This window comes from Hemitrygon akajei, chromosome 11 (genome assembly GCF_048418815.1).
Source record: "Hemitrygon akajei chromosome 11, sHemAka1.3, whole genome shotgun sequence".
Taxonomy (NCBI): Eukaryota; Metazoa; Chordata; class Chondrichthyes; order Myliobatiformes; family Dasyatidae; genus Hemitrygon; species Hemitrygon akajei.
In genome coordinates this window covers 120,102,212-120,246,390 of record NC_133134.1, presented here as the reverse complement: position 1 = coordinate 120,246,390, position 144,179 = coordinate 120,102,212, and the positions used below count along the sequence as shown (strand labels likewise).

The window sequence follows — 144,179 nt, the reverse complement described above, 5'->3', positions numbered from 1 at the left end:
GAGTTTTGTAAGAGTTTACAGAAGTATTTTTATATATCAAAATAAACTTTATTCTTAAAAATATTTACAAGGATAAACAGTGCTATATCTTTCATTCTAATGTTCAAAGTCAATGCATTACATAGTGTTCTACTACATTCCTTAAAACCAATAGGACTGTTGCCCTCTACAATAATTGAGGGACTTACCCCACACCCCCTACCCACCAACCCAGTCCCTTTCAGCCCAGTAGCAGAGGAACCCTGCACTGTGAGCCCTTGTTTCAGTGTGTTCCTCGGCACATATTGCTGCAGCCTGGAATTTGCCAGTCAGCAGCATTCCTCCATGGACATCTCAGAATTGCAATGCCAGTAGGCATTAATGGATAGTTAGAAAGAGTAAAGCCATACTAATTTTTCCCTTCCCATCCCAGGTAGTCTTACAACCAATTTTACGTCCCCTCAATGCGGTGTGATTGGAATTAACAAATGAGACTAGAAATCTCAGCTGGGGCTGGCTTGTATAATCAGGGGAGCCCCCCACATCTGAACTTTGTTGTGCATTAAAATAATAAAAGCATTTGTGCAATAACATAATAGCATAAGATTAATTGGAAGACCTTAACCATGACATATACAATTAATCCTAATTTAACGTCACCTAAAATAAAACCAAATCAATGATAAAGTTAAAATACAAACATATCTGAAAAAATTCTACTATGGTAACCAAACAGCCTGGTACAAATAACCATTGATTGAATTTGTTTGATCAAAAGTAACATCTGAAAAAATGACATATTAATAGCTGCAATTTATCACTGTCTAGACATGACATCACTGAAAGAAGTATTTGGAACTAGTGTCTGTCAGTCACCCTCAGAAAAATTGGTGAGAGGTTTTACACTTGTGTTTTGAAAGTACTGAAATTTGGTAAGAAATATTTAAATAACTTTATCATTCAAGTTAAATTATTTTGATATACACTGGTTACTTTAACTCTCTAATTACCAGATTTACAACAATGCCATATAAATATAAGTGTACATAATCTCAGCTTTTGCCACAATTTCTTCCATATCCCATCAAGGGAACCACTTTTTTAATGTGTCCTTCCAATCACACATAAACAATTACCAAAACCAATTTCTTTCACCTTTGCCTGCTTAGCCTCTGATGAAATGCATTGAAGACTCAACCCATGTAGAATCATGAATTCATGATTGAGAGATAAACTTTAAATCGTAGTGTTGGCAGTATGAAATCTCCACAATTGACATAGATTGGATTAGATTAGATTATGAGGACACTCAGTCTTCATTTATTATCATTTAGAACTGCATGCATGTATTAAGAAATGATACAATGTTCCTCCAGAGTGATATCACAAAATTAAAAAAAAGGTCAAACCACGACTCACACTGACAAAAAGATCTAAATATAAATGGAATTGAGGCCTGATTATTTCATGGAAGCATATTTTTATATGAACATTTTATTGGCCATCATTGTTATCCAGAGAAAATGGGGTGAATCTTCTCGTCAATGGCTACTGGTGACTGCACTGTATCAACCTCATAATTATGGACTGAAGACAGAATTCTCTTGACTAGTTTTCTGGCAATAACCAACCAAAATGAACTTTGTGCTGATTCACAAAGAGAGCTGCAAGACTTGTGAATTTAAATCTCTTGCTGATTTAGGTACTGCCATTTTGAGACTTTTGTGCTGGGTAGCACTGCACCTTGCTGGTTGTCTTGAAGTATTCCATGATAAGATTTGAAAGAGTTAATCTTTATTTGGAAATCTGCCCCAAAATTGTTGGCTTCCTTGCTTAAACTTTCTTTGGAATGTTCTGATGCTAAACGGTGCATCTCCAATTTTGTTGTTTGAAGGTCAGCATTTAACATGAGCCTGAAAAAGGAAATCCCCCAGTGCAGGCAGAACACCAACTGAGTTTTTAAGAAGTGTTAAACAACGGATCTTGCTTTTTTAATTTCTGTAAATCCTTTCTATTTTACGGCCTGGCTGCAATGAAAGTGATGCCGCAGTTCTCAAAACTGCAGGCTTTGTGATTCCAGATCCTCATGCAATACAGGAAATGCAAATCCCCATGTGCCTAAGCTTCCTGTATGTTATCAAGAAATGAACTAGCCTCCTTTTATCACATCCTGGATCTGGTTTTAAAAAGAGTAACCTAGAAGAGATTGTATTGTTCTTGACTGCTATGAGAATGCTAGAACACACTCAAACTGTCACTGAGATGTTTAACTCTTGTAAAAATGCCCTTCTGCCCACTGGGTCCATGCTAACCATCAAGCACTCAATGATTCGAATCCTAATCAGTCAGGTCTGTATTTCATTGCTGTTCCAAACTAATGTGGTTGACTACAAATTCTGCCTTTGAACAGTTTGGAACATCTCCACCTTCTTAGGAGGTAAACATGACATGTCAGAAATGACCAAATCATAGGAAAATATTTATTAAAATATATTATGGAGTTGATATTTGATCTGGTTTATCAGTGCCTTCTTCGCTCTACAGCTACAATATATTCAGTTTGTTAGTTATGGCACATAACTGTATATAAACATCATCAGTAACACACACAAAATGCTGGAGGAACTCAGCAAGTCAAGCAGAAGAGGAATAAAGAGGTGAGATATCAAGCTGAGGACATTACCAGTAATGGCAAGGAGGTCAGGTTTTCCCATTGTAAAGTCACCTGATGAGCAACATCACTGCAGTTGAACATGACTATTTCTAAATGTTTCAGCACAGCAATTCCCCATAGAACCATAGAACATTACAGCACAGTACAGGCCCTTCAGCCCTCCATGTTGTGCTGACCCATATAATCCTTAACAAAAGTACTAAACCCACACTACCCCATAACCCTCTATATATCCCCATTCCTAATCCTGCAGCAATACTGATGCACAGAAGGAAGTTCACATTTCTGTCGGCAGTAGCGTAACAATTATTAAATGATAATCAATAAAAAGAAAACCAGAATGCCAAACAAAACACTGGAGCAACTCAGCAGGACAGGCAAGATCAATGGGCAGGCAGAGGAATGAAGAGTCTACATTTCGGGCCGAGACTCTTCATCAGGACTGGAAAGGAAGAGGGAAGAAACCAAAACAAGAAGGTGGGAGGAGGGGAAGGAGTACAAGCTAGAAGGTGATAAAAGAAGACAACACGAGTGAATCCCTGCAGATGCTGGAAATAAATAAAAACACAGAATGCTGGCAGAACTTAGCAGGCCAGACAGCATCTATGGGAGGAGGTAGTGACTGTGAGTTGAATGTTCATGCCGGCAGGTAGGAGGCTACCTAGGCGGGAGATAAGGTATTGCTCCATCGACCTGCGTGTGGCCTCATCTTGACGGTAGAGGAGGCCATGGACAGACATGTCGGAGTGGGGAGTGGTCTGTGGAATTGAAGTGTGTGGCCACAGGGAGATCCCGCCACTGCTGGAGGACTGAGCGCCGGTGTTCGGCGAAACGGTCTCCCAGTCTGCGGCGGGTCTCCCCAATGTATAAATGGCCACATCGGGAGCACCGGATGCAGTATATCACCCCAGTTGACTCTCAGGTGAAGTGGTGCCTCACCTGAAAGGACTGTCTGGGGCCTGGGGATGGTGGTGAGGGAAGAAGTGTGGGGGCAGGTGTAGCACTTCTTCCGTTTGCAGGGATAAGTGCCTGGAGGGAGGTCGGTGGGGAGGGATGGGGGGGATGAATGGACAAGGGAGTCGTGTAGGGAGCGATCCCTGCGGAAAGCCAAGAATGGGGGGGGGGAGGGGAAGATGTGTCTGGTGGTGGGATCCCATAGGAGGTGGCGGAAGTTACGGACGATTATACGTTGTGTCTATTCATCCCCACCGACCTCCCTCCAGGCACTCATCCCTGCAAACGGAAGAAGTGCTACACCTGCCCCCACACTTCCTCCCTCACCACCATCCTAGGCCCCAGACAGTCCTTTCAGGTGAGGCACCACTTCACCTGCAAGTCAACTGGGGTGATATACTGTATCCGGGGCTCCTGATGTGGCCATTTATACAGTGGGGAGACCCACCGCAGACTGGGAGACCGTTTCGCCGAACACCGGCGCTCAGTCCTCCAGCAGTGGCGGGATCTCCCTGTGGCCACACACTTCAATTCCACAGACCACTCCCACTCCAACATGTCTGTCCATGGCCTCCTCTACCGTCAAGATGAAGCCACACGCAGGTCGATGAAGCAATACCTTATCTCCCACCTAGGTAGCCTCTTTCCTGCCGGCATGAACATCCAACTCACAGACCTCCGTAGATACCCCTGCCCCCCCCCCCCCCTTACTCTATCCTTATCTATAATTTTAGTTTGGTTCTCTTTCTCTCTCTTTTCCCCCCTCACTATAATCTCCCCCCAGCCCTACCTTTCTTTCTCTTTTATTTCCCATAATTCTCCACCTTCCCCCTAGCCCATTTCCCTTCAGCCTATCACTTCCCAGCTCTCTACTTCATCCCTTCCCCCACTTCTTATCCCCCCCTCAACCATCCCATGTTACTTCACTCCTGATGAAGGGTTTCGGCCCAAAACGTCGTCACTACCTCCTCCCATAGATGGTGTCTGGCCTGTTGAGTTCTGCCAGCATTTTGTGTTTTTAGGTGATAGAAGAAGGCAGGTGAGGAGGAAGGAAGGTTGCTGGGGGAAGGCGGTGAAGTGAGAAGCTAGGAGTTGATAGGTGGAAAAGGTAAAGGGCTGAGAAAAAAAGGAATCGCACAGGAAAGCAGAGTGAATCATGGGAGAAAGGGGAGGAAAAGGGTCACCAGGGGGAGGAGATAGGCAGGTGAGTAGAAAACAAAGGGTAAGAGGGGAGCCATAATGGGGAAAGGAAAGGGAGAGAAGGGGGACGCAGGGGAGAAATTACTGAAAATTGGAGAAATCAATGTTCACACTGTCAGGTTGAAGGCCACCCAAACGAAATATGAAATGTTGTTCCTCCAACCTGAGTGTGGTCTCATCGTGGCAGTAGAGAAGGCCACGAACCAACATGTTGGAATGAGAACAGGAAGTGGAATGAAAATGGGTGGCCACTGCGAAATCCTCCCTGATGCAGATGGAACCAGTATTTAGCCAAGATTTTTTTTGCTAAAACAGATACTCACCCCTCATCTTCTGTGTTTTATTAATTAGTTAACATTTCAGCATATTTTCACAAACTGATTGATTGATTTGGCTTAAAACAAAGCGAAGTAGACTTTCACCTTCGCAATTTGAGCAATGATTTAGCAAAGCAGGTTCAGGCTATCAAATTGAGATTGAATAATCAAGAATGCATTTCTACCAGCCCTTCTCCCCATTCCAAGCACATTAAGAACCAAATGTGGTGTCGCCGCAGTTGAATACCTTGCTGAGAATCTCGTTGCAGTTTGCAGAAAGTGGTAGTAACAAGGTTATCTGCTATTGTCTGGGTAGTTGGAATTGTACCGTAGCAATAATCAGTGCTCTGTAAGGAGAAAGAAAGCAACATTTCCTTGAACTGCTGTGGCTTGTTCTTGTGGAAACCTGGCTCACAGACAACATCCTTGCACCAAACATCTACAAACCATGCACTCAGGGACTTGGACTATATAATTATTTTTTACATGTATTTTTACTGCATGCTGTTTTGCTATCATGATTATATGTGCTGTGTGTGACTGTAGGTCCTGTTTTTCACCTTGATCCCAGAGTAACACTGTTTTGTTCAGCTTTATTCCTGTTAAATGACAATTAAACTTGACCTTGAACTTTAGAATTCATCCGTATTTAACATTTGACAGATGGTGTACACCCCAGGGTTCTGAATTAGGTGGCTGAAGAGATCGTGGAGACATTAGTAATGATCACTGGTAAAGAACCGTTGGATTCTGCAATGGTTCTGGAAGACTGGAAAATTGCAAATGTCACTCCACTCTTCAAAAAGGGAGAGAGACAGAGGAAAGGAAATTATAGGCCAGTTAGTCTGACCTCAGTGGTTGGGAAGATGTTGGAGTCGATGGTTAAGAATATGGTTTTGGAGTATTTGGAGGCACATGATAAAATAGGCCATAGTCAACATAGCTTTCTCAAGGGAAACTCTTGTCTAACAAATCTGTTGGAATTCTTTGAAGAAATAACAAGCAGGATAGACAAAAGAAAAGTGGATATTGTATACTTGGATTTTCAAAAGGCCTTTGACAAGGTGCCACACGAGGCTGCTTAACAAGCTATGAGCGCATTATACTACAGGGAAGATTCTAGCATTGATAAAGCAGTGGCTGACTGGAGGAAGGGAAAGAGTCGGAATAAAGGAAGTCTTTTCTGGTTAGCTGCTGGTGACTAGTAGTGTTCCACAGGGGTCTGTGTTGGGACCAATTCTTTTTACTTTATATGTCAGTGATTTGGATAATGGAATTGATGGCTTTGTTGCAAAGTTTGCAGATGATACGAAGATAGGTAGAGGGGCAGAGAGTTTTGAGGAAGTAGAGAGACTATAGAAGGACAGGCAGATTAGGAGAATGGGCAAAGAAGTGGCAGATGGAATAAAGTGTCGGGAAGTGTATGGTCATGCACTTTGGTAGAAGAAATGTAAGGGCGGATTGTTTTCTAAATGGAGAGAAAATACAAAAATCTGAGGCACAAAGGGAATTGGGAGTTCTTGTGCAGGATTCTCCAAAGGTTAAGTTGCAGATTAAGTCTGTGGTGAGGAAGGCAAATGTAATGTTAGCATTCATTTCAAGAAGAGTCGAATATAAAAGCAAGGATGTAATGCTGAGGCTTTATAAAGCACTGGTGAGGCCTCACTCAGAGTATTGTGAGCAGTTTTGGGCCCCTTATCTTAGAAAGGATGTGCTGAAGCTGCAGAGGGTTCAAAGAAAGTTCATGAAAATGATTCCAGATCTGAATGGCTTGTCATATAATGGCTCTGGGCCCATATTCACTAAAATTCAGAAGAATAAGGGGTGACCTCATTGAATCTTATCGAATGTTGAAAGGCCTTGATAGAGTGGATGTGGAGAGAGTGTCTTAGACCAGAGGACACAGCCTCAGAATAAAGGGGTGTCCTTTTAGAACAGAGATGAGGAGGAATTTCTTTAGCCAGAGATAGGTGAGTCCGTGGAATTCACTGCCACAGGCAATTGTGGAGGCTGTGGTGAACTACATATACCTGTCTGGACACGCTCCCTGCTGACTGCTCCTGTGGCTCCTCCCACAGACCCCGGTATAAAGGCGATTGAGGCCTGAGCCCGGCCTCTCTGTCTCCAGGATGTAGTATGGTGGTCAACCACTGCTTGTTCTTTCTTCCAGTTGTTATGACCCCAGCCCCCTCCTTTGTGAGAATCGCAAGAGCCTAGTGAAGGGGAGGTCAATGAACCAAGAGAGAGAGCGACGTGCTGAATTGGACTCAGGAGAGTGAGGGAGAGGCCTCCAGGTTTTGGAATGTGGTCTGGCCTCTCAGCCAGACAAAAGCCACAGAAATGGCCATTGTCTCTTGGAGACACCTTTGTGGAATGGGGACTGGGTTACGTGCAAACCCTCAGGGCAACGTGGGCTGGGAGATGAGGAGAGATTGCCTCACCCCACCCTGATTGACAGCTACAACCCTGCAAGTCCCGATAAAAGGTGGGCTGCCGAGGCGGCCCCTCAGACGCTCCAAGGAGACACACTAAGAAGACATGATAGCGCTTCCCGTCGGAGCGGGAAGCCATTTTGAAGGAAGCCACGTGCGTTAGATTCCAGATCGGGAGTCTGTGGCTGAAACCAAAGGAAAAACCGTTTTTAACTAACAACAGGGATTTGCTTCGCAAAGACAATGGGCAAGTGTTCCTTTCTCTCACAAATCCTCTCTCTCCAACATGTGAAATGCCAGCGGTTCCCAAACGGAAAAGCCTGCAGATTTATGAGTGACTTTTATATTTCCATTGGACTCAGTATTATCCCCTAGACAATGATAGAGCTTATTTCTGAGTGATTATTACTATACCTGTGCTTTAAATTGAGTATTGACGACGTATATGATCTGAATGTTTTGTATTAACCATACGTTTGTGCCCCTTTATAAATAAAAACGTTTGAAAATAGTAGCATCAGACTTCAGCGGACCTCTCTATCTTTGCTGGTAAGTCACCCAGTTACGAGGAACGTAATGCAAGGAACGTAACACAGTCAATAAAAGCCGATATCTCGCCTTCACGTCTCAGAGAGAGTTATTGATGGTGCATCAGAGGCCATGACTGTATGTATATTTAAGGCAGAGGGTGATAAATACTTAATTGGTCAGGGCATGAACAGATACTGGGAGAAGGCAGGAGATGGGGCTGAGAAGAAAATTGGATTAGTCATGATGAAATGGCCTAATTCTACTCCAATGTCTTACGGTGTTATGGTCCAAGATCACTCTCCAGAAAGCCAGCACAGACCCAATAGTTTGAATTGTTTCCTTCTGCTTTGCAGAGTGTAAGATAAGGAGATGTGGAATAATTAATTTGGATATATACAAATAGCTGAAAATGAGAATATAGGTTAAAAGAAAAGACTAACGAATTTGTGTATTCCTCTGAAGGGGATTAGATTCAAAAGTGAAGAGATTGCTTCACTTGTAGAAGATTTGACTGCAGTCATCTAAATGCTGTCTATTCTGTTTTGTACACAGAATGTCAAGAAATCTAGAATGATCTTGGGAAAAGTAACCTGCAGGTTCACCAGTGTAAAGTTTGAGACTAAAGGCTTTGTCACAGGGACATATTGTAAATATGACTACCATTGAGGGCTGCTCTAAGGGACTAAAAATTATTAAAGGTGATTTTGTGAAATTATTAACAAAAGGTGAAGAGAGTAAAGAATATTCTTTAAAAGTTTAAAACTAGGGCACATCAGACTGAAATTAGACAGCATCTTGTTACACAATGTGATGGAAATGAGACCATTAAACCATAAGATGTAGGAGCAGAATTAGGCCATATGGACCGTTGAGTCTGCTCTGCCATTTCGTCATGGCTGATCCAGTTTTCCACTCAGCTCCGATCTCCTGCCTTCTCCCCGTATCCCTCCATACTCTGACCAATCAAGAATCTATCAACCTCTGCCTTAATATGCATACAGTCTTGTCCTCTACAGTTGCCTGTGGTAATGAATTCACCACTCCCTGGCTAAAGAAATTACTCCTCATCTCCGTTCCACCACTCGATAGGTTTCAAAGAGGTCACCTCTCATCCTTCTGAATTCTAGTGACTACAGGCCCAGGGCCATCAAATGTTCTTCATTTTTTTTTGTTTTTTCTTGTTATCCAAGACATATCTATGTCCTGATTTTATTGATTTATGTTTATATTTTTGCTTCCAAACTGTTATTGCAATGTTTGATCTTATATATGCCTACTGCCTTTTACGTCTTAACAATTGATAATGGTTAGTCCATTGAAATTTGTGAGCTGGAATGTAAAGGGATTGAATCATCCTGTTAAAAGAAGAAAGGTCTTCTCCCATATTAAGCAACTTAAAGCTGACATTGCTTTCCTCCAAGAAACTCATATTCATAGTTTCGATAATTCTCAGCTTATGTCAAAGTGGGTGGGTCAACATTTTCATTCATCCTTCCCGGCCAAAGCTAGGGGGGTTTCCATTCTTATCAGCTCAAATGTTCCTTTTGAACTCCATAGTAAGATATCTGACACAAATGGCCATTTTATTATTGTTTCTGGCGAATTATATAATACTAAGGTAGTACTAGCTAACCTGTATGCTCCCAATTCTGACGATGTTAATTTTTTTGAACGCTTTTTTTCCTCATTACCAGATCTGAACCTATATTCTCTTATATTGGGTGGCGACTTTAACTGCTGGTTAGACCCAACTTTGGATCGATCGTCCCCTGTTACTAGATTACCTACTAAATCTGCTTTAGCTATTCTCTCTTTTCTTTCTAACTATGGTATCTCTGATATATGGCATTTCCTTCATCCTACTGAGAGAGATTATTCCTTTTTTTCACATGTTCATCATACCTTTACTAGAATTGACTATTTCTTAATTGATAATCAACTTATTTCATTTGTTCATTCTTGTGACTATCAGAGTATACTGATTTCTGATCATGCCCCAGTCACTTTGTCTCTAAATTTTCCTGGTCTCCCTCAAAGGAATAAACATTGGCGCTTTAATCCGACTTTATTATCGGATGATGATTTTGTAAAACTTATTAAGGACCAGATAACTTTTTTCCTAAACACTAATACATCATCTGAAATTTCATCCCAGATTGTCTGGGATGCTATGAAAGCATATTTGAGGGGCCAAATAATTTCATATACAGTGAATCTTAATAGAAAGTCCCGTTCAGAGCGATTAGACCTGATTAATCAGATTAAAGAATTAGATCAATTATATGCTCAGACTAAAAACCCCGAATTATATAAGAAGCGTGTAGAACTCCAAACTAAATTTGACCTTCTCTCTACTCAACCAGTTGAACGTCAACTTCTTGAAAGTAAGAGTCGCTTTTATATTCATGGTGATAAATCTGGCAAGTTTCTAGTTAATCAGTTGAGATGTTCTAAAGCTAAACAACATATTACAAAGATCCGGAAGGAGAAAGGGGATATTACATCACATCACTCAGAAATTAATGACTTATTTAAGAATTTTTATTCTTGGCTTTATTCCTCCGAATCCCTGAATGAGAATATTTCTGTTGATCTTTTTTTAAATAGCTTGAATATTCCTTCGATTTCATCTGATTCTAAAGCAAAACTTAATGAGCCTATATCATTAGAAGAAGTATCTTTTGCAATCTCTGCACTGTCATCAGGCAAATCTCCTGGTCCTGATGGGTACCCCATAGAATTTTATAAATCATTCTCTTCACTTTTTTCACCTCAGTTACTCTCAGTACTATCTGATTTGTTTAATTATGGTAAATTGCCACCCTCATTTAATGAGGCATGTATTATTCTTTTATTTAAAAAGCGTGAAGATGCAACAGAGTACTCCTCTTATAGGCCGATTTCTTTGCTTAATGTTGATGTTTAAAATTTTGGCCAAAGTTTCGGCTCATAGATTAGAAACTGTTATACCCTCTATTATTTCTGATGATCAAACTGGTTTTATTAAAAATCATCTTCCCTTTTTTAACATATGGCATTTATTTAATATTTTATAATCACCTTCAACTGGGAGTCCTGAATGCATTATCCCTCTTGAAGCGGAGAAAGTGTTTGATCGTATAGAGTGGAACTACCTCTTTGCGGTTTTAGAAAAATTTGACCTCGGTCAAAGTTTTATCTCTTGGATCAAATATCTATGTCCTACCGCCTCTGTTTTGACTAATTCTCAGCAATCCCAGTTGTTTAACCTTAAACGTGGCACCCGTCAAGGATGCCCCTTAAGTCCCTTTCTTTTTGATTTGGCTGTAAATCCTCTGGCGATTGCATTTCAAAGTTGTCCTGAATTGACGGGGATCTGGAGGGGGGGTGTTGAGCATAAAGTTTCTCTTTATGCTGATGATCTATTACTTTTTCTTTCAAATCCGTCCACATCCTTACCTCCAATGTTTTCACTTCTTGATCAATTTAGCCAGTTCTCTGGCTATAAACTTAATTTACATAAGAGTGAACTTTTTCCAATTAATAAAGAAGCACAAGTATTAGTATTTTGTGACCTCCCCTTTAAAGTAGTTGATAATCAATTTACCTATCTTGGTATTACAGTTACAAGGAATTTTAAGGATTTTTTTTCGTGAAAATTTTGCCAATCTTTTGTACTCTACAAAACAGAGTTTGTCACAATGGTCACCTTTATCTATGTCCTTGGTAGGTCGTGTTAATGTTATTAAAATGTATGTTCTCCCTAAATTTTTATACTTATTTCAATCTATTCCAATTTTTATTTCTGAAACCTTTTTTGATTCCTTAGACTCTATTATTTTGTCCTATCTGTGGAAGGGTAAGCGTTCCAGAATTAACAAAACTTACCTTCAAAAATCTAAAAAAAGAGGGCGGCATGGCCTTACCTAATTTCCGTCTATACTACTGAGCAGCTAACATTCATTGTCTTATCTTCTGGTCTTTTTTCCATAGCCAGTCTGACCACCCTAAATGGGTAGCAATGGAGCTGAATTCCACTAAGGATCGATCTATCTCTGCATTTCTTGGATCTGCACTCACTAGTAGTTTGCCTAGACTAATTGTTAATCCTCTTGTTAGACATACTCTGCAAATATGGGCCTAGTTTAGGAAATTTTATGGTTTCTATGGTTTTTCCCTTTCTAGTCGTATTTTACATAATCATCTTTTTCTACCTTCTATGCATGATTCAACCTTTTATGATTAGTATAGAAAGGGCATTAGGTATTTTGAAGATCTTTTCATTGATAATCGCTTCGCATCATTTCAACAGTTCTCTGCTAAGTTTAATCTACCTAATGCCCATTTCTTTAGATATCTCCAAATTAGACACTTCATTAATCCTTTATTACCCAACTTCCCTGAGATGCCCGAGAAAAATGCTATGGACTTGTTTCTTTCTATTAATCCATTGTGTAAAGGTTTAATATCTTTTATTCGTGATAAATTAGTATCCTTATGGTGCACCCCTTTGGATAAAATCAGAATGGCTTGGGAGCATGACTTAAATATCCCTTTATCTGATGAGGTTTGGGACTCGATTCTCAAGTCGGTTAACTCAACTTCTCTTTGTGCTCGCCATTGTCTTTTACAGTTTAAGATTGTTCATAGGGCCCATATGTCTAAATCTAAATTATCTTGATTTTATCCTAATATTAGTCCTCTTTGTAATAAATGCAAAAGTGGCGAGGCTTCTCTCATTCATATGTACTGGACCTGTCTGAGTCTAGAGAAATTTTGGAGGGATGTTTTCTTAACTTTATCCTGTATTCTGAATCTCCACTTAGAACCTAACCCTTTAATTGCTCTTTTTGGTTTCTTGGCTGAGACAGATATACGTTTGAGTTTGACTAAACGTCGAATATTATCTTTTGCTTCTTTCCTGGCTAAATGTCTAATTCTTCTTAGATGGAGAGATGTTGCCCCACCCACACACGCTCAATGGCTTAACGATATTATGTCCTGTTTAGATCTTGAAAAAATTCATTACTCAATTCTTAATTCAGACATAGAGTTTCATAAGGTCTGGGGACCTTTTATTGAGTGTTTTCATAACTTTCCTTTTGACCAAGTTTCTTTTTCAGTCCCTTGCTTTCAGCTTTTTTTTGGTAGAAGGCATTATTATCTTCTGTTTTTAATTGTATTTACAGTTTTGGGGGGTTTGAATGTTCTGATTTATATTTCCTACATTTTGCTCTGGTTGGTCTGGAGTTTTTTTTTCTTGTGGGGGTGGGGGTGGATACTAACTTTACACGACTTCAATTTGGGTGCTTTTTCAATTATTATATTCTGTATTATATTACCATTGTATGTTTATCTTGCACTGTATTAATTTCCTATTTCGTTCTTGGGTTTTTTTTTGTAGTGTTGTAGAAAATGCATAAACAAAATCAATAAATAAACAAATGTTCTTCATATGACAAACCATTCAATCCTGCAATCTGGAATTTGTTTGCAAAGGATTCTGTTTGCAAGATCATTTGACATTTTTACAACCATAATTGATGAGTTTGCTTTAGCTAAATGTAACGAGGGATATGGAACTAGGAAGATAAATGGATTTGAGGGAGAAATGAGCCATGATCTAATTAAATGGTCTTAGATCCCACACCACCAGGTTCAGAAAGTTATTACTGTTTAACCATCAGACTCTTCACTCATCACAAGTTTGAACTGATTCTACAGACTTACCCCCACATAGCCCTTACAACTCATGTTCTCAGAATTATTTTTATTTGCACAATTTGCTTTCTTTTGCACATTGGTTCATTGCCAGTCTTTGCTTATGTATAGCTTTTCATAAATTTTATTGTATTTATTTTCTTGCAAGAAAATAAATCTCAAGGTAGTATATAGTGACATATACATATTTCGATAAATTTACTTTGACATTGTAATTGAGATTGTTTTTATAGGCAGTGGAATACTGGAGACCTAATGTTTTATCAGATGCATTTATTGACTGCATTATCAAAGACATGTTTTCAGATGCAGGTGCATTTGAAACAGGATGATGTTGCAAAGATGGATGCAGGTGGTTGATGTGAGACACTCTGCTTGTGGACAGAAATACATCACTTTAGGTATATCATGCCAAGTTTGCAAAAAGCGTGCTCCAGCCTCAGATAGTACCAGAGAAGGATGGAGTTTCAGAGACATAAAACAATGGCTTTGTTTTTGCCAGTGTTTGGACAAAAGATTTTTTGCTCAAACAGTACAATACACAAGATCTTAAAGCTTATGTATTGAACATCCCATTTAATCACTTACTCTGCATTTTAAACCAAATGAGAAGAAATATTTTACGAACAGATTATATTAAGCATCGCTGCCATTGTAGTTCTACTACACTAACGATTAAAATCATTTTCTTATCTTTGAATAAAATCTTTGAGTGATTGATGCTGCAACTCTTAAAGTCTCCACTTCTTTGTCAAGAGTTAGGGCCAATATCGAAAAACTGGAGCCTGAAGCCCGGAAGCTGTAGCTCGATGGCCGAAGCCTAAAGACAGGTGGCTTTTCCTGGAGTTGGAGGACTGTCCGTGACTGTCGGTGGGAGGAAAGGGGCTTGTTTTGCTGTTGTTGTTTTGTGGCTTGTGTGTTCTGTCTTGTTCTGTTCTGTGCAGTTCTGCTGAGCCCAAACATGTGGTAACATTTATGGGCTGCCCCAGCACATTCTTGGGTATGCTGGTTGTTAACACAAATTACACATTTCTCTGTATGTTTAGATGTACATGTGATAAGTAAATGTGAATCTAAATCAAAGGAAGGCTTTCATAACAAGAAATGGTTCTGCAGGTTCAGGAATCAAAGTCAGTTAGTTAAATTCATTACATGAAGATTTATACATCAGATTGCTACTTCAACAGGGAAGGCATCCCCCAATCAGTTACATGTATGGTTGTATCATCCTGCTTTATGGGAAGAAGGCAGGAGAATGGGGTTGAGGGGGTTTAATAAATCAGCCATGGTGGAATGGTAGAGTGGATTCGACGGGCTGAATGGCCTAATTCTGCTCCTATGTCCTATGGTCTTAAAAATGCCTAACTCCACACATCCTTGCTGCAGTCATTCAATAGGAACCCAGACTGACTTTCCAATGTTTATGCAACCTCTCAGGCTAAGATTGGTCAATTCAGAAATGAGTCTTGGACTAGGAAACAAGCCATACGAGGTATAAAGGAAGCATCTTGAAAATAAACATCATGGTATTTTGAAATTTTATATTATGCTTGAGAAGATTCATGAATGAAGGTTTTAAAAATGAATAAGAAAAATAAAGGGATGAAATGATAACTAGTCTGAATTATTAATAGAGAATGAACGATATAAAACTTAATGGTTTAATATATACAGAGAAGCAATTACTGTACTCAAAATAAAGTCAAAGAAAATAAAGTAACACCTTTGAATTTATGAAAAACTGTACATAAACAAAGAGAAGCAAACAAGTGTGCAAAATAAGATGAACTGTGCAAATAAAAAAAAAACCAAGGATTTAATTGTAGAGTCTTTGAAAGTGATAGGTTGTGGAGTTAATTCAGTGCTGAGGTCAGTAACAACATGCAACTAGTCAGGAGCCCGCTGGTTGAAGGGAATAACTGATTGTGAACCTGGTTGTGTGAGACTCCTGTACCTCCTGCTTGGTAGTAGTACTGAGAAGAGCTGCAATTCTGCTGCCCACATCTGACTTGCTCATTTCCCTTTGATTAACCTCCACTGGTATCTGGTACAGCTGCACTTCAATTTAACATTACTTTTCTTTATGTCCCTCCAGCCCTCTCCCCACCACAGGTTCTCAAATACTTAGTCAAATTCCAGTTTCCACTGCTTACATTTTCCCAGTTTTAACCACACAATCTTGGCAGCTATTAGTTCAGCTGCCTGGACCTAAATCCGACAGATTTCTCATCAAGCCTCTCAGCCTCCCAACTTCCTGTAAATTCCTTAAAATATACTGTTATGGCTATGTTTAGTTACCTGTCCTACAGAATCACGATTAGAATTAGGTTTATTTTCATGACATATGTCAGTGATTCTTGTTTTGTGGCATCAGTACAGTGCAAGACAAAAATTTACAATAAAAGTTACAATTTAAAAAATAAATAAATAGCAAGAGAGGAGTAGTGAAGTAATGTTCATTGGTTTCAAGGACCATTTAGAAATCTGGTTGCAGAGGAGAACAAAAAGATGTTTCTAAAATGTTGAGTGTGGGTCTTCTGACTTCTGTATCTCCCCATGATAGTAGTAATAAGCAGAGGGCATGCCATGGATGGCGAGGATCCTTAAAGATGGATGCTACCTTCTTGAGGCACCACCTTCTGAAAATGCCCTCAATGGTGGGGAGAGTTGTTCCCCAGATGGAGTTGGCTGAGTCGTAAATTCTCCGCAGCCTTTTTTGATTCTATAGAATCTCCATACCAGTCAGAATGCTCTGTGGTGAATCTTTAGAAATTTTCAAGTCAGTTTGTTGAGATTTTCCTCAAATTCCTAACAAAGTACAGCCACTGGCATCACACACAAAATGTTGGTGGAACGCAGCAGGTCAGGTAGCATCTATAGAGAGAAGCACTGTCGACGTTTCGGGCCGAGACCCTTCGTCAGGACTACTGATCTAGGTTTTTCATGCATAACAATCTCTAGAGTTTACAGAGAATGGTACAAAAAGCAAGAAAAATCCAGTGAACGGCCTGGCCTGACGAAGGGTCTGGGCCCGAAACGTCAACAGCTCTTCTCCCTATAGATGCTACCTGACCTGCTGCGTTCCACCAGCATTTTGTGTGTTGCTTGAATTTCCAGCATCTGCAGATTTCCTTGTGTTTGCCTTTTAGAGCCACTGGCATGCCTTCTTCATGATTGCATCAACATGATGGTATCATGTTACTCCTCCGCTGTTGACTCCCATGAACTTGAGAGTTATCACACGGCTTGATATCAAATTTTATTTCATAATGCTCTTGTGAAGTGACTGGGTATTTGTTTTGCTATGCTAAAGGTAAAGCTGTTATATGTTTAGTTTACTAGTTAGAAGTTCATCAAATCATGATAAGCTTGACTAGCTCCTGCAAACGTCACTAGAGTGGATTTACATTCAGTGGGACTTTATTAGGTGTCTCATGTACCTAAGAAAGTGGTCACTGAGTGTATGTTCATAGCCTTCTGCTGCTGTAGCCCATCCACTTCAAGGTTTGACACGTTGTGCATTCAGAGATGCTCTTCTGCACACCACTGTTGTAACATGGTTATTTGGGTACTGTCACCTTCCTGTCAGTTTGAACCAGTCTGGCGAATCTCCACTGACTTCCCTTATTAACAAAGCATTTTTCTCTCCAAAAGAACTGCCGCTCACTGGATTATTTTTTTTTGCTTTGTGTACCATTCTCTGTAAACTCTAGAGACCGTTAGGCACGAAAAACCTAGATCAGTAGTTTGAGAGATATTCAAACCACCTCATCTGTCACCAACAATCATTCCATGGTCAAAGTCACTTAGATCACATTTCTTCCCCAGTCTGATGTTAGGTCTAAACAACCACTGAGTCTCTTAACCAAGAGCAACACAAGTGAATCTGCAGATGCTGGAAATAAATAAAAACACAAAATGCTGGCAGAACTCAGCAGGCCAGACAGCATCTATGGGAGGAGGTAGTGACGATGTTTTGGGCCGAAACCTGATGAAGGGTTTCGGCCTGAAACGTCGTCACTACCTCCTCCCATAGATGCTGTCTGTCCTGCTGAGTTCTGCCAGCATTTTGTGTTTTTATTCTCTTAACCAAGAGATTCAACTCCAATCAGAACCGTTGGGCTCTCTTCTTCACCCAGTTTAATTTCATCCTCACCTACCATCCTGGCAGCAAGAATACCAAGACTGGTGCTCTCTCCTGGCAGTTTGATGTGTCTGAGGACAACGCCAATCCAGAGCCCATCCATCCTTGCTCGTGCATTGCCGCTCTGATAATTTGGGGAATGGAGGGGCTGGTGAGGGGCACCTAACGGTCAGATCCAGCCCCAGATAGATGCCCTCCCATCCAGCTTTTGTCGCTGCTACACTGCACATCAGAGTGTTGGACTAGGGTCAGTCCTATCAACTGATTGTACATCCAGGAATTCAACAGACCCTGGAATTTATCAAGAGATGATTTTAGTGGTCATCTATGCCCCAGAATGTCCACAATTTTGTTTCTGCTTGTCTAACTTGTGCCCAGAACAATAATCATGCCAGCATCCTATGCCATTTCTGCTGCCTTAGAAAGCTCTTCAGATTCCATGCAATCTAGCTCACTGGCTACTTTATCATGGATCGTAGAAGGAACCAGACAGGCTTTGTAAAACTTGGGTGTGGCATTTTCATTTAACGCTAATTTTACCCTTGATATGTTGAATTTTCCAGTGCCATCCTTGAACAATGCTGTGGCATCACCCAGTGCCTTTCTTAACTCGCTTTCACTTGACTCCATTGCCAGGATGTAGCATACAAATGGTGGAAGGATTTCCTGTTACGTACCCTGTAACTGGGTGTCTAACCAGCAGAGAAAAAAATATCCGTTGGAGTCTGGTGGTACTATTTTCGAACAGTGTTTATTAGTAAAATACACAAATCAAAATGAACAATGCAAATATATAGATAATACACGTTAGCAATACTAAACCTAAAAATGTGGGTATAATAATAATCAATAATAAACAATGTTTATTAGGGGATGTCTAGGGGATAATGAATTGTCGTTTATAAGCATAAAGTTCAGTTCAGTTCATACGGGCTGAGGTAGCTGTTGGTTGTGGTGTTGTAATCGTTGGAGAGAGAGAGAGAGAGAGAGAGAGAGAGAGAGAGCGAGCAAACAGTAACAGCTACAGTCAGGCAAACCTTCCTTTACGTTCTTGATCCGTCGATGTGTTGTTGTGGCCATTCAGGTATGACCCCTCTATCCTTTAGCTGGACCGTTCTTCTGTGGTGGACTCGTCACTCTGGCATGAGTGGGCACACACACAAGCACCCACCGGCCCTGCTATAACACTGTGACGAGTTAAACTGACCGATCCTTTGTTCGGTCCCCGATGCCCCACACCTTCACGTGGGTTCCAACACTCAAGCAGTGCTCAATAGTGTGTCTCCTGGTGTGTCTGAGGAGTGTCTCTCCAGACCTCACTTTTATCCCTACTCACGGGGTCTCAGGTGTCAATCAATTTTGAATGGCTTTGTCCATCAAACCAGCCCACTCCGGCTGTCCACTGAGGAATTTTAATGAACAGAATAGTTTAAGATAAACAACCCTCTCAGAAGCCATAAGTCTTTCAGGAGTCATAATATGGTGAATCAACAAGTCTCTCTCCCAGGATTTATCTCTCTCTTATCTGTAGCAGATATTCCAATTCCAGCATGTTTTCCCTTACATCTCTCTCTCATTAGCAGCATAGCAACAGTAACGGTTTGCGATTCTCCCGGGAGGGGGGGATCATGGGCAACTCTGCACCCTTCTGCCCATCAGATCTGTTCATCCTTCGTAACATTCCAATCAAGTTGTAGATGTAGATGACTCAACCAATTATGGCCCCACAATGTTGCCCCTCCTGTTTTTACCACATACAAACCCAATGTGGCTTGTCGGTTGTGGTATTTCACTGTTATTAATGTCACTCCCATAGCAGATACCTTTTCCCCAGTACAAGTTCTTAGTTAGTTCAGTATCTTTGAAATGCTGTTCCAAGCTTATTTTGTGGAATGTCAGAAACAGCCCAGCCAGTGTCCAATTCCACTTTAATTAATTTGCCATTCACCTCTACTTTAAGCCATTTTGCTTCTCTGCTGTTAGCTTTCTCATTATAAATCTCATGGCTATGCAGTCCTGTGTCACTCTCATCATTACCAGATTTTTTTTATTATGAACAGCATGTAGATTAGTCCCCTTCCTGTGCAATCTATTTATTTTTGTCTGTCTGACATCCTCTTTGTCCTACTTTGTTGTATTTTCTGCAAGTTTCACCTTTAAACCTGCTTTGGTAGGGTGTAGGTGAGCCCATTGTCACAACAGTAATACATATTGTTCAGCCAGGCAGGTTTCTGTTTAGACATTGCAGTTTTGTTTATGCTCACTTTCATTCCTAAATGCAACTCAATTATGTCTCTGGCTGTGGTTTCCGTTGATATAGCCATTTCAATTGCTCTTTCAAATGTGAGCTGTGCTTCAGTTAGGAGCAGTTTTTGAACACTTTCTTGTAAGATTCCACAAACTAAACAATCTTTCACTGCATCATTAAGCCCATCCCTGAACTGACAATGCTCAGACAATTTTCTGGTAACTTCTACTTTACAAAAAGACCACTCGACAACTTGATGGCCAAAAGAGCATCTTTATCTGGGACGGCAAATGATATTTACAATACAGAGGCTTCCAGGTACCTCGTGCGGTCTGGGTGAAGGAACTATATACAATGCATACTGGGAGTAAAAAGAGCGGAAGTAAAGACCCCACCAACCCCAGATCCCGCCTCTTGCTACCAACAGCTTCCCGATTAGTATTAACTTACTTTTAATAATACTCACATTACAACACTTCTCCCCCTTTAAAATCCAACATTCCCCAAATATAGAAGAACTGGGAAATAAAAACAGTGGTATCATTGGCACCAGGTTACCAATACAAAACCACCTAAAAACAAAATGACAAATTCAACATTCAATCTAACAACAAAAGAAACTATCCAATCAAAGATTCAGTCTGTCAGGAGATTTGCGAGGGCGCTGCGATCTACGCACTACCCCCGGTGACCCAGCAGGCACCGCTGGTGAGGATGTTTTGGGTGGATCTACTGTTGGGGACACAAGAGGGGTCTGTGTGTCTGCGTGAGAATGTCCATCCTCTTCAGGGAACTCTGCCCCCTCTGCCAGTGTCTCTCCCTCTAGCAAAGTCACGGGTGGATATGCTTTCCTGGTATGCATTAAGTGGTCATTGCTCCTTAACTGTTTTGGACTACTGAGCTTCTTTGAAATCGGTGGCAAGCTATTCTCAGCATTATTGGCATCTGCAGGTTTGCCACCTGGCTTGGAACGCACTGAAGAAGGAACTTTGGTTTTTGAACCATCATCACGACCGTCGCTCAGAATAGACCCAATTGCAAATTTTTCATAGAGTTCCTTGTTATAACTTGGAACTATCTGGAGTTCAACAGCAGGAAATTGCAATGCATTTCGGAAAACCTTTTGTGCTTGAACAAAGGTCTTGTCTGTTAAATCACAGTCATTGATTTTGATGATACATTCATTCTCCTGGAGCAGGTTCTCTTTTCTTGAACGGCTGTTCTCTTCAATACCACGAATACTCAGGCCAAGGAATCTTCCACTCAGCATAGAGTTATAAGGCACCACATGGATTCCCAGGGGGCCACTGTCTCCAGAAAATTCTACTCTCTTTGTCAAATCACTTAGAGTGCTTTCTGAATGCTTGTCTGGTGGTCCTGGAGGCTCTGTTCTTATATCATCTGTGGGTGCCCCGTTTGCTACTGTTACTATTGGCTTCACATGCAGGTTCCTGTTAGTGGGATCATCAGGCTGAGATGCACCTTGCTGTAACTGGACAGGTGGTACAAGAGCTGGGTCACTGCTTCACTGTACTAGAAGTGGCGTGCTGGCTTTCAGTGCCGAGGGGGTAACTTCAATTGCTCCTGTAGTAGGCTGAAGAGCCGCAAGCTGCGCTGCGAGCTCACTCTCAAATGTGTCTGGACTATGTCTGTCACTCACATTGCCATCGGCGACTTCATCTGCACGCTGCACCTCATGCTCTTCCGTCATGTGTGCATATTTAATTTCATGCCAGTTGAGCCAGATTTTGCAAAACCAATCGAGGCCCAGAAGACTGGGCCCACTGCCCTTAGCTATAACCAGCCTGGCTTCAGCCTTCTGGCCCCCAGCCAAAATATCCACATATAACACCCCTAAATGAGGTATGGGCTGCCCTGTATCGGTCCTGAGTTGGAGATTAGATGGTCTGATGGGAGGCAGGTTGGATCCTCATGTCCTCCTGTAAGTCTCTTCACTAAAGACTGATGCAGTAGCCCCTGAATCAATCTCAAACTTAATGTCCTTTCCCCTGACAATGACTGTGGCATAATATGGTTCAGGTGGTCCCTCATCCGTTACCACCCCAAACATGTTGTAGGCACATGCTGCCTCTCTGTCTGCTTCTCCCAGGTGGTGTGTGGCTGCCTGAGTCTGTTGAGCTTTCCCCTGCCCAGGCTTAACCTTACCCTTTATGCTCCTGCACTTTTTATCTAAATGTCACTTCTTGCTACAAGCATGGCAGACAGTATCTTTGAATTTACAAACATTTGCATAGTGCGTTCCTCCACACCGAAAACATTCCACCCGCTTTGCCTGTCTTCCAGTCTCCCTCCTGACTTGGAGCACTGCCGTCGACTGCGACCACCCCCCCCCCCCCCCATATCCTTGGCATTATCAGCAGCCATCTCCATGCTTTGGGCAATCCCTAGGGCTTCTTGAAAGTCAATGGCAGGGTTTCCCCCAACAAGCGGCATTCTTAATGCCGCATACTAATCTGTCACAGAGCATGTCATCCAACACGGCTCCGAAATCGCAATGCTCCGACAGCTGCTGAAGCTCGGCCACAAAATCGCCCACAGACTGTCCTGGCTTCCGGACATGGCTGGGAAACTTGAACCATTGAACTATCACCGAAGGCTTCGGATTGTGGTGGTTCCCCATGAGCTTGACCAGTTCGTTGTATGGAATTTTTCCCGGTTTCCGCGGTGCAGCTAAGTTCCATATCAGCTTGTACGTCCTTGTGCCACACACACTCAGGAAAATAGAGCGCTTCTTACCCTCCTCAGTAATTCCATTAGCACAGAAAAAGTGGCCCAACCTTTCCTCGTACTCCAGCCACTCCTCGATTTGCTCGTCGAACACATCGACTGTTCCGAACGTAGCCATCCGAACACAAGGCTCCTCGCCCGTTCACAGCTCCTGATCGAAAACGGAGCCAACCCGTCCACAAAACCAGTTTACGTCGTCGCCAAAAATATGTGGTAACTTCTACTTTACAAAGAGACCACTCGACAACTTGATGGCCAAAAGAGCATCTTTATCTGGGACGGCAAATGATATTTACAATACAGAGGCTTCCAGGTACCTCGTGCGGCCTGTGTGGAGGAACTATATACAATGCATACTGGGAGTAAAAAGAGCGTAAGTAAAGACCCCACCAACCCCGGATCCCGCCTTTTGCTACCAACAGCTTCCCGATTAGTATTAACTTATTTTTAATAATACATTACAACAAATTTCTTCAATTCAGCCTCATAAGCTAAAATGGAGTTCCCTTCCTTTTGTTTCTGCTTATGAAAGCAAAAACTTTCTGCAATCAATGGTTTTGGTTCAAAATGCACCTGCATTTTGTTCAAGATATCAGCAAGGCTTATTTCAATTAATTTGGTTAGAGTAGTTAAACTTCTAAGCAAACTGTATGCCTTTCCACCTGTTGCACTCAGCAAAACTGGTACTCATTTCTCATCGGTTATCCCATTTGATCCAAATTACTGCTCAATTCCGTCAGTATACACCCAGTTAATCTGTTGTGCAATTTGAATACAGCTTTCTGCTTTTTAAAAAAATAATCACCTGGCCTTCATGTTTATGAATCCATGAATTTTGTCCATTTTCTGCCTTTCTTTTTAACTTAACTATTTCTCTCCCCTTGCGAAGCAGCACTATTTAAAAACCCAAATGTCTCTCTCACAAGAAAAATAAACCAAAATGTGCTTGCTGGCTTTAACAGATAGAAAGACATTGTGTTTAATTTAAAGCCTCCTCATCACCATTGTTGTGCTTTGTAAATCAAAAAACTATTCAAAAGAAAAACATGGGATCCAGGGATAAATATATCTATTTTGTTTTACTTTAGTGTGGAACGTACACATGATGTGGTGGCATAATGATGTCTGACATTTAACCTGTAATGAATTATGTAAACAAAGAATGCTTAATCAAACAATTTACAATATTACTCAAATATTAATACATACCGTAGTATATATTATGTGATCTGAAAGAAAGCAATCTTAATTTTCTGTTATCTATAAATTGTGTCTTTAAAGTTTGTTTCAAAACTATGAGAAATTATGTAATGGATAACAAACACAAAATACTGAAGAAACGCAACAGGTCAGGCAGCATTGATGGAGGAGAATATACAGTCAACATTTTGGGCTGAGACCCTTCATCAGTAATGGGTATTGGGTTTAAGCAATTTATAAAGTTTGAAGGCTTTGAAAACACAAGACACCCGGAATTCAGCTGATTCCTCCTTTAGCTGGCATCCACAAGAGTCCAATGTAAGTCATAGGTTAGTTATCAGCACCTACAATCCTTCCAAGATGTGAGAACACTAAAGGCCGATGGCAGTGCTCCCCTGCACTAGAGATGCCCATCTTTTTTTGTTGGAACACTGTTGAAACAGTGAATAAAATGGAAACAGTGATGCACATTTGCTGTTCTGGAGCCAACACTGTCAAAGCCCTGTGAATCTGTGACAGGATTTTAAAATAAGTTCATCCCCTTATTAAATTTGTTTTCAAGGCAAGGATACCAGTTTGGAATAAGACTACTCAGACAAGGACTGTGGCAAATCCTGATCAGCCAAGGGGACACTCTTGAGGCAAGAACCAGATATTCAACTGTGCAAGAGGCCATGATATCATGCATCTTCTATCTAGAATCTCCCACTATTGCAGAAGGTGAAGAATTATGAGGCAGAATGAAATTGATGGGGAGCCTCTCAAGCATGTGTAAATGCTTTTATTATTGTGTCAAAACTTGACTGACATTGTAAGCTTGATTACGAGTGCCTTACATTCAAGACCAACAGCATGATGCACATTAACATACTGTTCTCTGACAATAAAGGCTCATTGTAAGATACTAGAAAATGTGGGCCTAGATCATTGGAGCCAACAATTAGTGAAAAGACGTTGATGGTGAAATGCACTACTGGCTTCAAAGTACTGACGTGGCCTTTAGTTGATTAAGGGAAATGGTATGTGAAAATCCTGACCAAGTGCAAAACTCATGGTTTAATGGATAGTGGTGGCCGTTGCACTGCATTTACCTACAGCAGGCTTCCAAAGGCATCGTAGGTAAAGTCTTTCAAATTCTTTGGAAGTACAATTGAACCAGTGAGGGTCCACATGCTCAGCACAGGGCTACACAACAAGGCTAATTAATCTGCTGTACCAGGCTTCCAAAATGGACCATACGATATAGGAGCAGAAGTATGCCATTCAGCTATCGAGTCTGCTCTGTCATTCAATCATGGCTGATCCAATTCTTCCAGTCATTCCCACTCCCCTCACCCCTTGATGCCCTGGCTAATCATAAACCAATCTCTGCCTTAAATGCACCCAATGACTTGGCCTCCTCAGCCGCTCGTGGCAACAAATTCCACAGATTTACCATGCTTGGACTAAAGTAATTTCAACTGCAAACTCTGTTGTGGGAGGAGAAAACCAGGTGGATAAATAGAAAAGAGCTTCAAACTTCCTTGAAGGACAAAATCCATACCGACTCTTTAGAATATCTGATAAATGATTGCTCAAAAAGTAGGAGCATTTGGGATTGTATTGAGAACCTCAAGCCAAGCACTGCAAACACACAGAAAGTGAATAAGAAACAGGAGATACAAACTACTTCACAGACAATGTTCCCTCTAATTTGTAATGACCAGTGTGCACACTGATCTTGTGGTCAGTGACCCAAACTGGACTTGTTTGCCCAGTGACAAGAATATCACACAGAATCTTTAAGTGGAAGTAAACCTGAAGTTATTCTAAGTATAATAAGCCATTATGCTTTAAATGAGCCAGTAGTTCTTTTGCGCTGCATGTCCTTTGACTTCTTTAGAATTCAACAATGAATCGATAATTTCTTCAATAAAAACAGTATAAACAAGTTCTAAAATCTGCAGACAACTCATTGCAAACTCCACATTGTGAACTGTCCACATCAGAAAACAGAAAAGGAATGTGGTTGTGTATGATCGTGAAACATACTTAACATGCCAACGAGGTAGAGAGTGACAACCTTTTGTGCACAGTTTAAATACCTTTGTGCACTAATAGCAAAAGACATGCAGACACCTTGGAGGAAACGTTCACAAATCACCCATCCGCTTTTTGCATCGTCATCACCTAATCCATCTGTGGAAGGGTCTGCGGTTCCCACACTGGGCTCTTTAGTCACTTTAGAAAAAATAAAGAACACAAAGTGGAAGCAAGTTAACCTCAGTTTTGAGTGGTGTCACAACATCAACCTTGCTCTCAACACCAGTACAACCAAAGAACTAATGGTGGACTTCAGGAAGAGAGGGAGAAGTTGAAAGAACACACATCAGTCTTCATCAAGGGGTCAGCAGTGGAAAGGGTGAGCAGTCTCAAATGACTGTCAACAGCTCTGAATTTCTATCCTGGTCCCAACATATTGATGCAAAGAAGGCACGACAGCAGCTATATTTCATTAGCAGTTTAAGGAGACTTGGTATGTCACCAAAGATCAGGAAATTTCTACAGGTGTACATTGGTGAGCATTCTAACAGGTTACATCACCAACTGATATGGGGTGGCCAAGGGAGAGGATTGGAAAAAGCTGCAGAGCTACTCTCTATGTACACATGACTGTGGCTAGGCATAGCTCAAATACCATCTATAAATTTGCTGATGATACAACCATTGTGGTGAAAACCTAGTGGAGTGGTGACACAGCAACAACGTGGCACTCAACATCAGTAAGACAAAAGAGCTGATTGTCGACTTCAGGAAGGCTAAGATGAAGGAACACATACCAATCCTCAGAGGGATCGTAAGTGGAGAGAGTGAGCAGTTTAAGTTACTGGGTGTCAAGATCTGAGGATCTAACCTGGTCCCAACATTTTGATGTAGTTATAAAGAAGGCAAGACAGCAGTTATACTTTATTAGGAGTTTGAAGAGATTTGGCATGTCAATAACTACACTTAAAAACTTCTATAGTTGTACCATGGAGAGCATTCTGACAGGCTGCATCACTGTCTGGTATGGAGGGGCTACTGCACAGGACCAAAAGATGCTGCAGAAGGTTGTAAATCTAGTCAGCTCCATCTTGGGTACTAACCTACAAAGTACCCAGGACATCTTCAGGGAGATGTGTCTCAGAAAGGCAGTGTCCATTATTAAAGACCTCCATCATCCAGGGCATGCCCTTTTCTCACTATACCATCAGGTAGGAGGTACAGAAATCTGAAGGCACATACTCAGCAATTCAGGAACAGCTTCTTCCTCTCAGCCATCCAATCCCTAAATGGACGTTGAATCTTAGGACGCCACCTCACTTTTACTTTTAAATATACAGTATTTCTGTTTTTTGCATGTTTTAATCTATTTAATATGTAATTGATTTACTTGTTTGTTATTATTTTTATTTTTTCTCTGCTAGATTATGTATTGCATTGAACTGTTGCTGCTAAGTTAACAAATTTCACGTCACATGCCAGTGATAATAAACCTGATTCTGATTTGTAACACAAATTACTATATATGTATATACAGATATACATATATACATAGTATATTTTTTAATAATGTCTTCACTGTAATGCTGCCACAAAACAAATTTCACAGCACACAGTATGTAAGTGAAATCAAATCTGATTCAGTCCCATCGGACCAGAAAAGATGTATCCAGACAGTGATCAGGCAGGCAAGTTGGCTTGGAAAGATGATATGGCAGGAGATGTCAAGGACATCAGCCAGCAATCTTCAGAATGAAACTGGGAAGGTACCAACCTGGAAGACCCTCCAATAGTGATCCGAGAAGGATCAGACTCTTTCAGCCAACAAGTCCTTATTTCAGAGGTTAACCCTTGTAGCTATATGTTCATGAGATTCATGTGCATTTTTCATACAAGCAATGAAGTTCAAAGTGCTTTACAGTGGGATAAAGTGCAAACATGAAACTAAAAGACAAAAAGATGTTAGTTAAAAGCAAAGTTAAATAATTAGGTTTTGAGTTGGCATTTAAGTGTTATCTGAGTCTGCAGCCCTTCTAGTTTAAAGTATTGAGTTCCACCATTTAGGAGCATTGTTCAAAAAAACTGACCAGCCAATTATCTTTTGAGAGAGATAGTTTAAATTTAAGAGACTGACAGAAGAAGACCTGAGAGCTTGAGCAGGGTTATTAAACAAAAGCAATTCTGTTATTTACTCCAGTCCCAGATCATTGAGCACTTTAAAAACAAGAGGACTTTAAAATCAAATCTAAAAGATACAGGAAGCTAATGAAGAACGATTAGGCTGAGAGTAATATACACTCATCCAGGCTTTAGTTAGCAGTCTAGCTGCATATGTCTGCCCTTTAATGGGAGTTTTCATGCGCAGCAGCCTCTACACTAGGGGATCTGCACACAGAAGTGCTGGTAACAATTTCAATCCACGGCCTTCTATTCATTTGGAAAATAGCTCTGCAGGGCATCCTTGGACTCAATTGAAGACAAGTATTTATAAAGGAAATATGTAACAGCCAGCAGATTTAAAGAGTATTAATGTAGGAAATTATTGCAGCTGGGTGCTGCAAGTAGAATAGGAAACTGAGCAGATAATCTATTTTAATTCTGTGCAACACAGTCTGTTGGAGGAATTCAGCAAGTCAAGCAGCATCAGTAGGGGAAATAAACAGATGTTTCATGCCAAGACACTTCATTAGAACTTGATCCAGCATTTATCATTTACTCTTAATTCTGTTGCTTGAGGGATATTTATCGGCCAGGTCAGAGGGAACTACATTCTTCTTTAAAGTGTGTGATAGAATTTTAATTTAACATTTCATCCAAACTGCAGAATTCCTGACAAGTTTTAGGCTTTTGGTCTAGATTCTGTGGTTTTTTTTTATGGCTCTGTAGTAGGGATTGAACTCATGACCTTCCAACTCGAGAAAGACTACCTCCATTTAGCCACAACTGACAATTAATTGAAGTTAGCTTTAATTCTGACCACATCAACCTAGAACGGATGTCAGATTCAACGATTTGAAGTGACAGATGTGTGGAGATGGCTAGGTGCTATTAAAATAGCACATAATAAAAGACCGATTACACAAACAAAACATAGGATCATATCTATCACATTTGGAGGACTAGGGATGCAGAAGATTATAGAGAGTGTGGTTATTTAAGCAATGATGTGATGTACTGAATTGAAAATAATCAGAACAGCTGTTATGCTTGTAAACATGTGTTATGTAGCTGGGGCTTTTAAAAGAGGAGTCTGCTGTCAGAATTCAAGGGATAAAGGAGCACCACAAGTATTCACTTTCAAACTATGCTCCATTTTTGTTTTGTTATCAGATTTTGTGTATCACTGACATATCCACTGAACCTCACAAATCAGGAAAATCCCATGAGTGATTCCTGATTTGGGCTGTTAGTTGATTAATTGTGGCAGTTGGCCTTGAGACAAATAAATCAAAATTCTTACAGGGCTGACAGGGTACATAAAGGTGTGACATTTCCCCTGGTTAAGGCACCTCAGAACCAGGGGTTACTTATCCACATAAAGGACAAGGCCATTTGGTGCTCTGATGAGAAGAAATTTCTGCGCCCACAAGGTAGTGAATCTATTGGACACATTGTCAAAATCAGGTTTAATATCACTGATACGTGGATAAAATTTGTTGCTTTGCGGCAGCAGTACACTGCAAAATAAATTAAGTATTGCAAAAGAGAGCTGCTTCAATTTTTTTAGTACAGTAATCATTCCTAACACCATGGGCTGCTGAAAGGAGAAAATGTCTAGGATTTTGACCTTTATCAAAATAAAATTGTCAAGAGCAGCTTATCAAGACAATTATCAAGAGCAGCTTATAAGCAGAAAAGTCAGGTCAAAGCCAAATCAGGCTCATTTATAATGTCTTCACAATCTTGCACTTAAATAGTTGTAAATTGGACAGAGTACATGCACATCAAACTCCAAAGCCCCTATTTGAGCACTCAGAGCAGTACTTGGTGCCACTGGAGATCCGCAGTCCTCCAGCGCAATCACGTCTGATGATTCATCACATGAAGATTGTTCTTTTAACTTCAAGGGTCAGTTTTGGTTTTTGAGCAGATGGCTAAGAGTGAAGCAAGTGTTCTTGACCCTGCCTTGACTTCTGATCTATCCTGTGTTGGTATTTCATCTTCTCCTGCAGGAAAGAGAAAAGCATACTAGTAAGTTCATAAGTTCACCAGTGGCATGTTTACAATGTTTGGTTACCTGGGAATTTGTGGAAAATTGTAAGACCATAAGGTGTAGGAGCAGAATTAGGCCACTTGGCCCAACACATTTGCTCCATCATGGCTGATTTATTCTCTCTTAACCCCATTCTCCCGTCTTCTTTCCATTACCTTTGACACCCATCAACCTCCATTTTAAATATACACAATGACTGTGCCTCTACAGCCAACTGGGGTAATGAATATCATAAATTTGGCAATGAATGCCACAATAATTGATGTGGTTAATAATGTTGGAGTACTGGTAAGAAAATAAAACTGGGTTATTTCACAAATCTACCTTTCTCAACAAATGCCTCCAGCAGATCCTCTGCCTCAAGTGGTACGACAGAGTGTCAAACCTAGACCTATGGAAGAGAGCAAACCAAGGGCCCATGGTATTTCAGAAAAGGAGGAGAAAGTGGAGATGGGTCGGCCACACCTTGAAGAAGAGCCAGTCGAATGCACTTGACAATCACTCGAATGGAATCCACAAGGGAAGAGAAGAAGAGGTTGCCCAAAGCAAACCTGGAGGCGTAGGCTTTTGGATGAACTGAAAGCCACCGGCCAAACTTGGGAGACTGCAAAAACATCTGCTAGAGATCGCAGGAAGTGGAGGACTTTTGTTGAGGCCCTATGCTCCATAAGGAGCGAAAAGAATTAAAGATTTCACAAATCTGCTTGGTAGATTGGTGTTAGGCACATTTAGGGTGAATCAGATGGAGCAGTGTGTGATGGTAATAGTTCATTTAATGAGAAGCATAAAGAGGAATATTGAGTTTTCATAAATTTTATTGTATTTATTTTCTTATAAATACTCAGAAGGAAATGAATCTCAAAGTAAAAAACAGTGACATATACAGTACATACTATAATAAATATACTTCTAACTTTGAGGATGTGTTCACTAACCATGACCAATGCAAGGTTATTTACCTTCTCTCAATGATGGAAACACATCCTTAGCATTAGATTCCTGATGTTGAACTCCTGTGTGCCCTTCTCCCATTAAGACTTAGCAGTTTCCCTTCATGACTTCTCCCATCCCATATAGGGTCCCTCCTCCGATGCACCTCCCGTAGCAATATCTCGTGTAGAGCCTGAGCAATATGGAAAAGGCAGTTTTATTCCACAAATGGGCTGTACAGATTTTTCTAAACATGCCATTTACAGCCATAATGCACATTTCCTTTGAGCAGTGTAGTTCTAGATTTCATTATATCTGTCCAGGTACAGTTGTTGCTAGCCATTTAAGCATCAAGCAGGACATAGGCAATTCCAAGGTTACAATGGAGTTAGATTCCAGAGAACTGGTCGTAAGCCAGAAATAAGCAAAGCAATGTGAGTGGGCGAAGCTGCTTAGCCCTCCAGCTCTACTTGGCTCAACCCAATCCAGTTGTTACGGCTCAGGGATCTGTGAAGGGTAGTGGTTGATGAGAGACTGTAAGACAGAGGAGCAGAAATAGGCCATTCGGCCCATTAAGTCTGCTCTGCAATTTCAGCATGGCTGATTTATTATCCCTCTCAACCCCATTCACCTGACTTTTCCCCTTAACCTTTGATGCCCTTACTAATCAAGAACCTATCAACCTCTGCTTTAAACATACTCAATGACTTGGCCTCCACAGCCAGCTGAGGCAGTAAGTTCCATGGTCTCATCACCATCTGGCAAAAAAAAAAAATTCCTAAAGGGACACATTTTGAGGCTGTAATATCAAGGAAACCTCCTTGCCATGTCCACGCTATCTAAGCTTCTCAATATTCAATAGGTTTCAATGAGATTCCTCCTCCCTCATTCTTCTAAAGATGTCAGGCCCTGTTGGTGTACCTAGTAGGGTACTGAAAATCTGTGCCAACCAACTGGCAGGCGTGTTCAGGGACATCTTCAAGCTCTCACTGCTGTACTCAGAGGTTCCAACTTGTTTCAAACGGGTGACCATCATACCAATGCAAAAGCTGCCACAATGACTGTTGCCCGGTTGCACTCACATCTGCTGTGATAAAGTGTTTTGAGAGGCTGATCATGGCCAGAATGAACTCCTGCTTAAGCAAGGACCTGCACCTGCTGCAAACTGCTTATCACCACAATAGGTCTACAGTGGATGCACTCTCACTAGCTCTCCACTTGGTCTTGGATTGATTACAGCCCAACATTCAACACCAGTATAAATCAACAAGTTCCAAAACCTGGGCCTCTGTACCTCCCACTGCAGATGGATCCTTGATTTCCTCATTGGGAGGCTATAGTCTTCCAGATTGGAAATAACATCTCCTCCTCACCAACAATCAACATTCCCCACTGCTCTGCTCTCTCTACAACTACGATTGTGGGCCAGGCACAGCTCAAACATCTTCTGTAAGTCACTGACACAACTATTGTTGCCAGAATTTCCAAATGGTGACAAGGTGTACAGGAGTGCGACAGATCAGCTGGCTGAGCGGTGTTGCAATAACAACCCTACACTCATTATTACGACCAAGGAATTGATTGTGGAAGATGAAGTCAAGGAAACACATACCAGTCAATGTGAAAGCTGAGCAATTTATTGTTCCTGGAAGTCAACATTTCTGAAGATTTGTCCTGGGCCCAACTCACTGATGCAATTACAAAAAAGACAGGACAGTGGCTATATTTAATTAGGAATTTGAGGAGATTGGTATATCACCAAGGACTCTAGCAAATGTCTACAGATATACTGTGGACAGCATTCTCACTGGTTGTATCACCGTCTGGTATACAGAGGGGCCACTACACAGGATTGAAAAAAAAAACAACTTTAAAGTTACCAACTCAGTCAACTCCATAGCCATGAACCTCCCCAGTATTGAGGACAGCTTCAAAAGACAGCATTCATCATTAAGGGCCCCAGTACCTAGGATCTATCACACCCCTTCTTCCTCTCTGCCATTAGATTCCTGAATGGGCAATGAACTCATGTACACTACCTCACTATCTTTTAGTTCTCTTTTTGTACTACAAATTTAATGTTTCATATTTCTTATTGTCATTTAGTTTTTGTGTTTTGCAAAGTACTGCTGCCATAGAACAACAAATTTCATGACATATGCCAATGATATTAAGCCAGATTATGATTCAGATTCTAAACTCCAACAAATACAGGCTCACAGCCATCAAATACTCATTAACCTTTTCAATCCTGGGATCATTCTCATGAACCTGCTCTGGTCTCTCTCTAATGACAGCACATCTCTTCTTCAATAATGGACTCAAAACTTCTTGTAATACTACTATAAGTTCAAAGTAAATTATCATCCAGGTACACCATATATAACCCTGACATTCTTTTTCTTGCAGGTATACGCAGTAAATTCAAGCAACAACAGAATCATTGAAAGACCGCACCCAACAGGATGGGCAAACAACCCATGTCTTAAAGACAGCAAACCAAGCAAAAAAAGAAAAAACATAACAAACAGCAAGTAGAGAATGAGAAGAAGATTCCTTGAAAGTTAGCCCATAGCTTGTGGGAACAAGTCATTGATGGGACAAGTGAAGTTGAGTGATGCTTTGGTTCAAGAGCCTGGTGGTTGAGGGGCAATAACTGTTCCTGAACCCAAGACCACAAGATCATAAGACATAGAAGAATTAGGCCATTCAGCCAATCAAGTCTGCTCTGCCATTCCATCAAAGCTGATCCCGGATACCACTCAACCTAGTGGTTTAAAAGCATTTAACACAAGCTGTTTTCTCCCCTCCCCCCCACCCCCAGTCCTGCCTAAGGTTTTCAGCCTGAAATGTTGACTGTACTTTTATCCATAGATGCTGCCTGGCCTGCCAAATTCCTGCAACATTTTGTGTGTTGCTTGGATTTCCAGCATCTGCAGATTTTCCCTTGTTTGGAAATACCCTGTTCCTACCCAACAGAACCAGAAAATCCATCCCACCAGTCTCCCAGATGCACACTCATATGTACAGTCGGTCTAGAAATCAGGCATTCTTAACTGGGGACTTTAATTAGTGCCAGCTGACCATTGTAATCAATAGTAACAAGGGTGTAAGTATATATTCCCCATACATACTCTAGTGGCTTCAACAGGCTAATTCACATTGCTAGTGCCAATGCCATTCCTATGGGCTTTTAACTCTCCTGCATTGATCACAGCAGTTCTCAAGAGATTACTATTTAATTCTTGGAAATTACAGCACAATCCCTGAGGATTTGTGAACCTAGCTGCCAGGATTCTGTTCTCTAATGCATTTTGAATCACAGATTCGCTTAAATAGGTTGCCAAAGCTAAAAATGAGTATTACAAGCCAAAAGCTCTTAATGACAGTGCCCCTTTAAAATGCTTAATTGTACAGGTATCACAAAGCATTTGAGCCTAAGCCAAGTTCCCAGCTTCAATCCTGAAAGCAAGACTTTTGGCATTGTGTAGAGTCTTTGGACCATGGTCTGCTAGAAAACTTTTATAAACATTGGCAAACAACTGTGCTAATGTTTCCATGCAGCCCTCCATTACAAAATCATCTAATGTTTTACTGACATTCTGCTTCCTGCATTGTTTGGCACTAGATTAACAACATGAAAAAGTGTTTCCTAGAGCCTTCACAATGACACCAGTGAAAGGAGCCAACATCCAATGTGCAATTTCTTTTGCCTGCCTAGTACAAGTTTATGAGCACATCTTTGTAAAAAGAGGTGATGTTAAGTTGGGGATTCAAAATTTTCACTTTTAATACAGCATCAGATCTTTTTACCTTCAAATTATCTTTAATCAAACAGAAGGAATCGATGTTTTCAAAATTTTATATCCTAATGACTTGGTAACTTCCCGCACCCCTTCAATTCTGTTATATTCCCTGCAATTTCTCCGAAGATCGTCACCTTGTCATGGAGGAGAGGCTTATCAGTTCCTGAGATTCCAAGACTGATGTAGTCTGGAACTTAGCTCCTGGTAGGGCCATCCATGGTCAAAGGAAGGTTCCAGAGCAAAAGCAATCCAACCAAGATGAGGCATCACAACAGCAGGAAAGACAGAGGAAAGCTACTGCAATCTAGGCCATGGAACTCAACCGTCATCTGTCAAGGACCATGTGGTGGCTACCTGTTCAGCCTTCCCACAGTAAACATTGTCATGCACAGGCATTCTCCATTAAGGGAATAACCCCTTAAAGAGAACACCATACTCTACTCCAGTGACTGTACTATTATTTCCCTGGGACTTCTACGCATACTTTACAGCACTTCTAATCATATGACACAGTAGGTCCATGGCCTTGTTAATGATTCCCATAAGTCTCCTTCCACCAAAGCTTTATGCTTATGAAGACAAGCTGAGGAGGTGAACAAACTAGACAGTTTTCAGAGCTGAGAAAGTTGGAGAACTGGTAAAATCCAATGTTAAAGAAGTTCTCTGCATGTAATAAGTCTAATTTTCTATTAAGCACTTTGGGATGATCAGATTACTATAAATGCAAGCCTTTCTTCTCTTTATATTCTGGAAATAATTTATATCCAGGGTCTTAAGACAAGGTAATATAACCTGTTTAATGACTCATGGAAAGAAAATTTTCTAACACAACTCAAAAATAATTCTTGCAGGAAGTTAAGATTTGATTATTCTATCTATTTCTCAACTTTCTTGAAAGCGGCGTTTTGAATTTTTGGAAGGTAAGCTATTTTACAGAAAATAGTAGCTTCACCTGGAGGAAAGTGCACAGGAAAGAGATGTATAATAATTCACTGCATGGTTTCTGAATTCTGCAGATGACACAGGCATGGGGGCACAGTAAACAGTGCAGAGGATATTGATACATTTCAAGATAGATAGATGGGCTGGTGGAATGGGTGAATAGATAATGGATAGATTTAATGCTAAAAATGTGAAATGTTATATTTTGGCAGGAAGCACGAGATGAAAGAATAGAAACAGTGTACACAATTCTAAAAGGAATGCAAAAACATAGGTAACAGAAGGCATATCAGTGTTTTCCACACCCCCACCCCACACACAAAGTGGTAGGGCATTTTGAGAATGCTGTTGAAAAGAATACTAGGATGCTGAGCTTTGTACAGCATACAGTACAGAACAATGGATTTATGATGTGAAAATGAAAGAATCCTGCAGATTTTTTCCACTGAGGCCAGGGGAGAAAAAAAACAGAGGTCATGGGTGAAGGGGGAAAAGTTTAAAGGGAATATTGGGGCGGGCTTCTTCACACAGAGAGTGGTGGGAGTGTGGAATGAGCTGCCAGATGAAGTGGTGAATGCGAGCTCACTCTTGACATTTAAGAAAAACTTGGACAGGTACATGGATGAGAGGTGTATGGAGGGATATGGCCCTGGTGCAGGTCAGTGGGACTAGGCAGAAAAATGGTTCGGCACAGCCAAGAAGGGCCAAAAGGCCTGTTTCTGTGCTGTAATGTTCTATGGCTCTATGGTTCTATGCTAGAAATCTGCAATAGAAACAGAAACTGCTGGAAACTACTCAGCAGACCGGGCAGCAATGCAGATAGACAGAGTTATCTCAGATCAAGGAGGCTTTCAACCTGAAATAGTCTGTTTTGCTTTCTGCTGAGTTATTGCGTGATTTTACAATTCTCTGTATTTAAAACCAAAATATAGGCAGCAGTCAGAATAGACAGGGAACAGTGGCTCTAATGTCCTTTGACAGAGGAATCATGAACTAGAAGACATGGAATGTCCATAATTTACACAAGAACTAGAAGTGCCATCAGGGTCTTATTTTTGCGTAATGAGTCTTGGGTTCTGGAATGCAGTGCTGAGTTTTTTTAGTGAAGGTTCAATCTCTGTTTCAGTCGGAGGTTCCCACCGGTTTCAAAAGCCCGACAATCATACCAAGCACAACCAAGAGCAAGGTGAGCTATCTCAATGACCATCATCCAGGTGCACTCACATCTATTGTGATGTGCTTTCAGAGGTTGGTCATGGCCAGAATCAACTCTTACCCAAGGAATGACCTCTTAGACCCACTGCAATTGCCAAATAGGTCTACAGGAAACACAATCTCACTGGCTCTGCACGGCATTGGATCACCCAGACAATAGCAATACCTACATCAGGCTGCTGTTTATTGATTACAACTCAGTGTTCAACACAATCGCACCCTCAGGGCTAATCAACAAGCTCCAAAACCTGAATCTCTGTACCTTCTTTTGCAACTGGATCCTTAACTTCCTCATTTGGAGACAGTCAGTACAGATCAGACATAAGATCCCTTCACTGAATATCAACACTGGCACACCTCAAGGATGCATGCTTAGCCCAGTGCTCTGCTCTCCCTACAACCAGGACACATGGCTAGGCACAGCTCATATGCTATCTATAAATTTGCTGATGACAACTATTGCCAGCAGAACTTCAGATGGCGACAAGGAGGCGTACAGGTGTGAGATAGATTAGCTGGTTGAGCGATGTTGCAACAAACTTGCACTCAATGTCACTAGTTTTGATTATGGATTTCAGGAAGGGAAAGTTGAGGAAACACATACCAGTCCTCATCAAGACGTCAGCAGTGGAAAGGGTGAGCAATTTTAAGTTCATGGGTATCAACATCTCTGAAGATCTATCCTGGGCCCAACATGTTGATGCAATTACAAAGAAAGCACAACATCAGCTAAATTTCAGTAAGAGTTTGAGAAGACTTGGTATCAAAGACTTTCACAAACTTCTACATGTGTACCATGGAGAGCGTTCTAACTGGTTGCATAACAATCTAGTATAAGGGACCACTGCACTGAAGCAGAAAAGAAAAGTTGCAAACTCAGCCAACCCCATCATGGGCACTAACCTCACCAACATCAAGGACATCTTCAAAAGATGATGCCTCAAAAAGTCAGCATCCATCATTAAGGTCCCCATCACCCAGGGCATGCCCATAACATGCACATAAAAATCTAGCACAATTTAGGGGAGATCAATTACAAATTAACCAGGGCATAGATCCATGTATCAGGAGCCAAGAGACTCTCCAAAGTAAAGCCCCGACTGTGCCAGAATCTCAGTTTTAGGAACCCAAGCAGTTTTGATAATTCTGATACTTGCTTGGTTCTTCATGCATCACTGCTCACACACCCACCTGTGGTAGGTCTGTAAGCTGGTGTGAAGAGCTGGGGTACCTCAAGATACATTTCTCTGATCAATCGTGCTGTAGAGTTCCATTTCCTTGAGAATGAGTACATAGTCAGTGCCCTTTCCAGATGCATGAGAATCACTTTTTAAAATGTGCTGATGATCCTACACATTCAGGACTCAACAACACCTCTACATGCAATCTGGACAAGGGTTATTAGGATGCAAAACAGCTTCTTCCACCAGGCTGAGCGACAAACTTCCTGCCACACCCAGGTCTTCACATATGAAGCACCAGTTGCCCTTTATTTTATTTTTATTTTTTTTAAACATGTCATAATGCACCTCATGCTAAATATCAATCTGTCAGCATACATGTTACTATTTGTTAATTCATCTCTGGTAGTAGTACTTTGTATTGTGTTTGAGTTACATGTACCGTATTGTGCAGCTTGGTCAGGGGAAATTGTTTTCTTTGGTGACGTACATACGGTATATACAGTTGAATGACAAATGTGAACTTGAAGCTAAAGGAATTTGAAAATTGACATTTCCTCGTTGACTCTTACCAAATTTATTGATGCACTGTAGAAAACATCCCATCTGGATATACAACAACTCAATACGGCAACTGAACAACCGTGCTGAGCAGTTGACATACCAAGCATTAATCACCTGTGCTATACTTCCTCTGTATCTGTTACAGTTCATTCTACATTGTTATTGTTTTACATTGTTCTACCTCAATTCATTGTTTAATGATTTGCATTCTGTTTGGACAGAATGCAAGGCCAGTTGTTCACCGTATCTCAGTAAATGTGACAGCAGAATACCAAATCCAGAAAACCCCTTTGTGATTAAGATAATCATCTAGTTTTGGGATGTGAGCAACAGTGAAAAACCCCTTTCTTCCTCAGTGACACACTCAACCACCTGTCCCTCACTGAAATAAGGTAGGCACAAATATGGTGCTGGGGGTGACATCTCCCATTCAAATTATACTCCTCTTGAAGAAGGCTGCACGGCAAAAGACAGGAAATTATAGGTGAGTTAGCCTGAATGCAGTGGTTGCAAGATGTTAGAGTCCATTATTAAAGGAGTTTTTAGGGTACTTGGAGGCCACAGTCAGCGTGGCTTCGTTAAGGGGGAAACCTTGCCTAACAAATGATAACTGGCAGGATAGCAAAGGAGAGCCAATACATGTTGTTTACTTGGATTTTCAGAAGACTTTTGACAAGGTGCAGTGCATGAGATTACTAAACAAGAGCCTATGGTATTAAATGAAAGACACTAGTTTTGACAGAAGATTGGCTGGCTGGCAGAAGGTAAAGAATGGAATAACTGGGGCTTTTCTGGTCAGCTACTGATGACCAGTAATGTTTCACAGGGGTCAGCAGTGGGTCTGCTACTTTTCACATTATGCATTAATGATCTGGATAACAGAATTGATGGTTTTGTGGCTAAGTTTGCAAATGAAACTAGGTTTCCTTCCTTATGTTTGATGTGTCCAACTTCACTGCTTGTGGGCGAAAATGCCTTGTTAATGAGAGGTCAGAGGGGAAAGGCCAGATGGGTTGAAACGGACAGGAAGGCAACCATAACTCAAATAGCTATTTTTTTCAAGAACATTGTGCAGAAGAATATCTCTAAGTGCACAACACATCGAACCCTGATGTGGATGAGCTACAGCAGGAAGACAACAAACAGACACTCAGTGGCCAATTTATTAGGTACAGGAGGTACCTCATAACATGGCCACTGAGTGTAGATTGGACTCAGTTAAAGGCAGATGTTAATTCAACAAGATCAGCCAAAGAGATTCATAACTGCATTGCCACCAAGCTATAATGACATATTAATGTAGTTCACCAAAACCTTAGTCAAAGACACATTTTAAGGAGTACCACCTGAAAAATAGAGCAGAAGTGGTTTCAGGAAGGAATTCCCAAATCTATAGCATTTGAAGGTCTGTTTGCCAATAGAGTAATTGATCACATGAGCGATGGTGATATATTTTTATTTACACACACACACAAAATTAAGATAGAAGCAGCTTTAAACAAATTTGAGTCCAAAATAAGGTGTGCTGAAAAGCCAAGTGGATAATGAGTTTAAGAGTAACTATCTGATGTCATGGTGAATCAAGGTATTGCCATGTAGTAGGAACAATTAGTTATTGTGATTATTTGGATGCGGCTAAAAGATTACCACTAACATTGTTTATATTGTACACATAAGCAAAGAGGATTAAACAGTGACAACAAAACTCAGTTTTGGAACTCCAGACTATCACCCCACATCTTTGACATCAGTCCATTAAATTAATGTAGAGTCATAATCTTCAATTAAAATTTCAGGATCGCATACATTTCTAAACCATTTCAGTTCGCTCTACAAAATTCCAAATAAGGTTACTTTAAGATTCAACATGTTATGAAGCTTTTGTTTTCATCTTTTCATCCTATGGTGCAGAAAAACAAATAGGTATTTTAAATACTGACGTTTAATAATTTCATATGCACAAGCTGAGTATACTATCTAAATTTGCCAATGAACTTACAGCTAACTCATCCAAAGACCTACCCCTTTGAAACATATCTTTCCTCAATTCTGAAAATGTATACAATGAACATCCGGGGCATTAAAAAAAAAAGCAGAACAGGCCATCTCCTTGCTAGTCCAAAACAAAGTCTGACTGAAGTCAACAGGCACAGATTAGGACTGCACAAGATGGCCTACATGGCCTTGTTCAAGACTAGTGCTCAATGAATACAAATAATGGCCAAGTGGTTCACTTGAAGACTGCCATTACTACCGGGGTAGAGTCAATTATTGGTGTAACATTGCAACTATTTCTGTTTACAGAGGCCAGGTGAATTGATTAATCATGACTTTTTATAAAGACCTTGTCATGTTTACTGTAAACTAATGCCATCACTGCTTCTACAGCATATCATGTTTGATAAGCAGCAGACGACCTCACTACATAACAACTCTGATTAAGGTTAGAGGTGGAATCAGATACACATCAACTCTGGCGGGGCCATTACTTCCTACAAAGTGAAACCTAACATCATGAATGGCAGTGGCACTTCACTCCTAGATGAGCTCAACTTTTATGGCATGCTTTGAAAGGGAGAATAAAATTACTAGTTGAGTGGTGTCACAGCAACAACCTTGCACTCAAGGCAAGACCAAAGAATTGATTGTGGAATTCAGAAATGGGGGGGGGGGGGTGAAAAAATACACTCCCCCCCAGTGAGGTATCAAAATAAGCAAATTTCAAGTTCCTGAGTGACATCATCTCCAAGGATCTATCCTGGACCCAACATATCGATGCAACTACAAAGAAGGCATCACAGTGGCTGTATTTTATTAGGAGTTTGAGATTTGGTATGTCACTAGACATTCACAAATTTCTACAGATGTGATGTGGAGAGCATCCTAACTGTTTGCATCACCATCTGGTTTTGGGGGAGGGGGAGGGGCAGGGTAAGCCACAAAAAGTCATAGACTCAGTCAGCATCATTATGGGCACTAGCCTCCCCAGCATCCAGGATATTTTCAAGGAGCAGTGCCAAAAAAAAGTGCATCCACCATTAAGGATCCCCATTACCCAGGACATGCCCTGGTTTCATTGCTATTATCAGGGTGGAGGTACAGAAACCTGAAGGGACAAAGTCAACAATTCAGAAACAACTTCTTCCCCTCTGCCATCAGATTTCTGAATGGGCATTGAATCCATGAACACTTCTTCAGTATTTTCCCTTTTTTTGCCCTACTTAATATTTTAATATACCCTCCTTAATGCAAATTACAGTTTTATGTACTGCAGTGTACTGCTGCCACATAACAAATTTCACAACATGCCAGTGATAATAAACCTGATTCTGATGTTTAGCTTCTCCATATTCTCATTTACAGCATTATTGCCAAGTCACCTTTGCTTCTTTTTGAGAACTGTAGCACTCACTGCACAGACAAAAGAGGCTATTATTGGTTGACACAAGAAGAATGACACTCAGAGAGGAAGTGTTATCAGAGGTTGGTCTGAGAGCTCCACTTGAGTTGCTTTAAGCGAAGTGGCAAGTTTTAGCTGGATAGCAGCAAAGCAAAACTCCCCTTGGTGCTGGTTTTGTCTTAGTGCTATACAACTTCTCCAAATTAAGAAGTGTTTTAAGATTAAAGTGGACAGCGTCACATTTCTTTATCTACCATGTTGTTAACCACACATTTAGTTTGTCTACATCTTGAAGTTTTTTTTTTTGCATCCTTTTAATGCCCCAGTAAATGTGGAAATGCTACAATTGGACAACGACAAATGGTGAGCTCTTTGCACTACTTTCAGGAGCCTTCTGTGTACTCTCAATGCAGGCTAACGGTTCCAAATATCATCCTAAATGCTCTTCCTCCATTTTAGAATTCTGGATAATACCAAAGAACTTCATAACTAGAGTTAATCTGAATCTTTTATTCCCCCCCACACACAGATGTTAGTTAAGTATTTGCTTCTAAAGTTTGTTTCCATCATTGCATTTTTGTTCAAGTTTAATTGGCATTCAACCATACACTAATACAGCCAAATGAAACAGCGTTCTTCCAGGGCCAACACGCAAAACACAGTACCGACAGTTATATACTGTACAGAAGAAAGAACATATTTGACACCAGTAAAATAAAGTCACACTAAAAAAAATAGCCAAGTCCCTGAGTGACATGATCTCTAAATTAATGGTTCATGGGTGTTAACTGCTTCTTCTTGCTGATCCCAGCAGTCTATAGACGAATGTACACATGCACTCCAACTTGTCACTCCACCAATCGAACACTGTAGGGCAGCACTGATGGAAGAGGTCAGCCCCCAATGCAGCATAGACACTGCACTACATCGCCTCCAGCTTCTTCTCTCCTGGACTGCTGCAACAGGCAAGCTCATGGCTTGAGCCCTAGCCCTTGCTATGACTGAGGCAATGAATGCAGCTTCCCCACCGTCTGGAAATAGACTTGCATTGTTTTACATGATCAATGTTCAACAGGGTCTGTGATTGCAAGTGAACTATCCAAGACAAATTATTCGCAGTTAGACGTCACACCACCTTTGTGCACCAAATGCAATGTCATTCTGTGCAAGGCAGCAACAGTTCGCACCCAATCCCGCTCCAGTTCAAGGTTAATATCATTCAAAAATACATGAATACAGCCAAACAAAACAGCATTATTCCAGGGTGCAAAATATAGTACCGACAGTCACACACAGCACAAGACACATAATGCTTACGTGAGAGTAAGCATTTGGCACAGACTAGAAGGGCCAAGATGGCCTGTTTCCATGCTGTAATTGTTATATGGTTATAAAGGACAGCAAGCACAAAAGAGATCAGTAAAATATAGTCCAATGCCCTGAGTCAATAAATGCAGCAGCAGTCTGCAGTCAAATATAAGTTTGTCTTCTGCCAGGCAAACACTGGGGGCAACACCAACTCCAGCTTGGATACTGCACCACACCACCTCCAGTGGAGCACATTGACTCTTGACTTTTTTTCTCCTGGGCAACTGTAAACAGACACTTGCTTGAGACCTAGTCCTTGCTATGACCGAGGCAACACAGTTTTGCCGCTGTCCACCCATGTTGTCTGCCAATAAATCAGTGAATCAGCCTTGAAGCATTAACAGTGTCCAAAGGGTGTTGCAATCACCAGAAAAGTGACTAAGACAATCCCTCACTGTTAGGATTGCCCACCACCCTCACACAGACTCCTCCAACACCTCTGATGTAAGCACAGATCATGCTACTGCCAAGTCCAGCTACTTCAGTTCCTCTGCCAAAGAGCAGCTTGCAGATGGAGTACTCCTGCAATACCCTAAGTTGTTAATGTTCAGCGTTGTCCTGTGATCGTAGAGACAAAATCGCCTTTGGTTAGCTCCCGCGTGGCTGCTGCGTCTGAACGCGCCACCATCTTACTGGAATTTTGCTCTTCCTATGCTAAACTCCTGTGTATCATAATTAACACAAAGCATATTTTTAGTCGTACATTCCTAATCTAATGCAAGCTATTCATTATTATCTTGGTTTGTCTTAAGTTTTTATTTGAGTCCCTAAAGCAGGACAGCAGTAAACCGAGAACTGAGAAGGTAACAGACCAGAGTGCTATTGCGCATGCGCCTTGGGAGGCGTGGCTGCGCCTGCGCGGTAAGTCAGTCGGCTGGAATTTGAAGCACGACGCGGGCGGGCGAGCGGCGCGCGGCGGAGGTTCGCGTCTGGTCCGTTACCTTCGGCTCGTCGCCTCCCAGCTGCTATGGCCGGGTGCGAGCCCGTCGAGGAGCTGCGAGAAGACGCCCTGGTCGATTTCTTGGTGAGGAATGGTGGCCGCATGAAGAACAAGGAGCTAGTGCAGCGGTATAAAGGGTTTATCAATGCCCCTGATCCGCAGCAAAAATGTGAGTACTGTATGCCACCTCACACCTGGGGTATTTATGCCGTGTACGTCAGGGCTATTGGCTGCATGAGTGGTCAAGCGGAGTGTCAATCAATGCCGGAGCGTCTTGGACTACTCCTATCACGTTGGGCGAGGGTGGTCTTTGGAGGCGCCAGAGTTAAGTGCTGGATAGGAATTGGCGTGTAAGACACGGTGCATGGTGTGTGGCACCATGTGCAAAATAAAAAATACTGGCTCGGCTGTCATTATGTACCTCTGAATGCATTGCTATTCATCTGAAAGGGGTTCGCGTGATTTAGCCAAAACCCTTGCGTTCAGCTCACCGGTATACTTGTAATGTTGCCTGTTGGGAGAGAAGGACTTGGCCACTGGGCGGGTAACACTGCCAAGGGTGAATGTATTTTCAGGTCGCGATGACCAATTTGGTTTAGATTTTATTTTAGTATGCTTGGCTTCAATGTAGTGTGGGATATTGAAAAAAAGGTCTAGTGTTTTGTAGTTGCGACGACTGTCCATTGCCTACGATTTGATTGCGGATTTGTAGGGATGGTGGCTTCTGACATTTAACAAGTTGTATTTGTATAGTGATTTTGATTTTAATGCGTTTAATGTCCCAAGATATTTATCGGACAAATTTTATAACGGAGTCATATAGAAATATTGGAGACATATAATCGGAAGTTTTGGTTAAGAGAGATGTTTTATTAAGTTTAGAGCAGATCAGATTTTTTAAAAATTGTTTATTTTTTAAAAAATCTCAATGTTGATTGAGGTTACCGGTGAAATTGCCTTCCGTAGTGGAACTTGGGAGACTGGCTAGGAGGTCTTTCAAATAGACAAGGCTGCAGGTAACCAGTAGAATCAATGATGGAATGAAGTAACATTGTAGAAGTACAAATATATAGAATCAAAAACACCACCCACTTTTTTTCAGTATTTAGCTGGAAAAATCACTTCTCATGTTGGACATGCAGTGTGAAGTGGATTTTTGAGTGGGTGGCAGAATTGCACTTGGATATCTGAGAAAGGAGTGTGATGAAAAATTAGAGAAAGAAAATAGATGTTAATACTTTAAGCCCAAAGTCTAAAACTTATGTACGTTATTGCATGAATTAAAAAGAAATATGCTGGATTTGATCAGGGAAAGAACTGCAAGTACTGAGATCTATACTTAGACCTATTTGGATGAAATAATCTTCTGTCTATGTGATAGTTTTAAAAAGATGATTATTATAATAAAGTGTTTGTCTCAAGATTTATTGCTTCCCAGTGAATTAATGCAGCATTGCTCACTCTCGGAAGAGATATAGCTGGAAGGTGTTTCACAGGAATGCATATCCTGAATTTATTTATAGTGTAAATGTTAGTATATGGTGAAAATGTCAAGGAGTGATGTATCAAAAAAATTGGGCATACTGTATTAAGGTTTGTATTTTCAGATACATTTTTTGTTTGCTATGATTAATGTGGAAAACATAATTAATTTTGGCCCATAATCCAGTTAAAATACATTTTTAGAAAGTAAACAATAAATACACAAAACTTGGCTTCACAAAATGTGCTAATGTAAGAATTTCTTAAATGTCCCTAATGTATCTGTCTCTACCATCATTCCTGGCATTGCATTCCACATTCTTATCACTTTCTGCAAAAAAACTACCTCTGATGTTCCCCCTACAATTTCCTCCAATTATCTTAAAAATATGCATTCAATTAACCATTGCCATCCTGGGATAAAGGCACTGTTTATCCACTCTATTTATCTATACACCTCAATCAAGTCACCTCGTGTCCTCCTTCAGTCCAAAGACAAAATCCCTAGCTTTTTCACCTTTCCTCATAGGACATCTTGGCAAGCCTCTGGACCGCATCTTCCAAAAAAAAAGGCGCCCAGAATTGAACACAATATCTCAAATGTGTAACCAGAGTTTTATAGAGCTCCAACATTACCTTGTGCTTCTTTCACTCAATCCCCTGACTAATAAAGCCAAACACACCATATGCTTACTTAACCAAGCTATCAACTTCCATGGCTACTTTGAAGGATCTATGGGCATGGACCCCAAAATCCTCCTTTTCCTCTACACTGCTGCAAATCCTGTCAATAACCATGCAGTCTGCCTTCAAGTTCAACCTTCTAAAGTGTACTACTTCACACCCTTCCAGATTGAACTCCATCTTCCACTTCTCAGCCCAGCTTTGCATCATATCAATGTTACATTGTAACTTATAATAATCTTCTACACGATCCGCAATATAACTAACTTTTATGTCATTGCAAACTTACTAACCCACTTCACTTCTTACTCACTTCTTCATTTAAGGCATTTATAAAAATCACAAAGAGCAGAGGTCCTAGAACGGTTCCCTATGGAACGCCACTGGTCACCACACGACAGACAATAGACACTCTTATCTACTTCCACCTTCTGCCTTCTGAGGGCAAGCCAACTTTGAGTACACGTATACAAGTTTCCTTGGGTTACATGCTTCCTTAATTTCTGAATGAGTTTACCATCTGGATCCTAATCAAACAACTTACTAAAATCCATGAGGAATATAGGTGTAGGAGAGAAGAAAGACTATAAAATATCTTTGGCAAGTAAAGTTATGAAAAACTCCAAGCTATTCTATAAGGATGTCAGGTGCAAGAGGGTTGCCAGGGGAAAAGTTAGTCCTGATAGGTACCATAGGAGTAAATGAACACTTCCCATCTGCATTCACCAAGGAAAAAGAAATAGAAAATAATGAGTTCAAGTAGGGTAGTGGTGGGAGGTGGGGGCAGTTGTTTAGATGACATGGAATGTATAACGGTTGATAAATCCTCAGAGCCAGATGAATTCTGTCCCAGGATACTTTTGAAAGGAAAGAAGAATCTAGCTGGGTTTCTTACAGGTATTTTACAACTTTGTTAGGTGCAGATGAGGAGCCAGAAGACTGAAGGGTAACTAATGTTCCTTTTTTTAAAAAAAGCATAGCAGGGATAAGCCAGGCTGATTAACCTGGCATCAGTGGTATAGAAATTATTAGAGAAAATTCTAAGGAACACAATAAATGTAAATTTGGAAAAGCAGGGGTTGATCCAGGGAGAGTCAGCATGGCTTTGAAAAAAGGAAATCCTCTCTCAATAATTGAATTTTTAAGGTGGTAACCCAAGAATATTGAAACAGGTTGGTAGCCTTATCTGTATGAACTTTAGTAAAGCATTTAACAGTAATCTAAAATATGATAATCTAAAATGTTAAAGCACGTAGGACAAGGCAGCTAATTAGATCAAAAATTGGCTTGGTGATAGGAGGTATAAAAGAGTTGTGGAAAGTTGTTTTTCTGTTTGGAAGCCTGACCAGCAGTGTACCACAGGGATCAGTGCTAGGATCCTTGTTGTTTGTAATGTATATTGATCACTTGAATGTGACTGTAGGAAGAATGATTAAGCTTGCAGATGATATGGAAGTTGATGGTATTAGATATAGTGAGAAAAATTGTCCAAGGCTACAGCACAATCTGGATTAGTTGGAGAATAGGCAGAGTTTTTGGCAGATGGAATTTAATATGAGCAATTGCAATGTAATGCATTTTGAGATGAAATAAGGTAGGACACGGACACAAATAAGAAAATCTGTAGATGCTGGAAATCCAAGCAACACACACAAAATACTGGAAGAACTCAGCAGGCCAGACAGTATCTATGGAAAAAAAAGTACAGTCAGCGTTTCAGACCGAAACCCTTCGGCAGGATTGGAGAGAAAAACAAGTAGATTTGAAGGTGGGGGTAGGGGAGAGAGAAACACCAGGTGAGAAGTTAAACTTGGAGGGGGAGGGATGAAGCGAAGAGCTAGGAAGTTGATTGATGAAAGAAACAGAAGGCCATAGAAGAAAAGGGTGGGGGAGCACCAGAGGGGGTTGTGCCTCCACCCTCCACCCCCTCCCCCATTCACCATTTCCCATCCCCTTATCCCTATTTCATGTTATCTCTTATCCCGCCCATTGCCTCCCTCTGGTGCTCCTCCTCTCCCCCCCCCCCTTCTTTCTTCCATGGCCTTCTGTCTCCTTCACCAATCAATTTCCTAGCTCTTTGCTTCATCCGTTCCCCTCCAAGTTTCACTTCTCGCCTAGTGTTTCTTTTTCCCCTCCCCCCCCCCCCCCCCCACCCCACCTTTCAAATCTACTCCTCGGCATTTTTTCTCCAGTTCTGCCGAGTTCCTCCAGCATTTTATGTAGGACATATGCACTATTGATGCTAAGAAACATTGATGAACAAGGGAGACCTTAGGATTCAAGTCCCTTGTTCCCTGAAAGTGACAACGTGGGTAGGTGGTGAAAAATACATTATATAGTTGCCTACGTAGGTCCAGGCATACAATATAAAAGTTCAGATATAATGTTACAACTTTTCACTGCTCTTGGAATACTTTGTGCAGTGCTGGTTGTCATGCTAAAAGAAGGTGTGGTGTTGGAGAGGATGCAGAGGAAATACACTTGGATGTTGCCTGGGTTGGAGGACTTTCGTTATAGGGAGAGGTTAGAGAGGTTGGTCTTATTTTACTGAAGCAAAGGAGGCTGATGGGTGATCTGATAAAAGTTTACAAGATTATGAGAGGCACAGATGGAGTACATAGAATATTTTTCCCATGTGGTTGAGGTGTCGAAATCAAGAATTCTTAGGTTTAAGGTGAAAGGAAGGAACTTAAATTGAGGTTGAAGGGAATGTTTCTTGAAGAGTTTGAAATGAGAGTAAAAATTCTGCTGAAAGGGGAAATGGAATCAGATATAATCACTACGTTCAAGAGGCATTTGGATTAAAAATGGGTTTAGTGTATAGCAATGCAGTGGTGGACTGGGTGGGCCAACGAGCCTGTTTCTGTGCCGTACAACTCCAATTAAAACATTTAAGGACTTTGAGAATATAAATTAGATTTTACATTTGCTGCCCACTGATTAGCTAACTTCTTATTATATGTTTCCCAAAGATTTATATTAATACTGGGTAAGTATTTGGTAATTGGTTTATCATTAGCACATGTACCAAGATACAGTGAAAAGCAGTGTTTTGCAGACTGTTCAGACAGATCATTCTAAGCATAAATACATTGGGGTAGTACAAAAGGAAAAGTAATAACAGAATGTAGAATATAATGTTACCTTACAGAAAAAGTGTGGTGTAGGTAGGTAAAATATGGGGATGCACAAATTCAACCAATCAATCGCACTAAGCCCACCAGATAAATATTTCTGCCCTTCACTCTGAGCTTTAAGCATATCCATATGGGTCACGTAGATTGATCCTACCAGACAATGGTTGGAAGGTTTACACTGGGGTAGGCTGTTAGGTTTCATTTGAGTAAACCATATCATCAGTTTTCTGCTTATCTGGGCTGTCATTCTGATGGAAACCAAAATGTAAATGCATAGAACGTAGTTCTGAAAACTTGCACGGAAGTTAACAAGACCAAGGCTTCTCAGGCGATAAAGTGCAGCAGCATGTCAGGCAGAATAGAACCTTGTAAGTTTAATGGTTTTGTTCTGCAGTTCAAAACATTGTGGTTAGTCAGCTAACCAATAAGTATGTGACTTTTAAAAAAAAAATTGCACTAACTTTCAGAAACATTGCTGCGAAATCTCAAGTATAATTTATAAACCTCATTCGTTCTGGGCATACACTACTAGTAAGCACATTCCATTATGTACAGTGTGAACTTGTATAAAATTTGCAGTAAACAGAGGTAAATTTTACATTTGAATCTGAGGTTGCAAGGCTACTACAGGCACTAGAGATTATCAGAATATGTGGAACAATTCCATTAAGCTCAATTGTTTTAGATAAATAGCTGGATGATTTTAGTTGGGAATAAACAATACAATTTGGAGATACACTATCAAGAAAGAACTGCAGGAAATTAAAAGAAATGAAATAAGCAGTGCCAACTTCAAAAATTGTATTTTGCAAAAGTGTATATCCATTGTATTACAAATGAAATATTAAATTCAATGAGGATATATTTTTAGGATTAGAATCCCAGACTACTGTTGAGTGTAATGGACATATTTAAGTTAAATAATTCCATCAATCTCAAAGGCAATGCTTTTAATTCTATATGATATTAATGGTTTGCTTGGTAGCAGTTGGACATTAAGTGGGCTGCTAATTGTAGCAGTGTGCTACACACAGCGCTGGAATAACGATATGCAGATGGTGAGTTGCAGTTGTGTTAAAGCTTTATTCAAACTTCGCGGCCTCGCTTTTAAGCCTTCCCGTTTCCGCCCTCCCCGGGCGGGAATGCTATAAGGGGCACATATTCACAGTCCCTTCCCATGCGTGGGCTTTTCCCCTTGCTGGTAAAGAAGGCTTTGCGCCGGCCTCTCTGCCAGCGCGCACCGTTTTGTGAGCCGGTTCAAGTGCACTTGAAAATGGGTCGCCACATAACCCCCCCCCCCCCAGAACCAGCGATACACCCCCCAATGTCCACAGTCTGAGTTGGTCTCTGGTTGGGAGGTCTGCCTCTGCACCGCGGTGCCTGAGCCCCGACTGGCTGCGCCAAGTCCACATGGGCTGGCTTGAGTCGGTCCACTGTGAAAACCTCCTCTTTCCCACCAATGTCCAGTACGAACATGGACCCGTTGTTCCTGATCACCTTAAATGGCCCCTCATAGGGCCACTGTAGCGGTGCCCGATGTCTGCCCCGGCGTACAAAAACAAACTTACAGTTCTGCAGGTCTTTGGGTACGCAGGTCGGGCTCTGTCCATGCTGTGAAGTGGGTATGGGGGCCAGGTTACCGAGCCTCTCACGTAGTCTGTCCAGGACTGCTGCGGGTTCCTGGTATGGGGGCAGGTATGAACTCTCCTGGGACGATCGGGTGCGCCGTACGCCAACTTGGCCGACAAGGTGTGCAGATCCTCTTTGGGTGCCATGCGGATTCTGAGCAGGACCCATGGAAGTTCGTCCGCCCAGTTAGGCCCTTGCAGGGGGACAGGAGAGCCGACTTCAGGTGACGGTGGAAACGCTCCACTAGCCCGTTCGATTGTGGGTGGTAGGCAGTTGTGTGGTGCAGCTGTGTTCCCAAAAGGCTGGCCACAGCCGACCACAGGCTGGAGGTGAACTGGGCACCTCTGTCGGAGGTAATGTGGGCCGGTACACCAAAGTGAGATACCCAGATTGCAATTAGTGCTCAGGCGCAGGATTCGGAGGTGGTGTCAGCGAGCGGGACTGCCTCTGGTCATCTTGTGAACCGGTCTACGATAGTTAGGAGGTGCTGCGCTCCTCGTGACACTGGCAGGGGGCCCACAATGTCCACATGAATGTGGTCGAAACGCCGGCGGGTGGGGTGGAACTTCTGCGGCAGGGCTTTGGTGTGCCGCTGCACCTTGGCTGTTTGGCACTGCATGCACGTTTTGGCCCATTCACTGACCTGCTTGCGGAGTCCGTGCCAAATGAACCTGTTGGAGACCATCCAGATGGTTGCCCTGATGGAGGTGTGCGCTAAGTTGTGAATGGAGTTGAAAACTCGCCGCCGCCAGGCTGCCGGGACGATGGGGCGAGGTTGGCCGGTAGCTACGTCACACAGTAGGGTCCTCTCACCTGGGCCTACGGGGAAGTCTTGGAGCTGAAAACCGGAGACAGCAGTCCTGTAACTAGGGATCTCATCGTCTGCCTGCTGCGCCTCTACCAGCGCTGCATAGTCCATCCCCTGGATGGTAGGTCTGGATAGTGCGTCCACCACGACGTTGTCCTTTCCCAAGACATGCCGGATGTCTGTTGTGTATTCAGAGATGTAGGACAGATGTCGCTGCTGGTGGGATGATCAGGGATTGGACGCCTTCGTGAACGCAAAGGTGAGCGGTTTGTGGTCTATGAACGCGGTGAGGGGCCTACCTTCTAAGAAGTACCGGAAATGCCAGATTGCCAGGTATAATGCCAACAGCTCCTGGTCGAAAGCACTGTATTTGAGTTCGGGTGGTCATAGGTGTTTGCTGAAGAATGTCAGGGGTTGCCAGTGACCCTCGATGAGTTGTTCCAGCACTCCACCGACTGCTGTGTCGGATGCGTCCACTGAGAGGACGGTAGGGATGTCCGTTCTGGGGTGCACCAGCATCGCGGCGTTTGCCAAGGCTTCTTTTTAACAAAAGCGGCTGCGGCCTCCTCATCCCAGGTAATGTCCCTGCCCTTACCCAACATCAGGGTGAACGGGGGCATGATTCGGGCTGCTGAGGGGAAGAAGCGGTGGTAGAAATTCACCATACCCACAAATTCCTGCAGACCTTTGAATGTGTTGGGTTGGGGGAAGTGTCTACCTTGGCGGGTAGAGGGGTTGCCCCGTCTTTAGTAATCCTGTGGCCCAGGAAGTCGATGGTGTCGAGTCCGAACTGGCATTTGGCCGGGTTGATTGTTAGACCGTATTCACTCAGTGGGGCGTAGAGTTGACGGAGGTGGGACAGATGCTCCTGACGACTACTGCTGTCTATGAGGATGTCGTCCAAATAGATGAATACAAAGTCCAGGTCGCGTCCCACCGTGTCCATGAGCTGCCGGAACGTCTGTGCGGCATTCTTTAGGCCGAACGGCATTCGGAGGAATTCGAAAAGGCCGAACGGAGTTATGAGTGCTATTTTGGGGATGTTGTCCGGATGCATTGGGATTTGATGGTATCCCCGGACGAGGTCTACCTCGGAAAAGATTCTTACGCCATGCAGGTTTGCTGCAAAGTCCTGAATGTGCGGCACAGGGTAGTCGTCCGGTGTTGTAGCCTTGTTCAGTCTGCGGTAGTTGCTGCATGGTCTCCAGTCCCCTGTTGCTTTGGGCACCATGGGCTCTCGGACTGCCGTATGATCCCCAATTCCTCCATCCTCATGAACTCCTCCTTCGCCAGTCAGAGCTTGTCCGGGGGAAGCCTTTGAGCACGGGCGTGGAGGGGTGGTCCTTGGGTCGGGATGTGGTGCTGTACTCCGTGTCTGGGCATGGCTGCCGTGAACTGCGGTGCCAGAACTGATGGGAAGTCCGCCAGGACTCTGGTGAAGTCGTTGTCGGACAGCGTGATGGAGTCCAGGTGTGGGGCTGGCAACTTGGCTTCACCCAGGGAGAACGTTTGAAAAGTCTTGGCGTGGACTAGTCTCTTCCCTTGCAGGTCGACCAGCAGGCTGTGAGCTCGCAAAAAATCTGCCCGCAGGAGTGGTTGGGCCACGGTGGCCAGTGTGAAGTCCCACGTGAACTGGCTGGAGCCGAACTGTAGCCGCACCGTACGGGTGCCGTAGGTCCATATTGTGCTGCCATTTGCGGCCCGCAGGGTGGGTCCCGGTTCTCTGTTGCGGGTGTCGTAACTCGTCGGAGGTAAGACGCTGATCTCAGCCCCGGTGTCAACCAAAAAGCGGCGTCCTGACTGTTTGTCCCAGACATATAGGAGGCTATCCTGATGGCCAGCCGCCGTAGCCATCAGTGGCGGCTGGCCCTGGCGTTTCCTGGGAAGTTGCAGGGCGGGCTATAGCGGCAGGCTTCTGTGCCCCACTGCCGGTGGTAGTGTTACGTACTTGTGGGTATCTTGTACTTGTCATGTGACGGGGTGCTGAAACTATACTGGACTTAAGGTAATGGTCTTGTGATGGTGGAGTGACATCATTTTTTTGCCAGTAGAGGTCATGTGACAGGTTTTTTCAACAGAGTATAAAAGGAGGACCCCTCCCTGTGAGGAGGGGCAGGTCGTGGCTGGATTTGCCATTTTGACTCCATGCTACTGCGTGGTCCAATATTATGACGCAGTTCCGTTGAAAGATGGAGTTTTCTTTAATGCCTAAAGTTTAAAAGGTCATTGCTGGCAGTTTCTTTATAATACTGCCAGTTAAAAATCAGTGGAGAGTAAAGCTCGGAGTTCGAGAGCTAAAAGATCGAGGAAAGACAATTTCGACGGTGAAACAGGTTTGACCTTCTTTGATCCTCATTTGGAAGGAATTCGTTGGCTGTCCCCGTGTTAGCCCCTGCGATAAGAGCAGAAAGGGTTGGGTCCAGTTTTGTCAAGGAAAGGTCAGTGCCTTTAAGCCGTTTCATTTTCATCTTCGTAAATTCTCCGGGAAAAGTATAGTTCGACTGGGAACTGCAGCAACACGATGTGAAAGAGAATTTAAATCGTCTAAAAAAAGTCTCTCCTTTAATAGACTGTAAGCATTTTGAACTTTCGCAGTACTACTTTGAAGAACTGTTTTTGCCACATCGCTTTAAGAACTGTTTTGGCTTTATCCCTTTAAGAACTGTTTAAGCTGCCACACAGCAGCTGATTTCCGGTTGCGTTAGTTGTTTGTTTACTTTTGGAGTTTGTTTTTCAGTGTTTAATAAATGTTTTATTTGTTATTTTAAAAAAACCCTGCCTCACTTATATATTTATTGTTGCTGAATCCGTAACAGTAGGAGCACCATTGTTCCTTGGTCTCCGCACTCCTGCCTCTGGGTTTTGTGGGCTCTGCTGCCGGGCCTGGTCCGGTCTGCTGTTGGGTGCATGGCTCGGTGATCTGTGCGACGGATGCCCCACTCTCCTTAGCTTTCCACAGCACATCTGCCCTGGCCACCACCTTCCGGGGGTCGCTGGAATCTGCGTCGGACAGCAGCAGGCGTATGTCCTCGGGCAGCTGCTCTCAGAATGCCTGCTCAAACATGAGGCAGTGCTTGTGTCCTTCAGCCAGGGCCAGTATCTCGTTCATTAATGCCAATGGCGGCTTGTCTCCCAAACCATCCAGGTGCAACTCGCTCGCGCCGTGAGAGTCCAAAAGTCCTTATGAGCAGGGCTTTGAATGCTGTGTATTTGCCATCCTCCGGGGCGACTGTATGAACTCCTCAACCTGGGCGGCCGTCTCCTGGTCGAGGGAACTCACCACGTAGTAGTAACGTGTGGAATCCGAGGTTATCTGCCGAATGTGGAATTGGGCTTCTGCTTGTTGGAACCGTAGGTGAGGTCGCAGTGTCCAGAAGCTTGGCAGTTTTAACGAAACGGCATGAACAGATGCGGCGTCGTTCATCTTTGGTCCAAATATCGTTTGGGCTGTCGGGGTCACCAATTGTAGCGGTGTGCTACACACAGCGCTAGAATAATGACATGCAGACGGTGTGTTGCAGTTGCGTTAAAGCTTTATTCAAACTTCGCAGCCTCGCTTTTAAGCCTTCCCGTTTCCGCCCTTCTCGGGCAGGAATGCTGTAGGGGGCACATATTCACAGTCCCTTCCCACGCGTGGGCTTTTCCCCTTGCTGGTGAAGAAGGCCTGGCGCCCTTTTTGGGGCCGGCCTCTCTGCCAGCGCGCACCGTTTTGTGAGCCGGTTCAAGTGCACTGGAAAGTGGGTTGCCACATAATAAACCAGCATTTTTCTTTGTGTGTAACTAGTAACATTGTTATCCAGTTGAGTGTGGTTAAAATAAAACATCTGACAGCTGCTTCCATGAAATGATTATTTGAAGCGTGTTTCCTCTGAACGGTGCTAAACTGTTAGTCTTGATTGTGATGACGTCTGTAATCCACAATTGTCTGAATCAAATGTGTGTTCTGCCAACTGAGTAGAGTGATTTTTAAGGGTGCATCCTGTGGTCCATTCTTACACTGTCAGTGTATCCTTTATAATAAGAAAGATCCTGCTACTGTATCATTTTTATTGCTGACCAGAAACCTCCATAATCTTAAATTTATCAACTGAAAATATGAATTTTCATGAAATGTGAGTTCCATAAAATTAATATTGAGAATGTTGATGTTTGCTTGCTTTGTGCCCTGCCTCTTTTTACTACTTAGATATTATCCTGCATTGCCTTTTGTTAAATTTATTTTATTTAATTTAAGAACTCTGTGCTGGTTTCCAGATACTGCTCATCGCTAGTGGAGTTTGTGGCAGTTCGATGCAGACCATTTTATTTGCCACGTGAATTCACCTCTGTCCTTGTATTCGGTGTCTACATTCCCCCCCAGTGCTAATGCTAAGGAGGCGCTGTGTGAACTGTATGGGGCTATTAGTGAACTGAAGAACGCACACCCTGATGGTCTGTTTATTGTCGCCAGTGATTTTAACCATGCGAACCTTAAGTCAGTGCTCCCCAAATTCCATCAGTATGTGGACTTTGCAACGAGGGGGGAGAACGCATTGGACCTGGTTTACACAAACATCCCTAACGCATACCGGGCAGAGCCCCGCCCCACCTCAGATATTCAGACCACATCTCTGTTATGCTAATCCCAGCATTCAGACCGCTCGTCAGGTGCTCCAGCCCAGTTCAGAAGCAGGTGAAAACCTGGCCAGCAGGAGCCATATCTGCTGTTCAAGACTGCTTTGAGCACACTGACTGGCACATGTTCAGGGAGGCTGCAACCGATGGCGACTCTACCAACTTAGAGGAGTACACAGCATCAGTGACCAGCTACATCAGAAAGTGCATTGATGATGTTACTCTGTCCAAGTCCATCACTACACGTGCTAACCAGAAGCCATGGATGACCGCAGAGGTGCGTGCGCTGCTGAGGTCACGCGACCCCGCCTTCAGAGCAGGCGACAAGGCAGCTCTAACAACAGCAAGGGCCAAACTGACCGAACCATCAGAGGAGCAAAGCGTGCACATGCCCAGCTAATCCACAGTCACTTCCAGGACAGCGCGACACGCAGCGCATGTGGAAGGGCATCCAGGACATCACCAATTACAAGACAACATCACCTGACTCTGCAGGTAATGCCTCCCTCCCAAATGCGCTGAATAATTTCTACGCCCGGTTTGAGATGGAAAATGACGTGGCGGCGAGGAAGTCCACCCCTCCTGCAAATGACCAGGTGCTGTGTCTCTCCGTGGCTGACGTGAGAAGAACCCTGTGCAGGGTCAACCCAAGGAAGGCTGCTGGACCAGACAACACCCTGGTAGAGTGCTCAGAGGATGTGCAGACCAGCTAGCAGATGTTCTCACTGACATCTTCAACATCTCCCTGAGCAGCACCACCATTCCAACGTGCTTCAAGGCCACCACCATCGTCCCCGTGCCGAAGAAGTCTTCAGTGTCCTGCCTAAATGACTACCATCCCGTTGCACTTACATCCATCATCATGAAGTGTTTCGAGAGGCTCGTCATCAGGCATATCAAGACCCTGCTGCCCCCCTTACTGGACCCCCTGCTGTTTGCGTACCATCCCAACCGCTCAACAGATGACGCCATTGCCACCACCCTCCACCTGGCCCTAACCCACCTGGACAAAAAAGACACATACGTTCGGATGCTGTTCATAGACTTCAGTTCGGCATTCAACACAATCATCCCTCAGAAACTGATTGGAAAGCTGAGCCTACTGGGCCTGAACACCTTCCTCTGCAACTGGATCCTAGACTTCATGACTGGGAGACCTCAGTCAGTCCGGATCGGGAGCAGCATCTCCAACACCATCACACTGAGCACGGAGGCTCCCCAGGGTTGTGTGCTCAGTCCACTGCTGTTCACTCTGCTGACCCACGACTGTGCTGCAACACACATCTCAAACCATATCATCAAGTTCGCCGATGACATGACCGTGGTAGGTCTCATCAGCAAGAACAACGAGTCAGCTTACAGAGAGGAGGTGTAGCAGCTAACGGACTGGTGCAGAGCCAACAATCTGTCTCTTAATGTGAACAAAACAAAAGAGATGGTTGTTGACTTCAGGAGGGCACGGAGCGACCACTCCCCACTGAACATCGACGACTTCTCAGTAGAGATCGTAAACAGCACCAAATTTCTTGGTGTTCACCTGGCGGAGAATCTCATCTGGTCCCTCAACACCAGCTCCATAGCAAAGAAAGCCCAGCAGTGTCTCTACTTTTTGCGAAGGCTGAGGAAAGTCCATCTCCCACCCCCCATCCTCATCACATTCTGCAGGGGTTGTATTGAGATCATCCTGAGCAACTGCATCACTGCCTGGTTCGGAAATTGCACTATCTCGGATCGCAAGACCCTGCAGCGGATAGTAAGGTCAGCTGAGAAGATCATCGGGGTCTCTCTTCCTGCCATTACGGACATTTACACTACACGCTGCATCCGCAAAGGAAACAGCATTATGAAGGACCCCATGCACCCCTCATACAATCTGTTCTCCCTCCTGCCGTCTGGGAAAAGGCTCCGAAGCATTCGGGCTCTCACGACCAGACTATGTAACAGTTTCTTCCCCCAAGCTATCAGACTCCTCAATACCCAAAGCCTGGACTGACACCTTGCCCTACTGTCCTGTTTATTATTTATTGTAATGCCTGCACTGTTTTTGTGCACTTTATGCAGTCCAGTGTACGTCTGTAGTCTAGTGTAGCTTTCTCTGTTTTTTTTTATTACGTAGTTCAGTCTAGTTTTTTGTACTGTGTCATGTAACACTATGGTCCTGAAAAATGTTGTCTCATTATTACTATGCACTGTACCAGCAGTTACGGTCGAAATGACAATAAAAGTTGACTTGACTTGAAGATGCACTCTTGACTGTAGTAGGCATTACTAAGGAGAAGACGGTATGAGGGAAACTGAAAGGCCTAAAGGTGGATAAATCACATGGACAAGATGGACTGGACAAGAGTTCAGAATGAAGTAGCTGAAGAGAGTGTGGAGGCATTAATAATGATCTTTCAAGATCACTGAGTCAGGGAGGATATTGGTTTGTTATAGTTGCATGTACCAAGTTGCATGAAAACTTGTCTTACATACTGTTCATACAGATCAAAACAATAATAGATTGCAGAATACCAAGTGCAGCAGATACCGAGAAACTGCAATGCAGATAGACAATAAGGTGCAAGATTATAATGAGATAGATTGTGAGGTCGAGTGCACTTTATTGTACTAGGGAACCATTCAGTAATCTTATAATAGCAGAGTGGAAGCTATTCTTGAGGTTGATGTTACATATTTTTTTTTAATCTTCTGCTTGATGCAACAGGGGAGAAGAGAGAATGTCCAAGATGATGGGGTCTTTGATTATGCTGGCTCCTTTACTGAGGCAATGAGAAGTGTAGAGAGAGTACATAAAGGGGAGACCTGTTTCCATGATGTATTGAGCTGTGTTACAGTTCTGCAGGGTTTCAGAGGAGTGGAAATTGCAAATGTATTGCTACTGTTTAAGAAGGGAGGGAGGGATGCAAATGGCAGTAAATTGTAAACTTGTCAATGATTAGAAAGATTTTAGAGTATATTAATGATAAAATTTTGGAGCACTTGGAAGTATATGATAAAGTAGAATCTGTGCCAACCAGTTGGCGGGTGTGTTCAAGGACATCTTCAGTTCTCTCGCTGCTATAGTCAAAGAGGTTCCTACCTGCTTCTAAAGGCAGCATTCATACCAGTGCCCAAGTACGGGGTGAGCTGACTCAACTACTGTCACCTGTTAGCACTCACATCTACTGTGATAAAGTACTTCGAGGGGTTGGTCATGGCCAGAAGCAACTGCTGCCTAAGCAAGGACCTGGACCTGTTGCAGTTTGCCTATCACCACATTAAGTTTGCAGTGGATCTCTACCGCTACCTCTTTCGAAACACTAGGGTGCATTTGACCTGGACCAGGTGACTTGTGTACCCTTAGGTCTTTCAGCTTTTTGAGCACCTTCTCTCTTGTAATAGTAACTGCACTCACTTCTCTTCCTTCACACCCTTCAACACCTGGCACACTGCTAGTGTCTTCCACAGTGAAGTCTGGTGCAAAATACTTATTTAGTTAATCTGCCATCTCCTTGTTCCACTTTATTGTTTCTCGTCCTCATTTTCTAGCAGTCCTATATCCACTCTCATCTCTCTATTTTTTACATACAGTACTTGGAAAAAACTTTTGCTATCCACTTTGATATTGTTTGATAGCTTGCTTTCATATTTCATCTTTTTCCTCTAAATGATACTTTATCTCTGAAGGTTTTTAAAAGCATCCCAATCCTCTGTCTTTCTACTAATTTTTGTTTTGTTGTATTCCCTCTCTTGCTTTACATTAGCTTTGACTTCCCTTGTCAACCATGAATACTATTTTGCCATTTGAGTTTTTCTTTGTTTTTAGAATATATTTATTGTGCTCCTTCCTTATTTTTCCCAGAAACTCATGCTATTGCTGCTTTGCTGTCATCCCTGGCAGCAGCTCCTTCCAATTTACTTTGGCCAATTCTACTCTTATACCACTGTAATTTCCTTTACTCCACTGAAATACTGCTATGTCAGACTTTACTTTCTCCCTATCAAATTTCAAGTTGAACTCAATCATATTGTGATCACTGTCTCCTAAGGGTTCTTTTACCTTAAGCTCTCTAATCACCTCTGGTTCATTACGTAACACCTAATCCAGTATAGCTGATCCCCTTGTAGACCCAATGACAAATTGCTCTAAAAAGTCACCTCGTCGGCATTCATTAAACTCACTCCCTTTAGATCTCATTGCCAACTTGATTTTCCCAATTGACCTGCATGTTGAAATCTCCCATAATTATCATAATCTCCCTTTTGATATGCCTTTTCTATTTCCCATTGTAATCTATAATCTATGGTCCACATCCCAGCTACTTTTGGGAGGCCTGTATATAACTGCCATCAGGGTCCTTTTACCTTTGCAGTTTCTAAACTCAACCCACAAGTATTCAACATCTTCCCAACCTATGTCACATCTTTCTACTGATTCAATGCTATTCTTTACCATTAGAGCCACACCACCCCACTGCCTACCTTCCTATCCCTCCGATCCAATGTGCAAGTTTGGATATTCAGCTCCAACTACAACTATCCTTTAGCCACGATTCAGTGATGGCCACAACATCATACTTGACAACAAGATCAACCACCTTATCTCTTGTACTCCATGCATTGAGATATAACACTTTGAGTACTGTATTTGCTACCCTTTTTGATTCAGCATCCTTCATGCACTGATACTCGCCCTGCTGGCTGCAATTTGCCCCATCATCTGCCTGCCCTTCCTGACAGTCACCCTGTATGCTATCTTTGCTTTTTTACCATCCATCCTATCCTGAGTCCCTTCACTCCGGTTCCCACCCCCCTGCCAAATTAGATTAAACCCTCCCGAACAGCTCTAACAAACCTGCCTTGTTAGAATATTGGTCCACCTCAGTTTCAGGTGCAACCTATCACTTTTGAACAGATCATACCTCTCCCACGAGAGATTCCAGTGATCTAAGAACCTGAAGCACTGCCCCTGCACCAGCTTCTCAAGCACGCATCAATCTGCCAAATCATCCTGTTTCTACCCTCACTGATGCATGGCACAGCAATCCAGAAATTACTACCCTGGATGTCCTGCTTCTCAGCTTTCTACCTAGCTCTTTAAATTCTCTTTTCAGGACCTCTTTGCTTTTCCTTCCTATGTCATTGGTACCAATATATACCAAGGCATCTGGCTGCTCTCTGACGCTCTCCAAAATGCTGTGGACATGATCCGAGACATCTCTGACCCTGGCACCTGGAAGACAACATACCATCCGGGTTTCCCCTTCACATCCACAGAATCTCTTGTCTTTTTCCATGACTAATGAGTCCCCTATCACTACTGATCCCCTCTTCTCCCTCTTTCCCTTCTGCACCACGGACCTATGCTTAGTGCCAGTAACCCGGTCTCTGTGGCATTCACCTGGGAGGTCATACCTCACAACAGTATCCAAAATGGTGTACTTATTATTGAGAGGAATGGCCCCAGGGTTGTTCTGTGCTAACTGCGCTAGCACATTTCCATTTCTCCTGACAGTCACACAGCTACTCGCCTCCTGTAACTTGGGGGTGACTACTTCCCTGGTGATTAAGGACCTCATCACCAAGGACATTCCCTCTTCTGATTGCTATCATCAAGGAGGAGGTAGAGGAGCCCAAAGACACACACTGAACTTTTCAGGAACAGCTTCTTCCCCTCCGCCATCAGATTACTAAATGGAAAATTAACCCAAGTATACTACCTCACTTTGTTTTGTATTACTAATTTAATCATGTATATTTCTTACTGTAATTCATAGTTTTTATTATGTGTTACAATGTACTGCTGCCATAAAACAACAATTACAACATATGCCTGTGATACTAAAACTGATTTTATTATGGCAAAGTGTGCAGAGTTTTGTAAAGGGAAATCTTGCCTGTAAATCTGTTGGAATTCTTTGGGAGGCAATGTGCCATTTAGATAGTCAGTGGATGTTGTTTACTTGAATTTTCAGAAGTACGTTCACAAGGTGCCACACCTGAGATGTTAAACAGATAAGAACCCATGTGTTAGAGGCATGGAAAAAAGTTGGCTGACTGCCAGAAGTCGGAGTGGGAATAAAGGGGTCATTTCTGGGATAGTTGCCAGTGATCAGTAGAGTTTGCAGAGGTGAGTGTTGGGACTGCAACTTTTCATTAATAATCTGGATGAAGTAACTGATGGAGTTTGCAGATGTCAGCAGGACAGGTGAAGGAACAGGTAGAATCCTTTAAGTAGGGACTCTGCAGAAGGATTTGGGCATCTAGGGACAGAGGGGAAAGAAGTGGCAGGTTAAATACTGCATAAGGATGTGTGGGGTTATGCACTGTAGCAGGAAGAGTAAGTGCATAGACTATTTTTTATTTGGGAAGAAAATTCAGAAATTAGAGTTGCAAAGGGTCTTGGAAGTCTTGGTTCAGGTTTCTCTCAAAGTTAATTTGCAAGTTGGGTCAGTAGTAATGAAGGCAAATGCAATATTATCATTCTTTGGACATGAATATATACAGGATGTACTGCTGAAGCTTTATAAGGCATTAGTCAGACCACATTTGGAATATTATAGGTAATTGATGCCCCATATTTAAGGAAAGATGTGCTGGCCCTGGAGAGGGTCTGGAGGAAGGTCACAAGAATGATCCCAGAGACATAGGCTTAACATATAAGGAGCACTTGATGCTTCTGGTCCTTTATTTGACAGTTCAGAGAAATCTCATTGAAACCTACCAGACACTGAAAGGCTTGTATAGAGTGGACGTCAAGTGAATGTTTACATTAGTAGTGGAGCTCAGAATCCAGGAGCTGTGAAGACCAAGTCATTGAGTGTATAATAATGCCTACTGTATCAGAAGTGCTCACCACTGTTCTCAAAATGGACACCAGTATTTTACAATCAATTCCTCTAAGTAATAACTAGCTCATCTTATTGACGAAATGAGTGAAGACATTGAGTATCAACTATGCATAGAGCTACAATAAACAGAATTTGGGATACAACTGGATGAGTCAACTGTGAGACAATGAGGCATTGCTAATGGCATATGTATGGTTTATTAAAAATGGATAAGTTTATGAAGAGATTCTCTTTTGTAAAAAGTTAAAAACAAATATCAATGGAGAATCAATTTATGGCCAGTTCAAAATGTATATTGAAGATAAAAGAATTGCGATTAGGAACATGATTTCCTGTGCAACAGATGGAGCACAGGTTGCTATGCTGGTTTAGCGGCATTTATGAAAAAAGAAATTCCAAGTCTGTCTGCAATCCATTGCGTAATTCATTGTCAACATCTCACAGCCAAATACCTCAGCTAAAGACTTTTTTCAAGCATGACTCTTGTAATATCTGCTATCAACAAAGTTAAAGCTTATCATTAAATCGCAGAGTATTCCACCAGTTATGCCAAGATAACAGTGAAGAATTTGAATGCTTGCTTGCTTCACACTGAAGTGTGTTGGTTATCACAAGGCTGCTGCTTAAAACGATTCCTTCATCTTTTTGACATTGTGGTTGAATTTTTGCTCCAAGTCATCTTGGGGAAACAAGATGAGGCATACCTAGCCGATCTGTCTGAGAAAATGAATGTTCTAAATATGAAACTGCAGGGTGAGACTTTCAATTTAATCCAAACAAAATGTGCAGTGGCCACTTTTAGAGGAAAATTGAAAATATATAAGCAAAACACTGGGAGAAGAATGTTCTTACAGTTGCCCTGCATGGAAAGTATAACACTTTCTCTCACAGACAGTGATTTGCAAGAATACTGCTTACACATGCAGTCACTGAAGAAAGATTTTCAGAATTGATTCAAGGATTTGAACGATCTGGAAATTCTGGACTGGGTAATTAACTCATTTCTTTGCAACGTGGAAGAACAGGAAGAGAGCTTGCAAGATGAAATTTATCAAAATTCAGAATGATGAAAAAGCAAAAATGATTTTCAAACATGTTGGCTTTTGTGGTATGTGGCTACACTGTCATATGAAATTTCCTGCTCATTGGAGAAGAGCCAAACTGCTTTTCATTGTATTTCCATCCTCCTACCTTGTTAAGAGGCTTCAGTGCAGTGAACCACATACTCACAAAAAAACAAACCACTTGGACACTGTTACACGTGGGGACTTGAGGTTTTTGCTGACACGACTTGAACCAGATATTTCAACTCTTGCTAAAAGCCATCAAGCTCAAGGATCACATTGATATTGAAGCTGCTGTACAGTGCACAGGTACTGTGTAAGCTAGGTTTAAAGACAAATAAAAATTTAAAGCAGAATAATGTTTCTGATATTAGCATAAGGTAGACATGCTTTTACACAATGGAAGTGCCGGGAGGTATATTGCGCCTAAGAGGGGCGTTGGCAAACATGAAGGTGCTTTAGGGAGATGTTGTGCTGAAAAAGATTGAGGAAAAACTGGTCTATATCCACATAGCTTATGGTTTTATAGCCTTTGCACCTTGTTGTCAACCACACTATACTTTATCTGTAACTGTAACATATATTCTGTCTTCTGTTATTGGTTTAGCCCCCCCCCCCAACTATTTCAAAGTAATTGGCTTAAAATGATCTGTGTGGATGGCTTAAGTTTTTGACTCAGTGTGACAACAATAAATCAATATCAATACTGGAATTGCATACAGTACATGATCTGTGGTATGTCTAAAATCTTATGCAAATACCATAAAAACATTGCACATGGGAGCAGAATTAGGTAATACATCTGCTCCGACATTCCATCATGGCTGATTTATTATTCCTCTCAACCCCATTCTCCTGCCTTCTCCCTGTAACTTTTGATATTGGACTAATCAAGAACTTATTAACTTCCACTTTAAATATATCCAATGTCTTTGCCTCCACAGCTGCTGTGCAGTGAATTCCACAGATTTATCACCCTCCAGCTAAAGAAATTTATCCACATCTCTGTTCTAAAGGGACATCCCTCGATTCTGAGGCTGTGCCCTCTAGTCCTAGACTCCCCCACAATAGGAAACACCATTTCCATATCCACTCTATCGAGGCCTTTTAGTATTCAGTAGGTTTCAGTGAGGTCCCCCCCTTATTCTTCTAAACTCCAGCAATACAGACCCAGAGCCATCAAACCGTCCTTATACATTAACCTTTCATTTACAGAATTGTTCTTGTGCCCGTAATTTTAAAATCCATTATTTATTTTGCCAAGTTATTATTTTGAATATTTACTAACTTTGGATAATCTACAGTATATATCAGCCTTCTCACACCTCTGAAATTTGTTTTCCTACTTTAAAAAATTACAGCTGTTGAAGATGACCTTTTGCTTGATGGGTGCATCAGTTTTTACTTTATTGAAGCTTAATTATAAAAAAAACTGCATTGAATGTTCTAGATCTAGGGATGGAGCTACAATGCAAAATGATACTAAAATCTTTATTTTTCCACAGCTAAATATCGTGATATCTTTAAAGATATTATCAACAAGATTGCAGTGGTAAAACAGGAAGATGTGAGTATTTGCTATATTTAACTTCTTTCTTCCATGCTTTCTTTACCAATATATACAATTTGCTTACAAAGATTTACAACTAAATCTTTATTACATACACCTAGATATTCAATTATGTATAGGGAATCCTATAAATGAAAGTGTGTGTGTGGTGGCAGTTTTGATACCCTTTGTATAGCCTTCAGTATGCTCTATATTTCTTGTTTACAATTCCAGTGGAATGGGAACGTTACCTGAGCAAATTTATTTTGAATTTCATAGGTCGAGAATCATAAAGAGTTCATTACTGAAACCAAAAAGCTGGTTAGTTGTGTGACTGATTTACATTTCCAAACAGTTAATGTTTCTAATCAAATCCTTTCATATGGATTGAAAGACAGGAGAGACAGCCAGTACAAAAAAATTAGAATAAGAACTAACTGGTGATAGGTGCCAGTAGATGATGGTGGGTAAAAAGGCAGATAATGGAGAGAGTTGGAATTATGCCAGAATCTGAGAGGTGATTGGTGGAAGTGATAAAGGGCTGAAAATGATTAAATTTGATGGAAGAGGAAGTTGGAGCACCTCCCTCCCTTTATTCCACACTCCCTTCCCTCATAAACACAAGAAATTCTGCCGATGCTGGAAAACTTCAACAGTGTACACAGAATGCTGGAGGCAGCATCTACAGAGGGGAGTAAATAGTTGACATTTCAACCCAAGACCCTTTATCTGAATAGTAAGGATGGGGGCAGAAGCCAGAATAAGAAGGTGGGGAGGGGAAGAAGTACAAGTTGGCAGGTGATAGCTGAGACCAGGTGAGAGGAAAGTCTGTGGGTGGGGGCGGGGGGAATGAAGTAAGAAGCTGAAAGGTGATGGGTGGAAGAGGTAAAGGCTGAAGATGAAATACTTTAATAGGAGAGGACATGAAGCATGGAAGAAAGGGAAGAAGAGGTTGAACCAGGAGAAGGTGAGGAGAAGAAGATGGGTGAGAGGGTAACCAGAATGGGGGATGGAAAAGGAGAGAAGGGGTGGGTGATTACCAGGAGTTAGAGAAATTCATGTTCATGCCAGCAGGTCCATAAAGTGATGTTAGGCTGTACATAAGGTGACTGGTAGGAAATAATAAAGTTAGTGGGAGGAGGTGTTGATCAGTCTTACTGCTTGGAGAAAGTTACTGGTGGTTCTGCCGTGGGTTCTGTATAGCCTCCTCCCTGACGGGTGTGGGACAAACAGTCCATGAGCAGGGTGGGTAGAATCTTTCACAGTATCACTGGCCCTTTTCTGGCATCTTTCTGTATATATGTCAGTGGCGGATAGGTTGGTGCCAGTATTTGATACTGTTTGTGGAGCCTTCATGTCCATTGCAATGCAGTTTCTGTACCAACGTTGATGTCGTTTGTTGGGATGCTCTTTACTATGCATCTCTGGAATGATATTAGTATGGATGTGCAAAGTCCAGCTTTCTTCAGCCTCATCTGAAAGTAGAGGCATTGGTGAGCTTTCTTGACTGTGTAGGATGTGTTCTGGGACCATGAGAGGTTGTGTGAAATGTGCACTCCCAGGAGTTTGAAATTGCTTGTAGTTTCCACTGCTGTGCTATCAATGTAGAAGGGGGGTGTGAGTGGTGTTAATAACCATTTCCTTTGTCTTGTTGACATTAAGGTAGAAGCTATTTGTATGTCACCAAGCTTTGAACTCTCTGCCTCCTCTCTGTGGGCCGTCTCATTGTTGTTGGTAATGAACCCCACCAATGTCACGTCATCAGCGAACTTGACAATATGATTGCTTGGTGTGCAAGACAGTGTTTGTTGCTCTCCTCTCTCACCTGCCTATAACAACCCCCTCTCCACCATGATCCACCTATTGCCTGCCAACTCTTGGTTCACCTTGCTCCCGAGTTTTTTATACTGGCTATCTCCCATCTATTGTTAGTCTAAATAAGGGCCTCAGTCCAAAGCGTTGAATATTTCCTTCCATAGATGATGTCCACTAGCTGAGTTCCTCCAGGTTTTTGTGTATGGTTTATCTGTTCTTAGCTTCATAGTTTTTCATTTTTCCATCTGACATGGAAGGCAGCCATTTTGGCTCATTGAGTCGATGCAGACTCTGAGAGCAGTCCCATTCCCCACTAATTTTCTCACTAATCTTTTCAATCCACTTTTACATCACTTCCTTGTCCATGCCGCTAATTACATCCTCACAGCATCATACTAAATTTGTCAAATACAGTTCCTATTCAGAAAACCATGTTGGTTCTACCTAATCATTGTGACTTTTCTAAGAAGTCTTTCATTGAATTTGTACCTATAATCCATCAACATAAGTGGAATAAATCAAGTCATTCATTGATTCATTATCAGCAATAAACTTAATAATGTTTCTATAAATAGTCTTGTGAAACTGAGACCATCTGTTCCTTTCAGCTGCACTGTTTCATTAGAATTCTTGTTTTTATTATTTGATTTATCTAAAACTGATCAGATATTGCTGGTATCATAGACAGTAACTGATGACTCAGATTATCTTGTCATTATTATGATAGTGAAAATGATGTGCATGTTTACCTCATTACAACAGTAACTACATATCAAAAATAATTATTTTACTTGCCTTTAGACTGGAACTCTAGAGTTTATTTTGAAGCATAGAAGTAGATAGTTCAAGTCTTTGCAAGCTTTCAGGAGAGCAATTCCATCAGCCCATTCCTATTTTCCCATCGCTGTGAAATATATTCTTGCACTTTCTATGTAATTCTTGTCTAAAGATACCGAGGATTGTGTTTCTAACAGCTGTAGAGGCATTGAATTTTTAATCATGATTACTTGAGTAAAACATTTTTTCTCATCTTTCTGCTTCTTTTCCCAAAATTTTATAACAATAACCCTAGGCCTTCCGTTAATGAGAAATTTTCTTTTCATTCTGTATAAACCAGACATTACTTAGTGCATTCGTAACAGTGTACACCTTGATCAAATTTCTCAAGTTTTGCTTCAAGAGCTGTACTGTCTTTGAGTGTACTCTTGCAACTAAAATCTTTTGAGCACTAGACCAGTAAGTGTATTCAGTGCCCTCTCTAGAAATTTCACATTTGAGATTGCTTAAGTAAACTTCAGTAGTTAGGGATATTTTTGGAGATGATGGCAAGGCTCCATCAAAATCATGCAGCACAACGACCCACACAATATTCTTTAACAATGGATATTGTACAAAAAGATCTTAGAAAAGGGGAAAAGAAGATAAAATCTGCCCAATATCCAAACCAGAGTCCAGTTTTTATAATTGGAGAAGTACTAAAGCCCTCAGTGTCTACTATTAGAATATGAATTAAATCCTCACAGTCGTCATTCAGGAAGTAAAAGCTGAATTTTTGAAAAGAACTCAAGTGCAAACATTTCCTACTCCCATGAGTTATGAAGCTGATCACCCTCTCTCCATAATCACTCCCAATAATCTTTGCAACATCCCTTCCATTTACATGCATGAATTTACCTACAACAAGAATAAAAACTGGGAGCAAGATAGTATCAGAATGATGTGTATTAAGCACCATTTGAAGACTGAAGATATAGGTGCAATGAGCCTTTACTCAACTGATTCAAATATGTGGGGAGAACTGTGATGGAAATCTATCTGAGATTAAGAACATAATTGAATTTTCTTGTGGCAACTGATTATTTGGTGTATCCATTATCCTGCCTGCAGCTCTAGTACAAATGGTCCTGACCCCTTATTAACTTGATGTCTTAATGGTATCATTTTACCTTTTTTCGACATGTACACTCCACGTCCAGTCAACAATTATTCACAACCCATGCACCTATCGTCCCTTGCTCCTTGCCCTTACCTCTCATCCTTGTGTTGAATGGCTCATCTCATCATGTCAATTTGAGCTGCTCAACCCTCTGTTCACTCTCTGCTCTTTCTTCTTTGGTCCTGCAGTTTGTATTGATACTTAGCAATTTTTGTGTGTCCCAGTTTTTAAAAAATGCTGTAATTTTTTTTTTAATTTCAGGGTGAAAAATATATTATTCTTAAAAAGAAGTATCAGCATCTTGTGCAAGGAAGTAGTAGCAACAGCACAGAAGAGAAAGTCATTTTGAATACACCTGTGCAGGCATCATTTGAACAAATACCGGAAAAGGTCCAACCTGTGAATTTTGGGGAAGTAAAGCAACCAAGCTCTCTCTCTGATGTTCAGCATTCTATGCAAATATCACAAAGTGAAGCATCAGAAATCAGGGAGCTTTCCAGTACTGTATTTACCACACCAGCGAAGGTGAATGCATGTGAGTGGATCGCAGAAGATTTACAAACATTACACACAATACCTAAAGCTCCTTTGGAAGTAACTAGTGATTGCCAGGTAGAGTACATCTTGTTTTTTTTACCATCTTTCTTGCTATCTTAGCAATCTCAGTGTTCTAACTGAGAATCAGCTCAAGCATCCAGACATCTTTGGTCATTTTGCCTAAGATACCATTCTGCATGAGCAAATCTGGACTTCATACTCTGTTATTTGAAGCAGTTTCTATGCATTTTCAACAAAACAAACAAAAGATGTAACTTCTGGGAATGGAAAATAATGTATATTTAAAGTTTCTATATATATATATATATATGCAATGTAAAGACAATGTAAATTAATACACCCCTATTTAAAGAATATTAGCTACTCTGTGTGTAGCCCTTGAAAAATCTAGCTACATTCTCTGTAGGTACATACTGTACACATACCCATGTCCTCCCTTTCTTTTGAATGTATATTTAAAAACCTTAATAAATTTTCTTTTCTGCTTGCAGCGTTTCTCTTGTTGTAGTATCCATTTATATATAATCATTTTAAAACATACTCTTGCAAATAGAAACTTGCATCCATATAGTTGTTCTCTTTGTCTAGTGTTTCTTCATTTTGTTTGAATTGAGTGGAGCTGTCCATGACATGAAAATACTGGACTGAGAGTAAAAATAACATAATACATTGGAATTCTCAGTTGTTCGGTTTTTGCCACACTGCCATTTGGAAATGGCATACTAAAATCCTTGATAGCATTCCCAAACATTGACAAAGCATCAAAGGAACTCACTGCAATATCACTGTTGTGCCTTGTTTATTTTCCATCCATAATTTAACTGTACTAATGTTAATTTGGTACTTCTAATACCTCCATCTAGTTCCATGTGTGATGAGGATAAATCTCCATGCTATTCAGCAGTGTTAAATAGGGTTATAAACTACAGTGTTAAATGCTGTCTTTTCATTGAAAATGGGTACAAACCCTTTTTCAAATAATATACTGGCCATATTTAAGTATAAACTTTTCATACAATTTAAATTATTTCAACACAGTCTCAATAAGATGGTATGATGGCTCAGAGCTCATCCCTTGCTTAAGACCATAAGAAATAGGAGCAGAATTCGGTCATTTGGCCCATCGAGTCTGATCTGCCTTTCCATCATGGCTAATACATTTTCCCTCTCAGCCCCATATCCCTTCATGCCCTGACTAATCAAGAATCTATTAACCTCTGCCTTAAATATACCTAATGACTTGGCCTCCACAGCTGCCTGTGGCAACAAATTTCACAGATATACCAATCTGGCTAAATAAATTCCTCTTAATCTCCGTTTTAAAAGGACACCCCTCTTTTTGAGGCTGTGTCCTCTGGTCTTAGACTCCCCCACCATAAGAAACATCCTCTGCACATCCAATCTATCAAGGCCTTTCGACATTCAACAGGTTCAGTGAAGTCACCCCTCATTCTTCTGAATTCTAGCGAGTACAGGCCCTGAGCCATCAAATGCTCATCATATGACGTCTTTCAGTCCAGGAATCAATTTCATGAACCTCTTTTGAACTTTCTCCAATGTCAACAGATTGTTTCTCAGATAAGGGGCCTAAAACTACTCACAATACTCCAAGTGAGACCTCAGGAGTGCTTTATAAAGCCTCAATATTACATTCTTGCTTTTATATTCTAATCCTCTTGAAATGAATGCTAACATTGCATTTGCCACAGATTCAACCTGCAAATTAACCTTAAGGGAATCTTGTACAAGGACTCCAAGTCCCGTTGCACTCAGATTTTTGAATATTCTCTCCATTTTGAAAATGGTCTACCCTTTCATTTCCTCTACCAAAGTGCATGACATTACACTTTGGACACTATTTCATCTGCCACTTCTTTGCCCTTTTGTAATCTGTCTAAGTCCTTCTGCAGTTTATCTACTTCCTCAAAATTACCTGCCTCTCCTGCTATCTTCATATCGTCAGCAAACTTTGCAACAAAGCCATCAATTCCATCATACAACGTAAAAAGAATTGGTCCCAACACAGACCCCTGTGGAACATCACTAGTCACCGGTAGCCAACCAGAAAAGTCTCGCTTTATTCCCATTGATTGCCTCCCACCAATCACCCACTGCTTTATCCATGTTAGTATCTTTCCTGTAATACCATTGGGCTTTTAATCTGTTAAGCAGCCTCATGGGTGACACCTTGTCAAAGGCCTCCAAGTATACAATAGCCACTAATTCTCCTTTGTCTGTCCTGCTTGTTACTTCTTCACAGAATTCCAACAGATTTGTTAGGCAAGATTTTCCCTTGAGGAAACTATGCTGACAAAAGCATTTTTTTTAATATCATGTGCCTCCAAGTACCCTGAAACCATGTCCTTAACAATCAACATCTTCCTAACCACTGAAGTCAGACTAACTGGCCTATAAATTCCCTTCTGCCTCTCCCCTTTCTTGAAATGTGGAGTGGCATTTGCAATTTTCCAGACCTCTGGAACCATGCCATAATCAATTGATTCTTGAAAGATCATTACTAATGAGTCCGAAATCTATTATTTTAGAACCCTGAGGTGTATACCATCTGGTCCAGGTGACTTATCTATCCTCAGACCTATCAGTTTCTCAAGAACCTTCCCCCTTGTAATGGCAACTTCACGCATTTCATGACCCCGATGCATGGAACTTCTGGCATACTGCTTCTGTCTTCCACAGTGAAGACCGATGCAAAATAGTTATTTCCCTTCATCTGCCATTTCCTCATCCTTCATTACTACCTCCCCAGCATCATTTTCCAGTGGTCCGATAGCCACTCTCATCTCTCTTTTATACTTAATGTATTTGAAAAAAAATTTGTTAAAACCTCTTTCATATTATTGGCTAGCTTACCTTGGTATTACACCTTTTTCTTAATGACTTTTTTTGAAATTGCCTTCTGTTGGTTTTTAAAAGCTTACCAATTCTCTAACACGCCACTATTACTTGCCCTCTCTTTGGCTTTTATGATGGCTTTGACTTCTCTTGTTACCCACAGTTGTGTCATCTTGCCTCTAGAATACTTCTTTGTCTTTTGGATGTATATATTCTGCACCTTCAGTTTTGGCCAGCTCTTCTCCCATGCCTCTGTAATCCCCTTAACTCCATTGTAATACTGATACATCTGACTTTTGCTTCTCCTTCTGAAAATTCAGGGTGAATTCTACAATATTATGATCACTTTCCCTGAAGGGTTCCTGTACCTAAAGGTCTCTAAACAATTCCAGTTCATTCCACAACACCAAATCCAGAATAGCTGATCCCCTCGTGGGCTCGACCACGAGCTGCTCTAAAAAGCCATCTTGTTGGCATTCTAGAAATTACCCCTCTTAGGATCCAGCTTAAACCTGATTTTTTTTTCCCCATCAAAGGTTTCAAAGGTACATTTAATGTCAGAGAAATGTATACAATATACATCCTGAAATGCTTTTTCGTCATAATCACCAACAAAAACAGAGGAGTGCCCCAAAGAACGAATGACAGTTAAATGTTAGAATCCCAAAGTCCTCCCCAGCTCCCCTCCCTTCCACGCATATGCAGCAGCAAGCAACGATTCCCCGCCCCCCACCAGCAAAAAAAAAGCATCGGCACCCACCACCAAGCTCTCGAGTATGCAGCAAAGCAACAGCAAAGACACAAACTTGCAGTACCCCAAAGACAACTCGTTAACCCCTGTAATCTACCTGTCTATTGAAATCCCCCATGACTATTGTAACATTGCCCTTCTGGCATGCATTTCCTATCTCCCGTTGTAATTTGTAGACCATATCTGTATTACAACTCACATCAGGTTCTTTTAACCTTTACAGTTCCTTAGCTCTTCCCACAATGATTAAACACCTTCTGACCCCATGTCACCTCTTTCTAATGACTTCATTTCATTTTTCACAGCAGAGCCATACCACCCACTCTACTTAGCTGCCTGTCCTTTTGATACAATATGTATCCTTCGACATTAAGCTCCCAGCTATAATCTTTTTTCAGCAATGATTCAGTGATGCACACAACATCTTGTATGTCAACCTGTAATTGATCTACAAGCTCATCTACCTTGTTCCATATACTGCACGCATTCAAATAACACCTTCTGTCCTGTATTTACCCTTTCTGATTTTGTCTACCTTTTACGTCACCTGTCATCCTATTGACTACAATTTTGCTCTATCGTTTAACCTCACCCTGCTAGCAGTCTCACTACACATTGCCTCTGTTTGTTAACCAACTACCTCATCATCAGCACTATTACTCCAGTTCCCATCCCCCTGCAAGTTAGTTTAAACCTGAACAAATCTAGCAAGCCTACCTGCAAGGATATTGGTCCCCCTTGGTTTCAGATGTAACCTATTCCTATTGAATAGGTCATACCTTCCCCAGAGAGATCCCAGTGATCCATAAATCTGAACCCCTGCCCGCTGCACCGGTTCCTCAGCCACACATTTACCTGCCAATTCATCCTATTCTTACTCTAACTGGTGCATGACTCGGGTAAAAATCCAGAGACCACTACCCTGGAGGCCCTGTTATTCAGCTTTCTACCTAGCTCACTAAAATCTCTTTTCAGGACCTCCTCACCTTTTCTACCTATTTCACTGGTGCCAATATGTACCAAGACTTCTGGGTGCACACTCTCCCCTTTAGAGTACCATGGATTGGATCCGAGACATCCTTGACCCTGGCACCTGGGAGGCAACATACCATCTGGATATCATCTGTATCATCAGGGTCCCATCAGAGTATTTTTACCCTTACGGTTCCTTAGCATTATTTGCAACAATTCAACACATGACCCTATGTCACCTCTTTTCAATGATTTGATTTAATTTTTTTTATCAACAGAGCCATGCCTCCACTTCTGCCTACCAGTCTATTCTTTTGATACAATGGGTATCCTTGGACATTAGGTTCCCTACTAAGATCTTTCAGCCATGATTTAGTGATGCCCACAACATCATACATGCCAATCTGTAACTGGGCTACAAGTTAATTTATGTTATTCCTTATATTCTGTGCATTTAAGTATAACAGCCTCAGTCCTGTATTCCATAACTTTTGTTTGTTGTTCACATACAAAGTTCCATTAACCTCACTGTGCAGTGCAAGCCTCCCTTGTCTGTGCCATATTTCCAGCAGACTAAGTATGGTAAGGCCTTCTTTCATAGCTTGAAGCCAAATTATTGGCTGGACAGTGTTTGGCTTTTGTTTAATAGTGAAGTTGAAATCAAACAAAGATTGCCATGCAAGCTTTTAATATAAGGGACAATTTGTACATCAATTTTAACAAGGTGTTAAATAATTTATTTGCATTGTAATTTAAAGCCCTAAATGAAAATATATCAGTTCAGAACTTGTGCAGCTATGTATGACCCTATTTCTAATAAACAGCTTTCTTGTGGGTATTAAGGAAGGAACAGTGGTGAGAAAACGGAAGCAGAGAGTGTGCTTTAAACCGCTGAGGGCTGCACACACTATGGTTACTCAATGTTTATATTTGTTTGTAGTCAAGGTTGACATCAACAATTTGTATTTATGTAGTGTTTTTATCACTGCAAGTTGCTTCAGAAGAGACCTTGAGGTGGGGTGGGAGGACAAACACTAATTTTGAGCCACTGGAGATATTTTGGTTCATGACCAATAGAATGGTTAAAGGTACAACTATTAAGGAAAATATGAAGAAAAGATATAGGGAACTTTAGGAAGGTAATTCCAGAAATGGGACTGTAGCACCTAATAGTGTCGTGAAAATTGGGAGAACTCGAGCTCACATTATGATACGATTTCCTCTACTATCTTGGAACATTAAGGATTAATATTTAAAAATAAATAATTACACAAGGTTAAAAATAATTAGAAAACTCAAATACATTTCACTTGTGTTATTTCAGTTACTTAATCTTTCCAGGAATTAAGCGATTTCCCCATTCCATCATCCTGTTACGTGAATGTGTTTCAATTCTTCTGTTGAATCTAGGAATCTCTTAATTATAAATTGGCCTCTAGAGGTAAATTTGATATTGATCAGAAATATCCTTTAACCCATGTTTGACTGTATACTGCTGTTGCAATTTAATATTTTCATGCTCTTAACCACATATCTACAAGATGATAGTACGTACTGTATCTTTCCCAAGTAAAATAAAATCACCAAGTTACCCATTTTATTTACAGTTACCTTAGTGACCTCTCATAAATTCTGCTGATTTATTATTTGGAGTTTTGCCATATCACTTTTTTTAAAATTTTTCCCTCCAAGTTGCATGTGACTTTGTATTAAATTTCACGTGTTGCTTTGGCCACATGCTAATCTTTGACTAGCTTATTGTACAACTAAGGAACTGCTGCTGGAGCAAAGCCCACAAACAGAAGACGAACATTAAATTGGAGCTAGGTCTGGCTTGCACAGGCAGATGACTTTTATTGATTAAATTGCAGGGAAATCCCAGACTTTGCTACAGCGAAGCAGCTAAAGAAAAGCAAGGTGAAAAGTTATATGTTGCTTCTGAAAGTAATGCAGAAAATCCAATGAATATTGAAATAAAGGTAGAAGAAGCTCAGGGGGAAGAATTTGACTGTGTTCAAGGTACTACTTTTAAAAAAAAATTATAAATTAGAGATACAGCTATGGTAACAGGCCCTTCCAGCCCAATGAGCCCGTGCCACCCAATTACTGCCATGTGTCCAATTAACCTAACCCGTATGTCTTTGGAATATGGGAGGAAAGCAGAGCACCCGGAGGAAACTCATGCAGTCGCAGAGAGAACGTACAAACACCTTGCAGACAGTGGCGGGAATTCACCACAAATTGTTGGCACTGTAATGCATTACTCTGAATGCTGTGTTATAAATCTGTCCCCTCCAATCTTTTGCAAAAATTAAGCAGACTGGGGGAATACTGAAGTATAGGCAGAGCTAAAATTTAATACAATCCTATTTTATAACTTGGAGTTCAGCTTGCCCTGAAAATGCTGTTAAGGGGAAAGACTGTATCTGAATTACTAGAAGTATGAATTGTCATTAAAGGTTTAAGAAATAAGTAAATAGTAAATTGAACTATAATTTAAGAACATTCCAAAATGTATATTTTGTAAACATCCTATGTCATATATTTCATTTACATTGTACATGCTTGGACTATATACCAAATGATTTAAAGATCTTCCTCTCCGCCCTCAAATTTCTGAATGGACAATAAACCAATCTATGAACACTACCTTCCTATTTTTCCTCTCTTTTGCACTACTTATTCAGTTTCTTTTTTTCTCCATATATTTATTATTGTAATTTATAGTTTTTTTTAATGTACTGCACTGTACTGCTGCCGTGGAACAATAAACTATATGATGTAAGTCAGTGGTATTAAACCTGATTCTGATTTTAGAGTGTAAAGATGAGCAGTAAAAGAGGTGTGGTGGTGTTGAAGTCACTGTCGCATACAAAGGAACATTCTGTTAATTGTGCATGTTCCTCTAATTTTCCAACTATTTGTTTATGCAGCTGTTGCCTGATAGAAAGCAGGTGCCTTCTTGCTGAGTTGTGAATAATGCCCAAAGCGCAGATTGTTTTATTGCAAAATAGATTTAAATTGTCACTCCTGAAGTGCTCAATAAAAGTGACTCTTTATAGATTGCATCAAGTTCATTATCATCACAGAAGAATAGAAATGCTTTGGGAAGGTTGTAGAAAAAGTTTTAAATTGGAGTAAGTTCTTGAGAGGATTAAATGCAATCTGTCTGAATTGACAAATTGTATAGCGATGATATTTTTTTTGGTAAGGATCAGTGGATACGCATTTCAAATGCTTGATCATGTAAAAGACTTCAATTTGGTATAAAATCAGTAATAGTCAAACATTAAATGAAATTGTATAAAATTGCAGTGAATTAGAAGGAATGATAATTGCTTCAGGATTTAGCATTTTGGCAGAGGTTTGTTTATGTAGCCCAGAATAATTTCAGATCTGACCACCATTTCTTACAAAGCCAAGTTCTGCTTGACTGCGGGTCAGAATTACAACACTGAAGCAAAGTCAATTCTGACTGATAAAACTGACATGGAAATTGCCATTTATTACAACATAGTTTCAAAGCTAATTGCAATCAGATTGTTTTACATTTTATACACTATTGTAGATACTACTGCATAGAATAGCTTAGCTATCTCTCTTGTCGGCAAGACTAATAAGCAACTAATTTTATTTATAAAATATTAATTATTTGTTCCTCACCATAAAAGTCTTCCAATCTCTACCATCTGGTCATTTTGTAATTAGCATTGATTCCCTGTACTTTGTAAAATTCAGTGGTGGGGTGGGGGGGGGGGGGGCAGAGTGCAAAAAGCTTCTGAATTTCCTGAATTATAATTGCATTTGTTACTTGTACGGGTCCCGGGTTGTTTAAAGAAGATAATGCTGAGTTATGACTCGATGTAGTGCAAATCTAAATTTGTCATTGTGATTTCTAGTTACCAATGGTAGTTCTTCGTCAGTATGAGTTTCCTAATTCTCAAAGTATACCATAAGTTTAATACCACCAGTATTGTCACTGTGCCACTACTACATAATATTGCCACATCTTTCAAAATCTGAAAATACTGTGTAAAATCCATGTATAACCCCTTCTGAAGTAAAGTCATTAGTCCTTATAGAGATTCAGTTTTTCAAGTGCCTCCTTTCCTCATAGGTTGTGCCCAGATTGCTTGTTTCCATATGTGAATCCAGATAATGTATCAGTACAGGAATGGAGGGGGTTAACACATGGATCTAGTCTGTTTGGATGTATACACCCATTCTTTCCTCTTAATTCAATGGTAATTTTATTATTCTCATCTCCAAATCCTGTTCACTTCATTGCACCAGCCAAATGCCTGATTGTTCACCTGTGACCCTTGTTCACTATCACTGCCACTGGTTAAGCAGTGTCTAAATTTAACACTGATGCACAATTCCTCACTTCTGCCAATCACTGATTAGTTCCAGCCTTGTAACGCTTGGAGATATCTGTGCCCCGCCAGTTCTGAGACTGGCGTCTGAGAGTGTTAAGGAAGTAGAAGTGGGTCAGCTTTGTGGTGGAGAGGATATGGAGTCTGAAGCTTGTTGCAGCTGGACATAAACAGGGAGGGGGATAGGAATAGTGCTGGTGAGAATTTATTGCTAGTACCAAAGGCATTAATTGAATTAAACATTGCTACATCTAGGAGTGTAAGTTGTATAAATTTGTGGCAACAGTGAGATAGCGTGAGGATAGGCAAAATATTTGAGAATGGGTTGGAGTTGATATTTTTGGAGAAAAAAAAGGAGCCGAATATCGTATTTTTAGATAACAGTACAAAAGGGGAACTAAGAGGAGGTCAATCTTGAGTATAAAGGTTGCATTCAGCACTGCAAAGTGGCAGACTTCCATTTGGACAGCCAGGGCATCTATATCCTCCACCAGGGTAAAGTAAAATTGCATGGTTATAGTTAAAGATTCCTGAATCTGTCTGCCAGCTATTCATGTTGACATTGTGGCCTGCTTTCCCCACCATCTCAGCACCTCACACATCCTCTGACTTGATCAGCTCCTTATTTGCTCTCCCCTTTCATCTGTCAGCCATGTAACCAGTAACTTACCAAAAGACAGTTAAATCACTGCCTGCTCTCATGTTTCTTCTTGATTTTGTTCTTTTCTAAATTCAGTGTATCTGTAATCTGTGTTTCTGATTAAAGGGTTCACTGCTAAGTATTAAGATCTTTTTTTGAAGATGAGAGGGTGAACAGCTAGAACTTGTACATGTTAAAACAAACAACATAGGTAGAACTAGGGATGAGTATGGGGGTTAGCTAGGAAGTTAAAAAGCAGGTCCTTAAGGGTAGTAATCTCCAGATTACTCCTGGTGCCAGGTGCTAGTATGGTCAGAATTAGTATAGGCTAGATCGATTTGACATGAGCTGGTGCAGAGGGCACCAGAGATCATTGGGATCTCTTCTGGGGTAGAGGTGATCTGTACAAGAGGAGTTGGGTTGCACTTGAATCAGAAAAGGGCCAATGTCCCTGCAAGGATATTTGCTGGTGTTACACAGAATGGTTTAAACATTATTGATGGGGGGGTGGGGGGAAGACTCTGAGCAGGAGCAAGTCATGAGATAAAGTAGCAGTCAGCAAGAGCAAGGTTACTAATCTAGAAAGTACTAGAATTATGGGTGGAATTCGTAAAATGTTTTCAGGAAAGTTTCCCAAGGTAATATATAGAGCTCCCTGCTCAAGAAGGTGCAATACAGGACCTTCATTTAGGAATTGAGATAGGGTGAGTAGGGCTGATAAGAGACATTGAGGGTCTGGCCAAGAAAAAGAAGGAAACATACATTGGGTTTCGGAAATCAGGAACCACAGGAAATGGATGCAATTTTTAAATAACTACTTCTCCTCTGTGTTTACTGAGGAAAAAAATCATGGTTGCTTAAGAGATAAGAAAAACAAGTGGAGATGTTTCAATAGGTTCATTTAATGTCTGAGAAATGTATACAATATACATCCTGAAATTCTTTTTCTTCGCAAACATCCACGAAAACAGAGGAGTGCCCCAAGGAATGAGTGACAGATGTTAGAACCCCAAAGCTCCCCCCCAGCTCCTCCCTCCCACACATAAGCAGCAACAAAGCAATGTCTCCTCCCCTCCCTCACCAGCAAAAAAGCATCGGCAGACCCCACTGAGCACTCAAGCGTGCAGCAAAGCATTGATAAAGACACAGACTTGCAGTACCCCAAAGACTACTCGTTCATCCGGTATTCAACATACCACAGGCTCTCCCTAATAAGGGTAAAATAAGTGTCTCCATTTCTCAGCGAGAGGGGAGACATAACAAAACAACTCGCTGATTTAAACCATTTTGTTGCGTTGCTTTCTCTGAGCTCTGTGCCCAAAGAACTCGGGTTCCTAGACACACAGCCAGTAGCCAACTCGCTGCTTTCGATTTACTGGAGGAAATTCTGAGAGCAGGATTTACCAACATTTGGATATACAGGGTCAGATTAAGCGGTGTTAGCAAGGCTTTGTGTGGAAAGTTGTGCTTAATGAACCTTGTAGAGTTTTTTGAAGAGATTACAAAAATTAGATGTGGATAGAGCAATGGATGTTGTCGATTTGGACTTTAGCAAGGCCTTTAAGATCATGCATAGTAGACTACTTTGTAGGTTTGCACCAATGGAATCCAGAGAGAGCTAGTTAATTGGATTCAAAATTTGGCTCAGAGGAAGGAAGCAGAGAGAGGTGTTTGTAGGTTGTTTCTTGGAATGGAGGCCGGTGACTACTGGTATGCTGCAGCGGTCAGTGTTGGACCCTTGTTATTTGTTGTTTATATAAATGATTTGGATGCAAATGCCCAAAGCTTGATCAGTAGGTTTGTGGATGTCATGAAGTTATTAAGTGTTATTGACAATGAAGAAGGTTACACTGGGACTTTGATCAGTTAGGGGAGTGGCAGATGGATTTTACTGCAGATTTTGGAAAGTCAAACCAATATCAAATGTATACTGTGAATGGCAGATTTCTAGCAAGTAAAATGAAACAGGGAATGCAGGCACATAGTTTGTTGAAAGCAGTGTCACAGGTAAATAGGGTGGTGAGAACAAGCAATTGGCCTTCAGGCAGGCTATTGAGTGTTGAAGATAAGACATTATGTTGCAGTTGTACAAGTCATTTGTTAGACCACACATGGAGTACTGAGTTTTGGTCATCCTGTAATAGGAAAGATGTTGCTAAACTGGAAAGAGAAAGATTTGCTGGGATATTGCCAGGGTTAGAGGGCCTGAATTGTAGAGAGAGGTTGGCCAGGTTAGGATTTTATTCTTTGGAATGTAGAAGAATGAGAAGCAATCTTATGGAATGTTTAAATTTATGATAACCATAGATAAGATGGATATCATTTGTCATCCAGGACATGCCATTTTCTCATTGCTACCATCAAGGAGGAGGTAAAGGAGCCTGAAGAGACATGCTCAAGAGTTTCAGGAACAGCTTCTTTCCCTTCTGCCATCAGATTTCTGAATAAACAGTGAACCCATGCACACTACCTTGTTATATTTATCCTCTCTTTTTGCACTAATTTATGTGTGTTTATTTATTTATTGTAAATTATAGTTTTTTTTATTATGTAGTGCAATGTACTTCTGCCACAAAACAATATATTTCACAATATATGCTCGTCATATTGAACCTGCGTTTGATTCTGTTAGTAATAAATAGTCTTTTCTGCAGGGTAAGGGGCTTTGGTTTAAGGTGAGAAGGGAAAGATTTAAAACAAATCCCGGGGGGGGTGGGGTCACATTTTCATGCAGAGGGCATTGTGCATATGGAATAAACTGCCAGAGGAAGTAGTAGAGGCAGGTACAATAATGCCTTTTAAGCAGCACTTAAATGGGTACATAGAGGGGTGGGGCTTAAAGGGAAGTGGGCTAAACATAGGAAGCTTGAACAAACTGGGTGGATTCTGTAGTCAGCATGGACCTGTTGGGCCAAAAGGCCAATACCTGTGCTGTATTGCTCTAAGAATCTATAACTTTGACTCAGCTTTTATTTTTTTAATTTTATTTTTTGTTTTTAGAGTATTTTTTATGTTTGCTCTCATGGTGTTTTATCTTCACCTGTGTTGTGTGTTGTGTTATTCTCTGCTTGATGGATAACGCAGGATGGAGTTATTTAGGTTTCATGATGAACAAGGAACATATAACATAAGGTATCATATTGTATCTCATTAATGAGCAAAGGCTAGAAATACAGGTTTGATATTACTATGGTTTCCCACTATATTGTGAAGTGGTGCTTCAGTGTCATTTTCTGATGCTCCGTGAACGTCAAGTAAGGTTCTGAATGTTGCATTCAATATTGTACACGAAAAATTAATTCCTAAGTTATCAAAAGAGTTTTCTAAAATAATCATCTCGAATAGGTGGAAGTTACCTCCATAGTGTGTCAATTATATTGCTCTAGGAAGATGGCAGCATACTCAGATGCAGCGGCTTCTACAGGGTCAACCAAAGGTGTTAATGTCTTTTATAAATGTGTATTTTACAATCACACACTCTGCTAGACATTAGGAACTTGAAGTTCTGCAGGTCTACACTATCAGTGAGTTGCCCGTTGGTAGAGAAACTGTAGGAGCTGGATGGTGTGGATCATGCTGCTGCCTCATTCATAAAGGCATCAGTGTGTGAAGGAGGTGTGCAGTCTAACAGCGAGTGATTGCCTTGGTTGCTTTTCTTCTGATCACAAGGCCCTGTTGGACATTGTTAGTGTGGAATGCTGCAAGTCCGATTCACTGTTTTATTGGCAGAAGGTGGGCTAGCTGCGTGGCCTGAGTCGCAGCAAGGAGCAGGTTTCAAGCCATGGTGTTGCCTGTTTGGAACTGCCCAGGGGTGCTTTGGAGTTGGAGCTACTCCCCAGTATTTGCTCAGCAGAAGACAAGCTATATTTTGGTTGATTGCAGACCGCTGAAGCATTCGTGGACTTGGGGACATGGACTATATTTTTTGTGTGATTTACTGCTATCTTATACGGCTTATGTGCTGTGTATAACTTTTGTTACTGTGATTTGCACCTTGGCCCTGTAGTAATACTGTTTCATTTGGCTGTATTCATAGGCATTTATGTATGGTTGAATGAAAATTAAATTTGAACTTGAACTACTAGATAATGTAGAAACCCAGCATTGATACCCATCCTATGGCATTTTACTGGAACTTAAATCATATACTATGTTTCTTTTATAAAATTGCTCTTGCTGGTAATTCAGAAATAAAGCTATATGATAAAGAAACATTTAGTTTGTACTTAAATAACAATGTTAAGGGTATTATACTTATTTTCCTTTCACTTACGAAGGAACTATAGAACTGTGTAACGATTGATATACCCAGCATGTGGTAAATAGGTGAAAGTTGAGTCTGTAAGAAGAATGACACAGTAAATCTGATAATATCTTGAATAATTTAAATCTCTCCTTTCTAGTGGAAGCATGTAATGCTCTAATGATTTGTGATTAAAAATTAGGAACACCCACCACACCAGCAACAACTACTTGTACTTATTTAACACAATTAATGTGAAATGATTGTTTCTCAGCATATTGAGATGATTTGGAATTCTGATTGAGAAAATCCCTGATGTTACTCTTTGATTTTACGTTTTTTGTCTTTACTTGTTTAGTTTGTAGATTTTTTTTTTAGTTTTAATTTTCCTTGGAATATAGTTGTCAGTACGTGGAGTAATGCAACCAGCTTACAAAAATGCTGCAAGTTGGTGAATTAGGTAATCATTCATTTCTAGTTTAGAAGATAGTGTAGCACAAATGAATGACTGGATTAGCAGCAGGATTTCTGGATCATGATTCAGCCCCACAAGAATATGTTCCACCAGGATAATTGTAGAATTTAAAATCAACTTGTTAAAAAATCTGAGATAAATCTTAGAATTACTATACCAGTTTGTAAAAATCAGGGAATCTGCCATCCTTAATCTAAACTATGTGTGACTCCCAATACACCAGCAGAGCTGACTTGTAACTATCTGTGGTTTAGTGGCAATTAGGAATGAGAAATAAATGCTGGCATGACTAGTGATATCTGCACCCCTGAGGAGAGCAATTATAAAGGAAATTTAGTTGAAGTTAATAACTGTTTAATTCCAGCCTTAATCAGTATTAAAGGAAGCAAAGTATATTTAACAGGATAAAGTTAAAGTGTCGGGAGTAATCTCTACAGAGTAAGCAAATGTTTACGGTTTGTAGGCATGAATTTACTTGAGCATGAAATAAAGCCCTTAATCAGAACAAAAAGTTACTTGCATCATGACACTGCTTTCTTGCAAGACCACAGTATGAAAGGAGGCAGAAAGATTGCATTTTTTTTGTAGTCTGCAAAAGGGTCTCAGCTCGAAGCGTCGACTGTTTACTCTTTTCCATAGCTGCTGCCTGGCCTGCTGAGTTTCTCCAGCATTTTGCGTGTGTTGCTTTATAAGGCATCGCCTTGTCTAAAATTTTAGAACATTTCACCATGTCACTTCACACCCCTTTTGTGAATGTGCAAAACCAGTTTAATTTCTTATGACAAGACCATACATGGAAATCACTAAAAATGGGAACTGTTTTACATTTATCACTGTTCTGCAAATCCATAAGTGAATAATCCTTAATGTTAATGGATTGTTGGTGTTCAGAGTTTTGAAGCAAACTCAAAATAATTTCTGTGATTCAATTCAATGCGATTTAACACTATGACTTGCTAAGTGCAATACTGAAAATGTTTTGAATTTCAATCATCATATTGCTAGTAGTAAACTATTTTGAAATATGTTTGATAATTTTGTGTGAAATTTTTGATAATGTTGCTTGTAAAGAAATTCCTAGTGAATGCATAATATTTCTGTAATTCAGGAATTAGAATTTTAATTATGTAATTTTAAAGATTATTAAAGAACTGGATTTTCCTTATTAGAGCAAAGGAGGCCATTCAGTCCATAAAGTCTTTGCTGGCTCTCAGAACAATCCCTTTCACCCTCTTATTTAGCTGCACCTTGCTGCCTCAATAAATTATCAACCGTGGTTCTCCAATCTTCCGACAAATCACAGTCACAAATTCACCTAACAACATCTACATATTTTTGAGATGTAGGTTAAAAATGACACACGTGGAGGAACTGTGCGTAATCATGGGAAGAATGCAAGTCCATCCAGGCAGTCTGCAGGTCAGGACTGAAACCAAGTCCCTGAAGTTGTGTGGTGTTAGCATTACCTTGTCTGAATGAACCATATCTGTTGCCATCTGACACAGAAAATATATCAGTAGCACAAGTATAATGTGCAAATGGAAGAGGTTCACTAGGTTACTAAAGGCACAATTTGCCTTGGAAATAACTAACAGAACTCCTCACTGGAAATTACTATTTCGATTTGTGTACTAAATAAAATTGTGCTGCGCCACTGAATGTCTAGACCATTTTGTTTTAGAATGGGCCATACCAAGTGTTGATTGTACTGGTCACAGACTGAATTATAAAAGTAATATTGAAAATTAATGTATAACCTGCTTTTGTCCATAATGTTTATTGTTATGTATTTCAGGATGATTTGGAACAAAACGGACTTGAGGATGGCAGTGGAAGTATGGGATCACCTTCTGTTGCTGTAAGTATCGATAATACTATGATGGTAATGCTTGTCATTTGAAATTTATTGTATAATTTAATTTAGCACTGACTTGTAATTTGATATTTTAATCAGAAAGCAAGCTTGTAAAATATAAAACCATATTTAAAAATAACATTTTTGGAGTAAAAAATACTGTAAAAGTTGATTATTTCAAATTGGTAGAGCTTCAAAAAAACTTTAATGCATTTTACTCAGATAGTTTATGCACTTCCTGTTGAGGGTTTATGGAATAACTGAGGTGCTGAAATACAGAGAAATCTACTTACAGAATCGGAAAATGAGATGTCAATAACTAACGTTGTTTGAGCACCATTTAAGGATGGCTCACATTTTACGGTGAGATTTTTAACAATTGCGATGAAACATCAAAATAGACTAAGGTTTAAATTTAAATCTTCTTCAATTTCTTAACTGTGAGTGTACAACGTGCTTCCCATGATTTGGACTTGCATCTCATTCGGGCATTGAATCAATTTTTTATGCCATATTGATGCATCAAATTGCATCTGCTCTTAGTTTGGTTCATTTCTGTAGTCTTTGGTGCCTATAAAACTATTACAAACATGAACTGGTAATTGTACAGTTGGGGAAATGAGGTATTTGGGTCCTAATAAATATAAGAACTAATCTTTTAACCAATTAACTAAAATGATTGAAAAGTAAAATGCAGACTAACTGGGCAGCTAGTTAAAATAGAGAAAAAGAGTTTACTGTCAAAGCATTAGAGAGAAATATGCAGTCAAAATCAGTGATGGATGAAGTAAGGAATGAAAAATCTAGGAACATTTTTAACATGCCACTGCAGCCCAAAATTCAAGTGTTTCCAATGCCAGAGAGGCTGATCCATAGAATTTAACACATTTTTAAAAGGGTGCTTATTAAATACCTAAAACAGTTTTGATTTGTACATTCTGTACAATCACAGCAGCTTATATTTATTTATTACTTCTCAATACTGCACCCAACATTAGTAGCTATTTGCAAAACTAGCAGAGATGCATGGAACTCATTCAGCTTTTGGATATTCACATTTCACTCTGTGTCAACTCCTCACCTGAAATTACTTTATCGGCTACGTGCAGATAACAAGTGGCATTTGTTTATAAAATCTGGCCTAATTTACAGTACTAAATGCAGTAGGCATCATCTTCTGTTTGTTAACCTACTAAGTAGTAGCAGCATTTACCAGTTATTAATATTCTTTTAATTGCTTGAAGTACTTTTGACTTAAAAAAAATTCTTGTACGTTTCATACTTTCATTGTGTGTAGCTGGTGTTTTCAAAGGTTAGAAGTATAGGCTATCTGTTTTCTCAATTCATGCAATTGTCGTAATTCAGTTTTGTTATCCTAATAATACGAAAAATCAATATTCAACAATATAAACAGAGGAGAATTTGCAGATGCTGGAAATCCAAAGCAGCACTCAAAATGCTGGAAGGACTCAGTAGATCAGGCAGCATCTATGGAGGAGAATAGACAGGACTCATGATAAAGAGTCTCAGCCTGAAATGTTACCAATTCATTCACCTCCATAGATGCTGCCAGGCCTGCTGTGTTTCTTCTACATTATGTATGAAAGCAATAATCAGAACTTTTGTTAGAAATTTAACATTATTGTTGAGAAGTGTTTTCAAAAATGTAATCCTACGTCAAGATATTTTATTTCGAGTTAGATAATCTGTTAACATCTTATCTGTTTCTTAAATGCACTTTCCAAGAAATGTTATGTAATTATGACCTTTTGTACATTGCTTAGATTTTATACAATGCAACAGTTGCATAGAAATCGCATTTCTCTATATGTTATGTTCCATACTGTCTCCTAGCTTGTCTTCATTTTGCCTTGTTACGGTATCCTTCTGTTTTTCTCTTGAAAATTGTTTAGCCTCCACCTCAAGCACATCTGTTATTTGTCTCCATCACTCCATGCAGAAGTAAGTTCCACATTTTGGATATTCTCACAGTAGTGATGTTTCTTTTGAAGTCCTTGTTGAATTTAACTAGTGTTTGTCCTGTATTTAGGAAATTTTTTCTTTAGGCTGCCCTTCCTGATTCTCCTGTCTCAATTCTGTTCTTCTCCCATTTTCCTTTGTGATAATCTTTCTCTCGTCTAATTATTCTCTCAGAAACAGTGGGACTCTTAATTTAGTTCAGAATTATGTGTACATTGCAACAGCAGTAAATCACTTGGCATATTGAACCTCCCACTGTTACATCAAAACTGATCTGTATCTTCATTCCATCAGGTCTGCATTACCTATAACTACGCTTATTCTCATATCTCAGCATATAGTACAAAGTACTGTTTTGTTGATAGTAATGCATTAGCAGAAGAACAATGTGTGATACAATCCCCAACAACTTAGTCCTGCATCACACATTGATTTTAAAAAATAACAGGATGCAATGGGCCAGAGATCCTCCTTGCAATTTACCAGACCGAAGGAGCTCACTTAACCAGGACCTCAAGGTTGGATTTTTACCCAAGCCGGGTACAAATTGTACTGCACAAGGTCATTAGAGAAGTCACCTCATGAAAGAGTGTGATAGAAGAATCCAGTTTCAGTGGCACTTGCATCAACACCAGAAGAGCAAAAATAAGAAATGTGTACAAACTATTAAATTGGGAGATGCAATCTTAAAATAAAGACATCCCAGAGCATGCAGTAGTGTGTGATACTTTTGCAGAAACCCTTTAGAAAAGCATGTTCCATTGGCATTCTTATATTCTATGTGCTGTATATCTTGAGAAGAATAAAGCAAGTTCGTTATTGGTATTAAAAGTTCTCGTCTTGCTCGTTGCTTGCTTAGTTCAGTGAATTTATAAAGGAACATTACAGACTGGATGACATTGCACACAAACACACTTGTGGACTTATGGACAATGTACTGAGAATTAAGACTGACAAGATGTTTTAAATTCATAAATCAGTAACAGTTATTAGAGGACAGACATTTTTCAAAGATGTTGTGTTACAGTAGGGGTCGGGAGTTACATTCCTAGCAAATGGTCCATATTTCCAATTTTCCTGTTTCTCATAATGAAAAGTCTCAACTCTTGGCCATATCTCAGAAACACTGGTTGAAAAAAAAATGTTTATTTCCTTCTATTTTGTATAAATTCTGTGCAAGCAAATTTAATTTTGTATCTCAAATTTTTGGGTTGTGATTTGTGAATTCTCTTAGTGTGAATTTCCCTTACTTAAACAGCTGAAATGGATGTTGCCTGTATCTGTTTCATCTAGAATAGGAATGACAACTTTTCTTTACATCCTCTTACCTCGCACTTCCCCAACCCCTTCTCTTTTAGTAATTGCTCAATTTTTATGAGTCTTAGGTACTTTTGATGTAATTCATTGCAATATGGTCATCAACTTTTTTGTGTAATTTCTGACTTGTAGAAGTCTGTAAAAACAGAACCTATTTGCTATCCAGGGGTGACTTGTTGCCTGCAATTCTCAGTTCCTCTGGGAACTCTAGGAAGCTTCAAGTATCCTGAATGAGCATAATGTGGGAAGTCTTTAACAGCTGTACAAAGTGGTCATCACCCAGCTACAAAGTTCTAACTAGTAACTGCATGGCCACCTAAGCGGATAGGAAGAGATGGGCAATAAATATCTCTTGAAATTTTCTTCTAAAAAGTGTGTTAGCATGTTAGGGATGAAGATGGGTGTTATTGGAACACTTACGAGAGATTTAATAAATACTTCATTTATGCTGCAAAATGGGTCTTATTTTCATAAGAGCAAAGCAGGTCATATGGAAATTTTGATAGACAGCATAAATTAAGTCTTAGAGTCATGGAAAAGTACAGCACAGAAGCAGGCCCTTTGGCCAATCTAGTCCATGTCGTAACTATTTAAATTGCCTACTCCCATAAACCTGCACTGGGACCATAGCCCTCCAAACCCTTACCATCCATGCACCTATCCAAACTTACCTTAAAAATTGAAGTCAAGCTTGCATGCACCATTTGCGCTTGCAGCTCGTTCCACACTCTTGCGACCCTCTGAGTGAAGAAACTTCCCCTCATATTCCCCTTAAACTTCACATCGTTCACCCTTAACACATGACCTCTAGTTGTAGTCCCACTCAACAAACTTTCTGCACCAGATTTGAACTCCTTCCTGTATTCTTTCGAATTAAAGTTTGATATTAGTTGCTCTATTATCTGATTAATAGCTTGATGTCCTTTATGTTAATTTTCTCATCTGGCCAAGTAACTTACTTCCACCAATACCATTCTTCAACCATCCAAGGAAAGATGTGAAAGCAATGCATAACTTGATTCTTCAGAGTGTACCTTTTCCCCTTCCCCTTTCTAATGCCTCCTTCAGCCTTTTCAGGTAGTGGCAGCTTGCTGTATTAAACTGCCATCATGCCCATGAAGAATCTGCTAGAGCTTGCTCAGACTTATAAGTTTCTGCATCATCTGGAAAATTCTCGTGTGTGTGTGTGTGTGTGTGTGTGTGTGTGTGTCTGTGTGCGCAAATTATTTGTCCTCGATTATTATCACTCTCATTGATCTATAATTTACCACACCTAGCCATCCTTTATTCTCAATATGTTGTCTGTTATGTCCATAGAAATATTTGTGTTCAGTGTTATTCATTTTGTGGAGTTACTTTATAAATATACTGAACTTAGTAAGTAATGAATACAATGTTGTGAACATCTGAGACCACTTAAGAGGGAATGGAGGGAGTTATTTCATCTTAAGGTACTGGGATGTTTATAAAAAGTAACAAAAATGTTATCTACTTGCTTTATTATTAAAATATGCGCATGGTTATATAGAGTTCTATCACAGAATTCTGATATCAATAATGGACTGCTTTATGTGCTTGTATTAAAGCAGTGTTGGAAATAGATGAATTTATTACATTGATTGTGAAGTATATTTCCAACAGTAAACATAATGCCAGTTTTGAGTGATTGCAGTCGTTGAGGGATCATCCATCATGAAAGCATAAGTCCAGTTTAATAGTCTGTCAAAATCTGTTTTTATTTGCCTTGGGTCACTCTTCATTGGAATAGATGCAGTGAATAGGCAGTTGTAATCCCTTGATACTAAGTGAATTTTATTCTAGGAATGTGTAAAGCCGTTCTTATGGATGTGCATAGTGTATTATTCCAACAAGTAATTACACTAAAGTGGTGACATTAAAGCAACTGTGATTGCAGAAAATGATCAGCAAATTAGATCTTATTACTGGGCACATCAAAAACTAGCCTTAATACTTTAACTCTGTCAGTAATGATGTTATGTAATCATCTATCAGACAGATACAGGCTGGATCTGACTGGGATACTACCAAAGATTTGTATTTTGGTAACTAGTATTTTGTTTTGCAGATCTTTTAATCATACTTTGCAGTTCAGTAAAATTGAAATGAAAAGATAAAATTAATATAGGCAGATAATTGTTGACAGATTTGAAGGATTAAAATTATTTCTACAAAGATTTGCATTAAACTAATTGTGTAATTCTATTTACTATCTTCCTCATTTTTTCAGATGTCATTTTTTTCTCTGTTTGTATTTAGTTTCTGTTGCAGAAGTGAACTTATAGAATGAACGAATGGCTCTATGAGTCTGCTCAGCCATTAAGATCATGGCTAGCCAAATATTTGGACCCCATCTTTTTTCCACCTAACGCATGTAACCCTTGATTACCTATACATTAGTCTCAATATTATGGCACAAGAATGACCATTTGGTCTATTGAATACCTGCTTTTTATAGAAAATAAATTCAGACATCTTTCCTGCTTTCTGTAAGGGCTTATTCAGTTTGCTTTTCAAAGCGCTCATTCTGTTTCTACCATCCCTACAGGCCTTGAGTTCCAGATAATGTGTCTCACCTACTTTTTTAATGGCGCACATACACCTTTTGCTGATGATATATCAATACTCCAATTCCTTCATCTGTGCACAATTTCCCAAAACCTACCCTATCTATAGCAGTCAAGTCTCTCCTAATGACTGTTACTTCAAAAAGAATAACTCTAACTCTTCTCATCTAACCTTATAGATTTCCCTCACCTTATCAAATTTGTTCTGCATACTCTATGATCTTCACCTTCTTTTGGAAGTTAAGTAATTATAAATGGATGCATATGTACTTAATGACCCAAAGCCTACAGCTTTCTGAGCTAGAGAATACCACAAATCCATAGCCATTCGAGAGAACAAAGGCCTCTTCATTTCAGTATGGTGTAGTTGTTCTCTCATCCTGGGATCTTACCACTTAATTTGAGATTTCCAGACAACTGGAAACTTCCTCATACAATTTGTACTGTTGTTTTCCCACAAGTTTGTACATCACCATTCTTAACCTCAGTGTATTGGTCCATTGTGCATAATCTTTTCTTTGTTGACAATTCAGCCAACCTAGAAACCAGTTTTGAGTTGACATTGCATAGTTTGTACATGCATACTCTCTCAAATATATTTCAAAATTATACACAATAATTATAACTGAGTTCCCACCAAAACGTTTAATGGCTGCCAGACTTCTTTTTTATCCTTTTTCTACATCAATTTAAGAGCCAACATTTGTCTGATTACTTGAGGCACCTTTATCAATTATTCTTGTGTAAGAATACTGAATTTCTCCAAACATTAACGTTTGTTAGTCACTCGTCATTTAAATCATTTTCTGCTTTTTGTTATTTCTTCCTTCATGGAAAATCTTTTTTTTCCTCGCTGTGGTCCATCTACCACCATTTCTCAGCAGCTTACTTAGCCACCATTTGGTGTCCTCCTCATAAACAAATTTTAGTTAAATGCACAACCAGCATTGAGAGGAGAGGTGGCGACAAAAAGTCTCCATTACTGAAAGATGATGGTTAGACACTTAAAAAATCCTTTAAATGAGTAGGGCAAGCATGAGGTTTTTATAACCCCGTTGACTTTATTCTGTGATACTTAAAATTATTTAACAGCTTGATAAAGCTCCTGGTGTCATTGTTACCTTGCAATACCTGCTCTATTAAAAAATGATTAGATAGCAGTTTCATTATTTTGTAATATAAAGTGCTAGCTCAAATGCTGTCACTTGAAATTGGGTCAAGTTTTTGTGTGGTACTTAACCAAAATACCGGTAGTTCTTAAAAGGACTTCGTAATCTGTGCTGCATAAAGTCTACCATATTTTCTCAACTTGAGCTCTAATGTGCTTAAAGGCACCATTGTAGGCAATACACATGCTATTTGAGACTTCTGTTGTGTGTGTCTATCAAATTCTTAAGCAGGCTTCATAGTATATTAAGTATGAGGCCTGCTTCAACATTATGTAAGGGTGACCTGCTTGTGAGAACACAGCTCTTGGAATTCTATACAAAATAAATATAAACCGTGCCTCTACCTAATCTCTTTTGCATGTGCACCCTCTTTCAAGAGTCCCTTTGGCTTCTTCCCTCTTTCATGTCTTTTTTACCAGTTTTTTTTTACTTCTCTTATACAGTTTCAAAGTTCATTTACTTACAATGCCAGGTTTATTATCAATGACGATTGTCTCCATCTATATCATTCTCTCTGCTTGCCAATGAATTGCTTCATTTTCTTTTGTTACCACCCTGTGTCTAGTCAACTCTCCCCTTAAACCTGATCTCTGTGGGATATAATCAGCTATCTGTGTAGCTTTTTAAAATGTTGGCAAGCATTGGTAACTATTGATGTTGAAATCCAGGGCTCACCCCATGGTGACGTGTGGATTTTAATCTGGAGTAGATGGGGATAATTTTGTTCTTGGTCACATGCAAGAAGTTGTGATGATAATGGCCTAAACCAAGCATGCCGTGGCATCAGGAAGCCCTGATCCCACCCATCCATTCTCACCTGTCCCGGATTGGATAAGCAGTTTTGTCTCATTGGCAACTAGGCCGGGACACTGTTGTGCACAAACCCAGCTGCTAGAATGTGCCTGACTGGCATTTTCTGCACGTGGATCTGGGGCTGACCTGTCAAAACGTTAAAAGAATTTTAAAAGTTTACATGTCTCTGTGCCTTTTGGAACTATTTAAACCCCATTAAAATTTGAAGAGCATAATTTAAAAACCATAAATAAAACAAAGCACTAAATTGCTTTACTTTAGTGTTACTAATTGAAATACCTTCCCTTCAGCTTCCTTGTCCACAACCCTCAGAATATGATTGAAATTAATGAGGTCTCCAAGAATACACTCGGTCTGACCTGCTCAAAGACTGAAGAGGTGATTTCCCTTGCATAGTGTTGGGATCCCAGCAAGGTTGCCCTTCTGCTAGACTCCATGTGATGACAGGTGCAATCTATCTGTCAGCAAATCACGGATTTCATCACTTGGCTGTGCACAGGTGGGACTAAGGCTTGCTGAAGTTTCATATGGACTCCAGCTAACAATATTCTTCCCATGGACTTGTACAAACTGAATTTTGGAAGAGGAGTATAATTTGTATCATCCTCTGTTTATATATTTTTTTTACACATGTTTATTTTCACAGCATAATACATTTTTGGATGCCTCACAATGCACACAAGGGTTTCTTGAGCTATTTTTGTTTGTCAGGGTTATGTTTATCCCATGAAGATATCAAATACACTTAGAAAACAGTCTCTTACACATCCTTCAGTAATTGCTTTCAGCCTTAACGCATCCCTGCCCCCATCCATCCATCACAGAGTAATTGAGGCTGCTTTGTGGTGTGGAATTACTGTCATTGGGAATTGGATGTAATTTTGGAGACTTGTCATAAGATACTCACAGATAGCTTTCAGAGAATACTTCATTTAGAGAGTTGGATTCAAAAGTTATGCTGACCTAGGCTATTTGCTTTATTTGTATGTTTTAATCTGCTGTTATTAGCAGTGATCAAAGATGTATGTAGTAACTGAACCTGTGGTTACGTTTGCCTGGGGAAAGCAAGGTTAGAATATACAGGATTTCTATCTGCAATATATGTTGTATACATTTCTGATCAGCTAAGACCTTTTTTGCAAGAATTACCCACTAAAGTATGCAATTTATTGTAATATGTTAATAGGTTTGACCTTTCATAACAGGGTTATTCTGTACTTCCAAGTTATTGCTACAGCAGTTGCATCCTATAAAATGAGTGTCTTGATTTGCAAAGTTCCATCTTGTAGTACAAGTAGAATTACATGAAAAATGGTGAATGGGTGCAGTCTTTGATTTTTCTGACTGCTTTACTGAGGCAGCACGAAGTGTGGACAGTGAATGGGGAAGGCTGGTTTCCGTGATATGCTGATCTGCAGTTTCTTGCAATTCCATAGCATGCATTCTATGGTGTATTGATGAAAAATTGGCAAGGGTCAAAGGGGACATGTCAAATTTCTTTCTCCTCCTGAGGATATAGAGGAACTAGTAAGTTTTCTTAGCTGTAGCTTCAACATGGTTGGATACATGGTTTCTGATAAATGGATGATTCAGTCCTGTTATCCCAGATTGAGCAACAACAAATCTTTATGGAAAGTAGTGTGGAATGAAAAAGTATTTGCTTAATGAAATATTTTCAATCTTTTCTTTCTTAAAGTTGGATCCTTTAGAGAAGGAATGGCTGAAGTGTGCTGCCATTGGACATTTAGCTGCTTTGTGTGATCTTCTCAGGCAGGATCCATCTCTGGCAATGAAAAAGGTAAACTTTTTCACAGGTGAATTAATTTACATGTTATAATAAAAATTACATGGAGAAATAAATGCAACTAAAATATTTTTGTAAATAATATGCAATGGTATAATTAAAAGTATTATTAGAACTTTGTTTTCTTGAAGCATCCTTTTAATGATAGAGATTCTTGATAGCTGCTTTAGGGATTGGGATGGGAGAGTAATATTCTGCCAAATTCTCCACTCAATATTGACCATATTCAAATTATGTTCTGCACATCTGGGCTATCTGACTTGTATAAGCATTAACTGTACATCTTCTTTCTGATGTATTCCAGCCTTTTACTTTTACTATTACTATGCACTTGGAGCCTTGTTCATTTGTCTTACAAACAATACCAAATAATCAAAGGCATTCTAGACCACCCAAGTATGAAAATACTAACAACAGTAGGAATTTCTTCTTCTATAGCCTGTGTATTTCACTTTTACTGAATGTTTAATCTAACAATTAGCATGAATGCCACTTCCCATCCAATAATTGTTTGTATGATTTGGAATATCCAGTGAGAGCTGTTCATGATCTTGGCCAGAGTTGTAATGTTGCCCTCTGTATACAGTGTGGAAGCGGCAGATCAGACGTCAGTTGTGTTGATAGCTTTCAAAAAAAAAATTTCCACACTTTGGCAATCAGTTTCCAATGGGGTCCACTTTCACAGGTCTTATAGACTTTTGTGGAGATAAAATAAATCACTAGTTGCAATAGAAAATCTGGCTCATTAGGATTAATGTGCAAATTCAACACCTATTGGATATATGGTACTATGTAGTGTGTTCAAGACAGTTGCAGGTTATTAAAGAACTTTGCTTCATTTGTTATTTTGTGTTAAAGTAGAAAGAAAACATTTAAGATAATTTTGTCTCTTCCATGTAAACTGTTCTATTGAAATTCTGAAGGACTTCACATCTGTAAGTATCAATGTTTCTACTTCTAGTTTTTAAAAAATCTTTGAATATACTTTAAATTTATGGTATTTAAAATGTCTTCAGTCACTATCTAGCTAATCAATATCAGACAACATTTGCACAAATGAAAGATGCTGTTCAACAGTGCTGTTATAAAGGTGTGGAATCATACTCCATTCCAGTGATGAAAAAACAATTGCAATTGAAATCCAGTGGAATACTATATTTCTGAGGAGACAACCTGACCCGCCGTGTGCTCGGTGGAAGACAAAAGATTCTATAGCCCAAATACAAAGAAAAACTGAATTTATCCCTGGTGTTATGGATAATACTTATCCTTCAAATTCAACAGCATTTTAAGGAAATAAGTAACTATTATATTCTTGCTGTTTTGGAGAGCTTTTCTATGTAAATTGGTGCTTTGTTTCATATACTAAAATTGCAACTAGACTTCTAAAATACTTCGTTCATTGTAAAAACACTTCAAAAGATCTCAAGATCTAGTAATACTTCAGTGGTTTTACTGCATTATAATGTTAAAATTAATTCACTTCATCAGGGCATTTTATAACTTAACGAAGATTTTCAGAAATGTATTGTTCCATCGATTTGTCCTAATCTTTGACAATGGCCACTGTCAAAGTTTGTGTTTATTTTGTAAAACTCTTGCTTCCTTTTCCCACAAGTAATGCAAATGCTAATTCAATTAACTCCTTTCATGTAGCATCTGTTGCTGTTCTAATATTGGAGATTTAATATTAACTGTTAAATATTAAAGATATGCAAAACAGAAATGCCTGAGTATTTTGCCGTACATTTAATCTGCAGTTCAATTTGTTGATGTTTTAGAAGTTTTAAATAATTATCCTAATTCATAATTTTAAAATGTTTCCTTTTCTCCTCCCATAACTCCATTGTAATTGGTGTGCTGGAATGATCCCACTAACTTTGAAATGATCTATGTGATGATAGGGGGTAAGTACTTGACCACAAATGAAACATTCTTGGTCATGTGTCAGATTGTGTCATGGGTCTTGTTACTGATCAAGGAAGAGATAAGCTGAGTTCTCCATTAACTAATCCATTTGAGGCAGGACACTCCAATTGGCTTGTACTAAGTAAACCCATGATATGCCAGTCCAAAGAATCTGCACTACTTTGAGTTTGAATTGGAAGTTGACAATCTTACAGCATCCTTTAAAATGGCATTGACCTTTCTCAACCAATATAACTTTGTAAAGAGTAAAGTGTCCAATGTCAGCCACTAATACTTGATAAATTTAAGTTTTTAATTTCTAGCACTGCAACATCTTGTGAATGACTATTATTAAAATAGATCTCTTGACATTTAGAAATTATTCAAAGACCCATCAATATGCTAGAGCAGCAGTCTACTTCATGAGACAAACATACCACCCAGGCTCAGACTGTTGGTGATCTGTGGCATAAGGTAGTAGTAGATAAAAAGACCACTGCACCTTTTTTTATATTTTAAAAAAAGCATTGAACAGTTGTTCAGGATCTGGAGATTTGGGTTTGAGATGTGAAATTGATTTTTTCTTCATGTGCATAGAGGAACACAGCTATCCAGAATAGAAAGTTCAGTTTTCAGTCAGTTGAGAACCACTATCAACTTCATCAGAATATAAAGTACAGCCAGATTGGTATACTAGATGTTATTAATTGCCAGAAGTATCAGCATTGTCATAACAAATGAGTAATTCACAACTAATTCTCAACTCTTTGCAAGTTCCTTCAAAATTAATATTATTCTGATAAAAATAGACATTTCAAAGCCAAAAGGTTTATTGGTATGATGTTAATTATCAAATATAACTATAATAATTCAGTTTAATATAGGAAATCTAATGATGGAGAAAACCTAACAGCCACCGCAACTGTATAGATGTGTTTAATTCAAAGATTCAGTCATTGAGATATGATGAGATCAACAATTTGCAAACTACTCTTGATATTTTTTAAACAAGTAAATGGTGGCTTGTTGAATGATCAATCTTTTTTATTTCATACTAAACTATAATTAATGGTTAGTAACTCCACTGCTCATCAAATATTTTATAATTGGTCTATTTCGTTCAGGTAATTTATCCAGGCTGTCATGGTTTTTAAAATCTCAGTTTCCCTTAATATTGTGCGTGTCTCAAATATTTTGCATCTTTTTACCCTAGAGATAAGCTAAAATTTTCAATATATTGGTTTACTGTATGAGAATTGCTTGAGGGAAGAAAAAAAAAATCACTTTCTATGGTCTTTAAAGATCCCTAGTGTCTGGTGAATAAGAGGCCAGCAGATCTGAAAGGAACTCCAGACTAAAGATCTTTATGTGCAGTTTTCTTGAAAGATAACAGTCAGCAAAATCAGGGCATGATTGCTTTGCCTAATTATTACCTGTTAACTTTTACCTTTTTTTTAAATAAGTCCAAGTAAGAACATCCATCACTCATCACCCCTCCAATGGCACATAGTGGCTGTAGTGTATAGCATTTTACATCACAAGAATTGCAGGTACTCACCTGCAACTTTTTCCAACCAGGAGGATGTGCTCAGCAGTGCATGGGAACACTACTACTTTCAGGGTTACACGTTTACTCAGAAAATAAGAGTAGGCAATTCCAGCCTACTCCACCATTTGATATAATCATGCCCTATCTACTTCAAGAGTCAGCTCCTCTTCTGTGCCAAATCCCAAATCTTTCAAATGTGTATCTACCTCCTCTTTAAACATCTTGAGTGATGTGATCTAGCCTCTTCCTGCCCTCTGGGGCAGTGAACTCCAGAGAGGTTCCACCATCTGAGAGGAACTTCCTGTGCACCACGAGTTTGTAAATAATAGCCTCTTTTTGACAATGACCACCCCCCAACCCCAAAATTTAAAATATTCCCAGAGTGGAAAAATTTCAACATCATTCCTGCTTAAGATATTGTTTCCATCATATTCCCTCACTTTTTTCTATTCACTGTGCTTGTTCATATGTTGAAGGAACTTCTCAACAAATCTCTCTACATGATTTTCCTTTCATAAAACCATGATTACTTGGCTTGATTGCATTAAACTTTTTGATAAATCTAACTATTTATTTCTTGATAAGAAGCTCCAGCATCTCCTGACGTAGTCATCTTGCCTATGATTTTTAATGCAGCACTTGAATTGACCATTAAACGTAAACAAAAGATGTCTGGTATTTAACAACAAAAATGCCCTCTTAACAATGGCATATTTGTTAATGAATGTCATTCAGTCATTTTTACCAAGAATAACAATTGTATTTTGGTATGTGTTGGAGATGCATATTGAGAACTAATAACAGATTATTTTGTTTACATGCTATAAAGACTGTATTTTGTAAGGAGATAAACTCGTCATTGCATTTATTTGTTGAAGTTGATATAAATGCCTGAATTCCCAAGGCATCTCCAGGAGCACAAAACTGTAAATTTACCTTTTACCAAAAGTGAAGCTGCACACAGGTAACCTTGGGATTGCTCTATAAACTTAGGTCTGCATGCCCTTGCATTTGCGAATTTGCCATGTTTGGAATATAGAATAGATTTATTGAGGTATCTTTGTGTTCAGGCTTCCCTCACTAATATTTTTCTCTATTTATCTTATCACAATTTGTTTCTTGTCTCTGAATTATGGATCAACTGTTCAACATCGTCAATCGTTCATCATCATAGTTCGTAAGTTTCTTTTGTATCTTAAATTAGCAGTAAAAGGATTATTCTTGTTAAATTTATTAATACTGGATTTTATTGACTTCTAGCCCTATGAGTTTGACTTAATGAAGGAAGATGATCAAAGGGAAGAAAATTACTGTGTTTAACATGAGCATTTTTTTAAGCATCCACGGGTGTTTGTCATACTTCAGTTCTCTCAGTCAGACTCATAATTTAAGTATCCATGCTGTCTTCATCCTTCAGCATGAAGTGAGTTCTCCATAGTGATTTGTATCCTCTTTGTAGTACGTGGACCTCTCTAATGTGATGTGAATATTATGGAATAATCTGTGTACTTTCCTGACAAAGTATCCAGGTTTCTGTTGGACCTTGCTTTACTACTTGTATCTTCATCTTACCTGGTCTGTGAAAATATTTAACACTGCCCGCTAATTTTAAGTACTCACTTTTAATTTTATTTCTGGTTTCTTTATTTATATACCCAATGTCACAATCCCTTGTTCACGGTCTGCCACTTCATATTTATTGGTATTGGGCTTCGTTTATTTCTTGTAAATTCTAAATGAAACTTAAATTCATTAACTACGTTTATTGTTTGAGGGCTTGGGTAAAACTAATAGTGATGGTGTAATTCAAAAATAATGTATGTGAAGCCATGAGACTAAAGAATTTACTGAAGGACCTGTTACAACTTTGTGGTAAACCCATATTCTTAATTTAGAAGTCAGAATAATCTCCTTTGGATTGCCTACTACAGGAGGAGAGGGTAGGAGAATTTGAAGACTCAGTTCCAACTCTGATGAGTTCAGTTTGTTATGTTTTGCACACTGGTTGTCTGCCCTGTTGGTGCAATTTTTCATTGATTATATTATGGTTACAGGTGGCTATGGTTATGGTTACCCGTTTTTCAAACATTCGCTTTACGACAGACCTACATTAGTACGTGGTACCTGTTTTTGCTAACCACAGACCATGGATTTGCACCTTGGAAGGTTTCCAGGGTGCAGGCCTGGGCAGGGTTGTATGGGAGACCAGCAGTTGCCCATGCTGTACGCCTTCCCTTCTCCACGCCACCGATGTTATCCAAGGGAAGGGAACTAGGACCCAAGCAGCTTGTTGTTGCAGAGCAATGTGTTGTTAAGTGCCTTGCTCAAGGACACAACACACTGCCTCAGCTGAGGCTCGAACCAGTGACCTTCAGATCACTAGACCGATGTCTTATCCACTAGGCCATGCGCCACCATATGATTTCAGCTTTTACTGCAATGGATTTAAAGTACTTTGGACCATGTGACAGAGTAGTTACCTTATGAAGCTGTGATGCATCTGGATAGGATCCAGCATATTATTCTCTGGGACTGCCCTGTAATTCAACTTCAATCACAAGTTAGTTTCAAAGCAGAATTGAAGATCTAAATTCCATAAAGCCATGATTTTCCTCATGGTCCACTTTGAATCTGTTGTCAGAACCAGGGCGTGTAACGGCTGATACAGAATGTCAGGTTCCCATGAGTTAGAACTATGTTTCTGTTTGTGACCCATAGGTAGAGACAGGTCTTCACTGCATTTTATTCGATGGACCTCCAAGGATAATGCTGGATGTCCTCCAGGATTGGTCCTTCTGAGTGAAATGGCTATCATTTGGGTATTCAGCAAAACCCAAATTTATTCCTTTACTTTCTGTTATTGGTATCATTTCCTCACATGGCTAGAATAAAGAATCATCCCTATGGAAAGGGGAGGTGGGGGTGGAGAGGGAAACATGTGCTTAGTGGTAGGATCCCATCGGACATGACAGAAGTTCCGGAGAATAATATGCTGGATCCTATCCAGATGCATCACAGCTTCGTAAGACAACTAGTTTGCCTGTGATTACAAGAAACTGCAGATATTTGTGGATACAGCTCAGCACATCATAGCCCCCCCCCCTCCATGGACTCTGTCTACACATCGCACTGCCTCAGTAAACAGCCAGCTTAAACAAAGTCCCCACCCACCCCAGACGACTTATCCTCTTCCGCCCTCCCATTGGGTAGAAGATACAAAAGCCTGAAAGTATGTACCACAAGCTTCAAGGAGGGCTTTTATCCTGCTATTATAAAACTATTGAAGTGTCAGTAGTATGATAATATGGACTCTTGACCTCACCATCTACCTCATTATGGCTTTTCACCTTATTGTCTGCCTACACTGCACTTTCTTTGTAACTAATACTTTATTCTACATTCTGTTATTTCTTTGCTTTGTACTACTTCAATGGCTATTGTTAAATGGATTGCATGCAAAACAGTTTTTCACAGTACCTCAGTACATGTGACAGCAATAAACCAATGTACCAATTTCCATGTGCAATAGCAGAATTATTCCTTAGATGATGTATGTTTCTAATAAGGTTCATTGTATTGGCCTGTAGGTAACAGACAGATAATCAGGTCAATTTCATCTTTTATCTCCATCTCTCCATCCTCTCCAGCTGCTAACTCTGGTAGGTGGACTGAAAGGTTTTTGGTTGTACCATGTACATCTTCTGTTTTCTAAGAATGCCTCAAAGAATTTTCTGTGAAGGGAAGGCAGCTTTTGGATCTGATCACTTTTTTTCATGTCACATATATAAAGCATGCCTGCATATAGAAAGTAAAACCTCAATTGGTAATGTCTTTCTTTGCCACACACGTCAAAGATCTGTGCATGGAGCTATAAATTATGCTCTAAAGTTAGGCATGTATTGTCTGAATTGAATGTTTAGATTACCAAGAGACGATCAGAAAAGCTGTTCAGTTATAATGAGATGGTAATAATACTGTCTCATTAAAATAAATCTACTTCTAGAGGAGGTTTCTTCTCCCAGGTGCCTAATGAGCCCATTGCAATTACTCTGGTTTTCTTTCTTTCACTAAAATTATTTTTAACATAAATATTAAGCTTCAGTTGTGACATTCCCACTGAGCGGGATGTTGGTGAGAGCATAACTAGGCCCCTGTTCACCAGGGCTGATGGGTCGCAGCAAACATCATCAATCATCAGTCCTGTCAAGCACTTACACCTTGGCTTCATTTTAGGCACGCTTGGTTTGTTGTTTTGTAATTAGCATGGCCGAATGGGCAGGAAATGTTGTACATACATTTGTGAGCAGCTGGCAAATTCAGGGAACTTTCCAGAATGAAGCAGACGGTGAACTACAAACATGGGGCCTCCAAGGAGGGAAGGTGATCATCAGGTAGTAACAGCCCAGCACGTTTCTTAGGATCATCAAAGACAGATCTGTGGACCATTTTGGAAAAATGTTAATTCAAAATTTTCTTTAGTATATCTGTAAAATATACCTGCAGTTGTTAGACTTGCTCCGTTTGAAGACCTGAAAGTTATTTAAATGTGTAAGTATTAGAACAATTTAAACTTGTATTTTAATAGCAGGTTTGCCTTTTGTATTTTAGCAGCAAAACGCAATTCCTCTCAAATGTCCTTTACTGTCTCTCTATTAGGTAATCAAATAGGATGTGAATGTTGTGATTTATTTTAAATTGTTAATGCCCTATATTATCTATTGAGATGAAGATATTGAGTGAACAGCAGCCAGTTGTTTATTCCAGTTTTATCCCTTCCCTGGTCATTCTTTACTAATTGAGATACAGTTTCCTGAGTGCTGGGCTTGCACTAATACTTATCTCTTGGGATTTCTCATATTTGAAGCATGATGCAAAGTGCTGAAAATTTGTTCACTTTCAAATGGTCATTATTTGTGAACTCAGTTCTGTTCTTGACTAATGCTCAGGGGCCAGAACTCTGGGAGGCTGAGACACAACAGCATGACACAAATCAGAATAGGGATTGAACCGGGTATTTTGAGTATAATTGAACAACATGACAAGCCAACTCATTGAGTACAAGAGTTTGAATGTCATATTGTAGCTGTGTGTGTGTGTGTGTCTGTGTGTCTGTGTGTGTGTGTGTGTGGAGAAAGCTGTCAGACAGGGAACGTGTGTGTGTGTGTGTGTGTGTGTGTGTGTGTGTGTGTGTGTGTGTGTGTGTGTGTGTGTGTGTGTGTGTGTGTGTGTGTGTGTGTGTGTATAAAAATGTGTATATATATATATATATTTATATATATATATATATATATATATATATATATATATATATATATATATATATATATATTTATATATATATATATATATATATATATATATAAAGCAACACATTGGTCTGGCTGCACTTGAGAGTATTGTGTACAGTTTGGTCACCACACAACAGGAATGATGTGATACCATTGGAAAGAATGCAGGAGAGATTCACCAGGATGTTGCCTGGAATTGTGAGCTGTGATTAGAAGGGGAGGTTGGATAGGCTGAAGTTGTTCTCATTGGATTGTAGAAGGCGGAGGGTGACTGTATAAAGGTTTATAAAATGATGAGGGGCAAAGATGTGGTAGATGGTTGGTCTTTTTCTGGGGTGGGAGAGGCTAAAACTAGAAGGCATAGGCTTAAGATGAATGGGAGAAATTGAAAGGAATTCTGCGAGCTGCAGAGTGCTGTTATTATGGGTCAAGCTGTGTGGGAAATGATAGACACGGACAAAAGTATAACATTGAAAAGGCATCTGAATAGTAATGGAGTGGAGTGAAGTGGGAAAATGAGATGGGCATCTGGACAAGTTAGGCTGAAAGGCCTGTTTCTGTGCTGTACAACTCTGGCTCTGATTGTATTTGATCACATGTTAAAACTGTTGAGCCATCTGGATCAAAGAAGAAACATTAAATATTAAACTTAGCACAAGAGCATATATTTGTTTGCATTTTTGATGACCAGTGTGTTCCATAGTGATTTAAGCACCTGTTGGGACTAACAGCCAATTAGTGCACAGTAAGGATGAGCAAGCTAATCATGATGGTGGTTGGATAATTGCCCAGATTTTGTGAAGTCCAATATTTCTGTTGTGCTTATAGATTATCCCAAGTGTCCTGCACAGAACTAGTTTAGATTAATAAAGAGGAATTTACTAACCAAAAATGTGTGACCCCCAACAGCTGTGCTCTTCTTGATGTAACGTATTACAGTTGTGCCTGAGCAAGCTCCCATCTATGAAACTGCCAAGGAAATTTTTGATAGCAAACTACCTCTAACTTCACTCTATCATCAGAACGATCATGTTTTTTGGAATGTTTCTGATTACCCCTAACATTCAGGACATTCAAAAACTTAACAGGCAATATACACAATTAAAGGTAATATAGTTTTAAAAATACAAGCAATTGTTAAATAAAATGTTTCTGCAAACTCAAATAATGCAGGAAGAGAGAGACTTTATTTTTTATTGTCTTTATTACTTGCAGCTATAAAATTTAATTTCACATGATCTCTTGGGTGCTGGCTTAGGCAGATTCTTTGTGTCAGTAGCTGAGAAATTTTCAGGAGTTTCTGTCCCACATTTGAATCCATACAAAGCCTAGTGTTGGAGTGTATTGACATGATTGCTGCCTGGAATGCTTTTGCAAGTTCAGGGCTTCTCTACATGGATTTGCATGAGCCAGTATCACAACACTTTATTTATGGGGATGAGTGCTGGCAGGACTCCATATTATGCTGGAATTTTATAGACAAGATTTTTCCCAGCCCATTCCCAGCTCGGGGATCAATATTGACCAAGGCATTGAGGAAGAATGCCTGTTCATCTTTGGACAGTTCTTTGTGATTGTCTATACTTACTTAACAGTGTAATTTAATTTGCATATGAAAAATGGCATCTCTTGCAGTATGGTCTCCTGCGGTATTGCACCAATTTGTCACTGCAGATCGTAACTGTGGGTTTTAGAGATATCATACTGAGGTAAAATAATGCTGAGAACCAGTTTAAAAAGAGGTACTGATTTGTTCCAGGGGTGAAGAACAATAAACTACCGATGTTTGAAATATGAAATAAAGAGAAAATGCTTAAAAAACTCAGCAAGTCGTGCAGCATCTGTGAAGACAAGCAATTAGTGTTTAATTTCCAGAACTCATCAAAGCTCTTCTGTGCTCTTCAATGCTAACTTCTGCAAAGTTGGTCCAATTATTGCAGATTATCAGAACTTCCTTTTCTTCCATCCATTGGCCTCCCCCATCATCTCAATCTGAGGTCCTGGACTCTGTTAACTGTATCTGTTTCCACAGATGTTGCCTGACCAGAGTTCTTCCAGGATTTTCTGTTTTTATGTGTATGAAGAAAAGGACATAAGTCATGCACTACAAATATTTTGAAGTGAATACAAATTATTTTTTATTCTTTTGGGAAAGGTACAGAGATTGTCATTTAGGACATATAACACTACTCTCTTTTTCTAACAACAACACACACAAAATGCTGGTGGAACACAGCAGGCCAGGCAGCATCTATAGGGAGAAGCGCTGTCGACGTTTCGGGCCGAGACCCTTCGTCAGGTCTCAGCCTGAAACGTCGACAGCGCTTCTCCCTATAGATGCTGCCTGGCCTGCTGTGTTCCACCGGCATTGTGTGTGTGTTGTTGTTTGAATTTCCTGCATCTGCAGATTTCCTCGTGTTTACTCTCTTTTTCTGTTTGCATTTCACAACAAATGTCGGCGCATTCTAATAATGAACACTTAAATTGAGTAGTATCTTGAATATAACAGCTTGTCCCAAAATATTTTTTCTACAGTGCTATTTTAAACAAATGTGTAGCACCTGAATTAGTAGGTATTAATAGATGACACAGCATGTGTTTTTTATTTTTCTATATCTGTTAATACTTCATCTTTTATAAGGGAATCAAATGAATCCAATGTGGCATTAACTAGCATGTTAATATCAGCACTTGTTTTTCAAATTCTAATTCTTTTTTTCTCCTTCCAGACTGCTTTACACTGGGCAGCTAAACATGGTAAAGAAAACATGGCACGGATGTTAATAAATGCAGGAGTGGATATTAATCTCAGAGCTGTGAGTTACATATTCTCCATTTTAATTTTGCTTTCTTGTAGGAGGTCTGAATATCATAAAAGCATATTTCCATAATTAACAATCTGAAATGAACGCATGGGATCACCACTCTGCAACTTAGATTCTTTGCTGCATTGCTGATTATAGCGAAGAGCAGGTATTTTCCTCCTTGAGTAATTTAACCCAAATTTGGTATATAATCTGGTAAAAGATCACTTTTTCTTTAGTATAGAACCTAAGATGCAGAACCAGCTATCTTTGAAGTTTCCTGTGAATACATTGTGTAAAACAGTGTGAATTTTAATTTAAGTTGTCTGCTGATTTTCTCCCCTTTGTGATCATTTCCTTAATATAGTAACTCACGCTATGCCTAATTCATAGTGTCACCTGCTCATTAGCTACCCTCCTCTGTCATCCAGTTTGCTATATTTCTTAGTCTTGTATCCTTTACAAATTGTAGGAAAATGTCCTAGATTGTTGCTGCCTAAGCAGCATGTGTTACAGATAAGCCTATTCTTTGTGAGTTGCATGAAGCCCCATGATCTGCTATCTAACCTCTTCCTGTCTGAAATACAACTTATTTTATCCATGGTTTTAACATTTCCTAACTAATTAAGAGTACCATCTTAGAAATTAATCTGCATGTGACAACATTAATACAGATGCCTGGCTGCTGGCAACTATTGGAGAAGGCTCTCCATATCAAAGGCCTCCTGTAGGCCTCCACGTCACCATCTGAAGATCTGCCAACGATATCATCGGCAAATTTGTAGATGGCATTTGAGCTGTGCCTAACCACATGGTTGTGGTTGTAAAGAGATTAGAGGAGTGGGCTAACCACACATCCTTAAGATACACCAGTGTTGATTGTCAGCTAAGAGGAGATGTTGCTTCTGATCTGCACTGTCTGTGGTCTCCAAATGAGGAAGTCAAGAATCCAGTTGTAGAAGAAGGAACAGAGTCCCAGATTTTGCAACTTGTTGATCAATACTGATGCTGTTGATCACTGAGCTGTAATCTATAAACAGCATTGTGTCATAGGTACTTCTGTTGTCCTGGTGATCCAAGGCCCAGGGGAGAGACAGCAAGATTGCATCTGATATAGACCTATTGTGTAGATGGGCAAATTTTTAAACTTTTTTATTTATTGAGCTACAGCGCAGAAAGGGCCTTTCCGCCTTTCAAGCTACACCGCCAGCAAGCCCCTGATTTAATCCTAGTCTAATCACAAGACAATTTTAAATTATCAATTAACTTACTGAACTGGTACGTCTTTGGACTATGGGAGGAATCCAGGGCATCCAGAGGAACCCCACTTGTCACAAGGAGAACATACAAACTACTTGCAGTGGAGGGAATTGAGCCTGTACTGTAATGTTTTGTGCTAACCATTACGCTAGCATGCAGAAAGTCCAGGCCCTTTCTTAGGCAGGAGTTGATTTTGTCCATGACCAACCTGACAAAGCACTTCACCACAGTAGATGTGAATGCAACTGGGCAATAGTAGTTGAGGCAGTTCATCCTGCTCTTCTTGGGAACTGGTATGATTGTTGCCCTTTTGAAGTAGGTGGTAACCTCTGACTGCAGCAGTGAGAGATTGAATCTGTCCTTGAACACTCCTGCCAGTTGGTTGACACAGGCTTTCAATGCTCTAATAAGTACATCATCAGGGCCTGACACCTTGCAAGGGTTCACCTTCATGAAAGATGTTCTGACATTGGCCCCTGAGGTGGAGATCACAAGTCACCAAATACTGCAGGGATTCGAACAGGTGTAGTTTTATTCTCCTGCTCAAAGCATGCGTAAAAGGCGTTGAGCTCATCTGAGAGTGAAGCTGATGTACATCCAATTTTGTCTTTAATTTCAATCAGAATTGTCTTGTTTGTTCTTAATATAGTCTTCTTAGGTCATATCTGGATTTCTTGTGTAATTCTGGATCACCAGACTTAAATGCTACAGATCTAGTCCTCAGCAGACTACAAATCTCCAGGTTCATCCACGACTTTTGGTTTGGGTATGTTCGGTATGTTCTCGAAGGTACACACTGATCCACACACGTCTTGATGAAATCTGTGACAACTGTGGCGTATTCATTCAGATTTGAAGATAAATCCCTGAATATTGTCCGGTCCACTAACTCAAAGCAGTCCTGTAAGTGCTCCTCCGCTCCCTTGATCATACCTTCTTGGTCCTCATCAATGGTGCCATCGCTTTTAAGCCTCTATCTTTCTGCCAGGAGTAAAAGTACAGCCTGGTGATCTGACCTTCCGAAGTGCTGGCGTGGGATGGCACAATAAGCATTCTTGATAGTGATATACACAGTGGTTAAGTGTGTTTGCTCCTCTGGTTCTTCAGATGATATATTGGTGGCAGTTTTCAGAGACCTCTTCAAGCTGACCTGGTTGAAATCCCATGCAATGATAGGGAAGACATCAGGTTGCGCTGTTTTGTGACTGCTGATCACAGTGCTCAGCTCCTCCAGTGGCAGAAAACTCCCACAGCAGATAAAATGGACAGTACTTGACTGCCAGATGTTCCAGGTCAGGTGAGCAAGACTGAGACAGAACTGTCATGTCTATGCACCGTGGTAAGTTAATCATGAAACGTACTCCACCTCCTCTGCCTTTTAAAAGAATCATCTGACCTGTCTTTATGGTGAATGATGAAGCCCTCACCTGCAGCACTGTGTCCAAAATGGCGGGGGTAAGCCATGTTTCTTTGAAGCAAAGTGCACAGCAGTCCCTGATGTCCCTCAGTATTACTGCAGTCTTGCTCTGAGGGCTTAAATTTTATTTAACCGGAGACAGTGCATTTGCCAACAGGTTAGTCAAGAATGGGGGGAGGGGTTCTAAAACCTCTGTGTTTCAATTGTAATCTGCAAACCAGTCTGCGTTTCTCGCTTCCTTTTTTCTTAAAGGGGAACAGCACTTGCGACCTGGGTCTGCTGATTCTGAGGATCAATAGATATTCTTAAACATCTTAAAACAATGTTGTTTACTGCAATACCCATGGCTGTGGATTTCAGCTGTCATAGTCCTAATCGGGAATACTTGAATATTCCCATTGGAGCTGTATGCAAAGAGTCACCACTTATTGGCACCATCTTGTTAACATATAACTTTGTAGCAATTGTGATGGATTGGAGTCACTGAATGTGGCTTCATAAGGCTGTAAACTAGTTTATTATGTATTGTATAAAATTACATCTTTACTCACACTGGTGTTCTTACAATAATTTGAAATATATTTCAAATTACAATCCTACTTAACCTGTTTCATTAAAATAGCATTACAATATATTCCTTACATGGCATGATTATTTACATTATATATAATTACACAATTATGTAAATGATTAAAATGAATGCCACATGTTCTGAAGCACAAATACATTAACTGAGAAAAGTTGTCACTTGTAGAATATACAATCATGAACCGGCCTGTGCACTTGCAGACAGTAGAGAATAGACTTGACACAGGAGCATAAAGGCAGAAATGGAAGTGGAAGAAGGTTAACCAATGTACAAAGCTAATTGTAGAGGTCATTATTGAGTGGGTAGCATGTCATAGTCTGGAGTAATATACAAGTCCTTTGGGCATTGAGTAACAGTCCATATGACAGGCAGCTGGAGGAAGAGAATGGACAAGGCAAAGAATTCATACTTGGCCAATTAGGCAGGTGTGGAAAAATGGTTGAGTGGAAAAAAAATAATTGGAGTTAAAACCATGATAAGCCTATGTGATAAGTGATGAAAGTACCATTTTAAAACATTATATAGTACTATACACCACTATGGAATCATCAAAATGATAGAAAAGCTGCTTAATTTCATTTGCATTAAATATAAACGCACACTTCCACAAAAATTGTACCAGACTACAATAATGGTGCATGGGAAATGGCTTTGATTACTTAAAATCTTATCTGTTGTATCTCATTGTTCCAATATGCTTATACAAAAATGTAATAGCTGATGTATTGTTGTTTGAAATGTTCTAGGGAATAAAGGATACGTGATCTAAAATGAACCTACGAGTTAATCTATTTATTTCAAGAAACAATAGCTTATGACACTGTTCCACAATGCACAATTAAAGTTGCTGAGAATAAAAGATAAAGTTATTTCCTCAAAACAGTTTATTTAAAGTTCTTGTTCCCTGGCCAGGGAGGAGAAAAATACAGCATCAAAATTTGAATGGAACTTAGTGAAATATATATAATACATAGGATATTTGTAAACACCAAGAAATTGGAAATAAGAAGTGAGCTAAAAGCTCATTTTATTTAAGATATAGAAAAGGAGTTTCCATTTGGAATGTTTGAATGTTAAGAGTATGATTAGCTGTTAATTTTTCCTTAATTCCTCGATTTTCTTTCTACCGAGTTATGGCTGACTGTGTGGTTTGAAACACTGCCTTTTGCTTTATGGCTGCTTTGCATGTTTCAGTAAGGCAAATTTGAGTGCCATAGTATTCTCAGTAGTGTACTGAAGGAGGCTGGTTAGTTAGTTCAACTGTGGCCACTTTCAAAGGGGCATTAACAGCTGACCCAGATTGAACAACATGTTGTATATTGAACTATTGAATAAGTGTAACATACAGATCTAATCTTTTGACCTAGGATATCCAAACCTCCTTTTGTTGTTTCAATTTACCATGTACTGTAAATTATTAATGAAGTTAAGTGAATAACTTTTTGTTTCCTTTTTCACTGCTTTCTGCCATCTGATGGATAAACAAAGCATGTAAGTTCATGTTGTTTAATACTGTTGTTTTGAGCAACTATGTCCTGTTGAGTGAAAAGGAAATTTGAGGATTCAGCACAAAGGCAAATAAATGACCACTAGATGTTTGAGTGCAACTTTTCATAGTTTAGTTAATTCCAAATCTAAATCTCTTAAATTTGTGTAATTGAAAGAAGTACTTTCATATTTCCTTACCAGTTATCTCTGACAGTTTTATCCTTCCCCTTGTTGAAAGTATTGGCTCCTTATTGACCATGATTTTATTGCCATGGTCCATATTTACAGTCGGCCCTCCTTATCTGCAGATTCTGCATGCGCGGATTCAACCATCCACGGATCGGGAAAACCCGGAAGTTCTCTCCAGCACACGATGTTTGAACATGTGCAGACTATTTTTTCTTGTCATTATTCCCTAAACAATACAGTATAACAACCATTTGCATAGCATTTACATTGTATTAGGTATTGTAAGTAATCTAGAAATGACTCAGAAGTACAGGCAGTCCCCAGATTATGAATGAATTCCGTTCCTGGGTCCGTCTTTAAGTTGGATTTGAAGTTGGAACAGGTACATGCGGTATTATTTAGTGTCAATTAGTCAAACGTTTTTCTTAGTATATAGTACATATTTTACCTTTCTATGCATATAAAACACTTGAGAAACATACGTATTTCAATAATTAAACCACTGCATTGCTTAGTAATAGTTGTAGCTTTCATCGAAGCAGGGCCTTTCACATGCTCTATTAGTTGTTCTGATCGTTGACCGACTGTAGCTTAACACTTTTCCAATGACCGATAGCGTTTCACCTCTTTCCGATCGCTTTATTACTTCCACCTTATTTTCAATCGTGATCGTGATTATTTTCGTGAATAGAAACACTGTGGATTCAGAGCTACATCGCCGGGTCCTAATGTCCACCGCACTGAGACATGTTAAATAAAGTACGGGGTTCCACTGGGTCCTAAAGACCACTGCACTGAGACAGGTTAAATAAGGGACTTGAGCATCCACATTTTTTGGTATCTGTGGGGGGTTCTCGGAACCAATCCCCTGTGGATAAGGAGGGCCGACTGTATTAATTTAAGCTTAATTTAAAATGATGTTTTTGGCAGTATTGAATGGAAAAACCTTGCTGACCACCTGTTTATATAAGGTCTACTTCCACATGGAATGGTGATTAATTTTGTTTTTGACTCTTCACAAATCGAGGCCTTTGTAGCATCCAACTGCAATCTCTATACTGCTTAGTTCCTAGTATAGTTTTACTCCTGGCAGTGGTTGTTGTACTGATTATCATTTACACAAAAGTAATTACTTACCAAATTAGGAATTTAACAAGTGTGGAAATATAAACTTGACTTTTATTAAGTTAGTTTTCAAACCAAACCTTGAATCATCATTTTGTTATTCTTGAATAAAGATTGATGTTGCACCATAAGTCAAAATTAATATCAAAATTGAAAGTTGGCTGAAATATTTAAGTTCAAGCAATTTTATATTTTAAGGAGACAATTACAATATAAAAAGAAAGATTTTGTGTTTTAAAATCATATAGTGTTACAATGCCACCATTACAAATTACAATTTCCTGGTTACTGCCAGTTACTTTTAATATTTCTCCCTGGTAATGTTCTAGTCCATTTTTTGAAGAATGAATAGACTTTAATATCAGACTCCCTCATCATAACCTAGTCAGATGAAGAAGGGTCCTGTTTTTAGTCCTCAACAGTCACCACTTCAGTGCAACCTACTTGGGCACAGAGCCTCTTGCAATAAAATTAATTTAATTTGCCCCAAAATACCCATGAAAGCTTTTGAGTCTGATTCTGCTTTGCACCCAGCTATACTGACTTTAAAAGCTGCAGTATATATGTAATGATTTGTAACAAAAGATATTTAAAGGTTAATGTAAATTTACAATTTCAAATCATCTATAAATCTTTTTTTTTTAAACTTAAAAATAATTGGGGAAAATATTTTTTGGATTCTGCAACAGGCCCTGGTGCAAGGGTTGATTTGGAACTCACAAATATAATGCTGAAATACATCAAGTCTGAACCACTGGACTCCAAGTGGCAAAGCTAATTTGTCAGTTGTAACATCAGTCAGTAAGTTTGAGACTTAAATGCAGGTCCGTGTTTTGCTGCAGTTTGAACAGCTGAATGCTGATGGTTTTGTTTAGAACCATCAGACTTAAGCAGAGCAATCTAGCCTTGTACAGCAGTTTGACATCATGGACAGGTTTTATTCTAGGTCCTCACCATTCTACATGATTTTTTTTTTAAATGGTGTTTTCTTGTTAAAATCACTACAACTAGTTACTTTGATTATAGCATGTGTACTATTTCTTCACCATCACTAGTCAGTAATATTTGAAAAAGATTGAAGATTAAGTGTAAATGAGAACCATCAGTACAGTAGGAATTATTCTGATGGGTATGAGGAATGAGACTGGGATGTGCAAAGGGAAAATTATTAATTGTTCTTAATTCAATCCTTAAGTAAATGGCTCCTTTTATCAAACTTATTTTTTTCTTCCCTGCTTTCGGTGACTGTCTTATCATCTGCTTCCACTACAGGGCGTGAGTATTACAAGTCCTTTTAATTATTATTTTGTTTGCCTAATAAACTATCCATATTAGTTGTAGCTTTAATTAGTATTTTTTAATGATCACTAATCTGCTACTTAAGATGTTATGTGCACTATCATTCACCTTTGTAGTTTACTTTTTTAAGGATAAGACTGTCCAGTATTTTGGGGGGAAATAATTCTTTTCAATACTTAACTTTGTAATGCAATAAATATTTGAGAAACTTCTGGAGGGAAAGGTGGGGGTGGTTGGGGAAAGGAAAAATATTCAACACATTGCTTATTTATAAGTTAGTACAGTACTGCATAGTGCTGATGTAAGCAAATGAGAGGATTTACAAACATGTATAAAAATGATGCATCTTTGGTGGTTCACCTGGCACTTCAGTAACTCAATTCAAGCATGGCTATGAATTGGTTGATTTAAGTTTATTTTTCAATCAGTCATCAGTTTTCTGGTGGATAATCTTTTAAAATCTTCTTGTAACCATAAGTGCACTCATATTCTATTATTCTTATTGTGCTATGAACACACGTACAAGTGATCAGCCAGTAGTTTGTTGGAAGGAGAGTATTTCACAGATAAAGGTACAAACGTAAATTCTCGATGCTAGAAAGATGAGATTAGAAACAAACATACCGTAACTTCTTTTGGGCAGGATCAATGGTAAAGTTATTAAGAAAATGAACAGACCTTAACGGGTTTTAATATGTTTGAAACAGAGCTGATATAGACGTTGTGATATAGAAGTGTTTTAATTCTAAGAATCAGGCTACTTATAATGTGTGAGAGAGAAGTAATTTGCTTTGAGGAATAATTTATCTTAATTACTTTATAAATACACCATAAGACATAAGAGCAGAATTAGGCCATTTGGCCCATCGAGTCTGCTCTGCCATTCAATCATGGCTAATCCTTTTTTCCTCCTCCTCAGCCCCACTCCCTGGCCTTCTCCCCATGCCTAATCAAGAGAACCTATCAAGCTGTGTCTTAAATACACCCAATGACCTAGCCTGTACAGCTGCCTGTGGTAACAAATTCCACAAATTCACCACCTTTTCTCCACATCTCTTTTAAATGGACGACCCTCTATCCTGAGGCTGTGCCCTCTTGTCCTAGACTCTCCCACCATGGGCAACATCCTTTCCACATCTACTCTGTCTAGGCCTTTCAACATTCAAAATGTTTCAATAAGATTCTCTCCCCCCCCCCCCCCCCCCCCAAATCCTTCTAAATATATCAATGCTGATGCCTTAAGTGGGTATGATTTTTCCCTGGTCTGACAAATTGCATTTAATGGGAATGCAGGGGGGTGAGGGAAATCATCTACACAGTGACAGAAATTAGGCTTTCCAATTCTTCCTACAAAGCATCATCATGTTATTATGGTCAGCCAGGAACATTTAAAGTAAAAACTATTAACTGTTTCCTCAGGGGTACACTCCATTGCACATAGCAGCTCTCCATTCCCACCTAGACATCGTGGATCTTCTAGTTCATAACTATGGTGAGATTGCTGCTGCATTCCATGTCTATTAATGTAATATTTTTGTTGTATTTATTGGTAACTATTCCACAATGTACAGTACTTGTAAAAAGTGTTAAAATACAGTAATCCAAAACTCTAAAATGAAGAAAACTTTAAGGATGGGGATAGACAATAAGATTTGTTGATTAAGATATCAAATTAAAGATTTGATCATTATTCAAAATATGGACAGCTTTTGTTGAACTGTATGATTTTTAATCTTAGCAAAAAAAGTTCTTAATTTTGTGTTGTAATGGATTCAAATGATATATATAAAAGCTAAAGAATTTTATTGATTTTGGAACAATGAAGTAATGTTAATTTTATGTTATAATTTTATGTTATTTTGGATCTTGTATAACATGCTGGGTAGTGGTGTCCAAATAGTGGCCTCAGGATGTAACCTAGTTGATGTTTTGTAGCTTGTTTGCGCCACATCATTATAGATCTATCCTCCATACGATGAGCAATTGTGGGGGTATCTTCTGCAGGGTGGTGAGCTTCCCAAGCTTTGCTGATTGCCTGTATGAGAGCCCATTTGCTGGAACAGTCATCCTTTGACAAATACGCTTCCAGCGGATACAGATCAAATGAAGTGCAGACTCACTCTTCGAACACTAGGCACCTGTGATGGTCCCCAGCCTGGGGACTGGCTAGAAAAAGCTATCATTTTGATTGAATATTTATAAATAATTTTGATATTTGCAAGCACAGAATTTTAAAAAATGTTATTAACAAATTTTAACAACAATAAACACAAGAATTTTTTAAAATTAACTAGTCTTCAAATTAATTATCAAATAAAAGGATAATGAACTTGCTATTGTTCCCACAGCAGTTTCTTCCCATTGAAGCAGTGGGCCTGCCAACTTGGGTCAAGCTCACTTGAAGGTGGCCATGAGGAATTTAATGGCAGATCATGGGTGGCTTGGAGTTGGAATACAGCTAACAGAAAGCAGGTTCAGGTCTCTTGAGTTTCCACCTGGTTAATTAGGTAAAAGTCCATAGTACCAGGAACAACTGCCAGCTTTTAACTGGAATACCTAGTGCTTCGATTCAAATATAGGCATTATCCACAAATGGAAGCAAAGTACCACAGATTGGCTTTGGTCAATTTGAATATTGTGCCTAATTCTGAAGTTGTTTGACGTTAAGTTCTGCTTAAAGGACATAATTAACCATTGTGTTTACGGCCTGTTTTGCCATCCGTGAATTAGGGGCAATTTTGGACATCTGAAAATACCCTTAACTATTAAACCTGGCAGTTTGTTAGTTCAAACAGACATTCTTCAAAAGAATGATGAGAATGGATGAAAATGGTTAATTGTGCTGTTAACGCTGCCTGCTAAGATCCTCAGTTCCTTTCAGTTAACTGTATTACTGTGCTGTGTTTGTATTCTGAGCAAGGACTGTGTGATGCAGCAGTTAGTGTTGCTGCCTCAAGAACCAATCCTGACTTTGCTCTTTGTGGAGTTTGCTTATTCTATCTCTGATTGCACGGGATTCCTTCAGGTACATCAGTTTCTTCCACATCCCAGGATATGCAGGTTAATTGACTACAATAAATTATTCTTTGGAGTAGAAAATTGCAAAAATCACAGAGGAATTTGAAGGGCAAGAATACAAGGGACTAAGAAAAGATAGAATTGGGTTGTTCCCTAAGTGCCAACATGGACCTAATGTGTTGAATGGCCCCTTTTGGTGTCATTACATAGTATAAAGCAATGTGCCAAAGAATTTATTGAATGCAAAAAAAAATTATCAGCCACAATCAGCCTTTCTCAACCCTTTACCCCTGGAAGAATCCTTAAAATAATTTTCATGTCTCAGGGAATCTCTGTATAAAAATTATTATATTTATAGCTCATGGTACATTAGTGTGATCAGTAAGCTGTAGATATAATAATCCAAAACTAACTGTCAATGCCTCCAAGACAGACATTTTGTTTCCAGATTTGAAGACAAAGCATTAAATATATTTTGGCCTTTGTTTCTTTCGGGCAGCTCTTTGCAACAGAAAAAGTTTTCTTGAATTTCACCATCATTTATAAAACTTACAAATGGTACAACATGACATTTATTGGTGAAATCTGTTGACTCATCAACCTGGATAGAGAAGGTGTTGTTATTCAGTTTATCACACGAAACCTCTTCATCGTGTGACATGTCATCAATACGTCGACTTATGGTACTGTCTGAGAGTGAAATCTTTTCAATATCTCGTACTGCATCTTGTCCTAGCATTTTACCTGCTATAATTTTACATGCTGGCATTATTAGTTTCTCACCAACTGTGTGACTTTTCCTTTTCTGGGTAATAAGTTCTGCAGCTAAATAACTTGCTTTCTGAATCTTTTTACTGACTGTGACTTTATTAACAAAAGCTTTACTTTGTTTTGAGATTCCAATAGCTGTTTAAAATAATCAGCACTTTTATGTGTATTATGGCTGTGATTTGTAGTTAAATGTCTTCAATTTTGCTGAATCTATTGCTGCTTTGGACTGTCAGACATGTCTGGAAAACACGGGTTAATAATATATAAAAAGAACAGCATGTTAAATAACAATGAGAAAACAGCAAAAAATACAAAAACTTCACAATACAATTCAATCTACACAATCCACCTTTTGCAACATTTACAAGAGCAAAGCAGCAGGCCAGCAACTGAGTAGTGGCATGTAAAAATTCCTCCTTTAGAATGAAAATTTCCCTCCAATTCTCTACTATACCAGTAGTTTGTGAGTTTGTTGCTCCCATAAGTCATTCGGTGGCACGTAAGGGGAAGTTAGGGTAAGTAATTTGGGAGGGAGAGGCTGACATCACAGCTCAAGTTTGGGAGTCCATTCAATGCTTGAAAACACACTTCACGTTCCTCATCAGATTGTCATGTGTGAAAATCCCATGAGATCAGCAATTCCTGAGATACACAGACACTCTGTCTCTCACCAACAATCATTCCACAGTCAAAGTCACTTAGATCACATTTCTTCTCCAATCTGATGTTTGGTCTGAATATCAACTAAACCGCTTGACCATGCCTATATGCTTTTATGCACTGAGTTGCTGCCGCATAATTGGCTGATTCGATATTTGCATTAACGAACAGGTATACAGGTGTACCTAATAAAGTGCCCACTGAGTGTTAATTGGCCAAAAAGAGTAACTGTTACTCTTCCTACAGATGCTAACTACCCTACTGTACAGTATCGTGCAAACTACTTATATTGTTTCAAATTTGCTGAGCTGCGTTAACATTTTATTGATTGCTTGAAATGTGTTAATGCTATACCAATCCACTTGTAGAATTTCCTGTAAATATAGATATGTAGGTGGATACAATGGATGTTATAATAACAAATATTTTTTATCGTTAAACAGGAGCAAAAACAAACGTACGGGATTATAGTGGACGATTTGCGTCTCACTATCTAAAGGACAATGATGACTCTACTGATGGCTCTAATGTGTCTTCAAGTAAGCTTTCCTTGTACTAATGTACCGATTATTTACTAAATCCTATGTGTTTGCTGATTGACTTCTTTGTTTTTGAAAACACGATAGCAAAACGTGGAACACAAAGAAAATTATTTTACGTTTCATTACAGACAGACAGACATACTTTATTGATCCCGAGGGAAATTGGGTTTCGTTACAGTCGCACCAACCAAGAATAGTGTAGAGATATAGCAATATAAAACCATAAATAATTATATAATAATAATTAACATTCTAAAACACAGAATAGTGATACAAAGCTGTTCATTATCTGCTACACAGTACAATAAGGGTAGAACTGGTTGTCTGGAAACTATTGGAATCCGTGATTAAAGTCAAGGTAGCAGTGCAGTTAGAATAGGCAGCCATTATAAGAAGTTTTGACAAATCTGACTATTTCAATGTAACCAATTGTCCCAGAAATGAGCAATTATTCTCAACTTCCAGGCCACATTTTTTCCACCAATTGTGCAATGGCACAACAGGTGGTGCTGCTGCCTCTTGGTTCCACCAGTCAGATTCATTCCTGACCTTGGGTATTTGTCAGGAATTTGTGGATTTTCTCCAGGTTTTCTGGTATGTTATATCCTTGGAGTGTGGAAAGGTGATTGGACAGCAGAAATTAACCTTAGTATGGTGGTTAGTGGACGATTTTGGTATGGGCTGGAGAAAGGAAAAGATAGTTTGATGGCCAGTGAAAGGAAAAAGGTGACATGGAAATGGGTTGGGGACTGGGATGTGTATGAATACTCAAAGATTTTTTCTGTCTCCTGTGTCATAACATAATCCAATATCTGATTATGGAAACCTGCTATGTGTAAATTGTCTGTTGTAACTGCCTACATTAAGATCGTGGTTATTAGTTGTTATAAAGTGTCCAAAATTGCATAATCAAAAGGTTACAGTTGCTCAAAAGTAGAACTGAAAATAAAATAAATGAGTACTCACCAAATCAGGATACTGTAATGAAGTTAATACTTAAAATTGTTGATTTTTTTAGCAGAACTGAAAGATCCATGAACCGTTTTCTTTCTCCACTGATGTTAGGTGATTGATTTCCAGTTTTTAGGTGCAACTCTATCTTCATTTATGCAGCTTCTCCAAATAAGAACAGGATATCCTGTTGTTGATATTTGTCCATCAGATAATATAAGCAAAAAAAAATTAAGTTTATGTTTATGGGAGCTTGTGTAAGTTTTTGCCGTGTTTCTCCTAGGACTGTAATGAGCTCAGGGACACAGGGTTATGAAAGGCACTATATAAATAGATTTTAAATAAATATTTTTTGTTTTATCTGCATACACTTGCCAAGTTATAGTTTTTTCATCTAAATGATTATCTTGTTTGCAATGTGGTTAACTTTAAGCATGCTTTGTAGCATTAGAGCTTACTAAAATAAATAGTAGTAATAAAGCTTTTTCTAATTGTAATTCACTTATCCCATTGATAATTAATTCCACTGGATCATTATTGCTTCCAGTAAAAATGTGGTGATATCCTGATGTAGAATGTTTTAGGCATGTTACTTTGACAGATGTAAATGCATGATTTTGTCAAGAGCCTTTGCTTGTAAATTCCTGCACCAGCATGAACTGCTGTTTATAACTTTCCTCTTCATACTGAGATACCACATTCAAATAACTGTATTTGATAAAATAACTATACTTTGCCATCTTCCATGGCAGTTTAATGAAAGCATTTAACAGATGAAAACAAGTTAATTTTAAAAGTTTAGATAATTCTCCTACTTGTAATTTTAAGTCACTTCACTTTAATAACTAAAGGATTAATTTTCCTTTTGAAAACAGTGTCATGTGTCCCATAATTAATCTGAGTCACTCCAGAATTTGATTGCAGAGCTGATCAACAACTGAATCCACAAGAACTACCTCTGAATAAAGCATTCATTTTCAAAAGAAAGAAAACTGTATAAATTTGATTTACAAAGTGTGTAGTACTATTATTGTTCTCGTGAGCCAGTGTGATTGTGTTATCTGTAATTGATTTTCAATTAACTACAGTGAATTTGGTTTTCTTGGCAATAGATCTTTCTTTCTGTTTTAAGATTTCCAGCAGTCTCGGGGAGAGCGGCGGAACCGGAAGCTTGCTGGACTCTTCCTGCCGAAGAGCTATGGAAGCAGTAAAAAGAATTGGAGTTCAGTAGAGAACTTGACAACTGATGACAAAGATAGTTCAATATTCCTATCTGTACCGACGTCGTACAAAGCTGTTCGCAAGTTCTCCAGATAGGACACTTAAATAAGGAAGAAATTGTAATTTGGATAAATTACAGCCTTTCGTTTTAAGCAAGCTGCAAGTATATAGTTTATAAGGGGAATCTTCCTTACTTATTATTTTAAACCATTTTATATAATCTGTTCATGTTTGGTTCTCTATTTCCCATTCCACTTACTGCAAGTCTAGGAATGGAAAATCCTTTCTTAGCTTCAAATGTCCATGCATATGAAAATCATTGGGGTGGGGTTTGTTCAGGCTCTCTGCCTGGCTCTAATGTTTCATCTTTCATTTGAGATGTGCATGTTCGGGCCTCATTGTGGGTAAACATGTGGGTTTTGGTGCCCAAGGATAATCATCCATGTAACAAAATAAAATCAGTAACATCCCAACTAATGTTGACGAGACGGTTGGAAGAGGTGATAGGTGTTGACACCATCCTTACATAATTCTGCTATCCTCATGATTCCCAGTGGCTAGTAATGGTTATCTTTGAATTTTGTGGTTTGGTTCCATTGTGCAGATTTCCAGTACCAACACACTGTGTTCATTACATTTGTGCCACGTATGATCGGGGTCACTTGAGGGAAGTACTAGAAAGATACATGTATGCATGGGAGAATATCTTTGAGTAAAATCAGGGACTCTAGGAAGTGAATCTATCTGAAGTAAAACTAGGAAGAAAAATCAATATATTCCTGTTGTTGTACTCAAGAAAATTTGTAACTCTATATAGAGTTGTAGTTAATCCAAATCAAGATTAATAAACCGTAAATGTCAACAGTATAAGAGGGTTCAATTTGTAAGATACCTATTTAATTAAGTGTAATGTGTTTAAGCTTGTCTGAAAATAGACATGAAGCAATGCTGTAAAGACTATTGCACCAGTTACTCATAAAATAAATTTGCCAGGAAATTGAGAGAAACTGTCCTTTTGTAGGACATCCTATAGTTTCCCTAAGCAGTTCTGCAATAGCACATGATCTTAACTAAGTTTTACTTTTGTATAGCTATAAATATTATCTATGATTTACACCTATTACTTCATGTTAAGCCTTGAGATTCTGGTTTCCTGTGATCTACAGTGCAAAGACCAGATTCATGCTGATTCCAGTATGATTAACCTTTATTATGTCACTTGAACCTGTATAATCTGTGCAGTACGCCAGGCTGTTTAGTTACTTGGCTTCACTTCAGAATAGGTTCTAAAATCATACTGCAGTAATTCTACATGAAGCTATTTTTCAGTGGTATAAAGTCAGAGATCGTGTAACTGCAGCTTCAGAATAATGAGGAAGAAACCTTTTAGCACAATTCCGATCTTAAATTATACATTTCCCTATATGTAGTGTTTAAGTGTGTATAAGGACTTGAAATACGTCAATTATTTATTTGTTAGCTATAACCCAGTGCCACAATAGTACGATTGCAGTATTATTACAGGTTTACAATATTAACTACAAAGAGGGTGTTAAGATCAATGAGAAGTATTGTTTGAAACATTTAGTTACATGTCCTGGAGATTAAAATACCTCTTAAACTTTTTATTTCATTGTATTACACTGACCCATGCTGACCAAAATAATCTTGAAGTTTATGCCTGAATTATTTTGTCACTAATAGACTGTAGTGTGTAGATGTGCTGAGCTGGGTTGGTCTAAAGTTCAAATAAGCTGCTAACAAGCAGCTTTTTTATGGAAAATACCCACATAAATTAAGTGCCAGATGATTGAAGCATTTTAGATTCCCATGGCTGTGTGTGAGTTGCAACTTTTGAGATTTCATGGGTTAATGGGAAAATCGCACAATATGTAGAGTTCTGATTAATGTTAAGAACAACTTGATTCATAAAGTGCTAAGTAGCAAGCTCAGCACAACAAAATGGTACTCTGATTTTGCCAAAATGTCTTCCATGCAGTTACAAAACATGTAGATTAATTAGTTGTAAGTTAATTCAAAATATGCCAGTTTTAATGAATTTAAATTTCCTGAAACAGTGTCCTGAATGTTGAGGCCTTTGTACATGACAGTGTAATATAGAAAAAACATTTCTACTTGAAATGTTGATATCCCTCAGCAACTTCTCCAGCTCCTCTCACTTTTTTCAAAATAAGAGTGTACCATGGGCACTCACATGGGCCCCAGCAATTCCTGCCTTTTTGTCACTACATTGTCGATTGTATTGGTGCCGTTTCCTGCACTCATGCTCTCTCTAGAAATCTACTGACTCTTACTCTTGACTCTTATCTCTTCGCATCCTGTCATTTGTAAAAATTCTATTCCCTTCACTCAGTTTCTCGGTCTCCACCACACCAGTTCTCAGGATGAGGCTTTCCATTCGACAACATCTGAGATGTCATTTTTTTCAAAGAATGTGTTTTCCCCTTCCACCACCATCAATGCTGCTTTCGTCTGCATCTCTTCCATTTCTTTTACACCCATCCTTCTGCCATCATAACAAGGATAGAGTTCCCCCTGTCGTTGTCTTCCACCCTAAGAGCATCTGTATCCAGCATATCATTTTCCATATTTTCCACCATTTCCAACAGGATCCTACCACAGAGCACATCTTTCCTGCCTTCCCTTGCTCTATGTGACTCATGTCCACTCATCCCTCCCACTAATCTCCCACTTGACCCTACACCACCTCCCTCGCCAACATTCAGAACTGCAGAAGTCCTTCCAGGTCAGGTGCCACTTTACCTGTGAGTCTGTTGGGGTCATCTGTTGTATCAGGTGCTCCCAGTCTGGCGGCCTCTACATCGGCAACACCTGACGTGGATTTGTCAAGCACCTTCGCTCCGTCTGTCACAAAAGGCAGGATCTCCCGGTGGTCACCCATTTCATTTCAACTTTCCATTCCCATTCTGACATGTCTTTCTATGACTTACTGCCGTGATGAAGCATGCTCAGGTTAAAGGAGTAACGCCTCATACTCTGTCTGGGTAGCCTCCAACCTGATGATATGAACATCAATTTTTCCAACTTCCAGGAGTCTCCCCAACTTCTTGCCTCTACTCTATTTCTGTTCCCCATTCTGATACCCTTTCACCCCTTCTCACCACCCATCACCTCCCTCCGGCTCCCATCCTTCCCCTTCTTCCATGGTCTAGTGTCCTCTCCTATCAAATTCACACCTATCCCCTTCCAGCTTCTAACTCCTCCTACCTTCCCCCTAACTTGGTCTCAGCAATCACTTGCCAGCTTGTACTCTTTCCTTTCCAGTCTTGATGAAAAATCTCAGACCAAATTGTCGACTGGTTATTCCCCTGCACAGATGCTACCTAGCTTGCTGAGTTCCGCCAGGATTTTGAGTGAGTGAGTGAGTGAGTGAGTGAGTGAGTGAGTGAGTGAGTGAGTGAGTGAGTGAGTGAGTGAGTGAGTGAGTGAGTGTGTGTGTGTGTGTGTGTGTGTGTGTGTGTGTGTGTGTGTGTGTGTGTGTGTGTGTGTGTGTGTTACTCAAAATTTCCAGCACCTTCAGAATCTCTTGTATTTGTGTTTCTACTTGGTAATTTTCAGAAGACTTCCGTGAACAAACAACTATCAGTTACATTTTATAAAGAAAAAATCAATTTCTTGGCAACAGCCAACTACTCAAGTCAAAGTGACATCTTAATTCAAAGATATTTGTGCTTTGGAATCCTCAAATGACCCTCACTCTGGCTAATCTAACCCTCAAGGTGGTTGGATTAGCCAAACTAAAAAATGTCTAATTAAAAATAAACAGCAGGTGGGAAATGTAAAAGAGAAGTAAAATCATGCATATTGCTACGCACATCTGACAGTACTCTGAAGGAGACAGGATATAACAATTTGTGGGAAGTAAGGCTGGTCAGCTGCTGGCTCTAAAGTCTTTACTTAGTGCTGTTTTCTTTAATGTTAATAGCAGAGATTTATGTAATTCTAGATGGTCTCCAAAGACCTGAAATGTGTACTCTATTATCAGTCTCAAATCCTTTGGAGGACCTGGTGTAGATTAAGCAGCTTACATGATGATTTTATCCAGAGTTTGAAGCTCATTATGCCTTTACTGGATAAATTATGTGATGTGAAAGGTCAGAAATTTTTTTGTTCACAAAGTACAAGAAGCAGCAGCTTCGGTGGATAAAGCCTTGATAATTCAGAACCTGAGGAAGAATTTTTTTAGCCCGAGGTTGGTGAATCTGTGAAATCTATTGCTGCAGATGGCTGTGGAGACCAAGTCATTGGGTATACTTAAAGCAGAGGTTGATAGGTTCTTGTTAATCAGGGTGTCAAAGGTTACAGGGAGAATAGGTATGAGAGATTAATAAATTAGCCGCGATGGAATGGTGAAGCAGGCTTGATCGGCCAAATGGCCTAATTCTGTCCCATGTCTTATGGAGTTTTTTTCTGCATACCTATTATAGAAATTCTAAGTTATTGCAGTTTTCATTCCTCAGAATAAAAATGTTGAAGCAATAGTGAATACTGTATAATTCCACTAAAATGCTGTAAGAGGATGCAAAAGCAATGCAATGTTTAAAAAAAAACCCACTAAGGGCACTTTTACTAGACCCAGAATATTTTGTTGTGTTTTAAAGTATGAATGATGGAACAAAATAATTAGAAACGATTTCCAAAGATTGAAATGTATAAAATGAAGAGAGCCCAGGTGTCAAATGAAATGTGATACAAAACTATTTTACAGAAATGTTACAAGACTGTACATTCTCTGCCAGAGTTTATTCAAGCAGGGAGCAAATCAATGCTTTGGAATAGACATAAATGTTGTTCAAATAAAGGAATATGGAATACTGTAGTTAAAACACATGACATGAATACCATTGTTTATCTCTCTCACAGATTCTGTGAGAAATTAATTACTGATGAACTATTTCAAATACAGTTTAAATGATCATGTAATGTATATGTCATCAAATCTGTATTAAATACAGAGTACCATATACATCGGCGGAAGAATACATTGGGTTTCATGTTTCCTTAATAAATGCAAATGGAAAGTCCACAGTGAACAAGCAGTCTGCTTCTCCACACAATATAAATTTGCCTCATTGACAGCACATCTTTAAACATGGTATATAGTTTCCCAATCTGTGTAATTCTAAACTATGAATTCCAGTATAGGAACATGATACAATTGAATACAAGAACTACTTTGTGGATAACTGTTAAGAGCAGATTGAAACTTGCAAATTTCAGTGGTAGGTGAATACTAGGAAATGATTGTCAGGAATCACTCTGCGGTAAGTTGGTTGAAAACTGAGCTCTTGCAGCAGAGGAAGCCCGTCAACTCATTGTGTCAGTACCAACTTTGGAAATATTCAGTTAGTCTCATTCCCCTATTTTCCTCATTTTTCAGGTGTGTTTATTATTCTTAGAAATTTAGTATTGCATCTGCTTCTATCTTAAAGCAATGTACATAAAAGCCTAGCTACATAAAATTGTATTTGGATCAAGCATTTACTTGAGAGCTTGTTGAAAAGATAATGGCTCTACTGTTCAATCTATGGTTACTGAAATTTGTCTTTCTCAGCTTGTACTGTATGTTGACTCCAAACAGAGACTGATGGATGTTCAACAAGCTTTACAAGGCTGCACTTTTCTCTTTGGTTCATCTGTATTTTATGTTGTTGCACTGCATTTTGTTTTTTTAAACACAATAGCTAATTTACTATAATGTCCTCAGATAATTGCTTGTAACTTGATATTTATATTGCTAAACTTAAATAAAGTGACAGTTGCATCTTAAAATGTGTTTTATTTAATCTGGGCAAAATACTTTTGGATTACTGCCACCTTCATATGTACATTAAAACATACACTGAAATGTGTCAAATCAAATCAGTAAGGATTGTACTGAGCACAATCTCACAAGTTTCGCTACATTTCTGACACCAACGTAGTATGCGCACAACTCACTAACCCTAACCATGGGAGGAAACCAGAGTCTGTCTGTCTGTCTAGGTACCATATCTGATTAGGACGTTGGTGACCATGGTTTTCCATACATATCTATCCCTCAATGACAATGATGACTTCCATTTCTTCGATGTGTAGCCACCTGGCTAGGCTTTTGATGTATGTAAGCTGAGGTCTTCCTCTAGGTTTGCTCCCCTCGATCTTTCCAGAAAGTATGAGTTTTCTAGTTCATCTTTCCGCATGATGTGTCCTAGGACTCTGAGTTGTCTTTCTCTTATTGTTGGTATGAGTGATCTAACTACTTGGGCTCTTCTGAGAACTTCTTCATTTGATGTGTGTGTGGTCCATGATATTTTTAACATTCTCCTGCAGAACCATAATTCAGCTGCTTCCAGTCTCTGTTCGATTGCTGGAGATATGACCCAGCATTCACTTCCATAAGTCAGGATAGAATAAATGTAGCACTGCAGTATTCTGTTTTTAGTGTACATGCTCATCTTTCTGTCTGTTAATATGGTCTTCATTTTCTGGAAAGCTTCTTTCACCATTGCTATTCTGTATTTGATATCTGTGTCACATCTGCCATCACTTGTTACTAGGCTGCCAAGATATCTGAATTTGTTGACTTGTTTGACATTTGTATTTCTGATCTTGATCACACATTGTGGGATGTTTGTCTTTCTGGAGATGACCATGCTTTCTGTCTTCTTGGTGTTGGTGGAGAGGCCTCTGCGATTACTTTCTGCTGACACTATGGTGAGTAGTTTTTGAAGTTTTGTTTCTGAGTCAGCTGTTAGTACGATGTCATCAGCATATCTGACGTTATTTATATTATGGCCTCCAATTGTGAATCCTTTGATGTCTTTGATACTTCTCAAGATATTCTCACTATACAGGTTGAATAAGTCTGGTGAAAAGACACAACCCTGCCTGACTCCTCTCATGATATTCACATACTCACTCACTTCTCCTTCTCTTTTGTATGGTCGATGAAACATAGGTATGTCTTTTTGTACCTGGACGGCTTGGTCACAGATCATCTGTAGCATGGAAATTGCATTTCTGGTTCCAGTGTTCAGAGATAGAAATGCTACAAACCCAAAACAAAGTTGATGCACAGTAAGGTTAACGAACTGACGGGGAAATTACCTTGCTTAGCAAGTGGATGCATCAAGGCAAAAAGACAGCAACTTAACTATGAGCAAAGAGGAAGTCCTAAACAGATGGATATAATATATAAAGAGGAGAAAAACTGATGCGAAGAATCTTGAAGGACCTAGCATTCTAAAATCAGAAATTCGAGCAGCCATAAAAAAACATAACAGAGTAACTGGTCCAGACAACATCGCTGTTGAAATGATATTGACCTTAGAAGATTTTGGAATAGAGAAAATAACAGAAATAGCAAATGAAATCTATGATCATGGGGAGATACCTGATGATTTAAGTAAATCAGTGTTCATCACACTTCCAAAGAGGGAGCAACAGAATGTGAGTTACATCGTACAATAAGCCTGATGAGCCACGTGGCAAAAATTATTCTCAGAGTAATCATGATGAGAGCAAGATGCTGTATAAAACCAGAAATCAGTAAAGAACAATGCGGCTTTGTGGCAAACACTGGAACCAGAAATGCAATTTTCATGCTACAGATGGTCTGTGAACTAGCCATCCAGGTACAAAAAGACATCTTACCTATGTTTCATCAAAACCAGAGTACCTGGGTAAACCAATGCAGTCGTTGGGAGAACATGCAAACTCATTACAGACAACAGTGGGAATTAAATCCCGATCAGTGATTGCTGATTTAAAAACGCTGTGGTAACTGCTACACTATCATGTCATGGGGAAAGTTACCTTCAGTGTCAGAATCACTTGAGGGGTCCTGTGTGAGGCATGGTGCTGATACAGTTGGAAAGTACCTGGAGCAGGGAGAAGGAGTGATAGAGGGTAGGGAGGCTTCTCTCACTCGGATGTTGCACTGCCTACAGAAGTAGCAATTGCACAGCTTATCCAGGGAGGAGCCTATGTCTATGTGCATGGAAGAAGCTCCATCAACCTATAGATTCATACTCCACCTGACCCATGAAAGTACATTTTGTAGTACTACACTGGATTAAGTGTGCTTGACAACCTGTGTGAAGCAGTACCTGGGCTGTAAGGAGGATATAAAGGAACTGGACAGGGCACAAAATTGATTTATTAGAGTGCAAAATTCCAGAAACAAGATTAGAGCAGAGAAACTGGGATTGTCTCCTTTAAAGAAGATGGGGAGCAGTGATCTGTAAAAGGTGTAGAAGATGAGGCCTGGTTTAGAGATCCTAGGACCTGGAAGGGCAAAGAGGGTGTGTGGCAAACAGTAATTTTGTGCAAGTGATACAAGGGAGAAGTAGGTGAGAGAAAGCCCTTTACACTGAAAGAAATAACAATTTTATTTATTTAGCAATACAGAGTGGAGCAGGCTCTATAGGCCCTTTGAGCCACACCACCCCAGTGACATCCGACAAAACTGATTAACCCTAACTTAATCACAGGACAATTTACAAGGACAAATTAACCTACCCGGTACATGAATGTGGGAGGAAACTGAAGAAAACCCACACATTCCATGGGGTGAACATATAGACACTCGTTACAGAACGATGTCAGAACCAAAATCCAGAACGTCCCAAATGTAATAGCATTGCTAGCACAGCGCCCAGAAGACCTTCAACAAGGTGTCACGCATGAGGCTGCTGAGTAAGATAAGAGCACATAGTATTACAGGAAAGATACTGGAATGGATAGAAAATTGGATGACTGGCAGGAGGCAAAGAGCAGAAATGAAGGGCTGATGATAGCTGGTGGTGCTCTGCAGGGGTCTGCTTTTCATGTTATATGTCAATGATCTGGATAATGAAATTGATGGCTTTTTGGTCAAGTATGCAGGCAATGTAAATAGGTGATGGACCAGATTGTGTTGATGAAGCAAGAAGTCAGCAGAGGGTATTAGGCAAATGGACAAAGAAGTGGCAGATGGAGTAGTGTAGGGAAGTATATGGTCATGCACTTTGATAAGGAATAAAGGTGTAGACTATTTTCTAAACTGGGAGCAGATCCAGAAATCAGAGGTGCAAAGGGACTTGGAAGTACTAGTGTATGTTTCCCTAAAGGTTAACTTGGATGTTGAGTTGGTAGTAAGGAAGGCAAATGCGATGTTAACCTTCATTTCAAGAGGAGAGAATATGAAAGCAAGGATGTAATGCTGAAGCTTTATAACGCTTTATAATTCAGACAATACTTGAAGTCTCGTAAGCAGTTCTGGGTCTTTGCATGATACAAATTTCAAGTATCGCAGCTGTAATATAGGAAAAATGCCAGCCAGTTTGTGACAAGGAAAATCTCTCAAAAAGATGTGCTGAAATTGGAAAGGGTCCAGATGAGGCTTACGAGAATTATTCCAGTAATAAACGGGTTAAAGTATGAGGAGTATTTGATGACTCCAGGGCTGTACTCACTGGAGTTTAGAAGAATGAAGAGGGATATCATTGAAACTTATTGAATATTGAAAGGTCTAGAGAGAGTGTTTCCTATAAGTGGGGAAGACCAGGGGGTATTGAATTTGTGGAGTTCATTGCCACAGATGACTTGGCTATAGAGGCCAAGTTATTGGGTACATTTAAAACGGAAGGTGACAGGGTCTGATTAGTAAGGGCATCAAAGGTTACAGGAAGAAGGCAGAAGAATGAGGTTGAAGGGGATTATAACTTAGCCATGATCAAATGGCAGAGCAGACTTGATGGGCTAAGTAGACTAATTCTGCTCCTATGTCTTATGGTCTAATCGAGAATGTGTGGTGAATGCTGAATCAATCACAGTTTTCGTATGGACAGTTTATGAAAAATAATTTGCAGGTTGAGGGATGAACATTGTGTTGGTGATTGGGTAAGGAGGGAGTAAATCTAAAGGTGTAAATAGCAATTTGGAAGGAAGGATAACAAAAGTGACAGTGGTTTATCTGTGGTCAGAATATTAGGAAGAAATTGAATAGAGGGAAAGCAATGAATTTAATGGGATTGTCACAAAGCAAGTTCACAAGTTTCTCTTTTTTGCCCCTCAGATGTATCATGACTTTGCGCTGAATCAGTTCAACAATGAAAATGTAATATGGCTGGCAGATGGTGCAAAATTAAACACGCTCTGAAAATGATTACTAGCAGAGCTACTCCTGAGCTCCCCTGATGGCTCAGCAAGTGAGTCTGAGATCAGAACAATAGGGGAATCTCTGATCCTTGGTCTGTGGTGAGTTAGCAGATATTAATTGAGCCATAGGAGAGCTGCAGTGACTTTAGTGCTAGTTCAGAGTGGGATGGAGATGTCAGCCAAGGTGTCCACTCCTCATTGCTATCCAATGATTCCTTCTGGAAGCAGGAGAAAGATGATCTTGGGTTAGGTCAGCCTCAAGTTCTGTTGAAGTGCCCCATGCAGTCACATAACCTGTCAATGCTGTCAGTTGCTGTTTAGAGATGCACATCAATAATAAACCAATATAAGTTGATACTTCCAAAAAGAGGGAGAAGTGACTTGGAAGGGAAAACAGACTTGTTACAATAAATACTAGCCAATTTGTTTTTAACCATTATAAGCTGAAGAATTATTTTGCGACAGCACAGAAATGTCTAGGTTTTGCCTTTGGACTTTGAAGTAAACCTGGCCACAACCTAAAGCAAAAGGTGATAAGGAGACTAAGAGAACGAGCATAACATTTATTTGGGAGAGGAAGAGGAACAGTGAAAAATACAACTAAAATTTGCATTTTTTATGATATAAGGCATTTAGTAAATGACTATTGAAATAAAAGTAGTGAGATGTGTCACCAACAAATTAATTTAACAGACAAATTTCAGTGCTGACTGTACCATGAATAATAAGGCTGGAATTACACTGTATTCTTGCAGACCGGTTCTCCTTGGTACTTTAGTCAATCCTTATCTCTCAATCTAACCAGTTAGATGGTCATGATCACATTACTCTGAGAGACTTTCCTGAACACAAACTGGCTATAATTTTTCCCATATTACAGCTACAATTATACTTTAAACTTGTATTCATGCAAAGGTTTCACACCAGTCTTGGAGAGAATCATGAACTTTTGACACATTTGTCCTACCTTCTAATTGGGCGGTAGACAACAATAATCATAATTCACTAAACTGCGTAAGCACAGATTTGTTGGAAGTGGCTTATAATTATTCGGCAACAAACAATGTAAGCTTTGTGGTTTAGGGACCAGCCTTTGTCATAGTCCCTCATGTCAATCTCCCGATGAGGTGGCTACAACTCAATTTGTCAGCCCAGTTAAAGTCAATACCCCCCCTCCCAACACACACTCACACAAAAACACTTCCTCTCATAAAGCTGATTTCCCATACTGTGAAGCCTTTTGGTGGTGGGAGATCAGATATAATTATTTGGCAGGAATAGTAGTGCATCTCTTCCATCTGCGCTGCCTCTCTCTGCTGGATTAAGCTTCAGACAGGTGGACTCATGATTTTCACAGCAGTTTGTCAATTGGTGCATAATCAAGCCAGAATTCAACCGTACGCTCAGTGGCCACTTTATTAGGTGCCTCGTGTACCCAACAAAGTGGTCACTGATTGTATGTCTGTGGCCGCCTGCTGTTGTAGCCCATCCACTTCAACATTTGTTGTGTTGTGTGTTCAGAGATGCTCTTCTGCACACCACTGTTGTAACACGTGAGTTACTGGCGCCTTCCTGACAGCGTGAACCAGTCTGGCCATTCTCCTCTGGACTCTCTCATTAACAAGGTGCTTCACCATAGAATTGCCCTTCACCGGATGTGTTTGTTTTTGTTTTTCATACCATTCTCTGTGAACTCTAGAGGCTGTTGTGCATGAAAATCCCAGGAGGTCACATTTTCTGAGATACTCAAACCTAGAACCAACAATTAGTCCTTGGTCAAAGTCACTTAGATCACATTTCTTTCACATTCTCATGTTTGGTCTGAACAACAACTGAATCTCTTGACCATGTCTGCATGCTTTAATACACTAAGTTGCTGCCTCATGATTGGCTGATTAGATATTTGCATTAACAAACACGTGTACCTAAAAAAAAAACACTGATTGTATACCTGGCACTCTGTACACTAAATTATTCAAGTCAATTGTGAACCAATGAGATTTCTCTTTATTTTAATCAGTTATTCACTTAAATGAATAAATGATTAAAATAAAATGTTTGACTATAACATTTCCATGTATAAATCCACTTATTCTTTCCTAATGTTTCAATATTTGCCTAAGTACTACAGTGTTGACACAAATTGGAATATCAGTTTTATTTGCCACATACATTTACAGGTACTAGGTTATTAATGTGGTGTGTTAGCACTACATACACCAAAAAACAACATTCAACAATTACAAAGAATAAAATTAGAAGTACAGGTATGGAATAAAATGCGCATAAATACACAAGTACCAGCATGAGTTTATTCATTGAAGTGTATTGCTAAAGCAGAGGTGTTTGGGGTATTTTTATTATTTGTCTAAAAAGTGGATCTGTTGGTTTGCCAAGATATTCCTGTGTTTGGTGTTAATCCCAGATGCAAATCAGCCAATCATGTGGTGAGAAGGATACTTTGAGCAGGGTTACACACACACACACCAGGGATCAGAATAGAAATTGCAGGATTCCCAGTAGGACCAAGCTCTAGGATGATATGTGTCAGAGGGAAGATCTTGTACCTTGAGAAAGGTAGGGAGTGGGACAAGATGGTCAGGGCCAGAGTTAAAGGAAATGCTGGAGCTGTCTCCTCCCAGCTTGAAGATGCCCACATTCTGACTCATTGCCAAAGGAAAACTTTTGCGCCTACACAAGTAAAAACAAATGGACACATGTGACCACCCACACCACCAGCAGCTCCTCAGGAACCCAGTCACTCAAATGGTTATTCTTACTATTGTTAAATTGAGTACTCCTTAGTAATAATGATCAGAGAGGCACAGAGAGAATCTGTATTTACTGACGAGTACCTTTATTGTCTTAACTAACAAATTCATACATAAGTACCCGTGTGCACACCCACCAGGTTTCCCTGACTCTCCTGAAGAGTCAAAGAATGCAAAAGTTAATACCCAAGCACAGGAGACTACACTAGCCAAGCATTCCTTGTAGTCCCAATCCATTTTCCACTTGTTCCACAGTGGGTCGCTCATACTTGTACCAGTGATGGTTAATCTCAGGAGTTGTCACTGCTTTGCATTTAAAGCCTCTTCTTTGATATTCTTCCCTTACCAGTTCAAATATTGCATCAGTGTCTTTGGCTATGGGTCACCCAACTGACCTGTAACACCTTCCCATTGGATGTAGTCCAAGGGCTACACAACTTCATGCCCTGGGTGTCTGCTTTTGTTCTCTTCAATTCTGGTTCAAACCAGGCCAGTCAGACACTGTGCTGAGATAATGGGATTACCTTTGCAAACCTGTCATTGTGCATTATACACAGTTTATCTGAGAATGACCTCAGGTTTAGCAGGTCAATACAGAAGCTCCCTGTGTCCACATTCAATTGCTCTGATCAGATTATCCCAGAGCAAGAATCAGTTCTCAAACAATTCACAAGATGGAGGTTACAGAACTGCTTCACAAAATGGCAGCCTCCATTCCTTAAAGCACATGGCAAGAACAAAGACAGTTTATCTACTTCCACTCTCCTTAATTCATTTTAATTCACTGATTTGAAGACTGTAGTTCTTTCTGGCCAACACCAGACAGCTACCCACACGCTAGGATTGACATTCAGCTCCCTCCGCTCTTTCTCAATGCCAGAGCATGGGGGCAACCTGAAAGATCACATGGAGCTGGTGTTCGAAATGATGGGGGACCAGTCAAAACTGATCAACTTGAGCATGAGATTGGCAGAGCATTTATATTCTTACGTAGATTATGAGATTACCAGAAAACTACATTTTGATGACTGAACGAAACTTCTGATCCTTGGATGTCATCACTACTGCATTCTATATCTCTACTTCTAGGCTTTATCTGCAACTCCCTGTTACCACGTTAGGATAAACCACATTCCCATTTACTAGTTAATAGTCCTCACTATTCTTTCTTCTACAATAGACCCCCCTCTAGGCTCATGGTCTAAAATGACCAACAGGGCCCAACTATTAGATTCCTAAGAGCATCCCTATTTGGATTCCAAAATCACAATGCCCCTGATGCCGATGCTTTACCTGCCATTGTAGTTCACACACTAAAATAATAACAGTCATTAAAACAATCAGCTGTACAACAGTGAAAATAAGAGTCATAAGTCGTGTCCTGTGGTGGATTTGTACAAACCAAAATGTTCCAAAAGGGGGGGTTTTCTAGATCCACCTTGGCTCCATCCCATTTCTTAATGACTTCCTTATCCTCTCAGATAATCATTTCTGAACCAACAGTATAGTATGTAACAGTATAGTATACATTGCAACTACCCCTTGTAATATGCCCTTGTAACATGTTGCAATGTAGTCGATGTCATTCACCAAAGTATACTTTAGAAAAGTTTCATTATTAACTGCCAATAGGGACAGGGAACAGTTATCATATGTAACAAAATCACATTCCATCAGTCTTCTGCATTCAACCTCCTATGGACACGCCCAGTGATTCTCCCTTTGATGATATACTAGAGAGAATACAGAGGAGATTTGCTAGAATGTTACCTGGGTTTCAGCACCTAAATTACAGAGAAAGGTTGAACAAGTTAGGTCTTTATTCTTTGGAGCATAGAAGGTTGAGGGGAGACTTGATAGAGGTATTTAAAATTATGAGGGGGATAAATAGAGTTGATGTGGATAGGTTTTTTCCATTGAGAGTAGGGGAATTAAGAATTGAGAATTAAGGGGCAAAAGTCCAGGGCTAACATAAGGGGGAACTTCTTTACTCAGAGAGTGATAGCTGTGTGGACCGAGTTCCAGTGGAAGTGGTAGCGGCAGGTTTGATTTTGTCATTTTTTAAAAATTGGATAGGTATACGGACAGGAAAGGAATGGACGGTTATGGGCTGAGTGCAGGTAGGTGGGACTAGGTGAGAGTAAGTGTTCGGCACGGACTAGAAGGGCCGAGATGACCTATTTCCATGCTGTAATTGTTATATGTTATATGGTTATATTGCATCAAGTTTACCCCCCTCCCCCACCTTCTTGGAATTGTGTAACTTGATTGTGTAGGCCGGTGGGTTGCTCAGAGATACCCAAGTTCCCTCTTGGTATTTTCCAACATTATGCACGCTCATAAGACAGTATGTCTGCTTGTCACCGTGTCGGGGAATGTGGAGACTGCTGCAACATACAATGGGCTCATCTCATTTTTGCAGCCTCCCTGGATATGATTAGTCAGAGTGAGATCTCAAATGTAGCGGACAGGGGCACCTTCACCCACCCATTCTTTCTAGCCTGATATCCAGTCTGGGACTCTGTGGCCTTCTAACTGCAGAATGTTTGTCCCGACAACAGGCAAAAGCCAGGCAGCATATGCTGCATTTTATCTTAGTGTTGGGTGTAATTGTTCAAGTTATCAATAACTTCATTAGTTATATCCTTTAATGGCTGCAATAACTGGAGAGCTTCCAACTCCACTTCTGTCCCTTGCTTCCCTTTTCTACTACCTCGTCCAAAGTCACCATAATTTTGTTTTATAATCCCCTTTAACTTCCACCGGAGTGAACTGGCTTGCCTATTTATTTCTGCTATATCTAAAGTATTGACTGTGGAATATCCTGCTCCTAACAACTCTTATCAATCCCCTTTTCCTTCTTGCCTTTCTATCCGAAGCTCATATGAGTAACTTGACTATGAAGTAGGAAAAGACGATTCCTACTGCCAGTTAGTGGGGGGAAATGGCAATAAGGTAAAGGGTCAGCCATAATCTTATTGAATAGTGGAGTATGTGCAAGATCCACTGCTGCCATTCTAGTGTTTGTATGTAGTTCTGAGTGCAAGCTGAAATTCTGGACAAGGGGTAGAAGGTGGGAATATGAGGAAAACAATGAAAGAAATCTGCAATCTGAAATACTCGTAATGGTTATCATTGTTGTATGTACTGAGATTGAGTGAAAAACATTTGCTTGCATGCCATACACACAGATCATGCCATACGTTATTACACAGAGACACTTACTTACAAACGTATTTTGAGACACAGCATGATAACAGGCCTTCTGGCCCAATGAGCCCAATTACACCCTGTGAACAATTAACCCATACAACTTCGGACCGTGGGAGGAAACTGGAGCACCCGGAGAAAACTAATGTGGCCACAGGGAGAATGTACAAATTCCTTGGAGACAGCAGCAGAATTGAACCCAGGTGCCTGGAACTGTAATAGCATTACACTACACTATAGTGCTGCATGTGCAGACAGCAGGGTGGGCAAACCTCCTGTGGACACAACACCTGACCTCCACTGACATAGAAGACTGCTAGGCCTTCTCCAGCCAGAATGTGACTAGCCTCCGGAGGCAGAATGGATTTATTCCACCGTGGAATGCTGCTGTAAGCCCCTCGCAAGGGAATGCTGAGGAAGGAATGGTGCTTTGTGTTGTGTACTTAATATTTCAGTAATATTGTAAAGATATTATTTAGTTAATCATTCTTTGTTATTTACATAATGCACTGCAGATTATATGTAAAAGTACGGAATGGTATACGTCATCATGCCACCGTATCATAAGTGCATGCCTTGCCAAAGGTTAAAACGAAGAGTACGCATTTGTCCCAGTGTCCCCTTGTTTTTCTTTATGCTTTTGAGTTAAAAAGCATAAGAGTGGTGCTGAGTAAGTTTTAAATGAACCCAAGACAACTACCTACTTCCTGAACTGCAGTGAGAAATTTAACTTTTAAAAAAAGAGTAGCAAGATGTTTGAGGTTTTTTTTAAGAAAAGGCAGGAAAACAATAAGTTCATGGATTCATAAATGGTAAATATCAGATAATAATCATAAATTTAAAAAGAGCAGAAATGGCTGGCTACATTGGAAAGATAGACATGCTCAATTACACCAGAAACAACTTCATATTGTATACTAAATGGATATTGCATGCTAACTGGATTGAACAATATTTTGATGCAAGTGAAATAACAAGTGCCAGTTTTGCTGAGCGCATTGGGTGAAAAGACAAACTTTGCTTCGAAGTTTAACTACTCCAATCAAACCAGCCAAAATGGGCTTTGCTGATATTGTGAAAGTAATGCAGGAATATTTAGAACTGAAACCATTGTTGATTGCAGAATGCTTTAGGTTGCTAAGCTGAATCAAAACGAAGGGGAGCCCATTTCAGCATATGTGGTTGAAGTGAAGAAATTGTCCAAGCAGTGTTGGGCTTAATGATGCACTGAGAGATTGGTTAGTTTGTGGAATCTACAAGAAAGCATTCAAAAATGACTTCTAACTGAAGCACAACTCTTATTTAAAAGAGCAGTTGAAATTGTTGTATCTATGAAAACGGTAGCCAGAGACGCAGTTGTGTTCTGGTCAGGAATGAAAGTGTGAACAAAATTGCAATGTCTAGAAAGAAAGCAGCCTGGCCAAACAAATTGTTTTACCATTGTGGCAGAGGCTCACATACACCAGACCAATGCAGGTGTAAAGGTGCAACTTGCAGGAAATGCAATAAAGTTAGACACATGAAGAGTATGTCAGGCAGACAAAAATAAACAGACTGCACAGGGAAGAGAAAAAGAAAAAAAGTCAACTTGCAGCTTCTAAAAGAGTACTAATCTGCACGCTGTTGCTGAAAAATCTGATAATGATGAGAGTGACACTGGACTGGATAGCCTTGAGATTTACAATGTGAAAGCAACAATAGGCAAGCAATATAGCTTACTCCAGAAGTGAACAGCAAATTAATAAAAATGGAATCAGACTCCAGCTCGACTGTTACTCACAAAATGAGTTTGAACGGCATTTCAAAGATACTGAACTGAAGCCTACAGATATCCAATTAAGAACTTACACTGGAGAAAAGATCACTTCTGTGGGAATGAAATACAACAACCAACAAGCCACACTGGGCTTGTATGTGGTGAAAACAGGAGGACCAGTATTATTGGAACTGAGTGACTGAAACCCTCAGGAAAGATCCAGCCACCATTTGCATGCCACATCCCCTACAATAGGATCAACTAAAAGGACATTAAGAAAGGTACTGGATGATGTCCAGCAGTATGGCATTGGAAAACTCAAACAGATCAAAAGCAAAATAGTGTTAAATGAAATAAAGTAACCAGTGAGCCAGATTGCAAGGAGGCTGAATAGTTGTTTTCCAAGGTTGAGTGGAGCTCATGGGTATTGCCAGTTGTCTCAGTAGCCAAGAGGAATGGGTCTGTCAGGATCTGTGGTCAATTTAAGGAAGCCAGGTTGATACCCAGTACTGAAAGTAGATCAATACCCTCTGGCCAGGATAGAAGATATCTTTGCAAAACTTTCTGGAGGTAGACTTAGCTGAGGCCTACCTACAGATAGAGATGGAAGAGGAGTCCATAGTTACTCTCACCATAAACAATCACAAAGGGTTTTATCGCTATAATAGGTTTATTGTTGGATGAACCCCTGCAGTCTGGTAGAGCACTATGGACCTGGTGCTGCAAGGCTGCCCAGGCACTTGGAGCTACCTGGATGACATCATTGTTACTGGTAAGGATGACAAGAAGCATCTCCAAAATCTCAAGACAGTGTTAAAAAGATTAGAAGATTATGGGCTCAGAGCATGACGTGACAAGTGTGAATTCTTTAAACAAAACATCGCGTACAGTGGTCACACGACTGACGCACAAGCATTACACAAATGTGCTGAAAATATTCAAGCAGTGGTGGATGCCCCAAGGCCAAAGAACATGTCACAGTTGTGGTCTTTTGTAGGATTTGCCAGTTGCTGTAACAGGTTCCTGATAAACCTGGCTACTGTGCTCCACCTCTTGAACTCATTCCTATAGATCGGAAAGAAATTTCAATGGACAAAGCAGTGTGAGGTGGCTTTCCAAAAGGTAAAGGAAAAGGAGACGTCAGACACAGCACTCACACATTATGATCCACATCGTCTATTAAAACTTGCCTGTGACGCTTTGCCTTCTGGCATAAGTGCAGTTATATCACATGTTATGAGTGAAGGAAGTGAATGACTCAAAGCCTGTCTATCACATTCCCTTACCCTGCATCCTTCATGTCTGGTTTGGGGTGTATAATGCTTTAACTGGTACTTGTTTGGGACAGAGTTTACTCTCATTACTGACCATCCACCACTAGTGTCCATTTTCAAACCACAGAAGGGTGTTCCACTAACGGCAGCAGCACGAATGTAAAAATTGTCTCTTTCTCTTGGAGGATACAATTAGAAGATAGAATTCAAGAGGATGACTAATCATGAAATTACTGAAAGATTGTCCTATTTACCCTTGGTAAAGGACATACATTTACAAAAGAGGACTCTCCTGTTAATGTATTCTCGCTAATACAAATCAAATTTCATCTTATAACGGCAGAGATGATCCACTGGGAAGCCAGAAAAGACTCCACACTGTCTCTGTTCTACATGGACACCCAAAATGGCTGGAATTCCAGTTCCCCCATTTTTAACAACAAGATGAACTCACCCTTGACAGGGGATGCCTTCTGTGGGGATTGAGAGTTGTTGTACAATCCAAGTTGAGAGCTAAAGTACTGGAGAAGCTACATGCCAGTCATCTAGGCGTGGTCAAAATGGAAGTGTTGGCTCAAGGTTTTGTCAGGTCAAGCAGCTTGCATTATTTGCCAACACGTCCAGAAAATGCCAGGAGCTGCACCTCTCCATCCCTAGGAATAGCCTGCATTCCCTGGCAGAGGATTTATCTGGACTTTGCTGGACCATTCAAGGGCACAAATTTCTTGGTGGTAGTGTATGCAGTAGTAGTAGTGGCCAGAACTGTTCTCAATAGCCTCCGTTACAGCCTTACAAACATTTGATGTGCTGAGAAGCCTTTTCTCAAGGACTAGTGTTCCAGAACACTTAGTCAGTGACAATGGACACAGTTTGTTGTGGAACAGTTTCAGTCATTCCTGAAAATTATTAGATTAAGATGTAGTACATTTGCTAGTTACCACCAGCTACAATTTGCCTGGGAGAAAGATTTGTCCAAGTCCAAAGAAGGCACTGTGAACACTGTCAGCAGAACGCACTACACTGACACGGAATCAGAAGCTTGCCAATTCCTTCCATGCAGCACACTCTACCACCAACAACTCACCAGCCATACTGTTCCTGGGTCATCCCTTGCACTTACACCTGGACCTCCTCAAAGAAGATTTCAGAAGGGGTATCAGGACAAATAGCTGAGGTAAATTGAGGGCTTCTTAAACAAGGAGGTTCAATGTTTAGGTCCTGGACAAGCAGTCCTGTTTTATGGGCCATGTTCTAAATTGCTATTCCCTGATGTTGTAACTATTACCCCTCAGTCAAAATCCTTCCACTTGTGAAAGTTGACTGCTGTTTCCAATAACATTACGAAAGGTGAAAGGTTAATTGGTGAAAAGTTTTATCACTGAAAAGAAAATCATATCCTGCAGATTACTAAATACAATACATTTTTAGAACAATTTCGTACTCCATTTTAATGAAATAAATGTTATTAACTTAGTGGCCACTTTATTAGTTACACTTGTGGCACTGGTGTGCCTAATAAAGTGCTAGCCACTCAGTGCACAAAAGCATGCAGACATGGTCAACAGGTTCAGGACCGAAAGTGGGTACTTGGAAAGATTAATAACAGAACCATTGCCCTATACAGTAGAGATTGCGTCTGATGTCAACTGGAAATAACATGTTGATCAGTTGAGGAGACTAGAGTCAATTGTTAGAGAAGAAAGGTGTCCAGAGCTGTCAGAACTACTTCCTGCCATCCCAGAGTCAACTCCTACAGCCAGCATGGAGGCTCCAGTATTTGAGATGGTTTCACAGCCACAAATCCCACCTGCCAAGCAGAGTGACCGCCCCTGCTCCCTTGTCAGGAAAGACATTATACCATAAGAGTAAGAAATCCTCCACAGTGATTAAATCTTCAGGCCTGAAAGGCACAACTTAAAATTTATCCTGCTGTGGATGTGTATATAGTAGATATATTGTCTAGTCATCCATATATACAAAGTATATAAATGGATGACTAGAGAGCAATATGTTACATATCTGTGTTACGTTGCAATCTATATTAAATTGGAGTTTACAGCTGAGCAGGGAAGAGTGTTGTGTATTTAATATTTCAGTAATATTTGAGTAATATTCTAAATATATTGTTTGATTAAGCATTCTTTGTTTATACATATTGCTTTGCAAGTTATATGTAAAAGCATGTGAATGACATACGTCATCATGACACCATGTCATAAATGCTTGCTTTGCTAAAAGCAAAAAAATGAAAGAGCATATGGTTGTCCCGGTCTCA

At 39.9% G+C, this 144,179-nt stretch overlaps 1 protein-coding gene and 2 long non-coding RNA genes across 3 annotated transcripts; 2 read left to right on the top strand and 1 right to left on the bottom strand.

Moving 5' to 3' along the window:
- Nucleotides 1–29,619: 29,619 nt before the first annotated feature.
- On the bottom strand, nucleotides 29,620–44,869 carry LOC140735971 (uncharacterized). Its single transcript, XR_012100854.1, has 3 exons — nucleotides 44,710–44,869; nucleotides 31,322–31,485; nucleotides 29,620–30,315 (listed from the first exon to the last, which is right to left on the bottom strand). It is a non-coding gene; the product is annotated as an uncharacterized lncRNA (long non-coding RNA).
- Nucleotides 44,643–112,951, top strand: LOC140735970 (uncharacterized). Its single transcript, XM_073061601.1, has 7 exons — nucleotides 44,643–44,877; nucleotides 66,465–66,526; nucleotides 70,521–70,871; nucleotides 86,923–86,985; nucleotides 96,543–96,644; nucleotides 97,574–101,284; nucleotides 108,125–112,951. The coding sequence occupies exons 1-6, from the start codon at nucleotides 44,736–44,738 to the stop codon at nucleotides 97,616–97,618; spliced, it is 765 nt and encodes a 254-aa protein (XP_072917702.1). The 5' UTR covers nucleotides 44,643–44,735; the 3' UTR covers nucleotides 97,619–101,284; nucleotides 108,125–112,951.
- Nucleotides 112,952–116,966: 4,015 nt separating this feature from the next.
- LOC140735969 (uncharacterized) lies at nucleotides 116,967–128,543 on the top strand. The gene is made up of 3 exons (XR_012100853.1): nucleotides 116,967–117,058; nucleotides 120,459–120,554; nucleotides 122,641–128,543. It is a non-coding gene; the product is annotated as an uncharacterized lncRNA (long non-coding RNA).
- The last annotated feature ends 15,636 nt before the right edge of the window (nucleotides 128,544–144,179 follow it).

Coding starts and splice junctions, on each gene's coding strand:
- LOC140735970 (XM_073061601.1), top strand. CDS start 44,736: ATGGCCGGGTGCGAGCCCGTCGAGGAGCTGCGAGAAGACGCCCTGGTC. Junction 44,878..66,464: donor CCCTGATCCGCAGCAAAAAT/GTGAGTACTGTA, acceptor ATTTTTCCACAG/CTAAATATCGTGATATCTTT. Junction 66,527..70,520: donor CAGTGGTAAAACAGGAAGAT/GTGAGTATTTGC, acceptor TTTTAATTTCAG/GGTGAAAAATATATTATTCT.